We start from the raw sequence: 142,854 nt of genomic DNA on the forward strand, positions 1-142,854 counted from the left end.
AGTTGTTAGTCATGAGTATTGCGACTCGTATAAAGGGTGACTCCACTCACTTTGTTGAAGCTTTTATTCTAGAAATTGTCTTTGATCTTAATTTTTCCAGGATAAATTATGTAAACCCCATTATTTGGTTGAGTTCTAATGAATGATAAACTATTATCTAGAAGGATACATGATTTCGTGCATCAATTAGTCCACAACCAATCGCAATCTCATGCACTTGTAGTTAATTATCGATTCGATAGATCTATACAACCTAATCCTAACCAATAATTAACGGATATTCGTTTATGGTAATTATGTTTCAACCTAAATTGCCTCCCTTTGCTTGACACTATTAATAAGCATGATCTGGAATGGATCATTGAGTATATACACACATTGGAGAATAGAACGTGTATGGTAACGTAGTAGTTGGCCTGTGCCAGCAAGCTTTATTTTCCAATTTGTTATATTTCTTTTTAAAGCAGATTTGTTAGATCGTTCCATTTTACACTATTTTTAATTATTTTACTTTCACGAGTTGTATATATGAAAAGAAGCTATCAGAAATAGTTTAGATTGATTTGTACCTTTTGCATTTTTGTTTAATATAAATTTTGTGGCTCATGCACTCCGAATCGAGCAAAAGAGCACGTTTTGGTTTAATATGAAAAAGCTATATCAGAAATAGTTTGGATTTTTTTTTGGTCAAAATTTGGATTGATTTGTACTTTTTTTCTTTTTTGTTTAATATAAATTTTGTGGCTCATGCACTCCGAATCAAGCAAAAGAGCGCGTTTTGCTTTTGTGTAAATGCAAACAAACATGTCCGTTTCTAGAATTGGATTGCCCATTACTTATAGTAAGCCAATAAAAATTAAGCTATAAGTTTTTGGTTTTTAATTTTTTTTAAATAAAGAGTAATCCAATGTAATTTCCACCATTACTAGCTTGTTCAGTTTTTCTTTCACTAAGTTACATCCACAATACTTAAGCTAACTCAGTTTAATTCAGATATGTTATGATATTTTTGTGTGATATAAGGATATATATTTATATCTATATATATAGAAATAATCAATTCTACTAAATAAAATAATGGTCTTATTAAAATGCAGAGAATTATTTATGAATAAGTTATAATATTAAGAACTCATATTTTGTCTACTTTAGTCTATTCATCATACAATTGGCAGATTAATTGGAAAGTAAGGTTCTTCCTTCAAAAGAAAATCATGAAACGGAAAACAGAAAATTTAACACCAATGGATTTTTTGCCAAGTCTTCTTTGTGTCCTATTGCTGGTGCCATGGCCCGCCAAAAGTTGATACGATTATTGTGTTTAGGGTTCTTTAATTGTTTTCCCGACAAACTATACTCGTGCAATCGTCGGTGAGATCCACCACTTACCTTCTTAAAATAAATTCATAGAGAGAAAATCGATTTAATATTCGTGAGAGTTAGGACACGTGTTTACTAAAAAATGCAAGAAACGGGAAATGAGGACATAACGAAACATGGGTAAACAGTTCTCATTTCTAGGAAATTATTCGTGCACTACGTCGGACAAATAATTAGGTCGGGCCGTACTTGTTCATCCTGAAACACACGTTGATAAGAGGCCTTAGCACTAATTTTTGGTGAAGTGGAGACTTTCTTTTGCCTTATTCAGGTTGGGAGTTCCCCATGTCAAACCGTACCCGCTCCTCGGCCTCGGGAAGTCTTGACTCGCTTCCAACGTAAGTTTGACCATACCATAATGTAGTATTACTCTGAGTAAAGTCTCATGAGCATCATGGTAGAGCGGCAGTACCTGGCTAGATTAGATGAACAATAGTTATTGATCGAACCGAATATTCTGTGGCAGTTGTGGAATTCCCATGATGATTTCTCGGGTGTCGCCTGATTTTGGTTTGCTACTTTCCATTTTTTTCTCTTTTTGCCATATGTGGAACTACGAAGAGGATTGCATGTTCATCTCGATCTAAAAGGAGTTACTAACTCATTGTGTACATCTTAAAATAAGTGATACTTGAACTAGATCATATGTTTATGACATTATAAGACTCATAGTTCAAACTTGAATGTTCACATGTACGTATTTGAACATTCCTGATCTTACTATATTCCAGTCTGACAAAATATCTAGAATGAACGACCCTTCTTTGTCATCCATTTTCGCTTGATGGATAGAGAACTTCTAAACCTAGGAGGCTACATTTGAGATTTACCCCTCTAAAATAATGGAGAAAGTATTTCGTACGACGGATACACCAGATGACGGTGTTGGAAATTGTGTAACCGTCCAATTGCATGAATTCTATCCTAGTTGGTACTATACGCGAACACTTCTCACTTTTGATTGATAGGCTTCATCACGTATTATTGTCATGTGGTGTATTCGTCATATGAAATATATTCTCCTGAATGATGAGTATGTCCACTCAAGCATGTTAGGGGCTAAGCATAATTCACCAGTAGACAATATTTGTGGGTATTAACCATCAAAATATGTTAATGCAACGACACATCTTCATAAGGATTAAAAAGATGACTTGTTTTGCAATAAATAGTAAAAGATACTTAGCCAAATTTCAACATATATGTCCCTTCGTGATCTTTTAAGTTGGACAATAACTCTTGATACAGTACACATGATATAATCCTTTCCTTACATCTTTCGGTGGAGCCATAGACGCATCATTCTATAGATATTGACATTACCGAAGTAGCAATTATGTAATAGTAAATGCAATCTTTCCATAGCTACGAAATTAAGTTACTGCTCAAATCGGAAATATCACTCACCCGTTCTCCTCAAATTCACAACCATATGTATCATCATCGCGAGATTTTGTTCTTAAAATAACCGGAAGCCTGTTACTAAGAATTCCTGATAAGATGTATTTCCTTAAACTTCAGACGGGCAAGTCTTATGGATGTATTGGACAACTTGTATTCCACGATTGGGGCTTAAACATGATTTTGGAAAGCCCTAAATTCGTCCTTGAGCATGGTTAATGCTGTAATTGGTGACACGGCGGAAGCGGATTGTGTTTGCAATTAAGTCGGGAGCTATAGAAATTGACAGAGAATAAAACGAGGAACAATAAAAGGACATGAGAAATTTTATATGGTTCGGTCCGAATATCGGAACCTACGTCTCCGGGGAGAGCCAGAAAATAATTCACTAATAAATTGAAAAATTACAGAATTTACAATCACACATATTTGAGTGTTTCCCAACCCTATTATATACCCAATATTCATTGTGTTTAATAACTCAACTCAATGGACTTGTCTCCGCACAAATCTCTTCAAGCTCACGCCCCTCTTCATCTCGAGCTCTCTCTTCTCTCGGTTGTCTGTGTCTTCAGTTGTTCTCTCCGCTTATAGGAGAAAGGATGGCTGTCTTCGTCTTCAGATGTTCTCTCTGCTTATAGGAGAAAGGATGGGAAAACAAGATAAATGGCACCCATCTTCAGAAGCCAAGCGCCTCCATGCAATCAATGATGGCGTGACCATATGCACCGACATAAGAAAATAAGCATAACTTCTGCCTTCCCTCTTTCTTCCATCAATTACAAAGGACAAACTAAGCCCACAAATGATGACAAAAGAGAGACGTTCGGCGCCCACAAGACAAGTCTCTGAAGAAGCAAGGGCGCCCACCGATTTCCATGGGCAACGCATGCACTTTACGAGGAAAAAAAAATGGACATGGAGATATGCACATAAAACCATGGGCAAAAGATTTGTCCATCTTCATTTAATGGTCCACGATTTGCGATGTTGTCATTGAATGCTTTGCGAATGTGCTTCAACCTTTCAGAGTATTAATAAATGTTGAGCGTACGAATCGGGTATAGTATACGGGCTCAAATTCAAGACATAATTTAATAATTCTCCACACTAGCTCAATACTTGTAGCCAATTCATAATGCTCATTATCCATACCGGCTCTCCCAACGTTCCAATGAGTGCTTATTCTCTGCAGACGCCAATCGAGCTCAAACAGAGCTCGATTTTCGCCAAAAGAATGGGCTTCCTCATCATGTTTGCTGGGTTCTTTGCTATTGCTATTTTCTTTACAACAATCTTTCCCCTTGCTATGACATCTCGGATGAAATGGAACATAATGTCAATATGTTTCGTTCATTCGTGATATATCGGATTATAAGCCATATATATCGCACCTTGATGTCACAGTGTATAGTAACACTTTTCTGCTCCAGTCCAAGGTCCGAGAGCAAACCCCTCAGCCATATCGCCTCATTCGCCACAAAGGTCAATATTATGTACTCTGCCTCAATTGAAAACAATGCAACATCGTCCTATAAGGACGCCTTCCAACCTACTACACCACCTGCTAGCATAAATACGTATCCCACTAATGATTTGCGATCATCCAAATCACCGACGTGATCCGAATCTACATATCCCATGGTCTCACTGCCATTTTCGTCCCTTCAATATACTATGCCAACGTTTGTTGTCCCTTTTTATATTTGAGGATCCATTTCACAGCTTCCAATGTGTTTTACCTGGGCAATTCATGTAACGGCTAATAACACTTACAATCTGTGAAATTTCAAGCCTAGTTCATACCATGGTGTACATAATATTACCTACTACACTAGAATAAGGAACACGGGACATAAGCTCCTCCTCCTCCTCAGTCTGCAATGGTAATTTATGAGAAAGTTTAAAGTGTGCAGCTAGAGGTGTACTAACAGATTTTGCCGATTGCATGTTTAAGCGTACCATGATCTTCTCAATATATTTCTTTTGAGATAGACGTAACACCCTTATAGTCATTTTATACAAAATTTCCATACCCAGTATTTTCTTAACAACACCTAAACCTTTCATTTCAAATTCAGCACTCAGCTGCCATTTCAGTACATCAATATCAGGCATATTTTTAGCTACTATTAACATGTCATCAACATATAATAACAAATAAATTAGAGACCCATCGTCTAGTCTCCTAAAATAAACATAGCTATCAAACTGACTTTTTGAATAGTCTTGACTAATCATAAAAGCATCAAAACGGTTATACCACTGTCTAGGAGATTGTTTTAACCATACAAAGATTTCTTTAATAAACAAACGTGGTCTTCCTTACCTGGAATAGCAAATCCCCCTAACTGCCTCATGTAAATTTGTTCATCCAATTCACCATGAAGAAATGCCGTTTTCACATCTAGCTGCTCCAGCTCGAGATCCTATGCAGCAACTAAGGTAAGCAATACACGAGTAGAAGTATGTCTTACCATAGGAGAGAACACCTCGTTGTAGCCGATGCCCTCTCGCTGAGTATACCCCTTTGCAACAATCTCGCCTTATACCTTGTTGCCTTGACATCGAGAATGCCCTCTTTCCGTTTATAGATCCATTTGCTCTGGACAATCTTCTGGATTGTGGGTACTTTGACTAGCTCTCATGTATGATTCCGATAGAGTGATTGTAATTCTTCACTCATTGTATCTAGCCATTGGGAAAAACAAAGGCTCATCGGTCTCCACCTCATCACATACAATCAATGCATAAGCGATATCAGAATAACCGTAACGTATCAGTGGTTTGATTTGTCTTCTCAGTCTACATGTGGCTATATTGTGTTGCGGCTCTACTGGTTGTTCTATATCACCGTTTTCAGGAATTATGACATCATCCGCAATCTCTTCTTCTGTTAGCTTTAAGGTCTTCAGAGGCTCCACCTGAAGCTCAACCTCATTATTGATACCGTGATCTGTTTGCTTTGCCGGTTGAGTCTCAAGACTCCTCCTTTGAAGCATTGTAGTCTCGTCGAAGATCACGTCTCTGCTGATTAGAAAATCGGGTGATCTGAGATCAGTGCACCATAGCCGGGTGGCCTTTCACCCTTTATGCATAACCCAAAAATGTGCATTTCTTCGCCCTCGGCTCAAGTTTACCATCACTCGCATGAGTATATGCAAGACATCCGAATATCTGTAATTCGAAGTCATCAACAGGTTTCCCTGACCATACTTCCTTAGGAGTCTTCTACTCGATATCAGATGATGGAGATCAATTAACCAAGTAATAGGCCATATTCACTACTTTGACCCAAAATTCCTTACCCAGTCCTACATGTAAAAGCATGCACCGAGCTCGCTCAAGTAGAGTTCTATTCTTCCGTTCCATAATGCCATTCTACAGTGGTGTCCCGGGAACTGTGCCGTGTCTCATGATTCCTTCCTTTTGGTATAACTCGGTAAAATCCTTACTACAGAACTCCATACCGTTATCGGTTCTCAGACACTTGATTTATTTACCTGACTGCTTCTCAATCAATACCTTAAAATTCTTGAATCGATCAAACACCTCGGATTTGTACTTCAGGAAGTATACCCATACCTTCCTCGAATAATCGTCGATAAATGCCAGCATATATCGGGCACCTCCTTTCGAAAGAATTAGAGACGGCCCCCAGATGTCTAAATGAATGTATCCAACTTGTTGCTTGGTTGAATGTACAATTGTACCGAATTTAATCGCCGAGACTTCCTGAAGATGCAGTGCTCACACAAGTCCAGCTTCCTTGTCTTTTGACCTTTCAGTAACTCCCTTTCATTCAGCATCGTCATTCCAACTTCACTCATGTGGTCCAATCGCATATGCCATAACTAAGTCAAGTTTGTCTCTGACTCACCTAATGATACTATAGTGGCTCCGGTCACAGTATTCTCCTATAGATGATAGAGAGAATTCACCTTCTTTTCTTTCATTACTATCATGGCACCTTGAGAAATTTTTAGTACTCCACCTTCAGCGGTATACCTACACCCAATGTCATCGAGTATCCTAGAGAAATAAGGTTCTTCTTGAGCTTCGGTATATGCCTCACGTTTATTAGTGTCCGTTCTACGTCATCATGCATCCGGATCGGAACTGTCCCTATCCCCACAGCCTTGTAAGTTGTGTTATTTTCCATAAGAACTCTACCACTATCTATAGTTTGGTAGGTAGTGAACCAATTCTTATGAGGAGTTATGTAATAGGAACATCCATAATCTAGCACCCATTTGTCTCCTGACGAACTTGTAGACACACATAGCATCACTGGTACTCTCCTCGGCAACATTCGCCACACTCTTTGTGGCATTTTGCTCACCGCCTTTATTTCTCAACTTTGGATAATCTCTCCGTATGTGCCCTTTCTCGTGACGTTCAAAGCACTTCATGCGACCTTTGGATTTTCTATATCGTGACTTTGATTTGCTTTTGCCCTTGCTGCTGGGCCATCGATGTTGGTCTCTTCCTCGAATCACCAGTCCTCGTGCAACTTCTTGCGCTAGACTGTCATCTCGCAACTTCCTCTACCACTCCTTTGAGAACAAGGCGGATTTTACCTCTTATGAGGTAATCATAGTATGCCCCTGTAACAAGGAGTCAGTAAAGTGCTCGCATGACTCCGATAGAGACACCGACAACATCATGTATTGTTCTTCATCATCTAAGATCTTATTGACATTCTTTAAGTCCATCATGAATTTATTAAACTCATCTAGGTGGGATCTGACGGACATACCTTCATAATATCGGAACTAAAACGTCCTCTTCAGTATGTATAAACGATTGTTCAAACCCTTCATTAAATAGAAGGCTTGAAGTTTTGCCCATAACGTCACGACATCCTTCTCCTCGGCTACTTCTATTAGCACTTCATCCGATAGGTTCATCATGATTATGCTCATTGCCTTCTCTATTAGCTCATCCTTTTTGCCATCTCTCATTGTTTCAGGTAACTTAGCTTTACCCTCCAATGCCTTGGCTAAACCCTGAGTTGTTTATAACACCTTCGTCTTGACGCTTCATAACCCAAAATTGTTCCTCCCGTTAAATTTCTCTACTTCTACTCTTGCTCCAGACATAATTGCAAAATCTTAACTCTGATACTAATTATTGTGCTTGGTGATACGGCGAAAGCGGATCGTGTTTGCAATTAAGTCGAGACCTATATAAATTGACAAAAAAATAAAATGAGGAACAATAAAAAGACACAAGAAATTTTACGTAATTCGATCCGAATATCGAAACCTACGTCCATGGAGAGAGTCAGTAAATAATCCACTAATAAATCGCAAAATTACAGAGTTTACAATTATTCACACATTCGAGTATTTTCCAACCTTAGTATATACCCAATACTCACGGTGTTTAATAAATCAACTTAATGGACTCAACTCCCGAGTCTCTCGAAGCTCACACCTCTGTTCGTCTCTTGAGCTCTCTCTTCTCTCGGCTGTCTTCGTCTTCAGATGTCCCATCCGCTTATAGGAGAAAGGATGGAAAAACAAGACAAATGGTGCCCATCTTCAGAAGCCATACGCCTCCATGTAATTAATGATGGCATGACCATCAGGCACCGACATAAGAAAATAAGCATAGCTGCTGCCTTCCCTCTTTCTTCCATACAAACTAAGCCCACAAATGATGACATAAGAGAAGGAGACATTCGGCATGCACAAGACGAGTCTCTGAAGAAGCATGGGCGGCCACCAATTTCCCTGGGCATAGGTGCACGCATTTATGAGGAAAAAAAATGGACGTGGAGACATGCACATAAAATCATGAGCAGAAGATTTTGCGATGTTCTAAGCATGTGATCAGGTATCGTATATTGACTCAAACTCGAGACACAATCTAACATTTAAGGTTGAGGGGAGAGAGAGTGGTAGTGTTTTTAGATCTTTGAATTGCAGTTATTCTTAATCATCGAGGGTCCAAAAGCCTTCCTTGATATGACCCGACGCCACTATCTCTGCCGACTATAAGTTGGACAGCTTAGTATTTTTCTATTATCTTTAAGGCAATGCACTTACCCAACGAGGTACAGAATCCACTCTTGGATTCGTTAGGATGCATCTGGTAGGCTATCTCGTATCAATTATTAGCAAGTGTTTGGAGTTTTTCTTTTCTTTTTCCTCTTATTTTTTATTTATATATTGTTTGGTTGAATTGTGGATCGATCCTTGATGGTGGGCCACAAACAAAATAAAATTGCAGACGTATATCCCCAAGTTGTTAAAAGATTGTTTAGCTCGATCAACGTGATTCTTGTTTCTCCGCAGTAGTAGAAGTCGACGCAACGTGAAGATTTTCACACATCGTTCCAAATATAATTTCTATGCAATTATTTCTTGCAACACTGAATAAAGCACGTATCAAGAAGTAGCAAGACAGACATTCACCGAGTTACCTAGAGAAAACAATAATCCTACCCATTTGGCCATTGTCTTTACATGAGATCGACATTTGCTTAGAAAAACCTCTCTCGACTCATCGAAGGGATAAGGACACTTGGAGTACCATAACTTTTGTACAACGCTCAATTGAGTGCCACAACTTTTTTTTCACTCACTTAAGTGTCACTTCCAGCAAAAAAAGATCACTTGAGTGCCACTTCCGGCAAAAATAGATCATTTAAGTGCCATTTCCGGCAAACTATCCTACGTGGATTTTTTTATTAATTTTCCATTCAACGTAGATTTTTTAAATGTCTTTTATTTTGAATTTTTTAAACTTTTTTTGAATTTTTCTTTTTCTTTTTTATTTTTTTTTCCTTTTTTTTGCAAATTTTTTTTTTTAATGCCGACGAGGGTCACCGGCGACCCTCGCCGGTTACGAAGGCCGCACCCAGATTGGGCGAGGGCCGCCTTGCCCTCGGCCGCGAAGGCCGTCACCAGATCTGGCGAGAGCCTTCACCGCCTCGCTCGCTGTCGCGAAGGCCCTGGGCAAGGCCGTCGCCAGAATAAAAATAAAAATTCAAAATAATTATTAAAATATTGTCCAAGTCAACTCCGGTGAAACCACGTAGGACGACCGGCGTCTACGTCGGATTTTCCAGCTGCCAAATGGCCAATGGCACTCAAGTGATCACTTTTTTGCGGAAAGTGGCACTTAAGTGAGAAAAAAAAAAAGTTATGGCACTCAAGTGAGCGCTGTACGAAAGTTATGGCACTCCTAGTGTCCTTATCCCCTCATCGAAATTGCAACTTAAGTCTATCACTTGTACTTTTTCACATCGCGCTTTCGCTATGTCTGTCACGTTACATTCAATTTATGCATAGTACGAAAGGAGTATGTGCAATTTATGCCTTTTCTCCGCTCAACTCAACTCACCAAAGCCTCAAACCTAATACAATCTCATTAGCCATTCCCCCATAACAATGGACTCGGTTGATAATGGAGTGACGAGGGAGAGCGAGATCGTGCAAGCTCATGCTCACCTATCGACCCATGCTTTCAACTCCATCTACTCCATGTCCCTCAAATGCGCCATCGAACTCGGCATCCCTGACGCCCTCCACCACCACGGCCATCCCATGACCCTTCCCGAGCTCGCCGCCACGCTGTCGGTCCCCGCCTCCAAGGCCGCCTTCCTGACCCGACTCATGGCAGTCCTTGCCCAAACCGGCTCCGTCTCTCAACGAAAGTCTGCTGCTAAAAATGACCAGGAGCAGCTGGGGTTGACGTACTCTCTCACTCCCATTTCACGAGCGATCCGGAAAGGCTAGCCTGGTGACTTGTCGCCCATGGTGTCGTTCCTCCTCGACCCCATCATACAAGGCCCATTGCACTGCCTGGGAGAGTGGATCAAGAGCGAGAGCCTGAGCCCCCGCACGCCCTTCGTCATGAAGCACGGGAAGAGCCTGTGGGAGTACACGGCCCCGGACGAGGGGCTGAACCGGAGCGTGAACGAAGCCATGGCGAGTGATGGGCCAGTGATCATGATGGTGGAGAAGCGTGGACGGCAGCTGTTTCAAGGGCTGAGGACGATGGTCGACGTCGGAGGGGGAACCGGAGGGTTGGCGAGGAAGGCGGCAGAGGCATTCCCGCAAGTGGAGTAGATGGTGCTCGATCTGCTGCACGTGGTGGCCGGCTTGGAGGGGATGAGGAACTTGAAGTTTGTGAAAAATCCTGTCGCGACCGAACTCCCGAGCCCTTTTTTATCGAACAACATGCAAAAAAGGGGGGCTCGCCTGGTACGTGCTAAGTCTAGGTTTGGGACTTAACTCGGGCCCTCCCAAGCCTATACCATATCGCGACTTAGGGTTTAAGTATTTAACATGCAAGTGGTTTATACCAAGGAGTCGCCACTAATCGATTTGGGGTGGGTCGATTAGAAACCCAAATAGGGTGATGGGAGAATCACCCTATTCCTACGAACCAGAGATTAAATGAGTTCGGGGACTTGGTTACACTAGTTGGATAACTAATGCCCTTTCGGTACCATTTTACCCTGTTCATTTTTGAAAACATTTGTCAGGCAATTTGGATTGATTTTAGGACCTTTCTCCTAACATGTGAGGTGATCAAGCGAGTGCATAATCAGAAATGATTAGCAGTCAGGAACACAACAATGCATGCAGCCTAAGGTTCTAACCTTAACTAAGTCAGATGACATTCAAAAACACAACAGCTCATGGAATTGTATTAAAAACATGCATAACAGTAATAAAATTAACATGCAAAATACTACCGCACAACCTCAGAATTGTCTAATTTAAACAAGACAATAACATGCATAATAATACAACAATAAATTAAAACACTTAGATATAACATAATTTTAAAAAAAAATTTTAAAAAAAAATTTGAATTTTTTTTATTGAATTTTTTTTTTGAAAAAATATATATATAAATAATAGTACAGAAGAAAAAAATAAATAAATAAATAATTTTTTTTTAATTTTCTTTTTTTAAAATAAAATAAAATAAAATAAAAATATTAATATAATATTAAACCGGGTCGGGTTGCGGATCCGGGCCGGGTCGGAACCGACCCGAGTCAACGGATCCGACCCGGGCGTTGACCCAGGTCGGATCGGTCAATCCGGATCGGGTCGGAACCGACCCGGGTCAACGGATCCGACCCGGGCATTGACCCGGGTCGGAACTGTTAATCCGGGTCGGTCGGAACCGACCCGAACAAACAGACCCGCGGGGAAGGGGGCGCGGAGAGGCCAAAATTGGCCGTCCGCCGGCCGACCCAGCGCGCCGCCCCAAATCGCCCGACTAGGACCGCGCTGGCTGTGCCACTTCACTTTGAGCCGCCGTCGGACCACCGTTCGCCGGCCGGCGATGAAACAAAAACCAGCCTGGTTGAGGCATTTCGTCGAACACCTGGCGGGTGCGTAGAAAAACGAGGGATTCCGACCTCCTCCGGCGATCCGGTCGACTCCGGTGGCTTGGGTTCACCTCCGACGGCGACTAGGGATCGGGACCGACGACGGTATGGGCCGGGATTCGCGCGAAACGGCCGACGCGAGTCCCGGCCAAACCGAGGCAAAAAACAGGGGAAAACAGGGGAGCTTCTCGGCCGAGGGGGGCTCACCGGTCGACGGCGCGTCTGGATGGCTTCCGGCAGGTCTGGCGGCGTCGACGACCGCTGCTGGTTCTTCTTTAGCTCCGGCGGACTCTCGGCTCCCTCTCTCTTCTCTGTTTCACTCTCTATTCTCTCTCGGTCTCTCTCGGTTTCTCTCTCTCACTCTGTTTTTCTCTGAAAATCGCCAACCCACACTCTCTCTCTCAATGTCGTCGCCGTCGGCTCGGCAACGGGGATGGATGGCTGAGGCGCGGTGGCTGCCGGAGGCTTCCTGTCTTTCCCGGCTCACGCTCTCACGCTCCCTCTGTATTTTTCTCCAAAAATGGCCGACCGGCGCTCTCTCTCTCTCTCTCTCTCTCTCTCTCTCTCTCTCTCTCTCTCGTTTTTATAGGCGAACGACGGCGTCCCCCGGCTTCGTTACGTCTGCAATGACGACGGCCTGCACCGGCCTACCTGCCCCGCGACTTTCGCGGCCATGGCAGGCCGGTGCAGAGCAGAGCAGAAGGGGGGGCCGGTGCAGAGATGGTGCAGAGAGACGGGGCAGAGAGGGAGAGAGAGCCTGGGAAATGGGGAAGACGGGACTGGCCTTAATGGCCAGTCCCTGTGGCGTGCTCGCCTGGGCCTCCTCTGACCGGATGACGACGATGAGGAGCGGCGCCGCCGTGCGTCACGCTTCGGTCGCGCACAGGGGAGAACAAGGGAGGAGAGAGCGACCGGCGCAGGGGGAAGGAAGGAAGGAAGAAGGGCTGGGCCGGGCCAGGCTAGGCCCAGCTGCGGGTGGAAAAGAAGAAAAGAAAAGGAAAGCGGGGCCGGACCCGCGCGAAGGGAAAAAAGAAAAGAAAAAGGGGTCGGGCCCGGGGGAAAAAGGAAAAAAGAAATGGGCCGGGTCGGCCCAGCTCCGACCCGGCCCGACTCGAATTTTTTTTTTTAATTAATCTTCTCTAATAGACCCTATTAATGCAAAATGTGCCTAATTTCTATATGCAATGCATTTAAATTGAAATATTTTTATTTTAGGAATTAAAGGAAATTAACTCCTAAATTTTGTGTAATTAATTTTGGGCAAATTAAAAACAGGTGTCAACAGCTGCCCCTCTTTGAAGGTGAGCTCGCAGAGATTGAGCTCGCAGAGGTTACATTCAAAGATAAAATGACACCTCAATTTAGCCCATACATACTCAATGAATGTTATTTTTGGCGAGACCGGAGTCCTATTTTTATGATGCGATATAAGATGATGCATGCTAAAGCAAATAAAAACATACCTGGGGCTACTTACCTTGCCGAAGGGTAGAGTAATTCCAGATGATTGATATTGTGTGTCGAGGACCCGAACCTGTCTTCGGTCGCCTTGACGGGAAAAATGGTTTGTCTAGGACCCGAACCTTTCTTCGGTCGCCTTGACGGGGATTGTTTTTGTCTAGGACCCGAACCTTTCTTCGGTCGCCTTGACGGGGATTGCTTTTGTCTAGGACCCGAACCTTTCTTCGGTCGCCTTGACTGGGGAAATCGCTTGCCTAGGACCCGAACCTATCTTCGGTCGCCTTGACTGGATTTCATTTGTTTAGGACCCGAATCTACCTTCGGTTGCCTCGACTGGGGAAATCGCTTGCACAGGACCCGAACCTATCTTCGGTCGCCTTGACTGGATTTCATTTGGTCTGTCTAGGACCCGAACCTTTCTTCAGTTGCCTTGACTGACTGGATTTTGCCTGTCTAGGACCCGAACCTTTCTTCGGTCGCCTTGACTGACTGGATTTTGTCTGTCTAGGACCCGAACCTTTCTTCGGTCGCCTTGACTGACTGGATTTTGCCACGTCTAGGACCCGAACCTTTCTTCGGTCGCCTTGACTGACTGGATTTTGCCACGTCTAGGACCCGAACCTTTCTTCGGTCGCCTTGACTGAGGATTGCTTTGACAAAGTACCTGGGGGTCCTCGCCCGAGGATTTGATGGTTTGCCTGGTGGGTCCTCGCCAGCAGGTCTTGGAGAGACTCAAATGATGAGCACCTGGGGGTCTTTGCCCGAGGATTTAATGTGAACATGGGGGTCAGTCCCATGCTCAGGAGGGTGAACAACGGGGTCAATCCGATGTTCAGAGGGTGAACAACGGGGTCAATCCGATGTTCAGAGGGTGAACAACGGGGTCACTCCGATGTTCAGAGGGTGAACAACGGGGTCAATCCGATGTTCAGAGGGTGAACAACGGGGTCAATCCGATGTTCAGAGGGTGAACAATGGGGTCAATCCGATGTTCAGTTGGTGAACAACGGGGTCAATCCGATGTTCAGAGGGTGAACAACGGGGTCAATCCGATGTTTAGTTGGTGAACAACGGGGTCAATCCGGTATTCAGAGGGTGAACAACGGGGTCAATCCGATGTTCAAAGGGTACCATAACAATCGTAGGTACATGGATTTTTGGAATCAGGCATGGGTAAAATGTACTTACCTGGGCACGTTCCTGCCTCTTAAGGGCGTGTCTCCTGTCAGACAAGTTTTTTTGTGCAAACACATACGCATTCATCGGAGAAATAGACAAATGAGGCTATTCTTGAATATCGTATGAAATATCTTGACCAGCTAGTCAAGATGCTTTTCTTTTTCAAAGAAACACCCTGTTTATCTTCTGGGTAGTTTGAAAAGAATTCTGATGAAATACCTGGGATTTCTTACCCGGAGGTTTGATGTATCATCTACTGAATACCCGACCTTTTTCAAGGCATCTTTCTTGGGATGACAATGGGGGCTTCTCCAGTGCCCGAATTTTCGTGTTCTATCACTGGGGATTAGAACTCTGAGCAGCAAAAGCGTGCTGTGTCAATTTCACTTGTGGAACGGAAGAAATTTTTTGTGACATCTTTGGAGACGCTCCAAAGGTCATATGTTCTTTGAGTCTTTGAGGATATTTTACCTGTCAAAGAGGGTTAGCGCAAACATGCATGCATTCATCAAGGATAGACAAGCTAAGCTATTCCAGAATGCGCATTTGAAAGTTCATGCATGATGATTTTGCCATTTTGCATCACCAAACATCCACCGAGGGTCAATCAAGACAATTTTCGTTTGGGAGGTGGACTTCTCGAGATGCTGAACGAGGGATCCTCAGTCAGAAAGGACTTTCCACTCGCTCTCATTGAAAATGGCTATTTGTCCCGTCCATTAATGCGGGAACATCGAAAACACTTAATCTGACCATTATCACATCCGCAAGGGTCTGAGTTTTCTCGCAAGCGGTACGATGCTGCCAATCTGAGAGGTCTTCTTCAGGGTCGTAATGTAGGCTTGGTCAATGGCTTAACGAAGGAGACTGTCCGAGTCAAGGCCATGAAAGAAAATATTCTGCAATCATCTCCGGGTTTACAAGTTAAGAACCCTGCAAAACGAGATAGAAATAGTCTTGCTCGCACTTCCTCGAGCGTTGTTTATAAACATTTAAAATTTCACGTTAATTCAAGTGTCCTAGTCAGAAGAGACTTCATGAGGGACGTAACGTGGGCTCGGTTCACAGGTTGAGAAACGAAAGGATCGTTAGGCTAAAAAATGTGTGTAAGGGTGAGAGTTGGTGATCATCTTGGCATTGTCACCTGTCTTTTTCTTCATCATCAGGATCCTCTTGGACAACTCCCTGGATAATCCCGTGTTTTAGCATCTTTGACAACATTTTCTTGAGGAGCTTATGCGTCAAGCATTTTCCTGGATACCATTCTATCTCTGTTCCAATTGCTTTCTCAAGAGTAGTTTCGTCTTCATCTATCATGTGACAGATCTTTGTCAAGACAGAGTTCCTAAAGTAGGAATTTGTATCGAAGAAGAACTCAAGTTTAACCCTTTGGAGTCGTCTTTTTCATCATTTTTCTTCTTCTCCTTTTTTCTTTTTCTTTGTTTTTTTATTCATGGGCATTGGCCTTGCTTTTACCAGGCACACTGCTTTTTCATGCCCCAAGTTTTCAGCATTTTTTACTGCTCTTTTGGTGTTGTCAGGACTAGCTTAAACAAGTTTGAGCAGACAATGTTATTAGGCTCTTGGAGTCTTCATCTTGATTCGGTACTTTGGACCCTGATGCTCAAGCTGTGGTGACTTTTGCCTTGCCCCGGTGTAGGGGATGATCACCAACTGGGTTGGTACGAAATGAAATCGCCGGCTCAATTGGGCTAGCAAGGGATATGAGTGTATGGGATAGAAGAAGAACCGCTCTTCGTCATCCTAGGGCACTTAAATTATTATGAGAGTTCATCTGCAATAAAAACACTCAAAGATTAATGCAAATGAGAGCAAAAAAATTTCTATTCATCTTTTCACTTTGTGCGAGCTGCTGTAGCTGATGATCATAGAAATTTTAGATATTACAAACTCCTCATCCTTCTTGTCTTGCTCATCACTGTTATCAATAAGATGTTGGCATTTTGGACAAGCTTTAGTTTGCTGCTTCTCTCTTGACAAAGCCCTCTTAGCCTCGACTGTCCGGCCGTCGATGGTGTGCTTGTCTTGGAAGACTCCGTCGAGGACCACCGGATCCGTGAAAACGACGAGGCCGAAGTCACAGGGGCGGTGATCGAAAGGGAGGGACGCTCTTCTTGCTCCCTCTGAATTTGAATTCTCCCTGTGATGCTGATTTACCTCAAGCTGCCCCAATGTGGGGTGGTTCTTGACAGGGGTGATTTAAAGGGAGCCTCCAAGTGTATAGGCTCAAATGGTCAAGCAAAGGATTAATGGTAGTGTATAGGGCAGAGAAATGAACTGCCTCTCGTCATTTTGGCTACCGTACCTTATGCGAGAAATCTCTTTACCTTGTAGAAGTGAAACCTTTTCACTCATCTTGCAAGGGTTTGGTACTTGAGAATGTGTTTAGGCTAAGGATTGCCTCTCATCATCCTGACACACCTCGTTCAATACATCGGAGCAGTTCGACACCATTCGTTGACTTGTCAAGATTTTCACAGGGAATTGGTGAATTAAACAGGTAAAATTACCATGCAAAATTCCTTTCAAAAGACATGCAATGCACTTGGGGGAAGGTTAAGCATTTATTTGCTTTAACATGCTTCCTCTTTCTTTTGATTCTTTCAACTTTTAAAGTTTTAAGGGAAAGAGATACTTACCTACGCTGTAGCAGCGACGAGGTAAACCTGTAAAGCAATAAGAAAGACCGTGTCAATGAACGGCTCTTTGAGGGAATAGGAATTGGGAACGATACAACATTACCCTTCGTGATTCCCCTCATTTGAGATTAAATTGACAACTCCTTGAGTTTCCTCGGATGTCGATAATTCCCTCCTAACAAAAACAGGAGCTTATGTTAGAAATGAGAGGATTGAGGGTAAATTGAGAACGATACAAATTACCCTTCTTCCATTTTGCCTTCAAAGCTAGCAGAGTCTTTTCTCCTCTTTACTTTGTTCAGCCTTCTCTGACTCAGTCTGCTCCTCCATACTCTTGGTCTCGAAGCTCGAATGAAATCCTCTATAATCAGGGGTGCTCCCGAATAGAGGGTTCTATTGTCAGCTGATGCTGTGTCAATGCAGCTCCGGTACGTCGGGGAGTTTCTCGGGAATCATATGATTCCTGACATGCACAGGGTATGTGCAATTGCTTGCATGGGGATCTTCGCAGCAAAGCTAATCTCTACTTTAAAGGTCTTTGACGAACATGGGCATGACTACCATCGAGACTTCTGTGGTTGTCAGGATCTGCCTTAACGCCATTTTGTCATATGCAGAGTCCTTTCCAGCTGCTTGTACCATGAGTATTCTTTACTCAATTTTGTCCTATGTAAAAGGAAAAGATATGTCATTTCTATGCTAAAGTGGATGAACTTTAGGAACGAAATACACCCTTTTTTATGGACTGGGAGATTGCGTGCCCCTTGGTCTACTCTTCCAATTAAGCACTTCTTCGTCATGTTTCATTCGAGAGGTCCCAACATTGGTGCTCTATCCGGCTCGCTAGCACGTCAGAGTCTAGCATGTTCCCCAGTTCATTATCTACAAAAGAAAAGGGACGGAATGTCATTTCCAAAATTTGTTTAGGAATAAAACATACCTTTTTCTTTCAAAAGGGGTAATCTTTTCTTGATCTGCCCCCAACTTTTGTACGAAATGATGTTTCGCTCATCATGGGGTCAAGGAATGGTCAGCATTCTCTTTGACTTTCTGGGGTTAATATCACCCACTGGTAGTAGTGAGATTTGCCCCATATTTCATTTGAAGGTTGGATGCTCTTCGCTCGGACTGCCCCTATCAGATGAGTTGGTCCGCTAGCATTGTCAGGGTCTGATGTGCTCTTCAGTTTGTGTCATTTCCAAATATCCCTTTCGTAATAATAAATCAAAAGGGAGTATGCTCTGAGACACGAAGTGAGCGAGTTAGAAAAACAAACAGGGCTAAGAACATGCACGCTTTTCCACCATAATTCTTTTTTTGCCCTTTTGAAAAATGATAAAACGTTTGTTTTATTTTCAAAAGCTTAGAAACGAGGAAACATGAGGAAGCCCGGGCCTCAGAACACTTTCCTTTTCGTGGCTGGATATCATCAACGGGCCGATTTGGGATACTTCCTCAGGCCCTCAAAACATTATTTATTTACAATACACGGATTTACAACCTCAAAAGAGGGTGAATTCAAAAAGACATTTCTTCCAGCAGAAGCAGAAATGACTACAAAAAACAAAATGCAAGGATAGCCCTTTTCCAGGAATTCATGCAAAAGGATGAGAGGAGTTCTACTCAAGCGGGCTTGCACCCATTCCCTTCACTGGTCTCGAATGAGAAAGTCTTGGTATCCAGCAGGTTTTGAATTCGGTGCTTAAGAGTATAGCAGTCGTCCGTCGAATGTCCTATCTCGCCCATGTGATAGTCACATTTTTTTGGACGGATCATAATTCGAAAAGCTTTTTGAGTTGGGACGTTTTGGCTCGGTCGAAAGCAGATTTTTCTTCCGGAGTATGGCCAGGATTTGAGAAGGGGATCCAGGCAACGGAGTGAATTGCCTTTTCTTATATTGCTTCGGAAGCTGGCGACTTGAAGTCGGCTGCTGCTCACTATTCATTTGGACCGTCCGGGAAGGATGAACAGTATGGGTATATGCAATGTTCCCATCCGTCAGGGGCTCCTTCTCCTTTTGCGTGTTGAGCCTTTTACTTGTGGAAGCGGGGTCTGTGAACCATCCATCACGCAGTCCCATTTCAATTCGTTCGCCCACAGGAACAAGACGATTAAGGGATTTAGCAGTGGCACCAACCAGGCGGTGTCTGTATTCATATGGAAGAGACTTTATGAACAACTTGTTCATGATCAGTGAGTTGTGGGGTGACCTGGGCAGCCAAGTTTCTCCATCTGGTGGCATACTCTTTGAAGGACTCACTCTTCTTCTTCTCAGCGCGTTCCAGATCGTCACGAGTAAAGGTGACGTCGAGGTTGAATTGACAATGCTTGAGGAATGCATCAGCGGCATCATCCCAAGACTTAAAAGTATCCACATCTTTCGACATATACCATGTCAAGGCTGGCCCTGTCAAACTTGCTTGAAATGTCTGAATCATGAGGGGTTCGTTGTCAACGTACTGGGTCATCCGCACATGATACATGTGCAAATGATGTCTTGGGCATGAGGTACCGTCATACTTCTCGAATTCTGGCATCTTGAATTTTTCTGGTACTTTGACCCGTTTGTATATAGACAGGTCAAGTGGGACAGTATTCTGCGGGCCTTGTAGCTGTTTCAGCATCTCCTCGACTTTTGCAAGGCGTTTGTCCTGTTCTGTCATCGGTACAGCTTCAAGTTCAGGCTTCCTGACAGCAAGGGGAAGCGGATCGTCCTCTAGCGAGGGCACGTTGCTATCGCTGGCGGAGGTCTTGTCTTTTCCAGTAGACGGTGGTGGTAACACCACTTCAATTGCTGCAGGCGTGGGTGTGAGTTTGCCCTGAATAGATTCCACCTGCTTTGTGAGATTTTGGATCGCATTGAAGACCATCTTTATCTCGTCCTCCATGTTGTTGAGACGGACGTTTTCTTCGGCCATTTTTTGTAACTACCTGCGAAAACGCGTATATGAATGAGTATAATGCCCAATAAAGAATCATTCTATGACTTAGTCATATTATTATTGCATATTTTCTTTATTTGCAAAGAAAAAATAAGCAAAAAGGGTTTTTATTAATATTAACATTACAGGCGGCGTCCCCGGGGTTTGAACCCCGGTCGCCTCGGACCGTGACTGCTCATCCCCGGATACCACTGGGCCGAAGGCCGCGGCGGTGTCATTAAGGGGCAAAAAATTTCATTTAAAGCATAAAAAACGGCCCGAGTTATATTAACATTAGTACAACCCAAAAACATTTTTACAGGAGATAACCAAAACCCCTGAACATAATTACTAGGAAATATAAAAGACAGAGGCTTTTAACAAAAGGGTGCCCTTCCCGGATACTCATTTTATAAACGATGGGGAAATCACGGTTTCTCGGAGGCGCTTATTTTTACGGACCAGCTCCGCAATAAGCGTATCCCTAGTATATAGACTGCAATCAACGAGTAGCCTAACATTAACAAATCAAATAAATAAGTAGGCTGAATAATAAAATGAGAAGGGACAGAATATATACCTTTCTTTGAACCATGACAATCACAACGACATACACATGAGGAGTGAGGTTCGATTTCTATCTAGACTGGCTCAGCAACATGAAGTTAAAAGGGTGCCTGACCGTCGCAGTCTCGCGTTGGTGTCAAGTCCTTTTAACTTCGGCCAAATCGAAAGGAATATCTTATAGTCACGCGAATAGCGGCTAAAGATACTTCTTTACGATTTTTAGAAATAAATTTCGGGGAAAAGAAAGGCAACCTCTACATCGCGGACTCGCGTTCGAGGTCGTATCTTTCTTAACACCATCCTAAAATGCCCTATCGCGGCCCAGGTCCGGCAGCGTGGTTGTGTGTGCAACGGTGTAGTGCTAAATCATTAAAGCATGCACAACAAATTATAAACAATCAATTCGAACCTGCAAGACAAATAACACATTAATGTCAGGATCATACCTGGAGTCCTTGCTGCCAAACAAAAATTATTTTGAACAAGATAAAAATTTTTGACTTAAGTCCACTTTAAAAAAAATGCAAGTCCCCAGCGGAGTCGCCAGTCTGTCGCGACCGAACTCCCGAGCCCTTTTTTATCGAACAACATGCAAAAAAGGGGGGCTAGCCTGGTACGTGCTAAGTCTAGGTTCGGGACTTTACTCGGGCCCTCCCAAGCCTATACCATATCGCGACTTAGGGTTTAAGTATTTAACATGCAAGTGGTTTATACCAAGGAGTCGCCACTAATCGATTTGGGATGGGTCGATTAGAAACCCAAATAGGGTGATGGGAGAATCACCCTATTCCTACGAACCAGAGATTAAATGAGTTCGGGGACTTGGTTACACTAGTTGGATAACTAATGCCCTTTCGGTACCATTTTACCCTGTTCATTTTTGAAAACATTTGTCAGGCAATTTGGATTGATTTTAGGACCTTTCTCCTAACATGTGAGGTGATCAAGCGAGTGCATAATCAGAAATGATTAGCAGTCAGGAACACAACAATGCATGCAGCCTAAGGTTCTAACCTTAACTAAGTCAGATGACATTCAAAAAACACAACAGCTCATGGAATTGTATTAAAAACATGCATAACAGTAATAAAATTAACATGCAAAATACTACCGCACAACCTCAGAATTGTCTAATTTAAACAAGACAATAGCATGCATAATAATACAACAATAAATTAAAACACTTAGATATAACATAATTTTAAAAAAACTTTTTTAAAAAAAAAAAATTTTTTTTGAATTTTTTTTTTCAAAAAAAAAAATATATATATATATATACATACATATATAAATAATAGTACAGAAGAAAAAAATAAATAAATAAATAATTTTTTTTAATTTTCTTTTTTTAAAATAAAATAAAATAAAATAAAAATATTAATATAATATTAAACCGGGTCGGGTTGCGGATCCGGGCCGGGTCGGAACCGACCCAGGTCAATGGATCCGACCCGGGCGTTGACCCGGGTCGGATCGGTCAATCCGGATCGGGTCGGAACCGACCCGGGTCAACGGATCCGACCCGGGCGTTGACCCGGGTCGGATCGGTCAATCCGGATCGGGTCGGAACTGACCCGGGTCGGAACTGTTAATCCGGGTCGGTCGGAACCGACCCGAGTCAACGGATCCGACCCGGGCGTTGACCCGGGTCGGATATGTTGATTCGGGTCGAATCCGACCCGAACAAACAGACCCGCGGGGAGGGGGGCGCCGGAGAGGCCAAAATTGGCCGTCCGCCGGCTGACCCAGGCCAGCGCCGCCCCCAAATTGCCCGACTAGGACCGCCTGTGGGCTGTGCCACTCACCTGAGCCGCCGTCGGACCACCGTTCGCCGGCCGACGATGAAACAAAAACCAGCCTGGTTGAGGCATTTCGTCGAACGCCTGGCGGGTGCGTAGAAAAACGAGGGATTCCGACCTCCTCCGGCGATCCGGTCTACTCCGGCGGCTTGGGTTCACCTCCGACGGCGACTAGGGATCGGGACCGACGACGGTATGGGCCGGGATTCACGCGAAACGGCCGACGCGAGTCCCGGCCAAACTGAGGCAAAAAACAGGGGAAAACAGGGGAGCTTCTCGGCCGAGGGGGGCTCACCGGTCGACGGCGCGTCTGGATGGCTTCCGGCAGGTCTGGCGGCGTCGACGACCGCTGCTGGTTCTTCTTTAGCTCCGGCGGACTCTCGGCTCCCTCTCTCTTCTCTGTTTCACTCTCTATTCTCTCTCGGTCTCTCTCGGTTTCTCTCTCTCTCTCTGTTTTTCTCTGAAAATCGCCGACCCACTCTCTCTCTCTCTGTGTCGCCGCCGTCGGCTTGGCGACGGGGATGGATGGCTGAGGCGCGGTGGCTGCCGGAGGCTTCCTGTCTTTCCCGGCTCACGCTCTCACGCTCCCTCTGTATTTTTCTCCAAAAATGGCCGACCGGCGCTCTCTCTCTCTCTCTCTCTCTCTCTCTCTCTCTCTCTCTCTCTCGTTTTTATAGGCGAACGACGGCGTCCCCCGGCTTCGTTACGTCTGCAATGACGACGGCCTGCACCGGCCTACCTGCCTCGCGACTTTCGCGGCCATGGCAGGCCGGTGCAGAGCAGAGCAGAAGGGGGGGCCGGTGCAGAGAGGGTGTAGAGAGACAGGGCAGAGAGGGAGAGAGAGCCTGGGAAATGGGGAAAATGGGACTGGCCTTAATGGCCAGTCCCTGTGGCGTGCTCGCCTGGGCCTCCTCTGATCGGATGACGACGATGAGGAGCGGCGCCGCCGTGCGTCACGCTTCGGTCGCGCAGGGGGAGAACAGGGGAGGAGAGAGCGGCCGCGCGGGGAAGGAAGGAAGGAAGAAGAAGTGGGTGGGCCAGGCCCCCGTCGGGGAAAAGAAGAAAAGAAAAGGAAAGCGGGGCGGGCCCGCGCGAAGGGAAAAAAGAAAAGAAAAAGGGGCCGGGCCCGGGGGAAAAAGGAAAAAAGAAATGCGCCGGGTCGGCCCAGCTCCGACCCGGCCCGACTCGAAATTTTTTTTTTTTAATTAATCTTCTCTAATAGACCCTATTAATGCAAAATGTGCCTAATTTCTATATGCAATACATTTAAATTGAAATATTTTTGTTTTAGGAATTAAAGGAAATTAACTCCTAAATTTTTTGTAAATAATTTTGGGCAAATTAAAAACAGGTGTCAACAAATCCCAAATCCAAAACCCGAAACACGTTTGTCAAACATGATCACTGCCTTAACAAAAATAGTTAATACCACAAAAAATCTCACACTGGTATACCTGTGATAATTTTACTCATAACTATATTTTTTACCACCAAAAACCTTACACTGGTACACCTGTGATAATTTTACCCCGAACTAATTTTTTTACCACCAAAAACCCGAAACCGGTACACCTGTGGCAAATTTACCCTCCATTAGTTTCCGTTAAATTTTATTATCAAATTACTAAGTTTGATGACAAGTGGTAGTTGACGGGTGTACCAGTTTAGGGTTTTACCTCTCTGTTTGTCACAAGTTTACTAATTTGTGATTTTTCGTTATATTAATCCAATTTAACGGATACTAACGGAGGGTAAATTTGTCATAAATGTACCAGTTTGGGGTTTTTAGTGATCAAAAAATTAGTTTTGAGTAAAATTGTCATAAGTGTGCCAGTGTGAGGTTTTTGGTAGTCAAAAAAATAATTCAAGGTAAAATTGCTATAGGTGTACCAGTGTGAGGTTTTTAGTGGTAAAAAAAAAGTTCGGGGTAAATTTATCACAGTGTACCAGTTTGGGGTTTTCGTAGTCAAAAAATTAGTTCGGTGTAAAATTGTTACAGGTGTACCAGTTTGGGATTTTTCGTGGTATTAACCCTAACAAAAATACCATATATGCAAGATTTCTTTTTCTTTTGAATTTCCTTGGTAAAAGAAAGGTATTAAAATTAGAAACCGGGTCGACGATACACATCCCATCCCAAACCACTTTTCCGGTTCAATTCCAGAATGAGTGAACACACTGTTACAACCTCTTTCTCTCTCTCTCTCTCTCTCTCTCTGCAACACTCTGAATCGCCACCGCCGCCGCCATGAGCTCGCCGTCGTCCCCTCTTCGCCCGCCAAATCAAGACCCCACCCCGGTCGACTCGCCCCATCACCGCCTGAAATTGCCCGAGACCCAAACCCTAGCCCTCAAGCCATACCCTTCCTCGAAGTCCGATGGAGAGCAGGTAAAGAAGGCCTTGTAAATTGAAAAGAGGAGAGAGAGAGAGGGGGGTGTTTTAGGCGGGATTTTAATTTTCAGGTCTATCCTTTTCTGCCAGACAAAGAGAAAAGAAAACTTTTTTTAATTTTTCAGTAAATCCAACTCAGATGCCACGTGTCTCTCATTGAGTGGAGCCAACTAAGCTCACCGCGCCACGTAGGCGGATGACATGATGGTTACTAACCACCGAATATTTTCTCCAAAGGGAGAGAGAGTGATAGGGTTTTTAGATCTTGGAATTGCAGTTATTCTTAATCGCCGAGGATCCAAAAACCTTCCTTGGTATGACCCGACGCCATTATCTCTGCCGACTATAAGTTGGACAGCTTATTATTTTTCTATTATCTTTAAGGCAATACACTTACCCAACGTGGTACAGAATCCACTCTTGGATTCGTCAGTATTCATGTGATAGGCTATCTCGTATCATTTATTAGCAAGAATTTTTCTTTTCTTTTTCCTCTTATTTTTTATTTATATATTTTTTGGTTGAATTGTGGATTGATCCTTGATGGTGGGTGACAAACAAAATAAAATTGCAGACGTATATCACCAAGTTGTTAAAAGATTGTCTAGCTCGATCAGCCTGATTCTCGTTTCCTTGCAGTAGTAAAAGTCGACGCAACGTGAAGATTTTCACTCATCTTTCTAAATACAATTTCTATGAAATTATTTCTTGTAACACTGAATAAAGCACGTATCAAGAAGTAGCAAGACAGACATTCACCAAGTTACCTAGAGAAAACATTAATCCTACCCATTTGGCCATTGTCTTTACATGAGCGCGACATTTGCTTAGAAAAACCTCTCTCGACTCATTGAAATTGTAACTTAAGTCTATCACTTGTACTTTTTTACATTGCGCTTTTGCAATGTATGTCACGTTACATTCAATTTATGCATAGTAAGAAAGAAGTATGTGCAATTTATGCCTGTAAAACCCTTTCTCTACTCAACTCAACTCACCAAAACCCCAAACCTAATCCATTCTCATTAGCCATTCCCCCATAACAATGGACTCAGTTGATAATGGAGGGACGAGGGAGAGCGAGATCGTGCAAGGCCATGTTCACCTATGGACCCATGCTTTCAACTCCATCTACTCCATGTCCCTCAAATGCGCCATCGAACTTGGCATCCCTGACGCCCTCCATCACCACGGCCATCCCATGACCCTTCCCGTGCTCGCCGCCGTGCTGTCAGTCCCTGCCTCCACGGCCGCCTTCCTGACCCGACTCATGGCGGTCCTTGCCCAAACCGGCTTCGTCTGTCAACGAAAGTCTGCTGCTAAAAATGACCAGGAGCAGCTGGGGTTGACATACTCTCTCACTCCCATTTCACGAGCGCTCCGGAAAGGCGAGCCTGGTGACTTGTCGCCCATGGTGTCGTTCCTCCTCGACCCCATCATACAAGGCCCATTGCACTGCCTGGGTGAGTGGGTCAAGAGCGAGAGCCTGAGCCCCCGCACGCCCTTCGTCATGAAGCACGGGATGAGCCTGTGGGACTACACGGCCCAGGACGAGGGGCTAAACCGGAGTGTGAACGAAGCCATGGCGAGTGATGGGCCAGTGATCATGAGGCTGATGGTGGAGAAGCGTGGACGGCAGCTGTTTCAAGGGCTGAGGACGGCGGTTGACATCGGAGGGGGGACCGGAGGGTTGGCGAGGGAGGCGGCAGAGGCGTTCCTGCAAGTGGAGTGGATGGTGCTCGATCTGCCGCACGTGGAGGCTGGCTTGGAGGGGACGAGGAACTTTGAAGCTTGTGAAAAGTCCCAAACCCGAAACCCTTTTGTCAAAACATGATCACTGTCCTAATAAAAAAGGGTTAATATCACAAAAAATCTTAAATCGGTACATATGTAACAATTTTACTTCGAATTATTTTTTTGATTATCAAAAACCCTACATTAGTACACTTGTGACAATTTTACTTCGAATTAATTTTTTGACTACCAAAAACCCCAAACTGGTACACCTGTGAAAAATTTACCTTCCGTTAGTTTCCGTTAAATTTTACTGTCAAATTCCTAAGTTTGATGACATGTGATAGTTGACGGGTGTACCAGATTGGGGTTTTACCCCTCTGTTTATCACAAGTTTACCAATTTGTGATTTTTTGTGATATTAATCCAATTTAACGGATACTAACGGCGGGTAAATTTATCATAAATGTACCGGTTTGAGGTTTTTAGTCAAAAAAAAATTAGTTTGGAGTAAAATTATCACAAGTGTACCAGTGTGGGGTTTTTTGTGGTAAAAAAATAGTTCGGGGTAAAATTATCACAAGTGTACCGGTGTTGGATTTTTTATAGTAAAAAAAATAGTCCGGGGTAAATTTGTTACAAGTATAGCAGTTTGAGGTTTCGTGATCAAAAAATTAGCTCGGGATAAAATTATCACAAGTATATCAGTTTGAGATTTTTAGTGGTATTAATCCTAACAAAAATACCATATCTGCAAGATTGATTTGTCTTTTGAATTTCCTTGGTAAAAGAAGGCATTAAAATTAGAAACCGGTCGATGATACACATCCCATCCCAGGCCGCTTTTCCGGTTCAGTTCCAGAACGAGTGAACACACTGTTACAGCCCGTCTCTCTTTCTGTCTCTGTCTCTGTCTCTCTCTCTCTCTCTCTCTCTGTCTGCGCGACGCTCTGAATCGCCGCCGCCGCCGCCGCCGCCGCCGCCATGAGCTCGCCATCGTCCCCTCTTCGCCCGCCAGATCAAGACCCCACCCCGGTCGACCCGCCCCATCACCGCCCGGAATCGCCCGAGACCCAAACCCTAGCCCTCGAGCCGGACCCTTCCTCGAAGTCCGACGGAGACTCGCAGATCCTCGTCCAGGACGACGACTCCAACCAGGACGACCCCGACACGGCCCCCGCGCCGTCCCCGCGCGCCCAAGACCCGACCTTTATGGCCCCCGCCCCCGCCTCCTTCCGCCGCGGCCCGAAGAACAAGAAGGCCGCGCAGAAGCGGCGCGCCATGGAGCGGAAGTCGAAGCAGAAGCTCGAATTGCTCGTCAAGACCTTCAAGCCCGTCCCTTTCGCCCCCGTCGAGGCCCTCGACTTCTCGCGGCGCGAGGATCTCCTGCACCGCCTCGGGCTCTGGGAGTTCGTCCACCTGGACTTCGACAGGGCCCTGCACGGCAAGCTGATCGCGCAGCTGGTCGCCAGTTTCAGCAAGAGCGAGCGGTGCAGCTACGTCAATGGGGTCAAGATTCGGGTCAGCCGGGCCGACCTGGCGCGCGCGCTGAAGCTGCCGGCTAAGAGGGTCGTGGCCGGCTCGGAGGGCGCAGGTGAGGGTTCCGAAACTGAAGAGTCTGTTGGGTTCGTTTTGGATTTAGTGTCGAATTGGATGCTTTTGCATGATGACGATACGTGGATGATGCCTGATGAAATTTTGAGTTGGGACAAGTTGATTAGGGAAGGGAGTTTCGAAAAGGTGGATTGGGCGGGGATGGTGTGGTTTATGGTGGAGAAGGAGTTGATGCAGGCGCCCAATTTGGAGAATTGTTACTATGCGTCGCACTTGCAGTGTTTGATTAGGTCTCAGCGCGCAGAGTTGTTGTCGGCAGAGGAGGTTGAAGTGAAGGATGTAGAGGAGGTCGAGGTGAAGGATGTAGAGGAGGTCGAAGTGAAAGATGTAGAGGAGGTTGAAGTGAAGGATTTGGAGGAGGATGGGGGTGGTGGTGATGTGAAGATGGCTGAACTGGAAGAGCAGAGCTTGGAGTTGAGCCTTGGACAAGAGAATGCTGATAACAAAGCTGATGAGGAGGTGGAGAAGGAAGGTACTAGCGTTGAATTGGGTCTTTCACAGAATGAAAGGTTTGATGTTGAGAATGAGGAGAATGCTCAATTGAGTCTCGGGCTTGAGGAGAATGTTGAAGCTGAGGTGGAGGACAAAACCGAAGTTGGTCTGGTGGAGGAGAAGGGCGTCGAAAAGGAAAATGACAATAATGAGGAAGGTGGATTCGATGATGTCATGGATTCTCAGGAGTGTAAAGAGGAGGAGGAAGAACAAGGTGGGCAGTGGCTTTTGGATGGGAAAAATATTTCAGGCGAGCACTTTTTGCAGAGGTGCAGAGTTACTGAAGCTAATGAAATGAGGTTTGATGTGGATCAGAAAGGAGTGGAAGGAGAAGGAGTAGTAGGCGAGGAACCAGAAGACGAAGAACTAGAGGAAGAGGAAGAGGAAGAAGAAACCAATGAGGAGGAGCAACAAGAGCCTGGAGGGTTCAATATGTCGCCAAAGTTTGGTGATTTGGAGAGGTTGCCTTCATCAAATCTTCTGCATGTTTTGGAGTCCGCTCAAATTGCTTTTAACACCGGGATGCAACTCCGTGATGATTCGTGTGGGGAGTTCTTAGCTTCAAGAGCTGACAGTCACATGGGTCCAAGTTCTTCGTCCATCTTTGGCAATGTAAACAAGAGAGAGATCGATACTGACAATGACAGAATGCATCACCAGCTGAATGGGGGAAACAAGCGGATGAGGACTGATGGTTCGTGGGATAGTAAATCACTGGACTTCAATATGTGCATGGAGCAAGTGCAACATTGGGTGGAAAAGGCAAAGATGGCGCACGAGGCAAAAGAGCAAGCGTATGCCGAGTCTGGCATGAATCAACAAATATTCCTCAGCGAGCTGCAACGACGGGATGCTATGATCGAGCATTTGCAGAAGACAAGTAATGAAGAGATAATGAAAAAGAAGATGGAAATATATCGACTTGAATGTGAGCTCTATATGATGGTGAACCTTCTAGATGGCTATAAGAAGGCCTTGAAGGAAACCGATCGGAAATTTGCTGAATACAGGGCTCGCTGTCCTCAGCTTGACGAGCCACTTTATAAAGATGTTCCTGGATCTGGCGGTCTTGTTTTGAGCATTAGGGAACTGGAAAAGCAGCGGTTAAAACAGGAAGAAGAGGAGAAAATGAAGCTTTTGGCCATGAAGGAAAAGATTGAGGAATTCGAAAGCGTGTTTACCATCAGCTTCGAAGAACGTCTTGAAGGAATCAATCTGCTCAATAACAGGTTGCACGATGTTGAGAAGGGATTGAAACATCTGAAGGATTCGGCAGAAAAGCGTAAAGCCTCAGAAGCAACGATCGCTATTGCTTCAACGGAAGAAAATGTCCCGGAAGCAACGGCAGCAGCTGCTGCTCCTACAGAAGAAAATGTCCCGGAAGCAACGGCAGCAGCTGCTGCTCCTACAGAAGAAAATGTCCCGGAAGCCACGGCAGCAGCTGCTGCTCCTACAGAAGAAAATGTCCAGGAAGCAATGGCAGCGGCTGCTGTTCCTATGGAAGAAAAACTCTCGGAGGCAGACACAGCTGGTGGTCCAATGGAGGAATGAACTTCTCAGAAGTTCTTTGCTTTGCATGTTTTGATAATATATAGGTAACTTCTATGGCGACTCGTATTATCGGCCTCTTAACAAAGAACAGGTTCTTGATTTGGGTCGACATTACCTAAATGGTGACTCAATGAAGCACCTTGTGTTATTTTAGCTGGCCTATTATGTAATGTAAGGGCTTTGGCTGACTGGAAGATAGGAGTTCGTATTGCGGTTCTACTACATCTATCGTTGCTTGCTTAGTCTTCATAGAGATCCTCTGAACTGCTTGAAATTGATTTTTGGGTAACAGCGAACCATAGCGAGTACCGTGCCGCGATGGTACCTGGAAAACGGAAAAACAACATTATGCAGATGATCTTTAAGTACATTAGGTTAAACCTACTAGCTCCAACAGAGCTCAACAATGGATTTATCATTGCATGTTCTTGTTTGGAAACCGCCGCTTTATACTTGAGATACGATGACTAGTGATAGACTGTATACCTTGTCTATAATGCTTAGGCATTTCCAAACTCAGTATTTGCTCGCTGTATAAGACTCGAGCAATGACCTGGTGTGTCACTGCACATATGGTTGAAGACATGGTTTGTCATTGTCCAAAGGGGGCTAGCATTAGAACTTTAATGCAGAGGGTCCGCTGCTTCTTGTGCAGCCAGTTTTTGAGCTTCTGTCATTGCTTCACAATGAATTCCCACATGCAGGATCACAAATTCGTTTGGCTGCAATAAAATGCCAAATGAAATGTAGAAAGATTATGTTCTTTCCCTTGGCTAAAGAGTAGGCAGCAGGTCTCAAGATAGCTGTGATGTAATTTGACATTTTTGACTGATGAATGATGTGACACGTACGCCATGAATGAATCTAACCAAAAGATGGGAAGTGGGGGTTGGTGAAATTGCTATTTTGCTTAACTGGGGTCCAGACATTTTGGGGTTTCCCTTGGACTTGTGATGAGCAAATTATTCCTAAGTTTAGAAGGACAACATAATATCTTGTACATTACTTAGACGTTACAAAATTTACTTAGGTTTAGTGAATATCCATGCGAAAAATCCGCAAAGCGCCGAAGAGGAAAAAAATTTGAAAATTATATTTCAGATTTCTTTTCCGTCGGTAATTGACCCTTTGTGTCTATAAAGGTTTTTCCACGTGAGCATCCTTATTTTCTGGACGGAACGATTGGAATATATCTCGTTTTACTCTCTTTTGTTTTTTGTCTAATTTTTATCTAACCATACTTTGGCAAAATGTCATCCTTGATTCTCGTTTTTTATTGGCTCGAGAATAGAATTGCCGGTCGTCACGTGCTCTTTCGAGAAAGTAATTTCTGTGCAGGCTTTGTAGGCGCTCGCGGACGGGTTTAATCAACGGCTCTCTCAACTCTTTGCAATGCTATTCTAATCAACCGCTTTTGTACTCGGGATGGGTTTAATCGAACAGTACTTTTGCATCAATCTTCTGCTCTTACATGGAAGTTCTAGTATCTGCTAAATTTGACTTTACATGCTAACAAAATGAAACCGATTCAGATGTTGCGACAACCAGATGAATACCGCTAATAGCTAAGAATACGCTGTCTTCTTAGTTGGTTTTTTCGATGTGCGACTGAAACAGTCGGCATACACCTATAGCTCGTCGAGGCCATCTCCGGATCCTCTCATCTGATGCCTAGGCGCAGATTAAACTTTCGGTAGCTCCGTGTAGGAATGTAGTTGTATCATGCTTCATGCATGGGCTGCATTTTTGGTAGAGATCTGCAGGTGATGCGTTCCTGCTCGCATGATGAACTTGCTTTCCTCGCGTTCGATGTCGCCGAGAGACGTGCAGATAACAAAAGTTGCACATACAACACATTTGAAGCATGAACTGATAAGGAACTTTCCTTTACTAACTCGTTGCTGTGGCTTAAAAAGGTCGGTTCACAATGCATCCAATCTGTATAAATCGAGAGGCGATTCAAGCGCAAAAGCTCCAATTCTATATCGTTCTTTATTGGCCGATAATGGAGTCTCATTTGATTTCGAGGAACCTCGGTCCGACCCTTATCATTGTATGGATTCTATGCGCGCGTTCCAGCGCGTTTCCGGGCGATCACTTGTCTCTGAAGTCCGACCAGAGAAGCATAATGGAAGACAGATACGAGAGCTGGCTGGCGAGATACAACCGGACATACAAAAGTAGATTTGAGCAAATGCTGCGGTTCCAGATTTATCAAGCCAATGTCTTGTACGTCGACTTCATCAACGGGCTACGGTTACCGTTCGAGCTCACCGACAACAGATTCGCGGACATGACAAACGTGGAGTTCAAAGCGACCTACCTGCGTTTTCACAGGAGGATGAACCAGAGGACTGACATGGAGGCTAACGCTACCGGCGGCACCAGCATAGATGCGCCGACGAGTTTTGATTGGAGGAAGGAAGGCGCCGTAACTCCGGTCAAGGATCAAGGCCAATGTGGTATGCAAGATTTAGCTCTTCTTTTTTGTTTCCCTCATTTCATCCTTCTTTTTAAGTCGCATGTTCTGCTCCGCACGAGTAGGAAGCTGTTGGGCTTTTTCGGCCGTGGCGGCCGTTGAAGGCCTCAACAAGATCAAGACGGGGAAGCTCGTGTCTCTATCGGAGCAGGAGCTCATGGACTGCGACGTCGGGAAGCAGAACCAAGGCTGCAGTGGCGGAGCCATGGACACCGCCTTTTCCTTCATCGAAAGCAACGGGGGCATCACTTCGGAGTCCAATTATCCTTACCGAGGACAGGAAGGATCTTGCGACAAGGCCATTCTCAGGAACCACGCGGCCACAATAAGCGGATACAGTAACGTGCCCGCGGACAACGAGGCCAGCCTCGAAGCCGCGGTGGCCCGCCAGCCGATCTCTGTCGCCATCGACGCTGGCGGGCTGGACTTCCAGCTGTACTCTAGGGGGATTTTCATGGGCGCTTGCGGACACGACCTGAACCACGGGGTCGCCACGGTCGGGTACGGGGCGGAGGGCCAGAGGAAGTACTGGATCGTGAAGAACTCGTGGGGGCGCGACTGGGGCGAGGACGGCTACGTGAGGATGCTGAAGGATTCGCCAGATCGGCGAGGCGTGTGCGGGATCGCGATGGACGCGAGTTATCCCGTGAAGGGTTGAGAGTACAAAGGTGGGATCGGCGTTGGAGCTTTTACCTTCTTCTGCATAGACTCATATTCATGCGGTATTATGATTATGTCGAACTGAAATGATCGTACTGAAGAGCAGAATACGTGGCTGTCCTATTCATTGAGGCATACTTAACCGACCGACACCACTGTAATTAGCCGGCTATTTAAAGAGAAGGTTATTACAAAACGAATTCCTGTCGTGACTGTTCACTTAAAATCTCGGTTCCTCTCGGTTGGAATCGGTTGGAATCGACGGGTATCTCGTGTGAAATGAGTTTTCGCCTGTCGAATCGATTTCAAAACGCATCTTTCAAATAAACATTTTTATTTCCTCCATACACTAAAAGCACAAAACGAATCGAGTCGTAAGAATCTAATCTTACAGCAATGGCAAAGCACATGTTGTAGGCTATAGGTTTATTCATTACAAATCTAAGCGATGAACTAATTGGAAAAAGGAATCAGTTCGATAATATTTGTTCCGTTTGTTTCCGCGAAAAATAAATAATAATAAAAAAATTATTTTTTCTAAAACTAATCCTTCAAAAAAAATAATAATAATGAGCGGAGGTAAAAACGACGTCGCATCTTAAAGCCCTGCATAAACCCTTGGCTTTCTGATTAACATCAGATCGAGAGGTGGTGGCGTTCGTGGAAATCCAGCCATTTTTCTTACGACTCCGCCGTAAGAAATGGCCGGCCCCTTGCTCCGATCACTCTTCTCCGCCGCTAAGAGATCCGTCTCCTCCTCCTCCGCTTCCTCTCAGCGCCTCAACCACTACCTCTCCCCGCGCGCTACCCCCTTCCCCCGCGCCTTCTCCACCGCCGCCGCCGCCGCCGCCGCATCCGCATCCGCCGCCGCGGCGTCGGGCCCTTCGGTCGACCCGAGCCGGCTCCGGAACGTGGCGGTGATCGCCCACGTCGACCACGGCAAGACCACGCTCATGGACCGGCTGCTCCGCCAGTGCGGCGCCGACATCCCCCACGAGCGCGCCATGGACTCCATCAGCCTCGAGCGCGAGCGCGGCATCACCATCTCGTCGAAGGTCAGTTCGTGTGCCCTGGTTCTGGTGAAATTTGGCGCCTCGAAGTGTTCCCTGAGCTTCGCTAATTAGGTGGCTGTGAAGTGATTGATTGAATTGTTATGCGGCCTAATTGCGTGGTGGAGTGTTGGCGTGACCGCAGTTTGGTGTTTTGGATAAAGCAAAGGTGAAATGATATTCTGTAGGTGGAGGAAGTGGATGAGCGTGGTTTTGGTTTAATTGCGATTGTTGTGCACCCTGATTAGTGGGGTGGAGTTGATGCATTGCTGTGCAAGTTCTAAGCACCTGTTACTTTATTTTTGATTCGTTAACCTTTGCTAATCGGGTAATAAAGCTTTGTATTCTCCTGCTGAGGCCATGCTACTTATGTTTTAGATTACGTGTAAAATTAACGTTTTCAACATGTGGGTATCCGCAGGTAACGTCAATCGTATGGAAAGACAATGAGCTAAATATGGTTGACACACCCGGACATGCAGACTTTGGTGGTGAGGTACGATAATTGATACATCTGCTGGGCAGAAGTTGTTCTTGCTAGTATATATAGGTCTGTGCTAGATACATACTTATATTCCTATATTCTTGGGTCTGGTGGCTTACTTGACTAAGATAGGCCTCCTCTCATCATAAAAGAAAAATCTATTTGAATTTGTGAGTTCCTTGTTGGATTGTTCATTTAAAACATGATAACGATATTAACGAATGGAAAGGAATCGAAGTTCTGAGCAAAGGATGAAGATGGAAATGACTGCAGTGAATGCAGGCTTTGGGGAATGAGGATTTCTCTAACGGCATAACCCCCATTCTGTTGCATAAAAGGTGTCACTTATCACCCGTTACATTTATATGGGAATTCACGCTCTAGTTTATTAATTTTTCATTGAAGAATAGTGGATAGACAGAATGGTAAGAGATGGTTTCCACCTAATCTCAAAAACAAGTGTTATACAATCTATTACATCAAATGGGTCATTAGCTTTTTTATTTGTTGGCCTTGGTTTCTGGTGCACTGTGTTATTAATGTGCTTATTTGAATATCCTTGCTTGATTATAGGTTGAGCGAGTAGTCGGTATGGTTGAGGGAGCAGTTTTATTGGTGGATGCTGGTGAAGGTCCGCTTGCACAGACAAAGTTTGTTCTGGCAAAAGCATTGAAGTATGGTCTACGGCCTATCCTCCTCTTAAATAAAGTAGACAGGCCTTCTGGTATGGTTCTTCGTTATTTTAAATGATTTCACTTGTGCATTAGCTTAGTGAAACTCACATATTGTCATTTAATGATAGCAAATACTTTAGTGGCGAAGGCATATTTTTGGCTACTTACCATTCATTTTGGTTTACTTCTATTTCTGGCAAAGAGAGTCCATAATTTAGGAGGCTTTTGGTTAGAAAGCGTCTTACTTCTTTTTCTCCACTCTAACCATCAGCCAAGAGGAATTCCATCAATTAAGGGCATGTTTGTTTACACTTAATCAAAAGCAAAAAGGCAAACTTTATAATATTATTTAAGTGTCAAACTCTCGTTATTGATCTACGTGTCGACAATTATATTAAGTGAAAGTTTTGGGTGTTTTGGATCAAGCAAAAGTTCGTGAGCTACAAGATTTTGATTAAGCAAAAAGTAAAATGTAAAAGTAAAAGTAAATTCATACACGCCCTAAATTCTTATCTTTACGAATACGAATGCCTTCTCCAATTTCTATTCAAATTTAAAGTCAGGCATGAATTCCTTCTCGAACTTTTCATTCAAATGTATTCAAGTATCATATCCCCAGCAATGAGAAGGTTGATATCCGCATCTTTCATGTCCATGTACTAGTGTAAAGGTAGTTGGCAGCTATGGTAGCTCATTTGCATCGGGTGTGCCTATTGCGAAAGGTTTTCCTTTTCTTTATAGATTGTCCATCTTCTGGTCTGTCATTGCAAGCGTATAAGAGTGGCCTTTCAGTTTCATGTATATTTCCTGTCTTTGGTTGGGGGTTGAGTTACTCTTGATAATTTCTGCAGTTTCTGAGGAGAGATGTAATGAAGTAGAGAGCCTTGTATTTGATCTTTTTGCAAGTCTTGGCGCGACAGGTGGGTAGACATATGTTTTGAAGTTTATTTTCCAGTCTGTGTTTTTGTCTAAAGGGAAATCTTGTTCCGTTCATCTTTTATCTAGACGAACAGTTGGACTTTCCTGTCCTCTATGCTTCTGCGAAAGAAGGGTGGGCTTCCCCTACCTTCACAAAAGATCCTCCGGCTGTTGCCAGGGATATGTCACAGTTGCTGGATGCTATCGTGGGGCATGTTCCTCCACCAAATGCTAGTCTTGATGAGCCCTTTCAGATGATGGTTTGTATAGAATGGTTTATGGGTTGGCCTTTCTCATTAATTTCATTGTGCTTTTCTTCCATTTCTCATCCTCAATACTGGATGAGGAAGCAACATGTCATTTAAGTCGTTGTGGACACAATTTTGAAATTTCTTATCACTTTACAAATTGCTATTTTTCTCATTGACTTACGCTTTTAATCAGGTTTCCATGATGGAACGGGATTTTTACCTCGGGAGAATATTGACTGGTCGTGTATCTTCTGGAATAGTTCGTGCGGGTGATAAAGTACATGGAATTCGTAACACAGAGTCTGGGGTTCAGAAAATTGAAGAGGGAAAGGTTCGTTTACTATTCCCTGAAAGAACCTTTCAAACCTATGGTTTACAGGATTGTGTGCGGGATAGGCATGTTTTTGCCGTTGATTTTCAAAATCCTGTGACAAGCAGTACCAAGGATAATTTTTTTGCTGCCTAGCCAACAAAGGGATATTTCTACATTTCCTCTTTACTTTAGGTGGTATCTAGTTTCAGCATGGAATTTAGTTTACGATGGCTTGTGGTACCTCTTACCAGCTCATATGGAAGATGAAAGTATCCCCATTCCGATCGAAATTAGGTTGCACCCTTTATTCATGCTTTATAGTGTTGTTTTGATATCTTGATTTCACTCGCCACCAAAGGAATGAGCCAGAAGCTCCCATCTATAGCACCTAAGTTTGCTCTTCTTTATTTTCATACTTTTTAATGATTGTCTTTGAATATGTACTTTGCTCAATATCTTTACTTTGGTAGTGGACTCACCAACATACATCAATTTTGGCATTGAATATTGTGAGAATGTAGGTTCTAAAGCTCATGAAGAAGAAGGGTACAAGTATGGCTCTCATTGATACCGCCGGAGCAGGTGATATTATATCGATGGCTGGGCTAGCAAGCCCATCCATAGGCCATACAGTTGCTAACATGGAGGTCTGTGAGCCTATAATTGTCAATTTTCATTTATGTTGAGGATGTATTCTTTATCTTAGACAGCTTGGCCTTTTAGATTCTACATTTACAGGTTATCATTGTGATTGCCATGCACTTTGACAACATATATTCACCTTGAGTTATTTTATTTCTGTAGTTAGTGTTAAAGCTTGCATTGGTTGTGGTCAATCGAGATTTCTCTTAAGTTAGCAGAGATGACACCATCATTCTCTTAGTTGAGAAATTCTCAGTCGTAGCATTGTAATTGATAATATGTCACCTCTTACTATATGTAGATGCCTATTATTCTGGTTTCTCTATCCAAAACCTTTGTCTAGTTTCTGTTTTTCATAGAATTCAGTAGAAGCCATGGCGTATATTGAGCCTCATGTGTGCATCAGAAAAATTGTCTAGGATAAGACTTGATGGAGTGAAAGTGAGGAATAAAGCATGGAAGTCAATATATAAACATAAATTACAAGTCTAACTCTTGCTTCTCCTATTCTTGGGGAATTCACAATATCGTTACATGAGTGGGTTTGTGACCTATATCCAGCTACTATGCACTCATTTATCATACTCAATCTTCTGAATACATTAAAGGCGCTAATAAGGTTCTTGGATGATTCCAACAGACGATGTGGAAATTTTGTTGTTTAAAAAAATAGCGAGGAGACCATACATGATGAATGTGTTTAATACGTTGAGATTGAGAATGATGTCTAGATTTGTGTAATGAACAGCAATCAAGAAGGCATGGAACTTCTATAAATATTAAAGAGGGGAAATGCTCGAAATCTTGAGAGGAAAGTATGAAGAATCAAATGTAGGTAGACTTGCAAGACTACTCGAAAGACCATTATGAAAGTTGCTAAACTATATTTAACTCCAAGAATCTCAACTTTCTAAAATTACATTTAGAATGTCCCAATCATCCTGAGCAATATATAAGAATTTACTAGTATCCTCTTGGTGATAGAACAATTGATTCTCATCCTGTTTATGAATTGATTATTCCCACCATGTTGCTTTGGGTGGAGAAAAAACGGAAAGAAAGCTCATTTTAACAAATTCAAAATATTTAAGGCTGATGAATTTATTCTCATCTTGTTAACAAATGTTTGGTGGGAAATTTGATGGGCTGCTTCCTCTTTATAAAAACAAACTGCAAAATATCAGCAAACCATTTTTTTTATCTGCGGATTGACCTTTGCATGCATGAATTAGAAAGTAAGCTGATTGAGATAAAGCGTGTATCATCCGACAAAACTTCAGTAAACAGAATATGTGATACCAAGAGTTGAGAAAAGGATATAAAACTATCTCAGAATAGTTTAAAAGAGAAGAGAATCTGGAACTAAATAAAGATTAGTGTAGGAATTGCAACCTATCTATTAGATCAACGGAGCTGTCCGTGTTTTCTGAACTTTGTGCTAATTGGACATAAAATGAGGTAGTCAGGGATGCACCTGACAATTCTGGGAAGATTCTCAAGTAATCATGTCGAATATCCGTTGATAGTTGTTGGTAATTTTGAGATACAAGGTTCCAGTTCTTTTGCCAGTTAATTGGTGATATGCTTAATATGTGTTAACTCACCGTTTGACTGTAGTCTACTGCAATGAACATCATGCTGTGTAATCTCGAATTTTGTTGTCACCATTATTCATATGAGTCAGCCTGATGCATCACAGTATGCATTCTACACAGCATCCACAATCCTACATAGGCTTGAGCATTAAGGTTATCTAATGTGACCTTGTAGGTTTGAGTATGAACTGATCTACTTCTCCCTATCCAGGTAATGACTCCATTGCCTACTATTGAGTTGGATCCTCCAACCATTTCTATGACTTTCGGTGTGAATGACTCTCCATTGGCCGGACGTGATGGTACACATGTAAGTTTTGAAGCTTCTGTTCTTTGCTTTCACTAAATTTTGAGTGCTTGAGTATATGCTGCCATCTCGTTGTTTTTACTTTGTAATATCTTATATTACAATTTCTAACATATTGTCATTAAAGGGTCAGCTTATATTCCCCCAAATATAATGTATGATTTGTGATGTTGAAGTTTGTGATATACGGAGCTTAACATGAGCTGTGCATAATGGATTTTAATACCTGGAGGTTGTAACATTGTGTTTGGGCAGAAATAAAATTGAACAGATATGAAACAATTTGTTTGGGCTGCTTATGTGAAGTGTATTATTTAGTATTTAGCATCTAAATTCCTGTCTTTGTTGTCAAAAGAATGACTGGTTCCTTCAATCATCATCTCTTCGCTTTGTTAGTCTTTATTGCCGAGAGATCCATAAAGCAAAAGGTCCAGTAATGAAACTGTTTTCACTGTCCCAGAAAATGGCCTTAGTTCCCAGATCTAGAAAGTTAAATAACTATTTGGGTATCGAAACATATTGAATAACAAATATCCATGTATGGCTTGAATAGATCAACTCTAGTACGACAAGTTGTCTTGCAGAGATTGCCACAATGTTAAGTACTACCTGTGGTGACTAGAGAAGTTGAGCTGCTTTTTAAAAAAAGATGCTTTATATCTTGTTCTTTGTGTGAACTGTCATACATGTTTCTTTGTTATGTGGAAGGTGAGGCTGTAGATGCTTCTTTTCCCCTTTGAGGACTTTGTCGTCTCATTTTCTTGTATATAGTTATATTATGGTGATGGCCTCTTCAGGACTCTCTAAGTTATGGGCCAGATGTTGAGTATCCAGATTTTACACCCTTCTCTCTTGCATTTTTGAACGTTAACTAGATGATTCTGCTTTTTCTTAGTTGACCGGTGGAAGAATTGGGGACCGGCTTATGGCTGAAGCAGAGACAAATCTTGCAATAAATGTGCTTCCGGGGTTATCAGATTCGTTTGAAGTTCAAGGAAGAGGAGAACTTCAATTAGGTTTGTTCCCAATTATTTTTTAATGATTTCTTTTCAACCTTCTAGCTTTGGCATATTATTTTCAGATCACCTTAAGAAATGTTTGGACATATGCAACTGTGGATTATGATTCTTGGGCAAAACTAATTTGAAAGATCCAGTTAATCTTTCTTTTTTCTGTTTAGAGCAGGTATCTTGATAGAGAATATGAGGCGAGAAGGATTTGAATTATCTGTGTCACCACCAAAAGTCATGTGAGTCCCTTGTATACTTTAGCTTTGATATTGAGTTGTAGAGCACTCTAAAAGCTTTTTCTTTTTTTTTTTCCTGCTTTAACAGCGGGCCCTTTACCCTAGTGCAAAAAGAATTATTATCCTTCGTGAATGTAAATGTGATGGCATACTGCATTAAAACATGGACTGCTATGTGACATCCTAATCCTTCTTAGTGACTGTAAATGTGATGGCATACTACATTAAAACATGGATTTTATACTGCAACAAGAGTATTCTGTCATATAACTACCAAGAATATTTCAACACTACAATTGCATATGGAAGATTTTTTGTTGTATTATTTTCTTTGTGGTTCGATTACTTACTTAAGAGTCTTTTTTATTTTCTTTCTCTTCGTTCACTTCATACACATTTGGACTGGAAATATTTGTCTTGTAGCTTTAATTTTTTATATTACATCTTATGTTTCTTCCAAAAAATTAAAAAGAATTGATTGGCATTAGCAAATGTCTGTTCTCAACAGGTACAAGACTGAGAATGGCCAGAAACTAGAGCCTGTTGAAGAAGTGACCATTGAGGTAAGTATATGGAACGTGTTTTTAGGTTGTTTTCATTGGAGTTCTCAGATTATTTGCGTCTTTTTTTTAGGTTAATGAAGAGCATGTTGGATTAGTTATGGAAGCCTTGACTCATAGGCGAGCCGAGATCGTTGATATGGGTCCTGTCCCAGGAGATGTTGGCCGAACTAGATTGTCTTTGACTTGTCCATCAAGGTTAGTTCGTCTATTATCAAGTTTTTTCTAAGAGTTCCAACTGTGATAGTGCTGTTTTGTTTGCAAATAATTGCTCATGCAGGATTTCTAGTTAGGAAGATAAAATCTTTTTTCCTTTGATGATAACATGTTACTTTTATGCCCCTCCAATATATGTTTTTGATGAGAAAATGGACAAATATATTATTATGGGATCTAAGATGGTGCCAACGGGTGTGCTAATTTCATGACAAAAATTGTAGTGTCGGTCAATACATTTATGTTTACTCTGCATCAAAACTGTGGAATGTAAAACATCCACCTCTAACATGTAGTGCAGAAGTTGAATTTATCAAAAGAAAATATTTTTATAAATGTAATATATAGGAAATAAAAGAGAGGTGATTGCGACTTTGACATGGAATATAGCCATTGGATCGAGCATTCACAAATTGAATTTTCTTGATTTCCACTCCAACCTTTTTGGCGTTGGATGCATTTACACTGTTTACTATGGCCAAAGCTCTGAGCCTAATTTACTCTTGCTGAAGTCTTAGATCTGCTTAAATGTGAATTTCACAAGAAGGCCCCTTAGATTTTTTGCTTTTTCTGTACATTTGCATTATTTTTTGATTTATGTTTAGATTATTAGGGGTATATTTGACTGGACGATCTTCTGCAAATGAATTGCTCCCTGCAATATTACATTTCTTCGATCGTTGCTTTGGTGTGTACCATTCTTCAAGCATTGTTAAAGTATAAATTACAAGCGTCATATTTGACATGCACTTTGGTAAATCTTACATTGTTATTCAGGGGCCTGGTTGGGTACAGGAGTGTCTTCAGCAGTGATACGAGAGGAACTGGATTCATGCATCGTGCTTTCCTGAGTATGTTTGTAGTGCTAGAAGCTATATATTACTGTGGGATTCTTGTTTTACTTTTCCTTTCCTCAATTGCCATGCTAAATAAATGTACCACGGTCGCTCTTATGAGTTACTGGTGGCGATTATCCCAACAACTATGTTGAGGTGAATTAGGTTCCATAGACAATAAATCTACCGAATTAACATCTGATAGGTTTTTGACACCTAAGTTGAAGTTAAATTCATTCGTGCTTCTACATGTAGCCAGTGGATGCATTAGTATCTCCTACTAATAAAAGAGCTGTATATATGCATCAGAAAGATAAAGAAGACATTGCACCCTGGACTTTCTTTAGTCATGGATCTGTTTTTCCACTATTTCATTTCCCATTTTCGCAGTGGCTTGTAGACCGGCTTCATCGGGTGTGGCAATGAACCTCTTCTAATTTTTTTATCATGTTTCTGGCTAAAAATTGTTTTACAATGGGGCATTAAAGTCAAATGCGATTTTGCAGCAATGAGCACATTTTTTATTATGGTTGTACCAGTTTCTGACTTGCATCTGCATTTTCAGATTTGGTTAGATGGGATTTTATTTTCTGCTGGTTGTTGCTCTCTCTTGCTTATATCTGTTTTTATCCGAAAAACTGCAGCCTATGCAAAGCACCGAGGCCCTCTAGGGAATGTGAGGAAAGGAGTGTTGGTAAGTCTTTGTGCCATGATTTTGATTTCATGAGGAAACTTCTTTTGTACTAACACTTTGTTTTATAGGAAATCTCTTGGTTTAAATTGCTATTGACCAAAATTAAGAGTTATCATTCACCCTCAATCCCATTAATTAAACCCTAAGGTCTACTCTACTTGTAATATTATTTCTGGTGCGTTGATAGAGGTGGACACTTCAAATATAGGACTAGACAATGTGATTTGCATATTTTATCATGCTTTTGACAGGACTAGACACCACCCAATAAGCACTTCACTGATAATGTCTATTAGTGAGAGCCTTCTTTCCCTCATGCAAATCACTTAGAGTGAGTATCCACCCTAAGAACCTCATGACCACGAGCAGAGTCCACTTTATAAGAGGGGGTCGTTACTTTGTGCATGGCTTCCAAATAAATGGATCTGACTGAAGATAATGCTTTCTTCTTTCGGATCCATATCTAAATATGTTACCGCATTCACTCTTTTATTTTTGTTCAGAGTAAATTGATTAAGGATTTGGTTTATTGGTAGATCTATCAAAAGTATTATTCTTTGTTTCCTGGAGCATATTTAACATTATGCATCTGATGAATTCTTGTCACATAGGCCAAAATACAGATTCACATTTTCTCTGGTACTGTCAGTGTCCTTGACTAAAGCATGCATGCTTCTGTTGGACAGGTATCCATGGGCTTTGGTACGATTACGGCTCATGCATTAATGAGTTTAGAGGCTCGTGGAACTCTCTTTGTGAGCCCGGGAATGGAGGTTGTCACTCACAGCCGATTATACATGTTAATGCATTTTCTCTTGTGGAACATAAGTCTTGTTTGACTTCCATTTTTAGGAGCATATAATGTATCTGCATTTTGTCTCTCATCATTCCACTCTAGTTCTGATCCTATAAATGACATGTCCTTTTACTTTTCTTGTATGTTTTCATTTGTCAAATTACAGAGGTCTTTGATGGTTAGTGAGCATCGTTAACTCAGGAGAAGAACTAGTATATACTTCATAAATAGTTGGCTTGTCAATTGTAAGACTGACTTGGATTGCATGGAAGAAAATATGTAAGATGAAAACTAGACAGATAAGAAAGGATGTGAATAGGTATTTTAATAATAAATGAGTTATACAGATTGCCAAGTCTCTTGTAGGCTTTTATTTTCCTCTACTAAGATCTATCCTACGTAAATTTTGCTGATTTACTTGTTGATTGGTATGCAGGCATATGATGGGATGATCATTGGTGAACACTCACGGGATTCTGACCTTGATGTAAGATTTTTGCTTTTGGAATAAGTACAACATGCTGCTTCTAGTTTGGCTTATCTCGTAATGCTTTCCTTATTGTAGGTGAATCCAGTAAGGACTAAGGAACTGAGCAATATGCGGGCCGCTTGCAAGGATGAAAACGTCAAGTTGTCTCCTCCTCGCCTGGTATTTCTTCAGTAAAAAGAATTGACTATCGTCTAATGCAATGAATGAAGTTGCAGTGTGATTTAGCAGTAGAACGTGTTTTTTTTTTCTATACTGGCGAAAGGCTTGAAGGCATTGTCAACTTGTCTCTGCCTGTAATTTCCTTCAGTCCTGCTAGTTGTGCACTGAAATTGCTAGTATTATGTGGTCAAGCATGTTAGATTTAGCTATCCTGAAGGCATTGGCAGATCATCTTTGGCAGTAATTTCCTTCACTCCTGCTAGTTGCGTGCTGAAACTGCCAGATCCATTTGGTCAACCATGTTAAATTTGCCCATCGTGGATTATCCTTGGATAGTGGAACCAAGAATGGTTTTGATCTGGCAATTTCTCTACTGTGATTTATAATAATTGAGTTTTCTTTTGAACAGATGACTCTCGAAGAGGCCATAGGTTATGTTGCTTCAGACGAGCTTATTGAAGTAAGTTCATACGTCATTCCAATATTATCTTCTGTCCTCGATATGCCAAATATGAGTTTACATTCTTTCTTGTGCCATCTTCCTCATGTTGTAATAGCAGTATATATGTACTCTAGTTGTTGCGTGTGTAGCAGTTTTGTTGTTTGTCACCATCATTTTACTTGGTGAGTCGCTCAAGATGACTTTGTATATTCTGTGCAGGTTACACCAAAGGTAATAAGATTAAGGAAGAAATACTTGGATGTTAACAAGCGGAAGAGCATGAGCAAGAGACCAAAAGAGTGAAGCGGCGCTGCTATATACAATTTTGTAACTCTTGAATCATTTGTTCGACAATGTACAACTATTTATTTGTCCACCCCCAATAAGGGTCATGTATTACAAATCTCTATCTTTCCCACAGAAATACCCATAGTAGTATTCTTTTTTCTCTGAGAGAGTATTTTTGTAATCAAATTATGTAACCTGTGTAAGTAGTGTCTACTAACACATGAACTTCTTACTGGCAATTGGAGGAGTTATGTGAAGCAGCCTTCGCACGGTTTCTTTTACAGAAATTGGTCTTTTTGCAGCGGATATCATAATCTTCATTGTGTTTAATGTCTGCGGTTGCATCAAAAAAACTTCTGGAAGCAGCGGCAAGTGGATGATTCAAAATTCGATGATCATATTCATGGATGGCACTTTGAAGATAGCGTCTTTTTGATAAGTAAAAGAAGTGAAAATGGGCCATTGGCATTGGCTACCTCCCCTCGATTTCTTTGAATATAAATAGTAGTAAGGACTCAAATCGAACGGCGAATGTGGAACTCATATGAGATGATATGCAAGTACACCTGAAAGAACTCGGCAATCACTAGGGCGTATAAACGTCCATAGAGGTACACATCCTTAAATGAGAAGTGCCAAAAAGAATTCTCAGATTAATATTCTCATAAATATTACAGGTTTTGTATGGATCAAAGATGGTGTTGTCGGTCACATACTATTTTTGAAAAGGCAAAACTACTCAATGACCTGCGTTAGAATTTATACACTTTAGCAACAGAAGGAACTTGGCTTCAATATGCATGTAAGATATCTACATGTAAAGTAAATTATGGTATCAACAATGTTTTGAGTATCATCATATGATCTTCAGCATTCAGAATCAGCCTTCTGATCAGCCTTCGTCCTGCCCTTGACTGGATGTTTAGTTTCAGGGGAAACATCGGCAGTGAGCCTTCCCATCTGCTTCTGGAGATCAACCACCGAGTCATTCGCGCCCTTTCCCTTAGGACTCTTCTTTACGCTGACGAGCTTGAGCTCTAACTTGTATAATGCACAACAGTCAGACGAGTTGACCTCATACTCAAACAAGTGCCATTCAAAAGACCCTGGAGGTTGGGGGTCCATGTAATAGGACCTCTTGTGTCCCCCAAGTTCTTTCATCAACTGCTTCCTTGATTCGTGCCAACCACGTCCGCTATAATCTGACAATGACCTCTGCTTTCTGTTTCCGCTTTCAAATGCCCTCCTCGGCTTATCAAAGAAGAGCCATTCCCGGATGTTTTCTCCCTCCAGAAGAGAGAGGTCGAATAGCTCTGCGAGGTTGGAAGCGGCTCAGATTGGGAGTAATCAGCTCACCAGTTATTTGCGTGATTAAACAACCCAGAACAGAGAGAAAGAGAGAGAGAATATGACTTACTAGAGGCATTCCATGGCGATTTTTCAATGGCAGCCCCATGACATTCGGGAATTCCCACATTTTTTCCCTGCATCTTTGCAATAAGAGAGGAAAGTAGCCTATCATCCTTCAAACCAATTCCTCCGGGGCGCAGTACAGGATTCATACCAGGGCTGGCTTCACTAAGAGCCAGATCAGCATGCATTGTACTGCAGTAGTCCAGACACCACTCAGAACCTTGAGCAGGTCTCTGACAATCCCAAAGAGCACATTTTGGGCCCAAAAAAGCAGATGGTGGAGGATTGACGAGAGGCAAAATGTTAGCACCAAAATCATGCCCTATTTGTTTCGCATCATTTGCCTCCCCATAATGCCCATGGTCATTATCTTGATGGAAATCAAAATGGAGATAATCCAACTGAGCAGACAAATCTGAGTCGTTAACAACTGTATTATGCATGCCTAAATCGATCCCACATTGATAGAATTCTTGAGAACCAAGTCCTTGCAGCTCAAAGTTCACAAAATCAGTCTGAAAAAGGACCAAAAAAAAAAAAGCACAGTTGTAACGACAAAACTCAAGATAAACTAGTACAGTTTAAGCTGTGTGCATACTGCACAGTGGCAGCTTAAAAATCACATAAACCACAATAAGAGAATCACTTAGAAGAAAAAGTATGAAAGCATTCAAGATTTAAAACGCATAAATCTCAAAGCCAGAACTCCACTTAGCAAGCATAACTCAGATATTTCAAGCTTCCAACGACTAGCACTTTTCAAGACTTAGTTTGTGCATTTGCATATAATTGCGTGTGCCCATGTGGGCAAACTGTGCAACTCCAAATTTAGACCTGTTCTCAGGAATAGGGGTTGGGAAACCCCCAAGTTGCTAATCATACCAAGCAGCTATTAGACTTTCACCGAAACTGGTAACCAGGAAGAACATTGTTAGCACAACAATGATCTTTACAATGTTAGTAGCAGATCAATAAATATACTTGGAAGAAGTATTAATCCTCTTTTTGCAACCTAAAGAACATGCAGTCCGAAGCAGAAGTCTCGAGTTATCTACACCTGCAATTCAAATTAATTGGCATTTGGATTTTATCTTTGGAATACCAAGGCAACAATTTTCAGTTATTTCTTTCCCATATCCATTGCCATAAGAAAAGGCCATCTTGTATAATTATGAACTGATTAGGAAAGGATGCAGTACCGAGCTAACTACCGGACACATAACAAACTTCGAGAGAGAGAGAGAGACCTCCTGAGCTGCTGTGAAAGTGGCTGTTTGAAAGCTGTCAGTGTCAGGTTCAGGCTTCAAACCTGCCCATTCAACCAATGTGCTGGTCGCATCATCTTGCTCGTCACAAAGCTGCAGCATGCGCTGTATGTCCTCTGAGAATGATCCAAGGCTATCAACCTACACAAGAAAATTCAGAGGAAAAGAAGTTTATATGCAGCCATTTAATGTAGGCGCTATTACAACCACAGGAAAATAAGACCTCAATATGATTTATTTTAACAAGAGTGCAGTGTAAATGATATCACCATTGCCCCACTTCACTATATAGGAAATCGCTTGAGAAGAGAGAGGGCAATGCCCATAATGATGAATAATAAAATTAAAAACAAAACATTATAGTATCAAATGAACCGATTCAATAAGCATCAAAACATGTAAATGACACAATAACTACGAACAGGTATAGGAGATGCTGGGGAAGATGCATTAATCTCAGCCTTCAAATCACCGAACGACTGAAGCACTTGCTCCACCAAGACATTAGCATCACCGGTCCGACCCCCTTTCCAAGCCAACTGAAAATTTGTGATAATTTCTTGAATGTCGTCAATCAGTTTCCTTCCCTTTTCTGACAACTGCTGCTGAGTTGCAGCCTCACATTTAATCTTAGTCTCACTGTCCATCTCCTGAAATCACAAAAGTTAACCATAACAATCACAAATACTAATATGACCATTGAAAAACATGAAAGATGTCAGACATAAAAAGTAAAAGGACTGATCACCTTCTGTTCGCCTGTATTTTTTTTTTTTTTTTGGTCTGTCCTATTCTATGTTCTACTCTACACTATCACTCTCTCACTTTTGCAATTTCCGGGACTTGAACACCAGACCTCTTGCAAGTGTGCCCCCACCCCTGTCCCCCTTTGCCACTGGGCCGAGCACCCAGCGAACATGTTCGCCTGTATATGAAGAGCCTATAAAATGGATGGAATGCGATGTGATAGAACTTATGAAAATTCCATGTCTTGTTCTCTCTCACATCATAATGAAACTTCTTTTCGAGAAATACAAGTTCATAAACACCAGAGCAACAGAAAACTTAAACACCCTGAAGGTTCCAACACGCACATACACAATCAGAGCTGGGTAAGCTTATGTCAAACAACTTCATTCAGAATATTGATGCACTTCTGAGTGATAACTCATACTGCCAACAAGCGACGCCGGCTCAAATTGTTGACCTTGGCTGGAAGCCCAGAACACTATGTCCTTAAGTTCGATCGCGTTAATCATAACAAAAAACGAGAATTCCAGAAAAGGGGGGGGGGGGGGGTGGGGGGGAACTTGAACAGCAGTCAACAGATGGGACTTCCAATCTCAACCATCGAAATCAAAGTACAAGTTAATCTGATGAGACGGCTCGAAGGGAAAATCCAAATTCAGTACGTGCATTCTATCTTACTTCGGGCAAGAGGGGGGAAAAAACAAAACTTTGAGCAAGCAAAGCCATGCACAGAAATCCTAGTCCAAATCGACAACTTCCCCGACAAGAAACCAGAGGTATCAAACACCCAAAAGCTTCTTTGACGTTCAAATTGCGGAAACCAAAAAAGGGTACGCACGAAAAACCGAAACCACGGCTTGAATCGCCCATCAGAATCGATCCGAAGCTCCAAAATCCAAGAAACAATCGAACGCCCGAATTCAGGGGGACAAAAAGAGGTGCTCGGAAACAACAACAACAACACAGACGAATAGAGAAGAGGGATCATCACCTCTTGTGAGAAGAGACGACGCGTAGCGCGAGAATTGCGTCCCTCTTCGGGGACACGGAAACGGTCGTCTCTGCCGTATGGAGGAGGGAGGAGGAGTTTATGACGACAGTCTGAGTCGTCGGCTCTTCATGGGTGCTGCGAGATTGCTAATCTCGTCGGCGCTTATTTTGCCTTTTCTCTATAAAACACGCCTTCGATAACAAAAGTAGAAAATAATTAATGGTTAGGCTTCGTTTGGCGGAAAATATTCTCTTTTTTGAAAAATATTTTCCTGGAAGTCATTTTTCTGGAAAATATTTTTCCGGAACATAATTTTCCGGTGTTCGGCGATCAATATAAAAAAATTTCGAAAAATATTTTTCGTCGGCGGCCGGCGGCGGACGGCGACCGGCCGGGCTGCGGGCGGGCGGGCGGGCGGGCGGCGGGCGGACGGGCGGGCGGCCGGCGGGCGGCCGGGCGGCGGCCGGCGGGCGGCCGGGCGGGCGGCGGCCAACGGCAGTGACCGGCAATCAACTTCCTCTCCCGCGGAAAACATTTTCTCTCCCATGGGCAATTTTGCCTTCAATTTGGGGGAAAATGATTTCCTCTTTGTGAAAAGAGGAAATCATTTTCCTCAAAACAATGAAGGATTTGAGGGTGGGGAAGGAAAATATTTTCCCACGGAAAACATTTTCCGCCCCCGAACACCGGAAAACGCGAAAAATATTTTTCGGAAAAATATTTTTCCGCAAACGAACACAGTAAGTGCATTAAAAATCCCAAATTTTATCACGAAAGTGCAATCGAAATTTAAAATTGACAAAATATGTAATCAAGTTATAAGATTTGTCAAATTGGTACAATCGAATCATTTCGTCAACTCCGTCTAACTTGGTTAACAGAAAATACTCATGTGACTTTTTTTTTAGATATTTTATCTCTCCTACGTGGCGATAACGTGGCTAGAATATGAAACACAAGGCTAAAATGATATCGCTTTGGTCCAAATATGATTATTAATAAAATTTCATTTTAAAAAAAAGGTAATTTAAAAAAAAGTGAGAATCAAGTGACTAAGACTTGGAACCCTTGTCGCCGCTGCCCTGGTATCACCCAGAAGGGCTGGCCCGGCCAATAGCTGGCGACCGCCGCTGACCACAAGCCCTCCCCCAAATTTAGTCATTGGCCATCCCTTAGGTATGGCTGAGGGCCACCAATGGCAACGGTCAGTCTCTAGTGGGGGCCCTCTTCTACTGTTAGTGGGGGTCATTGGCCATCGGCCAAGGCTCGATGACCCTCGCCGACCATCTCCTAGGTCTGGTCAATGGCCACCAATGGCAGCGGTCAACCGATAGTGGGGGCCCTCTTCTGCTGTTAGTGGGGGTCGTCAACCACTGGCCGAGGCTTGGCAACCCTCACCGGTCATCTCGTAGGTCTGGCTGAGGGCCACCAATGGCTGCGGTTAGCCGATAGTGGGGGCCCTCTTCTGCATTTGGTGGGGGTCGTTGGCCACTAGCCGGGCCAGGCAATCCTCGCTTGCCATCTCTCACCCTTGCTGGCCCTTCTCAGTGATGGTGGGGTGGCAGCGACAAGAGCTAAAAACTCTGGTCGGCTGATTCTCACTTTTTTTTAAATTACCTTTTTTTTTAATAAAGTGTGTATTAAAAATTAGAAATGGACCAAAAACAACGTTGATTTAGTCATGACGTCGCCACGTAGGATAGAGAAAATAATATAAAAAAATTCATGTCAGCATTTTTTGTTAACCAAGTTAGATGGAATTAACAGAAAGAATCGATTGTATCAATTTAACAAATTTTTGGGATTTGATTACACTTTTTATAAATTTTAAGACTCAATTATACTTTCATGATAAGTTTAGGAGTTCCAGTGTAATTATCCCAATAACTAATAAGATGTAAAAGTTGGAGGCTCAAAGCTAGAAAAGTATCCCATCATAATCAATTTAAACAACATCTACGTGCTTCAACTGCTAGATAATGATTATTTGAATAGACATTTTAATTACGCCTTTCGTGCATGCTCGTACATCGCTAAACCCTTACTGAAACATATCTCTTTTTTTTTTTCTTCTTTGGCTTGAGAAGCCTTATTTGCTATTGATCCTAACTTATCACCAGCGGTAAGAATTAGAGCATGAATCGGCGATGATTGAAATTTCGATCATGAAGGGTAGACCTCAATAAGAGATCGCAAGCCAAGTATAGGGGTGATCTTGTAGTCCCCGAAGCCAGCAGTAACGAAGAGCTTAGCCCATTCTGTTTCGTTCCTCTCTCTTCCCGACGCAAGGATCATCATCAACATGTCGAAGAAGTGCTGGGTTTCGATCATCTCTCTGTCACCTGCCGGATCGTCCACCACCATGTCAATTATGATCACCCTCTTCTTCTCGCCCTTGCTCTTGCTTATGGCCTCCTTGCATCGCTTCAGTATCTTCACGCCATCTTCGTCGCTCCAGTCGTGGAGTATCCACTGCACACCGCTTAAAATAATCTATCAGCAGTCTTATCATTTTGTCCATATGTCGTTCACGTGTTATTTCTTAGATTCTCTTTGAACTTTAGGAGGGCTTCTTGCAATAATTTTGATTGTCCATCACATGGAGAATCAATTGGAGTACTTTTCTTGAATTATCTATATGCGAACTTTCTAGTAAGAGCACGTCCCAAGAATAGGGATTGGGAAAATTTTCGTTCACCTTTTGTTTTCCTTATTGTTTTTTTTTCCTTCTCCCCCAAGTAGCTTCTCCAACTTTACCCAATCAGATATGATATACATATGTCGCACACGTACCTTCAATAGAATTGCATCTGCAGGTGGTATGGCCTCAAACATGTCTCCCGGAACACATCTTACGTTCTCGCTAACTTCTAAACCAGCCACCACATGCGGAAGATCAAATATTGTGCATTCCATATGCGGAAGGGCCCTTGCTATGGCCTTGGCCATTGTTCCGGTTCCTCCTCCTACATCGACCAACGAGGTTATTCCGTCGAACACCCCTTTGTGCTCGTTAACCACCAAGCTAGCCACCAGTCGAGCATCGCTAGCCATGCCGTCATTGAAGAAGCGGCTAAGCCTCGGCTCTTGACCAGCATACCTCCAAAATGACATCCCTTGCGCCATCTCGAATGGCGTTGGGTCGACACCATCGCGGAACCACGCGCTCAAACAGTGCCACGGGTTCACCAGGATAGGGTCGAGCATGACCAGTGCGAACGGCACGACGCTCAAGGGATTGTCCTTAAGGAGGAGCTCCGACATGTGGTTGAGCACGTAGGCGTCTCGACCTTCCGGCGCAAGCTTCTGTTGTCCGAAAAAGCCGGAGTGGACGAGAATGCGCATGAGGCGACCGATGCAGGGACCTCTTGAGGGGTGAATTTGAAGTGTAGAGACCAAGGCATCGAGGGTCATGGGTTGGCCATGGTGGTGGATGGTGTCGGGAATGCCTAATTGAATGGCACATTTCAAGCACATGGAGTTGACGAAGTTGAATATGTGGTTCCATATGCGAGCTTGCGCCTGTAGTTGCTCGCTTCCCATCTCTCTATTCACCATATTCATGATACGAAGTTTTTATCTCTCACCTCTCTAGTGCAAATTCTCTCATTCATGAACACCGAGAACAAAGGGAATGGTGCGTATTTAAAATGGTTTGGAAAGTGGGTATGGAGCATTATTAATTAGTATACCTTCCGTCAGCCAAATAATTGTCATGTTCGCATGATTCACGTTGATATAGGAGGCCCCATAACATTAAAATATTAAGGGAAAATTCCAATTAAGGACCCCAAGTGGAGTTAAATTCTCAAATAAGGACCCAAAGTGAACATTGTGTCAAATAAGGGCCTGAAGTGCCCAATCAGTCTCAAATAAGAACCCGAAGTGCTCAAAAAGTCTCAAATAAGGACCTGGGTCCCCGGCCGGCCAAAATACCCGCCGGCCGGCGAGAAAGTTACTGTTCCGGCACCGGAACAGTAACTTTTTCATTTTTTTATTATTTTTTTCTGTTTTTTTCTTTTCCTTTTCCTTTTCTTTTTTTTTTCTTCTCTTCCTCCGCCGGCCATAGCCGGGGCCGGCGGAGGTCGCCGGCCTCGGCGAGGCCGCCTTCGCCGGCGTCGGGCGAGGGCCGCCCTCGCTGGGGCCGGGCGAGGCTCGGCCCCGCCGGCGTCGGGCGAGGCCGGCCTCGCCAAATCTCGGCGATGGCTCGGCCGAGGTCGCCCTCGCCGGCGTCGGGCGAGGCCGGCCTCGCCGGTTGCGGGCGAGGTCGAGCCTCGCCGGCGTCGGGCGAGGCCGGCCTCGCCGGTTGCAGGCGTGGTCGAGCCTCGCCGATTTGGCGAGGCCTCGGCCCTGCGGCATCGGGCGAGGCCGGGCTCGCCGTTGCGGGCGAGGTCGAGCCTCGCCCGGATCCGGCGAGGGCTCGACCGCCGGCGTCGGGTGGTCGCCCTCGCCGGCGTGCGGCGAGGCCGGCCTCGCCAGATCCGGTGAGGCTCGACCTCGCCGCAACCGGCCTCGCCCGACGTCGGCGAGGCTCGACCTCGCCCGACGCCGGCGAGGCCGGCCTCGCCCGACGCCGGCGAGGGCGGCCTCGACCTCGCCCGACGCCGGCGAGGGCGGCCTCGCCCGACGCGGCGACCTCCGCCGGCCCGGCTATGGCCGCGGAGGAAGAGAAGAAAAAAAATAAAAGAAAACGAAAAGGAAAAGAAAAAAATAGAAAAAGTAATAAAAAATGAAAAGTTACTGTTCCGGTGCCAGAACAGTAACTTTCTCGCCGGCCGGCGGGTATTTTGGCCGGCCAGGGACCCAGGTTCTTATTTGAGACTTTTTGGGCACTTCGGGTCTTTATTTGAGACTGATTGTGTACTTCAGGTCCTTATTTGACACAATGTTCACTTTGGGTCCTTATTTGAGAATTTGACCCCACTTGGGGTCCTTAATTGGAATTTTCCCAAATATTAATTTACGTACATTGGATTTTCCCTCATTATTATACCTTATAGGAGGCCCCGTTTGCAATAATTGTTGAACTCTGAAGAATAAGTTGTTTCTTTAGAGACATGGTTGGAACCTCTAACCTCTTGGACACCATCCACTCCCTATACCATCAGAATTGGGTAGAGTTCTTTGCTTTATGAATGGCAAGAGATTGATTTGTGCACAATTTCTTCTCCTTTTACAAATAAGGTTCTCATCAGCGCCTGGTGAGATACGATCTCATAACCTCTAAAATAACTGGATGTGAGACTACCTATTCGATATGAGTCAATAATTATTATTTTTCATGCCGTCCAATTTTTCTGGTTGAATTAGTGAACGGTGTACCGTCGGTACGGCCTCCGATACAGTTTTCATAATAATGCTTTTGGTTGGCCATGTTGTCGAAGCCGCCACGATTTGTCCGTTTAATGAAGGAAAAGTTGACATGACATGTTATATGATTAAGGGGGTGTTTGGTTGGACTTTGCCGAGGAGCTTTGAGCCTCCAAAGCCCTTTGGGGGAATTATTTTGTGTTTGGCAAATCATTTTTGGAGTTCTTTGGCCAAATGCTGGCCTTCTCAAGGCTGAAAGCCCAAGGCTGGTCCGGGACCACCTTGGGCTTTCAAAGATTCCACGAATGCTACTGTTCACATATTTTTTTTTTTTTTGGGTTGAATCTGTTCTTCACCAGGCAGCCGGCGAGGGCGGCCGGCGAGGGTGGCCGGCGAGGGAGAGCGGCCGGCGAGGTCGCCTGGGGTCGGGCGACCGCCCGGGCGACGCCGTCCCCAGGCGGCGGCCGCCTGGGTCGCGCGACCTCGCGGCGGCGTCGCTCGAGTCGGGCGACCTCGGGCGGCCGCCGCCCGAGGTCGCCCGACCCGAGCGACGCCGCCCGAGGTCGCGCGACCCGGGCGGCCGTCGCTTGGGTCGTGCGACCCCCGCCGAGGGTCGCTGGCCTCGGGCGGCCGCCCGCCGCGGCAAATCTGGCTCGTCGGCGGTAGCCCGAGGTCGGGCGACCGCCGGCGAGCCAGATCTGCCGGCGGCGGCGGCCGTAGGCCCTCGCCGGCGGCCGGCTCCGGCGACGGTAGGTTTTGTTTTTTTTTTAATAAATAAAATAATTCTCAAAGTCCATTTGCAAAAAAAAATTCACCAAACACTATATTTTGGCCAAAGTAGTTTTACAAAATATTTTTACCAAATACCATTTACATTTGCCCAATGGGCTTTCACTCAAAGGTATTTGCATTCCCCCAAGTAGCATTTTCAAAATTGAACCAAACAGGCCCTAAAAGATGCATACAAGTTGGTAATCTGGCAAGTTGTCCTTCTCCTTTCACGCCCGTAAAATGTGCGCTAGAAGGGTCGAGCTGGAATGACCCTCAAATTAGTCCAACTACGTACCTTTCCGAGATGATTTTAAACGGCATAAAATTAATTAGCACATTCTTTATTCGTTAGGCTTTCCCCATCGAGGAAGATTCCCCATCGATGCCTTTTGTAGGAGTTTGGACGGTGTCTCTATCCCAACGTGGGTTGATAGTCTTCTTAAACTAATCACAGATCATCGTCTTCGTAAGCCACTGCCTCATCCACGCTAAAGAACTTGTCTAATGTGTTATGACATTTAGTGTTGTCCGGTGGCGTGCAATTGCTGCCGATGTTTCGTAGAAAGCCTTCATTTCGTGTCGCACGAGTGAAGACTTTTGTTGATGTTGTTCACACGAGGTTTGCCCAAAAGTCAAGGCTCCATATCCATGGATGGCACGTGTTCTCCCAAAGCGACGATTGCGCTTAGAACTAGCTTTGTGTAGTACTTTTAATTGTTGCCCCACCACATTTGTGTAAAGTTAAGGCAACTAGTTTTTCCGAAACAACGTGCTGCTTTTAATGCTGAGGGTCTATCATTAATGATGATGGAAATCAAACTTGCGTCACCAAAAAGATTATGAATGACGTGGAGTTGCGTTCATGTCATCTACATCACTCTTTTGAGACAATAAAATTTACCCAAAAAAATCTATTAAGTATATCATGTTTTCTTATCAAGGACTTAGTTAATTAGTGTGGGCCTCAATGACACTTTATTAAGTATCTAATTAAGAAAATTTCTTAGTTTTCTACTTTGTCTGGTTATTTCAATTGTTGCCGCACCACATTTGTTTAAAGTCAACTATTTTTCCTAAGCAACGCACTGCTTTTAATGTGTTCGGTCTATCTTTAACGACTAGGACAGTAATTGAAAACGTGTCACGAAGATTATGGATGACATGTGGTTGCGTTAATGGCACCTACATAACTCTTTTGAAGCAATAATTCTTACCCAATAAAATCCGTCGAGTATATCATGTTTTCTTATCAAAGACTTAGTTAATTAGTGCAGGCCTTGAGGACACTTTATTAAGTATCTAATTAAGAAAATTTCTTGGTTTTCTACTATACTAACCATCTCGATTCATGCATAATCACTGTTTTTGAAAAGTTAATTATTTCTCAATTAGTATGTCTAACAAACGTGCGGAGTAGACCTGTCAAAAGGGGTCATAGACCCATTTTTTAACCCATATATGAGTTAGTTATATTCGGTAAATGGGAGAAAAATTACCAAAACAGTTCTAAACATATTACAATTGTGCCAATTCAGTCCTAAACCTATTTTTTGTGTCAATTCAGTCCTAAACCTTTCAATTTGTGCCAATTCAGTCCTAAACCTATTTTTTGTGTCAATTCAGTCCTAAACCTTTTCAATTTGTGCCAATTCAATCCATCCAGCTAATTTTGGCTGGCCGACGCTGACGTTGATGCTGGTCGACGCTGACGTGGCAATTTTTTAATATTACTTTTTTATTTTTTCGAATTTTTTTATTTTTTCTTTTCTTTTGTTTTTCCTTTCCTTTTCTTTTTTTTTTTCCCTTCATCTTCATCTTCAACATTTGATCGATCGCCGATTCAGCGACCGGCCAGAGGCAATTGGCAAGGTTGACCTCGCCCGCCCCTGGCGAGGCTCGGCCCTACTGGCAACTAGCGAGGCCGATATTGCCAGTTGCCAGTGAGTTCAAGCCTCGCCAGATTTAGTGAAGGGTTGTCCTCGCCGTCGCTCTAGTCGAACTCGCCGGCGCTGGCGAGGTCGGCCTTGCCCAGCAACGGCGAGGTCGAGCCTTGCTAGGGGCTGGCGAGGCCGACCTCGCCAATTGCCAGTGGGACCAAGCCTCGCCAATGCCGGCGAGGTCGAGCGTCGCTAGCGACCGGCGCGGTTGACCTCACTGGCTTCCGCCTCTGGCAGGTTGCCGGTTGTTGAAGATGAAGATGAAGGGAAAAAAAAAGAAATGGAAACGAAAAAATAAAAGAAAAGAAAAAATAAAAAAAATTCGAAAAAATAAAAAATAATATTAAAAAATTACTACGTCAGCGTCAGCCGGCTGGCCAGCATCCACGTCAACGCCGGCCGGCCAAAATTGGCCGGATGAACTGAATTGGCACAAATGCAAAAGGTTTAGGACTGAATTGACATAAAAAAATGATTTAGGACTGAATTATCACAATTACAATAGGTTTATGACTGTGTTGGTAATTTTCACGTAAATTGGTCATGAATGGGATTAAACATAATATGAGCTTTAAATGGGTTTACAATTTATTTAAACCCAATCCATCTCTAACTCTCTTTTTATTCTCTCTCGCCCTCACTCCACACTCTTACTTCTATCACACTCTCTCTTCATTTTTTCTTGCCCTCGTTCACTCTTTGACCTCATAAATACCTATTTGCCACACCACACAACCCATCATCACTGACGTATTTAGATGATAGAACATCGTGTCTTTTCCCAAAGTTTTTCACATATAATTAATTACTATGGAATTTGTCACATGCCATCATTCACACACAATTAATTACAAAAAAATAAAATCCACGTATTTTTTGGTATCTACAATTGCAATAAATAACATGCTAATCCCTTAGCAATCAATTAATTACGCACATTCTGAAATTTATTCGAATTACATAACTTAAATGTTGTTATCTAAGTGGTCATGCAATCTTGATTACCAATTATGACTCTAAAGCATCAAAACCACTAAGTGATCATGCAAATGTTTTTGTAGGGAAGTTTATTATGTTCTAAAGCGAATCCTATCCTAAACTAGGAAAGCAACTAATGATCAATGTATTGAAAGCCGGTGCGGGATATAACTCTCTTTCTTTCTTTTATTCTTTAATCCTCACTTCCCACTAACTCACCCATCCACACACGACTACTCCTGTCTTCTTCTTCCTCCCTTTTTTGTTCTTCTCATTTCCCACTTTTCTTTCGCCAACCAAATGCATTCCTGGTGCGTTGCCAGCACATACAGAGAAAAGAAGAGAAACACCACTTGGTAGGGTGGGGGAAAAGGATGCGTGGAGGCACACTCGTATTGCTTCAGAATAACAAAAATAATCACAGCACAACACTTTGACAAATATAATATCATCCCTGTGACTGAAAGACGTTTGTGTACCTGAATGAGAGTAGCTCGATGAAAGTAAACTATAAGGGAAAAGACGGAAGACTACCGAAATGGCAGCAACGAAAGCAACAAAATTAGAAGTTTCATGAAAGCCAAGTAAAGCCCATGCTCCCTAATCCTGGGCAAACCGTCAACATACTGGACATATGTAAAACCCACAAAAGAAAGAAAAGTAAAGCAAGCATGCCTCACTTCCGCTCACAACCGAGAATGGCGAGTCGTGCCACAACCTAGAGATAACAATGCAAATATAAACGCAGACTCCCTGACAAGAAAAATTACCAAGTAAATGGGGGAAGAGATTCACGGGAAGGAGGGGGGGCCGATTGGTCTTTAATCCGGGTTCGACGTCAACGTACACAAAGCCTCAAAGGTCAAACCTTAGAAGCTACGGAGCCATAACCGAGCCATGGACCGGTAGACCAAGGTAGCGGGCTCGCAACACCCGCGAGGGCGAAGCGAGCCACGGCACCTCGACTTTCAACTACGGTCTGTGCGCGGTGTCCTTGGCGTATAACTTGAACCGAAGTGAGGAAGGAGATAGCACGGCTCTCACCTTCAATGAGGGGGTCTGGATGGCTGCTCGACTCTTTGGCCACTCAAATGTACGAACTCGCCACTCGATACACGAATAGACACAAATAGCACTGTCGACACACGAACACGCACTCGAGAACTCGGGAACAGTCCACAAGCGACACGGCACACCACACTTGCGCCTTTCTTTTTTCTCTTTTTCTTTCTTGAGAGGTTCCCCCAAACGAAAGGACTTGGTCTCTATTTTTCTAAGATCCCCACCTTTGAGAGTGGGCTCCTGAGAGGGAAGAATCTGGGTCCTCTTGGACGTGGGAGCCTGCCTCTTCCAATATTTCTTATCTTTTGCCTTTTTATGCAGGAGCTCTCGGTTCTGGAGCCAAAATTGAAGCTATGAAAAATGGGGGAGAGGCCCAGATCAGAGATGCTCCCGCCGAGGGACCCCAGGACATGTCTCGGCTCCCTTCTTTTATCTTCCGTTTCCTGCACCTCCTCCTCCTCCTCCTACCTTTTAAGAGATTGGACAACTCATTTTAGCCTTCCCCTTCACTCTTTGCCGAATGTGACTCTGCTCTCCCACAACTCCCAACAGCCGTCACCATGCCTGCCATCACCTCTATCTGTTTCAACTTCAGCCTGCCACTCCTGGTTTGTCCCCTCCAAGAAATGCCCATTTTTAGCTTAGTTTATAAGCAGCAAAGTCAGTTATTTTACAGCCGAGGCTCAGGGTCAACACAGCTGACTCCACTCGGTTTTGGGCTCTCTTTCTATATCCAGGTCTAGTTCAATTTTAGTCCAATGGGAGCCAAGTAGTGACTGGCCGTAGAAGGCTTAGTTATATAAGCGAGAGTGAGATTAATCGGGTGATTAGAGAGTGAGAGGGAACCATGAATCAAGGACTCATATGTGCTCGTCAATTTTAATTTTTCCCGTTAGGTTCAATATCCTAAAATTATAATGCCCCTATGTCCCTAATTGCCAAGTACAGAAGAAACCTAGCGAAAACTAACATAGGATGACGAAACGGAGATGTTCTCGGTCGAAGGTCGAATCTCTCGGTTTGACCGAAAAAGTTAGCCTTTAACTTATACATGAAAAATTTAAAGTCTAAACTCCTAGAGCTATATGTAATGCTGAAAGGGATGTCCATAAGCGATGCAATATTATGAATATGATGTTTTTGTTTTCAATGAGGAGCTGACGGGAAAAGAGACAAAAAAAAGTCCTAAACCTTTTGAATTAGTGCCAATTTAGTTATAAACCTTTTTTTGGTACCAATTCAGTCCTAAACCTTTTGCATTGGTGCCAATTTAGTCCTAAACCTTTTTTTGGTGCCAATTAAGTCCTAAACCTTTTAAATTAATGTCAATTCAATCCTAAACCTTTTGTTTTTGTGCCAATTTAGTCCTTCCGGTCAATTTTGACTGGAATTTGCCGACGTGGACAACTTTAATAATATTTTAATATTTTTTTGAATTTTTATTTTTTTCCTTTTTTTTCTTTTTTTTCCACTTTTTCTTTTTTGGTCTCCCCCTCCTTCCTCTGGCCGGTCGCCGGACCAGAGGCCAGAGGCCGGCGAGCTCGACCTCGCAGGCCACTGGCGAGGGCAGCGGCCTCGCCCGGCGAGGGCGAGCCTCGCCTTGGTCGGGCGAGGCTCGAGCCCTCGCCGGAGGCTGTGGCGAGGGCGAGCCTTGCCCAGCGACCTCGCTAGATCTGGCGAGGTCGGGCCTCGCCCGACCATGGCGAGGCTCGAGCCTCGCCCGACCAAGGCGAGGCTCGCCCAACCAAGGCGAGGCTTGCCCTCGCCAGTGGCCGGCGAAATCGAGCTCGCCGGCCTCTGGCCTCTGGCCGGTCGCCGGATCGGCAACCAGCCAGAGGAAGGAGGGGGAGACCAAAAAAAAAATAAAAAAAATAAAAATTCAAAAAAATATTAAAATATTATTAAAGTTGTCCACGTTGGCGCCGGTGACTGGCCGCCGGCCAGCAGGTGTCCACGTCGGCAAATTCCGGTCAAAATTGACCGGAAGGACTAAATTGGCACAAAAACAAAAGGTTTAGGATTGAATTGGCACCAATTTAAAAGGTTTAGGACTTAATTAGCATAAAAAAAGGTTTAGGACTAAATTGGCACCAATGCAAAAGGTTTAGGACTGAATTGGCACCAAAAAATGGTTTAGGACTAAATTGACACTAATGCAAAAGGTTTATGACTTTTTTGGCACTTTTCCCAAGAGCTGACCTCCCGATTAGACTAGAAAGTCCACTGAAGTGGCAAACCTTTTACTTGTTCATGGAATGGCGTGCACACACTAATGAAATGTCATGCTCTAAATGCAATGAATGCAGAGTTTGACAAATTGACTATTTTTGTTTGAAGATTGAGCTTCGTCGTGATCAGAAATCTCGAGTCTCGAAGTGATTTTCTTTAATAATGTATGCTTACTTGTTAGCGAAATTCAAGTGTCAACAAACATGTCTTCCTTTCCTTAGATAAGCTCAAGGCGAAAGCAGTCCCACATTCACAGAATGGTTCTCAAATACTCCTTCGAAACCAAGCACATCCAAGAAGAGAAAATTGTCCTTGCTAATAGTCTCTCCAAACCCAAATATGCCCCTCCATTGTACATGTACGTTTCTGGAAATGTAACTGGTAGGTTTGCTCCATCCGATACAGGTATTTACCCTCCATAAGTTCCTAAACTTGTTGCAGCGGGAAGATTCTTTAAAGGAGCCACAAAACAAATATAGGTGCATCAACCAAAAATTTTCAGCCAATATTGCGGGTTTACTCTCAAACCCAGTGGGAAGTACCCAGAATTCCCATTTATCCATGTTCTTACCTTTTCAAATTACATGAAATTTCCCGGAGACTTTGTAAAATCGTAAGGATCCTAGACCAGTATTGGTGAAGGCATGGTTGAACCGTTGTTGACATTGAAGCGCAGTGTGCCAAGCAATCACCATTTCAAATCTCATAAATAAGATGAGGCCTAGATCCGAGAATGCCTCCTTAGGTGAGCAGGATAAGGCCTCGAACCACAACGGGACCAACTAGAGGAGCTATCGGTATAGGATCTTGATGATGATTGCAAATTGAACCGATTACAGTAGGATTGCAAGCCTGATTGATCACATGAAACTTTCCACCATGCCCTCGACCAGAATTTTGGGGCCCAGAATTACATCCACCCCAAAATCCCCGAAATGGGGGAGTGTGTGAAGTGGTGTGGCCAATCAAAGCATGATGAATATCGGATGAAGATGAGGCATTCGATTTTTGAAGAAATTGTTCTTCTTGGATGAGGAGTCGTGATTGAATGATCTCCAAAGGAAAGAATTGTAGGGCTGTTGGTGACCATGATGACAAAAGGATCGTACTCAGACAGGAGACAAGGCTTGAATCACCGAGTTTTTGTGGGAGATGGAGCAATTGTTTGCAATGAAAGAGTTCACCAAATGACTTCAAATGCCGAAGATAGTCAAATAAGGATTGGTAGGGTTTCTTGATGGCATTCTAAAAGTCAAGTTTTGCCAATTTCCTTGGCTGCATAGCAAGTAGTAAAGCGTCATCCAAGAGTAAGCCAAATCTCCTGAGATGCCCACAGGTCGTGAACTTCTCAACCATGAGGGTTGAATTGATCAAACTAAAAAGGTATCGATTCATCTTGACTTTCCGTGGGCATGGAGAAAACCCATCTACATAGCCTAGTAGATCACTGCAACTTAAAATAGGTTCAAAGTAAAATTTCCACGGTATATAATTGTCCGCATCGAGCTTTATGAAGATGAGACTTGTGATGTTGAGAAAACATGAGACGGGGAGGTTGAGTGCGTGGCTGTAATTTTAACAAAATGAATCGGAGCAGCAGGAAGAGAGAAGAAGAGGTGGAAGTAGGCACAATGTTCGGGAGAGGTGACAACAAATTGGGATTCAAGGAAACAGAAGACGATGGTTAAAGAGATTATAGAGAAGAACACAAGGCCGAAGATGCATAAGACATTGTTGACATAAAAATAGGAACAAAGGAAGTGCTGATTTGAGTGGAGATGTTAATGAATTTGATAAGTTCTACTCTGGTACCAAGTTGAACTTTAGAGAGAGAGAGAGAGAATAATGACATAGTGTTTATGGAGACATGACCCTAATTAAGGTTGCATGGTATGTATCCATAAGAGTGATTAATTATAGTTAGGGAACAAACAGAAAAATAATTATAAAAGACCCCATAATACATATCAATCACAAAATGATGCATACGTGCACTACCATAGTATATGGCCAAAGAAGCCTTATTACAATCGATCCTAATTTACCACTACCCACGTGGAGTGGCAATTGATATTTGATCATGAGGGGTAAACCTCAATGAGGGATCGCAAGCCTAGTATAGGGGTGATTTTGTAGTCCCCGAAACCAGCATCGACAAAGAGCTTAGCCCATTCTGTCTCGTTCCTCTCTCTTCCCGACGCAAGGATCATCATCAACATGTCGAAGAAGAGTTGGGTTTCGTTCATCTCCTTGTCACCTTTTCTGTTCTCCATCACCATGTCAATTATTATCACCTTCTTCTTCTTGCCCTTGCCCTTGCTTATGGCCTCCTTGCTTCGCTTTAGTATCTTCACACCATCTTCATCACTCCAGTCATGGAGTATCCACTGCAAGTCTCTATCACAAATGCTCTATTAGTCTCTCAATATGCAGATTCAATTAGTCGATATGTTGTATGCTATAGATTCTCTTTGCAAAAGTTGAATGCTAGTATTGCAATCGATGTAGTAACTTCCTCATTATAAAGATTGCGTATTGTCATGGTTTAGTATCCTCCTCAATAACCAGCCTTAAGTAAATGAATTTTTAGAGGAAATGATTTAGTATCTTCTCATTATAATGAAGCACCTCAGCAAGGTAAGAATATATATCGAATAGTTTGTTTTCCTTTTTCTCCAAAGAAAACCTTATCAAAGAGTGAGTTTTTTTTTTTTTTGGTAAGGAAGAGAGTGAGTTTAAGTGCAAAGATAACTAAGATGAAAGTCACCCACTTGCCTTCAATAGTATTGCATCCCCAGGGGGTATCGCCTCAAACATGTCCCCGGCAACACATTTCACATTCTTACTCAGTTCCAGATTGGCTACCACATGGGGAAGATCAAAATTTGTGCATTCAATATGCGGAAAGGTGCTCGCTAAGGCATTGGCCATTGTTCCGGTCCCCCCTCCTACATCGACCAACGATGTTATTCCTTCGAACACCCCTTTGCATTGGTTAACCACCACACTACCCACCAGTCGAGCGTCGCTAGCCATGCCCTCATTGAAAAAGCGGTTGAGCCTCGGCTCATTATCCGCATATCTCCAAAGCGACATCCCTTGCATCATTTCAAACGGGGTTGGGTCGACATGGTTGTGGAACCACGCGCCCAAGCCGTGCCAAGGGTTCATCAAAATAGGGTCGAGCATGGCCAGTGCGAACGGTGCAACACTCAAGGGACTGTCCTTAAGGAGGAGCTCGGACACGCGGTTGAGTACGTAGGTGTCTCCACCGTCCGGTGAGAGCTTCTTTTGTTCGAAAAATCCGGAGTGGACGAGAATGCGCATGAGGCGCTCGACACCGTGAGCTCTTGAGGGGTGAATTTGAAGTGCAGAGATCAAGGCATCGAGGGTCATGGGTTGGCCATGGTGGTGGATCGTATCGGGAATGCCTAATTGAATGGCACATTTCAAGCACATGGAATTGATAAAGTTGAATATGTGGTTCCATATGCGAGCTTGAGCCTGTAGCTGCTCGCTTCCCATCTTTCCATTCACCATATCCATGGCACGAAGTTATTATCTCTCACCTCTATAGTGGAATTTCTCGTTCATGAGCTCCAAGAACATCGGAATGGTGCATATTTATTATGGTTGGGAATGTGGGTATGGAGCATCATAATTGGTATACCTTCTTTCGTCGGCCAAATAATTGTCATGTTCACATGATTCACGTTGATATAGGAGGCCCCATAACCTTAAAATAGTTCACGTGCATTGGATGTTCCCTCATTCTTATACCTTATCTAATTACCCGAAATTTGAAAGTTCCATTATAAAAACTTTGGCTTAGTTAAGACCAATTAGCTCGTGCGAGGCTCTCTAGAATCCAACGGTATCGTATGCCCCAAACCCATGAAGATCAATAGAGAAATATATGAACTGCACCAATGTGGTTTAGCCTAGTTTTGATATAAGGCGTTAGGGCAATGATCCGAGGTCACGAGTTTGAAGTACAACGGAGATCATGCTGCCTAATTCCGTGATAAGAATGAATCTTACTAATCTCTTTTTTGGCGCTTAGATAAAAATAGAAATATGGCACGTGCAGACATCATCATCCTCACAATAAGTGGATTTCTCTTTCCAACTTTGGACGATATTGACCGTTGTCTCTGTCAGAATCAACACCTGGATTGGCTAATCATGCGATTGGCGCTCTTCCTTTGTTTTACTCTTTAGGTCCCTATGACAGGTGACGATCTTGATCGTTAAAGCTTTGAAAAGATTGTCCAGCTCATCCAACGTGTTTCTCGTGTTTCCTTTTTAAGAAAAACTTTCATCCAGAGGCTTAGCCAAATCGATTAGAATTTTCATTAACATCATGGATCGGGTAAGATGCGAGCTAATGTTAGGGCCGGCGGTCCAAACATATCGGTCAAAGGATGATACATCAACATGTTGGATATCAACAGCTGAGATGCGTCTTTTTGTTTTCCTTCCTTTATTTCTGTGTTTTTTTTTTCCTTTCTCACTTCGTCTTCCCCCTTCCTCAACCGGCAGCCCCTCTTCCTTCATCCATCATCAGGTACAGTTCTCCTAATTTGAATCAGAGCACTCGAGCAATCATTCTAACAATTCAATTGGTTTATAATTTATGACATTGTAACAAAAATTAAATTTCCAGGGTTCCTCAATCGAAGTTTGTCTCCCTTCATCCAGCAACGAGGATCTTCAGTAGACAGATGCCTTTGTCTCCCACTTACATGCATTGATAGTTGTTAGTCATGTGTATTGCGACTCATGTTAAGGGTGACTCCACTTACTTTGTGGAAGCTTTTATTCTAGAAATTGTCTTTGATCTTAACTTTTCCAGGATAAATTATGTAAACCCTATTATTTGGTTGAGCTCTAATGAACGATAAACTATTATCTAGAAGGATACATGATTTCGTGCATCAATTAGTCCACAACCAATCGCAAGTGCACTTGTAGTTAATTATTGATTTGATAGATCTATACGACCTAATCCTAACCAATAATTAACGGATATTCGTTTATGGTAATTATGTTTCAACCTAAATTGCCTCCCTTTGCTTGACACTATTAATAAGCATAATCTGGAATGGATCATTGAGTATATACACACATTGGAGAATAGAACGTGTATGGTAACGTAGTAGTTGGCCTGTGTCAGCAAGCTTTATTTTCCAATTTGTTATATTTCTTTTTAAAGCAGATTTGTATCGTTCCATTTTACACTATTTTTAATTATTTTACTTTCACGAGTTGTATGAAAAGAAGCTATCAGAAATAGTTTGGATTGATTTGTACTTTTTGCTTTTTTGTTTAATATAAATTTTGTGACTCATGCACTCCGAATCAAGCAAAAGAGCACGTTTTGGTTTAATATGAAAAAGCTATATCAGAAATAGTTTGGATTTTTTTTTTTGTCAAAATTTGGATTGATTTGTACTTTTTTCTTTTTTGTTTAATATAAATTTTGTCGCTCATGCACTCCGAATCAAGCAAAAAAGCACGTTTTGCTTTTGTGTAAATGCAAACAAACATGTCCGTTTCTAGAATTGGATTGCCAATTACTTATAGTAAGCCAATAAAAATTAAACTATAAGTTTTTGGTTTTTAATTTTTTTTAAATAAAGAGTAATCCAATGTAATTTCCACCATTACTAGCTTGTTCAGTTTTTCTTTCACTAAGTTACATCCACAATACTTAAGCTAACTCAGTTTAATTCAGATATGCTATGATATTTTCACGTGATATAGGGATATTTATTTTTATCTATATATAGAAATAATCAATTCTACTAAATAAAATAATGGTCTTATTAAAATGCAGAGAATTATTTATGAAGTTATAATATTAAGAACTCATATTTTGTCTACTTTAGTCTATTCATCATACAATTGGCAGATTAATTGAAAAGTAAGGTTCTTCCTTCAAAAGAAAATCATGAAACGGAAAACAGAAAATTTAACACCAATGGATTTTTTTGCCAAGTTTTCTTTGTGTCCTATTGCTGGTGCCATGACCCGCCAAAAGTTGATACGATTATTGTGTTTAGGGTTCTTTAATTGTTTTCCCGACAAACTATACTCGTGCAATCGTCGGTGAGATCCACCACTTAGCTTCTTAACATAAATTCATAGAGAGAAAATCGATTTAATATTCGTGAGAGTTAGGACACGTGTTTACTAAAAAATGCAAGAAACGGGAAATGAGGACATAACGAAACATGGGTAAACAGTTCTCATTTCTAGGAAATTATACGTGCACTACACCGGACAAATAATTAGGTCGGGCCGTACTTGCTCATCCGGCAACACACGTTGATAAGAGGCCTTAGCAATAGGGGTGTGCAAAAGAACTAGGACCCGCCCGGACCGCTTGGAACTGGATCGGAACCGGTGGTTCCCAAGGGAACCGGTCCGGTTCCCGGTTCCAATTTTTTGAAACCGGTGGGTACCGGTCCGGTTCCCAATGTGGAACCGCCCACCCGCCCGCCCAGACCGGACCGGTAATATAATAATAATATAATTATTTTTTAAATTTTTAATTAAAAATCTGACCAAAAAAATAAAAAAATAAAATAAAATAGGAGAGTTGTTGTTTTGTTTGCTTGCTGACTATTGTGAACTTGTGACAAACTCCCACGTGTGATATATAATATAGGCTACGGATGTATTTGTTGTGAAGCTTGCGAAGTTGTGAACTTTGTGACGAATCTTGTTGTGAACACAACCTACCAACGTGCAAGAATTAGACCGATCAATTTTTTGATTTGTCCAGGAAAACTTAGTGGGACTGGTTCCATGGACCCAACCGGGAACCGGACCTAACCGGCAGTCCGGTTCTCGGGTGGGTCCATAGAACCGACGGGCGATTCTCGATTTCAATTTTTTGGAACCAGTCCTTAGCGGGCGGTCCACAGTTCCGAGGTGAGAACCGCCCACCAGGACTATGCTCACTCCTACTTACCACTAATTTTTGGTGAAGCCGAGATTTTCTTTTGCCTTATTCAGGTTGGGAGTTCCCCATGTCAAACCGTACCCGCTCCTCAGCCTCGGGAAGTCTTGACTCGCTTCCAACATAAGTTCAACCATACCGTAACGAAGTATTACTCTGAGTAAAGTCTCACGAGCATCATGGTGGAGCGGCAGTACCTGGCTAGATTAGATGAACAATAGTTATTGATCGAACTGAATATTCTGTGGCAGTTGTGGAATTCCGATGATAATGTCTCGGGTGTCGCCTGATTTTGGTTTGCTACTTTCCATTTTTTCTCTTTTTGCCATACGCGGAACTAGGAAGAGGATTGCATGTTCATGTTGATCTAAAAAGAGTTCTTAACTCATTGTGTACATATTAAAACAAGTGTGTTCGCTCGTTTTGCGACGAGGAATATCCTTCACCGAAACTGTGATTTTCGGTTTTTATTAAAGTAGGTTCTGTGGCTTGATTTCTAGGAATATCGTGGCGAAAAAACAGAGTATAGTGCTGGGTTATGTGAAAGCAGGTAGAAATTGAGTGGATTGAAAATGGATCTGGGATCAACAGAGTTCCAAGCTACATTACAATACTCCTACGAAAGCGGTAAAGGGCTTGAAGGTTAACTAAAGCTACAGGAAGCTGTAAACGCAGGAAGTAAAAGTTCAAATGAAACTAAAGTGCATATGAACTTGAGTGTTTTTGCATTCTTGTGTGGGTGTCCTCTTCTTCTTTCCTCTGAGTACATATACCTCCTCCTACCCTGTAACTGCTTGTCGGTTACTTCTTTATTTTCGAACTTTGAATTTTGGCGCTTTCAATAACTGCCTTATCTACCCACGTTTTCCAATTTCATTGTCCACCAAAACTTGATCTCAACTGCTGGGATAACTTCCAATTTGGATAAATGATCTCCCACGATCTGCTCGTGTTTACTATCTCCACTTCTTGCTCATAACTTCCTGTTGTCACGATTCACGTGGCTGGGTCGTGATCTTGCCGATTTTCGGTAGCTTCAACATTTCCCGAAATGTAAACTTTTCATGTTTCGGTAAAATTACCGATTCTCTCCAGTCACAGAGTTCGGGACATGGTGCCACTCACGCTTACTACATTCCCGAATTTTATCCAAACGTACTACGACTGAGCTCCATTGTCCATCGGATTTTGACATTAAACCGACGTGACATCCATGCCGATTTTGGTGTAAACAAATGCCCCCTTTTAAAAGAATTAAAAGAACTTTTAATTCTTTTAAATATCAAAGAAATAGTACCTATTCTTGACATCGCTTCATCACCTTGCTTCGCGCCCCTACCTTTTCGTCTCCAAAACACTTTCTATAAAAATCGTTCCTTTTTCGTTCTTCTTCATCTTCACCTTTTTGAATCTCTGCAATCTTTTCCGACACTCTACTAAAATCCATGGCTTCCAAAGCTTCCAAGGACCAAACTTTCTCCTTTTCTGCATCAGATGCCCTCGACCGATATTATCTATTCCGGGATTCTGATAATTTCAAAGAAGGATCTCATCTGTTCTCTATACAGAATGATTTTGAAGATTCTTATATCCTTGGCCCTGCTGCTCACAATCACTTTTTCGTTCCACAATGCCTGTCAAACCGCTTCCCTCGTCATCAGATTGAGGTACTTCCCGTCCATGAGTCATCTATTTTGGCGTACGAGTGGTATTCTCGTCCTTCTCGCCTTAGGGCTTTCTCTGATTTTGATTCTGAGTTCTATCAATGGTACCTTCGTCTTCTTCCTTCTAAGGGTTCTATTTGGAATACCCTTTCCATCCACGATGCTTTGCGTCTTAGTTGCTTCGACTACCATGTGAATCGGGAACTGATTGGCGCGTTGTCCTGTTTTTGGTCATCTTCGACCAACTACTTCTTTTTCCCTTTTTCTCCTATGTCGGTAACTTTGCTTGATGTACACTGCCTTACTGGGCTCTCTCTTTTGGGTACAGACCCATCTACCCTGTCTCTAGACTCTCATTCGCCGCTCGGCAAATTATCTGATTCTGAAATGGCCTACGGGACATTCATGAAAAACTACTTTAAAAAGGAAAATGCAGTTACCGATGAGGAGCACACTGCTTTTCTTTTATACTGGCTCTGTAAATTCCTTTTCTGCCACCCTATAGTTAGGGTCTCGAATGATTTTGTTGCTGTTGCTTCTGCTTTAGCTTCAGGGACCCGGCTTTCTTTAGGCAAGACACTGTTGGCCTTTCTCTATCGGGGTTTAGCCCATGCCTCTTCTTCCACTGCTTCAGATGAAGTTAGTGGCGTTTTTTGTGGTCCCCTTTGGCTTCTTCAAGCATGGGCAACCTTCTATTTCCCCACTTGGTTTTCCAAAGATCAAGTTATCCAGCCTCTCTCGGTTTCTATTCCTGACCAACTAATCTGCCAAACTTTGAGCAGGAAACTGGTCTCTGTTCCTAAAACACCATCCTCCTGTTTTCGGTACTTTATTTCTCAACTTTATTCCACTGAGGAGAATTCACATTCCTTCTCTCCTTTCTTTACCCCTCAATTCAAATCTTACCTTCCTGCCTTTCAGAAGAACAAAAGTGATTTTTGGCAATCTGTCTTGACTTCTGTTGATCTCCCTGTGAGATTTTCAACAAAAGGCAGGTTTGCTGCTGGCTTTGAAATCTATTCTCCCCAATACTGTGCCAAGCAACTTGGGTTAATTCAAGGAGTTCCTGTTCCCGCTCTTTACACTTTCTCTGTTGCTTCTTTTGATAAATTAACTTGCAAGCTGAAGGATGATCAACCTTTTAATGAGCTGACCACGTTGATACGGAGTATCTACCGATTGTCTCGTGTCATTGAATTCACTGGCTACTCCGATTATTCTTCAGCCGATTTTGACATTTGGTGGAAAGATTATCAAAAGACTGTGTTTTCAGATCCTCTGGATCTGATTCTTTCAAAAATAAAAGATGCTGTTCCTCCTATAGCACCAAAAGCAATTGAGGCTGTGAATAAGTCTCCAACCAAGTCAATAGAACCTTCCAAAGGTAATTTCATTGTCAATATATGTTTTGCTTGATTTCAGCCTCCTATTTAATATCATACTCTCGCAGTGAACAAGAAAAGAAAGGCTTCGGACTCTATTGCCCCAAAGAAAGCACCAGCAAAACGCGGCTTTAGAAAAGTAACTATTCGTTCCTCAGAATCTCCAGAAAATCCTCCAACATCTGATCAATCTTCAGAGCTCACACTTCGAGCTATGATGAAACCGCGCCCACCAAAAGGTACTTCTCTTGCTCTATTTATGGAGACTAGCAATGTGCATATTAGCACTAATTTGTATATACTTTGATTAATCCAGATACCTCCAAGACTAATCCATCCAGTGTTGCTTCTCCTAGCAAGGCTCTTATCATATCAGCCCCAAATCCTTCACCAGTAATTCCTGCTTCTTTGATAGAAGTCACTGCTGAGTTGATTCAAGATCAAACTCCTGTTTCAAATCCCCAAGAAGGTATATCAACGCAGGATATTCCTACCAATGTCATAGAACCTGTTTCTGCACCTCAAGAAATTCCAACGCCTGAAGAAACGACGTCTCAGGACCCTTTGAGTGTGCAAGTGCCACCAACTTCTCAGATCATCATCGGTTTATCTCCTTCAACATCCTCTGCTGTGCCCAACCCATCTGCTCAGATCGAAATTTTCTCTTTAGCAGAACGGGAGGAGTTGGAAAGAATATTGGCAGGTACCCATCCCAGTTCTTCAATGACTGATGATTCCTCAGGGCCTTCAACTTTGTCAATGCTTGCCGAAGTTCCTAGAGAAGTGGCTAGAGCTAAATGGGAACAGCTCTTAAACCTATTAGAGCCTGGTTATGGAAAGTTGATCATTGACTCTAACAAAGAACGCCAAGCGAGGAATCTTTTCCAGGAAATATGCTCTGGCCATCCATCCTTTATTTTGTCGGATTCTTTCCAAGACAAAATTGATCTCTTCGCTGTTGACTTTGTAGACGCTGTGACTAAAATCAGAGCCAATCTTGATCATCTTCCCCATCTTCTCTTTGGAGAAAGCCGAGGACTGGCAATCCAGGATGAATTAGCCAACAAGCGTGAAGATGCTCGTCTCTTCTATAATCATTTTAAAGTTGAAGCAAGCAAACTTCAAAGCTTGGAGGCCAGAAAAGCAGAGCTTGAAGCAGAGCTGAGGATGGTGGATGCTCACATTATAGACCAGAAATTCACAGTCTCAAACTTTTCTCCCACACTTAGACGCAAGATGCAGAAATGTAGGGAATTGGAGAAAGAGTTTGATAATACTATTGGGTTAGTTAAGGTTCATGAGAAGAAAAGGGCAGAGATTATGGATGAAAACTACGGGCTAGAACTTAGATTAAGAGACTTTGTAACTGAAGCCAAAACCCTATTGGCTAATTGGAGATAAAATGTTGAAACCATTTGCTTGGATTCCATTCTTGGTCTTCTTTGCATTTGCTTTATTGTAAAATACCCCGACAGAGCAAATTCCCGATGCTTGTATATTCCAATGTGGAATATCCCGATAAAACAAATTCCCGACGATGTATATTCAAATGTAAGATATCCCGATAAAGCAAATTCCCGACGCTGTATATTTTAGCAATCGGTAACTCAAACGTTCTATCCGAATATCACTCTTTATCTCTGTCCGGTTCTTTTGGATATCTGAATCAACTCAAAGATAACTGCTCCACTGTAACTTGAGTAACTGAAAGATCAAATGCTTATCTTTCCTATCATTCATTCTCTCTGAACTTATTGGTTACCAACTTAATAACTGCTTATCCACATACATGATTCAAATTCCATCTCCATCCCGTCTCTCCGAGAAAATTCTGACACATCATCCTCCACGATCTGCTCCCTTTATAACTGTTCAAGCTTGCCACAGATTCTCTGCAAACTCACAATTCAGTTCATGATGTCTTCACATGGTTCTTCATCTCGGCTGCTTCTTTGGTCTCGATCACGGAATAGTCGTAATACTTATGAAGGTAAACTTTCTACCTGACTTTTGACGACCATTCTTCATTCCCTTTAACGTGACAACTTGCCTCGTTCTCTATAGGTGATCGATCCTTATGGAGACGACTACACGAACTGCTGTCCCAAGGACACCATGCTTTATTATTGAACAACAATCATAAGGTAGAAGTTACCAACCTGACAGACTTTTTCAGATCCAAAGTATTTCTGTCTGCAGATTCTACCTTTCTGGATCTAGTCTGGGAGCTATGTTCTTTATTCCCTGATAACTTTGATGCATTCAAACATAATGTGAGGGAGATTTGGAATTTGGAACCTGTTGTTGTGGAAGCTGATGCTCTTCAACTTCATATTGAAAAGGAGTTCTCCCGATTGCAAGATTCTAAGGCTGAATATGCTCAAACCCAGGAGTCTTGTACTCAGGCCAAAGATGATGTTGATATGGCACGTCGACTCCTTACTTTCTTTTTGAATCATCGTTATGTAGAACAAAGAATGGTCAGAGATGAAATCTTTCGAGTTAGATCCATGGTTGAAGTTTCTTCAAACAGGTACAGACAGTTACTTCGAGAAGCTTGGGAAAAGTTTGAAGTTGTCCGCTTCCATTCTCGTCACATGAAGTATCTTGAAGAACAACTTTCTGAACTTCACCCGAATCTTGCCTTACATTCTAATCTTGTAACCCAAAATCTCAAACTTGTTAAGGATCTGCAAATCTTTGTAACCAAGATCAGAATATATTTTGACTTCTAGTAGATGAATAAATTTCCTTATGTTTCCCAGATTGATGGATGATATTTCTTTAGGAATTTCCCATTTATGGAACGTGATAGTTCTTTTCCATTGACATCCATCAACCTGTATGCATTCCCACTCAGCACTTCGGTAACTAAATAGGGTCCTTCCCAATTTGATGACCATTTACCGAATTCTCTATTTTGGAGATTAAAAGGCAGTATCGCTTTCCATACTAGATCCCCCACCACAAACTGCTTAACTTTAACTCTTTTGTTAAAAGCTCTAGCTACTCTTCTCTTTTGTGCGATCAATTGATCCAAAGAAGCCGCACGAACCTCATCTAGTTCATCCAGATTTATATGCATCCAATCTTTATAATCTTCAGGCAGCATTTCACTCTGTAATTGGATTCTTAAAGATTGCACTGTTATTTCCATTGGTAAAACTGCCTCTTGTCCATATGTAAGCATATAAGGGCTGATACCTGTACTTGATCTTCGTGACGTTCGGTATGTCCACAATACTCTTGACAACAAAGTATCCCATTCCTTTGGATTTTCTTCTAGATGTTTCTTGATAAGACCAATAACAACTTTGTTAGTAGCCTCAGCTTGTCCATTTGCCTGAGAATAGTACGGTGTGGAATAAATCATTTTGATTCCTCTTGACCGTGCAAATTCCTTTACCTCACTTCCAGTGAACACTGTACCTTGATCGGCAGTAATTGATTCAGGCAAACCGAATCGATGAATTATATTTTCTTCCATAAATTTGATCACGGTCTTTTGTGTTATACTCTTGTATGGAATGGCCTCCACCCACTTCGTAAAATAATCTGTGGCTAACAAAATATAACTGTGCTTATGAGAAGAGGGTGGGTAAATCTTACCAATTATATCCATTGCCCATCCTTTAAATGGCCACGGCTTTATAATAGAATGGAGCTCCATAGCAGGTACATGTTGCAACGGTCCATGTTTTTGACATGAAAGACATGCTTTGACATAATTAATACAATCCTGCATCATTGCTGGCAAAAAATATCCATACCTTTTTAACAGCCATCTCATCTTGATTCCTGCTTGATGAGCTCCACACACGCCTTCATGTGTTTCTGCCATAACCAATTTTGCATTATCTTCATCAAGACAACGCAAAAGCAATCCATCTGAGGATTTTCGGTATAATTCTTCTCCTAATATGACATATTTCTGGGCTTGTCTTCTCAGCTTTCGATCTCTTGAATCTGGATTCCTCAAATGCTCGATGATACTTTGCTTCCAATCCTCTTTTTGGACTACCTCGCTAACTGCTATCGGTATCTTTCTTTGTTCAATATTAGGTACCGACAGTATTATGGTGGTTGTGATGTCAGCTAGCTCTTTTGATATTCGGTATCCAGAAGCTATTTGAGCCAACTCGTTAGCCTCAAAATTTGCATCTCTTTTAACATGGGCTATGTCGTACTCCCTGAACTGCTCTAATTGCTTTTTAGCTAGATAGTAATAACCAATCAAATTCTCATTCAGACACTGGTATTCTCCCCTTAATTGCTTTACCACTAATTGTGAATCACCGAATACTTTGATAAACTGTGCTTTCAACTCAATCAGTATTCCCAATCCGATAATCAATGCTTCATATTCGGCTTGATTATTTGAACATTCAAAATTTAACTTACAGACGCACCTTGTAAGTTTCCCATCGGGAGAAATTATTACCAATCCAGCTCCAGCCATGCTCTTAGCACGCGATCCATCAAAATACATAGTCCATGGTAGCACCTGACTGAGACTTTGTTCATTTTCTTCCATTTGTAAACATGGATATTCGGTAAGAAAATCAACAATGGCCTGGCCTTTTACTGCTTTGATCGGCACATATATCAAATCAAACTCGGACAGGATAAAGGCCCACTTTGCTATACGCCCTTTTATAACAGGTCGGGATAGCATATATTTTATTATATCAGTTTTACCGATCACATGTACTGTAGTTGGCAGCAAATAATGCCTTAACTTCATACAAGCAAAGTATAAAGATAGACATAATTTTTCAATTGCGGTATATCTTTTTTCAACATCAGTTAACACCCTGCTCAAATAATATACCGCTTGTTCTTTCCCATTCTCATTTTCTTGAGCCAACATACTCCCGATAGTTATATCGGTAGCTGATAAGTACAATTTCAGTGGTTTGCCTGCTTCTGGCGGCATTAATACAAAGCGGATTCATTAGATAAGCTTTGATCGAATCAAACGCCTTTCGTTGTTTTTCTTCCCATATAAATTCATCCTGCTTTTTGAGACGCAGAAGCTGTGTCATCGGCTCCATTTTATCAGACAAATTGGCAATGAATCTTCTTAGAAAATTTATTTTCCCGATCACCATCTGTAGTTGTTTCTTTGACGTAGGGTGAGAAAGCTCCATAATAGCCTTTGTTTTGTTCTTGTCAACTTCGATTCCCCTCTGATTGACCAAAAATCCCAAGAAATTTCCTGCTTGTATTCCAAAGGCACACTTGGTTGGATTCATCTTCAATTTGTATTTCCTTGTCCTAATAAACGCTTGCTCGAGATAATCCAGATGATCTTTTTGAGCTGATTTAACCACCACGTCATCAATATAAACTTCTAAGAATTTGCCAATCATATCATGAAAAATCAAATTCATTGCCCGCTGATACGTAGCTCCTACATTCTTTAGTCCAAAAGGCATAACCACCCACTGAAAAGTCCCGATTGCACCAGGACATCTAAATGCTGTCTTCGGGACATCTTCCTTAGCTATAAATATTTGGTTATAACCGAATGACCATCCATCGGGGATAACATCTCATTTCCCGATCTGAGTCTACTAACATATCGCCATAGGCATTTGGTATTCATCCTTTGGAGTGGCATTATTCAGATCCCGAAAGTCAATACAAACTCTCAGCTTCCCATTCTTCTTTTTCACAGGGACAATATTTGAAAGCCACTCTACATACCTGGTTGTTTCAATAAATCTTGCTTTCAGTAGTCTTTCTATTTCCTCTTTGACTTTATCCACCACATCTGGAGCAAATCTTCTTGCTAGCTGCTTATGCGGACGAAATCCTTTCTTGATTGGAAGACGATGTTCTACAATGTCTCTTGATAAACCAGGCATTTCATTATAGTCCCATGCAAAACAATCCTTATATTCTTTGATTAGATTAACCAACTTTTCTTTCATGCCCCCTTGTAAAAAAGCACTCACATATATCGGGCGGAAACGACCAGGCTCCCCTATATCAACTTCTAACAATGGATCTTGAGCCTCCATTGTCCTGTCTTCTTTGACCAGTGGATCTTCCCATTCATCTATACAATCTGAGGCTTCACCCTTTTGATGTGCCATTTCCGCCAAATATACAAAATACTTTTCACAAACTTCTTGCAATACTGACTCGCTTTCCATATAGAGTATGTAATTCTTCCAATGCCAAGCTTGACTTAGGGATCCATTCGGCTTTCGCATCCCCGAAGCGGCAATAAGCAAGGGACTGTGGATCTGTCCCTGGTGTTTCAACAGCATAACCTCCATATGCACAGTCTCGATATTTTCGGCAAATATCAGTCCACCCGATTGAAACATATCCCGAATCTGCCTCAACATACTCCACTTTCTCGCCATTCCAAAATGCCAAGACTTGATGCAAAGTTGAAGGTACGCACTGATTAGAGTGTATCCAATCTCTTCCGAGCAGCAGATTATATGAACCATCAGACTCTATCACAAAGAAAGTCGTTTTGGACGACTTGGACCCTATAATCAAATCTAGCACTATTGCCCCCTTGACTTCGGTAACTTCCCCAAGAAAATCTGCCAGCTGAACATTAGAAGGGATAATGTCATCATCATCCTTCCCTAATTTCTTGAAGTACTTGTAAGATACGAGGTTCAAAGTGGCTCCAGCATCTACGAAAATTTTACCGACAGACCTACCATTGACCTTTCCTGAAATAACCAAGGATCTTAGATGCTTTGCTTTTTCAGAAGGTACCTTATCAAACTTAATGGCTTCCTTGTCGGAAAACTGGAATTCTGCCATGGCTATTTCCTTTTCCGAAATGTGTTCGGTATCTTCTTCCACTACCAAATCAGTTCCATATTCCGCTGGAAGTTTAGCATGGATCATATTTATCCGTAATGGATGATTATATTTCTTTGACATTTTGGGGTAGCCAATTCGGTAACTCCTGTCATTTCCTCGTGACCATTTAGGACCCAAGTCCTTTTGCCCCACCTTTCCTTGATGTCTTGGATTGAGAGCTACAGTGAACTGCCCAAAATTAACTGTCTGAGGAGCTTGTGAAACTTCTTCTTTTTTCATCTCAACTTGAGAACTATTTCCCGAATCCCCTGGCTCTGATTTAATTTGATCTTTTTGATCAGGGTTTCTTTTCCAGACCCAATTACCTTTCTTACTAACAGATGTGAAAGGTAAATCCTGCTTTACTATGCTTTTAACTCGGCTATCTTGGAAATTCCTTTGCCTATTTTTCATCCGCTGAAAACGCCTCTTGATGGTTCTGTAAGATGCTTGTCCTGGCGATTTAACTGTCGACCATTTTCCTTCGGGAGGATTGTGTGGCACTTTAACTGTTTTTCGCTTGTGGATCTCTTGGGAATTTGACGGTGGTGGATCATCAAACTCATCTCCCCAGCCAGTCGGCACAATTGGTAATGACGGAGGTGCATAATCATCCGTATCTCCGTAATAGACCACATAGTCAAACTTCCCACTAGGTTGTCCAAGCAATCCGACTTTAGGATCACCTTCTTTATATCGTTGCCACAAATTCTTTTTCTTTGCGGGCTTGGGTAATGTTTCTTTTTCTTCATGAACCTGAGTGGTTGATTCCCGAAGTGGGAAAGCTGATTGTGACGAACCATAGTGATATTCCTTCCTCTCACATCTATGACTAACATCTTTTCTTTCGGGAACATGTGCTGTTTGTCTTGATTGAACTTCCTGATCTCTAGCTTGTACCGTACAATTTTCGGTAGCAACAATCTCAGATTTTACCTGTGGTCTACTTGTTCTGCGGACAAACGATTCCGATCGATATCTCCCCCTTGTTCCTCTCATGTATTGGAACTTGGGTATTTCCCGATCCTGGTGAATTAACTCTTGGTGACAACGAGCGCAAAGTTGCTTGTTATTGTCACCTGTCATATCTCGTATGTTAACCATACTAATCATGTTTGGGAAAGGATCTGTATCCACTTCCATTGGGGCCTTGCCTTTGTCTTCAACAAACTTAATTTTGCCTTGACGAATTGCTTCTTGAATAGTCTTCCTAAATACAATGCAATTCACCGTATCATAGGTTGTAGAGTGATGCCACTTGCAATACCTCTTATCTGTCATTTCCTCCTTTGGTGGAATTATTTGCCCTTCAGATAACTTGATCACTCCATCCTTCAATAACAGATCAAATATTTCATCCAACTTGTAGATGTCGAAGGAATAGTTATTTGTCTCCTTAGCCTTGAACTTGGATGCATCTCTCATCCTGGCTGGCTTTAGTGCTGGGCACACATACGATTTTTCAAGCACCATAGTTGCTACGGCTATTTCATTCTCCTCTTCGGCTATATCACCTTGTTCGGTATTTTCAGCAAATGCCACTGTATGCCGATTATCCTTGTTCGGCTTCTTATCTTTCTCCTTCAACAAGTGTTCGTACTTGGAAACCCGTGCGTTCAACTGAAAGAGATCATCAAATGCTTGTCCTTCAAATCTTTCTTTAAGGTTGAACCTCAAGCCATTAAAAGCCAAATCCGTGAACTCCTTTTCAGTAAGTGACGTTAAACATCGGTTTCTGGATTTCTTGAAACGTGCAATAAACTGATCTACCGTTTCGGTACTATATTGATACATCCTGGCCAAATCGGCTACCGTTACTTCTGGTACTGTTCGGTAAAATTGAGAATGGAACTGCCTTTCCATCTCCGTCCATGTCTGAATAGAATTCGCATGCAGATTCGTATACCAAGTAAACGCTGTTTTTGACAAAGACAGTGGGAACAATCTTAACCTTAAATACTCATTAGTTCCGGCTTCTCCACATTGTGCTAAGAATCGACCCACATGTTCCACAGTTGACTGATCTTCTTCTCCTGTAAATACAGCAAAATCTGGCATCTTGAAACCCCTCGGATATGGTATATTGTCAACCCAATCGGGATGTGGTTTCCTATACACTGGCCTTGGCATTCCTCTTTCTGCTCCCAATTGTTGCATTACCAATTCTGCAACTCTATCTGGGTTCCATGGCCTTAAATTTTGCTGGCCTACCCAAGGATCTTGACCTCTAGGATCGAACTGTTGCGGTCGATTCACCCCTTGCTGCTCTACGTTGAAATTAACAGGCAGTGGTGGTCTATAAAGAGGATTTTCTATCACATGAGGATATGGTTGAGGCGCAGGTGGTCTGATATGGTCAATATTAGGCATATTCACTGGTAAAGGTACATTCGTCCCTGATGGTGCACTAGTGGTCACAGGATTAATCAAATTAACCTCATTTGAGGCATTTTGAGGGAAATTATAAGTACTCACACCATTCACAAGGTTTATAGGGGTAGGATTCTCTGGCCTTGGTATAATTCTAACAGGAGGTTGAGAATTTGATCCCCCACTACCATTATATCCAACATGAAAAGGTCCCGATGTTGGTGGGAATGATGTTGTCCCCGGAGGATTTACATAAAAGGGTGGAATTTGAGAAGATGAAGTGGGACGCGATATTACCTCATTTATAGCATTGATCACCATTGGCTTTATCACATCAGTTACATGTCGCACCATATGATTGGTAAGATCGTTCTGCTGCTCCTCAAACATCCTTCTTATCGTGGCTACCAAGGTATTATCTGGTGCCAACACACGGGCTTGTTCTTCAGTTAATTGTCGAGGAATGTCGGCATTCTCCTCTACTTGATTTGCTGCAGAATGTTCAGAACGTGCTTCATCAACTGGATTGTTGATGTTGCCGACCGGTATTCCTTCAGATTGCCTAGTTCTCACCATTTCTCCAAATCTTACCACGCAGGTCCCACCGGGCGTGCCAAAAAGATGTTCGCTCGTTTTGCGACGAGGAATATCCTTCACCGAAACTGTGATTTTCGATTTTTATTAAAGTAGGTTCCGTGGCTTGATTTCTAGGAATATCGTGGCGAAAAAACAGTATAGTCTTGGGTTATGTGGAAGCGGGTAGAAATTGAGTGGATTGAAAATGGATGCGGGATCAACGAGTTCCAAGCTACGTTACAATACTCCTACGAAAGCGGTAAAGGGCTTGAAGGTTAACTAAAGCTACAGGAAGCGTAAACGCAGGAAGTAAAAGTTCAAATGAAACTAAAGTGCATATAAACTTGAGTGTTTTTGCATTCTTGTGTGGGTGTCCTCTTCTTCTTTCCTCTGAGTACATATACCTCCTCCTACCCTGTAACTGCTTGTCGGTTACTTCTTTGTTTTCGAACTTTGAATTTTGGCGCTTTCAATAACGCCTTATCTACCCACGTTTTCCAATTTCATTGTCCACCAAAACTTGATCTCAACTTTGGGATAACTTCCAATTTGGATAAATGATCTCCCACGATCTGCTCGTGTTTACTATCTCCACTTCTTGCTCATAACTTCCTGTTGTCACGATTCACGTGGCTGGGTCGTGATCTTGCCGATTTTCGGTAGCTTCAACATTTCCCGAAATGTAAACTTTTCATGTTTCAGTAAAATTACCGATTCTCTCCAGTCACAGAGTTCGGGACATGGTGCCACTCACGCTTACTACATTCCCGAATTTTATCCAAACGTACTACGACTGAGCTCCATTGTCCATCGGATTTTGACATTAAACCGACGTGACATCCATGCCGATTTTGGTGTAAACAAAGTGATAATTGAACTAGATCATATGTTTATGACATTGTAAGACTCATAGTTCAAACTTGAATGTTTACATGTACGTATTTGAACATTCCTGATCTTACTATACTCTAGTCTGACAAAATATCTAGAATGAACGACCCTTCTTTGTCATCCATTTTCGCTTGATGGATAGACAACCTCTAAACCAAGGAGGCTACATATGAGATTTACCCCTCTAAAATAATGGGGAAAGTATTTCGTACGACGGATACATCAAATAGTTGGAAATTGTGTAACCGTCCAATTGTATAAATTCTATCCTAGTTGGCGCTATACGCGAACACTTCTCACTTTTGATCTAAAAAGAGTTATTAACTCATCACGTATTATTGTCGTGTGGTGTATTCGTCATATGAAATATATTCTCCTAAACGATGAGTATGTTCGATCAAGCATATTAGGGGCTAAGCATAATTCATCAGTAGACAATATTTGTGGGTATTAACCATCAAAATATGTTAATGCAACGACAAATCTTCATAAGGATTAAAAAATGGCGAAAATGCCCTTTCTCGTGACATTCAAAGCACTTCATGCGACCTTTGGATTTTTTTTATCGTGACTTTGACTTGCTTTTGTCCCTGCTGCTGGGCCATCGATGTTGGTCTCTTCCTCAAATCACCTGTCCTCACGCAATGTCTTGCGCTAGACTATCATCTCGCAACTTCCTCTGCCACTCTTTTGAGAACAAGGCGAATTTTACCTCTTATGAGGTAATCATGGTATGCCCTGTAACAAGGAGTCAGTAAAGTGCTCCCATGACTCCGGTAGAGACACCAACAACATTATGCATTGTTCTTCATCATCTAAGATTTTACTAGCATTCTTCAAGTCCATCATGAGTTTATTAAATTTATCTAGGTGGGATCTGATAGACGTACCTTCATGATATCGAAACTAAAACGTCATCTTTAGTATGTATAAACGATTGTTCAAACCCTTCATTAAATAGAGGGCTTAAAGTTTTGCCCATAACGCCACGACATCCTTCTCATCGGCCACTTCTATTAGCACTTCATCCGATAGGTTCATCAAGATTAGGTCATTGCCTTCTCCATTAGCTCATCCTTTTCGCCATCTCTTATTATTTCAGATAACTTAGCCTTACCCTCCAATGCCTTGGCTAAACCTTGAGTTGTTTATAACGCCTTCGTCTGGACACTCCATAACCCAAAATTGTTCCTCTCGTTAAATTTCTCAACGTCTACTCTTGCTCCAGACATAATTGCAAAATCTTAACTTTGATACTAATTATTCTAATTGGAGATATAGCGGAAGCGGATCGTGTTTGCAATTAAGTCGGGAGTTATAGAAATTGACAGAAAAATAAAATGAGGAACAATAAAATGACACAAGAAATTTTATCTGATTCGATCAAAATATCAAAACTTACGTCAACGGAGAGAGTCAGTAAATAATTTACTAATAAATCAAAGAATTACAGAGTTTACGATTATTTACACATTCAAATATTTTTCAGTCATAGTATATACCCAACACTCATGGTGTTTAGTAAATCAACTCAATGGACTCGACTCCCAAATCTCTCCAAGCTCACACCTCTGTTCATCTCTTGAGCTCTCTCTTCTCTCGGCTATCTTCGTCTTCCGATGTCCTATCCGCTTATAGGAGAAAGGATAGGAAAACAAGACAAATGGCGTCCCTTTTCAGAAGCCATACGCCTTCATGTAATTAATGATGACATGACCATCACGCAGCGACATAAGAAAATAAGCATAGCTTCTGCCTTCCCTCTTTCTTCCATTTATTACAAAAGACAAACTAAGCCCACAAATGATGACATAAGAGAACGAGTCATTCGGCACGCACAAGACAATTGTCTGAAGAAGCATACCAATTTCCCTGGGCATATGTGCATGCATTTATGAGGAAAAAAAATGGACGTGGAGACATGCACATAAAATCATGTGCAGAAGATTTTGTGATGTTCTAGCCGTGCGAATCAGGTATAGTATATGAATTCAAATTTGAGACATAATTTATCATTTAAGGTGGAGGCAAAAAGAGAGAGAGAGTGGTAGCATTTTTAGATCTTTGAATCGCAATTATTCTTAATCATCGAGGATCCAAAAACCTTCCTTGATATGACCCGACGCCATTATCTCTGCCGACTATATGTTGGACAGCTTAGTATTTTTCTATTATCTTTAAGGCAATGCACTTACCCAACCAGGTACAGAATCCCACTCTTGGATTCGTTATGATGCATCTGATAGGCTATCTCGTCTCAATTATTAGCAAGTGTTTTGGAGTTTTTCTTTTCTTTTTCCTCTTATTTTTTATTTATATATTGTTTGGTTGAATTGTGGATCGATCCTTGATGGTGGGTGACAAACAAACAAAAATTGCAGACGTATATCACCAAGTTGTTAAAAGATTGTCCAGCTCGATCAACGTGATTCTCATTTCTCTGCAGTAGTAAAAGTCGACGCAACGTGAAGATTTTCACTCATCATTCTAAATATAATTTCTATGAAATTGTTTCTTGCAACACTGAATAAAGCATGTATCAAGAAGTAGCAAGACAGACATTCACCAAGTTACCTAGAGAAAACAATAATCCTACCCATTTGGCCATTGTCTTTACATAAGCGCGATATTTGCTTAGAAAAACCTCTCTCAACTCATCGAAATCGCAACTTAAGTCTATCACTTGTACTTTTTTACATCACGCTTTTGCTATGTCTGTCGCGTTACATTCAATTTATGCATAGTAAGAAAGGAGTATGTGCAATTTATGCCTATAAAACCCTTTCTCGACTCAACTCAACTCACCAAAACCGCAAACCTAATCCAATCTCATTAGCCATTCCCCCATAACAATGGACTCGGTTGATAATGGATTGACGAGGGAGAGCGAGATCGTACAAGCCCATGCTCACCTATGGACCCATGCTTTCAACTCCATCTACTCCATGTCCCTCAAATGCGCCATCGACCTTGGCATCCCTGACGCCCTCCACCCCCACGGCCATCCCATGACCCTTCCCGAGCTCGCCGCCGCGCTGTCGGTCCCCGCCTCCAAGGCCGCCTTCCTGAGCCGACTCATGGCGGTCCTTGCCCAAACCGGCTTCGTCTCTCAACGAAAGTCTGCTGCTAAAAATGACCAGGAGCAGCTGGGGTTGACGTACTCTCTCACTCCCATTTCACAAGCGATCCGGAAAGGCGAGCCTGGTGACTTATCGCCCATGGTGTCGTTCGTCCTCGACCCCATCATACAAGGCCCATTGCACTGCCTGGGTGAGTGGCTCAAGAGCGAGAGCCTGAGCCCCCGCACGCCCTTCGTCATGAAGCACGGGAAGAGCCTGTGGGAGTACACGGCCCAGGACGAGGGGCTGAACCGGAGCGTGAACGAAGCCATGGCGAGTGATGGGCCAGTGATCATGAGGTTGATGGTGGAGAAGCGTGGACGGCAGCTGTTTCAAGGGCTGAGGACGGTGGTCGACGTCGGAGGGGGGATCGGAGGGTTGGTAAGGGAGGCAGCAGAGGCGTTCCCGCAAGTGGAGTGGATGGTGCTCGATCTGCCGCACGTGGTGGCCGGCTTGGAGGGGACGAGGAACTTGAAGTTTGTGAGTGGCGACATGTTTAAGGCTGTTCCTCCTGCGGACGCTGTTTTGCTCAAGGTGCGTACGAGAGAGATTACTTTTCTTTCCCTTTTGCATGGATTGTCACGTTGCAAACGCATGAAATTTTACGCATATTTTGTTCCAGTATCTAAACTTTTAGTTTGTTTAATCAAATACCTTAACTTTTTAATTAGAAAGTAGATAAGAGTTCGGTTACTTGGGGTGTTATATGTTATTACCACTCGAATACAAAGCAAGTTCAACCTAATGTGAAATTACGAGTTGGCGCGAAATTTATGAATCGATTGCTATGAAGTGATGTTACTTAATTCTTCCTGAGTATACTAATTATAATTATTAACCGTGACAGATTCGAAGGCATCAAATCAAAAATCGAATATTAACTATGAAACGTCACTTTGATTAAATTACAAAGTCAAACCAATCATTCGTTACTATATAGGAGTTACAGTAAGTACACTATAACCCACATTTTAAAATATCTTTTCATGTTTTTAGCAAAAAGAAAATTCTTTTCATTTCACTTCTTTTTTTCTAAATCAGTAAAGATTATGATATCTTTTTATATTACACACGCATGCGGAATGATACATATGTACTAAGAGATACGCATCTACGTCTATCTATCAGTGGATATTACACGACTGGAGCGACGATGAGAGCACGAAGATACTGAAGCAGTGTAAAGCAGCGGTCACGATCAATGGTAAGAAGGGAAAGGTGATGATAATCGATATAGTGATCGGAGATGAGTCCAAGGAAGACGGAGCATCCATGGGGATTAAGCTCTGCTTTGACATGATGATGATGGCGATTCTCGCAGGCAAAGAGAGGAACGAGAAAGAATGGGCCAAGCTCTTTCAGGAGGCTGGTTTCACTGAGTACAGAATCACTCCTTTGGAGGGTTTTAGATCTCTCATTGAGGTTTATCCTTAATGATTGAGATTAATTAAAGTAATTGGTGCCCTGGACATCAAGGATTGTCTGATTAATGTGGTTGCAGTTTGTTTTTTTGGGATAAGTGTATTGGAAGTTCTCAAACTTGTCACTAAAGTGCAATTAAGTCCTAAAATTTTCAAAAAGTGCAATCAAGTCCTACAACTTATCACGAAAATGCAATCGAATCCTAAAACTTTCAAAGTGTGCACTCAATGGAATGACTTAATTGAACTAATTTGATAAGTTTTAGGACTTGATTGCAATTTTTGAAAGTTTTAGAACTCAATTGCACTTTTGCAGTAAGTTTTAGGATTTGATTGCACTTTTCAAAAGTTTTAGATTTCAATTGCACTTTCATGACAAGTTTTAGGACTTTCAAAGTATTTATCCTTTGTTTTTTGTTTCTTTGTGGTACCAGTTGTTGCTTTAGCTTTCCAAATCAATCATGCTACAGATGGTTTGCGTGACCAAAAAATTACATGAATCAATGCAGCATGTACTAAAGTTTGTAAGGGACTGCGTCAAAAATTGATTTGAGTACAAATCTTTTTCTAACAAACAAGATTTTCAATATGAGTTCTTATTTTGAATGATCCATTTAGCGTTCACTGCAATCATTAACGAGATCTGACCATAAATGAATTGAAGAGAAATTGCCTTTGTATATATCCATGTGGACTCTATAGTGTGTTACAATCAAGACGTGTTTGTATCCCAACAATGGGCGCAGGAAATGAAATAATCTAATCTAACAATAAAACTAGTTATCATGATCTGACAAGGAAATTAGTTATCCTAAGATATAACGGAATATCAATTAATATCCCTAAAATGTAACATTGAGTTTGGAATATTGTCATCGAACTTGAAATTTTTAAAAAATAAAAAAGATGCAAGAAGCAAGAGCACTGAAGTGCGAGCACTCCCACTTGGTGTGCAAGCCGGTCATTACACAAGATATATGTGGATGTAACCACATCAAATAAATTATCGGATTGTTGTTTTTTTTTGGTAAGGATTTTATCGGATTGTTGTTGGGTGCCAATACCATCAAAAGTTGCACAAACTTTAACTAACTTGGGTAGCATTGAATTGCCAATACCATGAAAAGTTGCACTAACTCTTGACTAACTCGGGCAGCATCGCAACAGATGCGGATGTATCTTTGTATAGAAGGCACGGGTTTTACACTTCCAATTGCATGTAAGCACGAGCATTACATCAAAACAAACGGAACATGTACATAATCTCGTCAACACAGGATGTGGGAGTCACAGCATCATTGAATCAAGTAAAGATTGAACTACCAGGAAGTGAACAAATTGCCATAAGATCACACATTGCCACAACACAATCAAACGAGATGAACAATATCAAGCATCAAAATCGAGAAAGGGATATTAGCAGTAATTGAAAAAGGCAACAACACGAGATGCCAGGTGTACTTTAGGTGTGCTCCCGGTGTGCACTCGAATGTCAAGATTGCTTAGCTCTAAGACCAAGTTAGAACCAAAATAAGAAAAGGGTTATTGTATTGAACACTATAATGTGTTAATCAATACGTATTTATATCAGAACCATGTGTACAGGAAAAAAAACAACCTAAGTCTAGCAAGAAAACTAGCTATCGTAATCTTACATAGAAACTAGCTATCCTACTGTCACGGACCAGAGGTTTCAAGGCCCACCAAACCAAGGAAATTTGGGAAGATTGGGCCCAAAGAACCATGAAACCAAGAACCTTCTTGTACATAGGTTTTTCTAAGAGACTTTAGAATATAACAAGGGTATAATGGGTGATGTATACTTGTAATTAAAAGTGAATTAACGATCATAAAAAGAGGGACTCATGTATAAATAGGAGTACCCTCTCCCTCATTTTGATCATCCAAGAACTAAACAATACAAAGTATTCTTGAGAGTTTCTCTCTTTAAACACTTTTCTCTCTCACATTAGGACATCACGAAATATCAAATAATATTCCTCATATCTAATAATGTCTCTATAAATATCCTTACACATTGTGCAACTTGAAATTTCTCATGTTGTAATTAATTCATTTTATCATAGCTATGTTAAGATCTTAAGTAACATCAATATTAAAGACCAATTGGTCATACGTTGAAAATAAAGCTATAAATATAGTAAGATGGGATCATAAATACAATGTACTGATCGACGTGATAAATACTTATTAGGCACTTGATATTAATTGCTCATTTAAACGCTCGGTTTTAATCACTCGTGCTATTGAATAAAACAAATATTGTGGCAACCTATCTTTTCTTTCTAGCATTAACTCTTAATATTGTTTTAATATCCAGATTTTGTTGAGTCCCTTACATTACTTTTGAGTTCATCTTCGCGTCATCATAAGAGTCCAAGTTATTTTATGCTCATAAAACCCTCGCATAACGTCCCATTACCACCAACTTCATCCACTCTTGTTCCTCTTGACAACGATGGACTCAGCTAATTGTTGGGGGTGTGGTTCATACTCTCAACGACTGGACAACACAGGGGTGCTGCTCTCCGGTGAGCAAGCGAGGGTCCGAGGAGGCCGTCCCAGCGGTGGTCGCGGGGGCAGCACTCCCGAACCACTACAGGGCTTTTATAGTTTGAGCCCGAAAAAAGAAAATTTCTTAATTGAATGGTTTCCTAATTTGAGTAGGTTTTCTAGAAAGAGATTTCCTATTTTGAATCAAATTATGGCCTATATATATTTTCTTTCTCTTGTAATTGAGAGATGTAACATAAAAGTGCGAAGTACCAATTAAAGTGGAATCCTCTACTCGATGTAGCCCTAGTTTAAGAGTGAATCAGGATAAAAACATTGTGTCTCGATTCTCCTTCTCGCTTTTTACTCTCTATTTTTTTGTGATTGTGCGGCGAATCCTAACACTAATAACGAAGATATGAGCGAAAGCGAGATCATCTGAGCCTATGCGCACGTATGTAGCCACACTTTCAACTTTATCTCCTCCATGTCCCTCAAATGAACCATCGAGCTTGGCATCCCCGACGCCCTCCACCATCGCAGCTGCCCCACGACCCTCCCGGAGCTTGCCACAGCGTTGTCCATCCCCGCCTCCAAGGCTGCCTTCCTCAGCCACCTCATGGCCATCGTCGTGTGCACCGGCTTCCTCTCCCGCCGGAAGCCCGCCTCTAAAAAAAACCAGTTATCAGAAGACGAGGCCGAGGAACTAGGGTTTGGGTATTCTCTCACTCCAGCTTCACGTGCGATTGTGAAGGGCAATCCTTGGACTTGTGGTCGATCGTACTGCTCACGCTTGACCGATATTCGTCGACCCATTTCACTGCATGGGCGAGTGGCTCAAGAGCGGCGGCGAGATCAGCTCGTTGTCGTCGTCACGGACGCCCATACACATGAAGCACGGGAAGAGCATGTGTGAGATCAAGGTTCGAGACGAGAAGTTCAACCGGTGCATGAACGCCGCTATGGTGAGTAACGGGCCATTGATGGCGAGACTGACGTGGAAAAGTGTGGAAAGTGGCTGTTTGAGGGGCTGAGGACGGCAGTCGACATTGGGGGAGGGACCGGAGGGCTGGCGAGGGAGCTGGCGGAGGTGTTCCCGGAGATGGAGTGGATGATACTCGATCTGCCACACGTGGTGGCTAACTTGGAAGGGACGAGGAATTTGAAGTACGTCGTGGTGACATGTTTGAGGCTATTCCTCCGGTGGACGCTGTTTTGCTCAAGGTATGAGATGTTTTATGTGTAAGGAAGTACGAAAAAGAATAGCTAGCTTATATAAATTAACGTGGTAAATATCTTTTGTCGATGCAAGCATATTTTGTTGGTACTCGTATGTGATTTCTTTTTGCCATAATTGCTTGGAAATAGTCCACATTTTGTTCTTCTTTAATTAATTTTCCAGCAAACGGTACCCTTTGCACATACATGGTCATGAATAGTACTATCAATTGTTATTCGAAATCCACATGGAAGTATATTTACTCACGGTTACATTATATTAGTCGCATTCATGGAGATGCATATAGTAATGTTTTCCATGTTTGATGCCAATACTCGGTTATATATTTATGTCTGATTAATTATGCAATGGGTATTACAGGACTGGAAGAACGTGAAAATACTAAAGCGGAGTAAGGAAACGATTACAAAAAATGGCAAAACGGGGAAAGCGGTGATAGTAGAAGCGGTGATAGGAGATGGACAGGAGGAAGGCAAATCGATGAAGCTCTTCTATGACATGATTATGATGGTGGGTACCACAGGCAAAGAGAGGAACTGAAAAGAATGGGCAAAGCTCTTTCAAGAACCTGGCTTTGGCGACTATAAGATTACTCCTTTGAAGGGTTTTAGATCTCTCGTTGAGGTTTATCTTTGATGCTTTCACAAACAAGTGAATCAGTTGGTGCCTCAACGCCAATCTTGGATTTCTTGATTGGCTTCTTTCTTAAAGGAAGAGGCTCGTCTCTTTCCGTAGCAAATTAGAAGTAGTCTTTTTAATCTATGTAGTAATATTGTATGAAATGCTATACAACTACTCTTCTATCCAATATATGTTTCCAGTAGTAAGTGATTTAGTACTTTCCATAATACTCATCACCTCTACCCGACATTAGTATTTTCACTTTTTCATCTAATTGCCTCTCAACTTTTTTTAAGATAAACCTCAAGTGCAATCACTAATTGAAATTTATCATGCAATAGATAAATGTAATCATAATTAATGTAAAAAATTATGAGTACAGGTGATAAAATAACTTTCTCCACCAAAATATGTAACATCAAAAAGACCACATATATCGATTGCAGCAGCTTAGTGAAAACATAGAATAGCCTTAGATCCAAATCAAAGAAATGTCTCAATTTATCAATGTGAAAATAGCTGAAGATGGATAATCCACTCACACAATAATGTGGAAAGAGCTGAAGATATATCTCCAAGTGATAGTTCCATAATATACCCTTTCCTGAGAGCATTGCTATATGATTCTTTGACGAAAGAAGAAACTATTCATGCATCATTTGTAGCATGGTTATCCCTCCATCTCTTGATACTCCTGGAGCTGCTTCATCGACACTCTAACAGCCATGAAACAACATATTTAGCCAGCAATGAGATTTTCTTCAAAAGCATCATGCAAACAATAAGAAAGGAAAATACATCATTCAATTTTTTTTATATTTTTTATAATATTTCTCAAATCTCAAACTCCTCTCCAACAACCTTTCTTCTTAAGTACTTTTCTCCTGCATAAACAGTAGGCTAAATCAATGCATTTGCATTTATTGTATTCATAGTTGTGAGCTAATGATGCATTGATAATGCATTGAAAAGTGGTATTTTACGGCCTCAATTATCGAATTCCATTTTTCCTGACCGGCTTTTGTGATCGGCAAGTCATTTCATCAGTAGATCAACTCAATTTAGTGATCGAAAGTTAATAGTAAAAGAGGAGATCCAAGACTCATGATAGTTCCAACTTCTCGTTCTTCTTAAAATCCTACCTATCATCCACAAGAACACAATGTAAGAACAAAAAGCGACTAATAGCTAAAAAAAATCTATGAAATCAATCCAATCCAAGCGCACTCACAAAAACATATTAAAAGCCCCGATAGAACGGGCATAAAAAAAACCATGAGTATTTAAATTCAAACCTCTCCCTTAAAAGATGAGCAAGTATTTGAATCCAAACTAACCAGCATCCTGGATTGCGCGAAACATTAAATATATTCTAAATGTTGAAACAGGGAGGCTTTACAAACATTCTAATTTACGCAACTGACTTCAACTGTATATGAACTATATATGTTGAAATTATCAAACTTTCAAGTCAAATTCCTTTGACAAAATTTTCACAGACACCTAGTTGGCAATTATGACAACAATTTCATTTTCCAGCTCCAGTCATCTTCTTTGAACTGCAGAGTTAAATTAACCTAAGACAAAATCGAAGTAATTTTGTCTTCATGTACCATCGATTTTCTCAAAACCAACACCATAAACAAATCTTCCTCCCCACGCATAGGCAAGTAGAAAATTTCATCAAACACATTATAGGCGCTGAACTTTCTCACGACCTATGTCCAGATTTATCAACAGATACATGTGTCCGGATAGTAGAAAATTAACGATAGAGCAAGAATAATTAAAATGAGTGTAAACAAAGCATGTATAACTTCATTTACCTTGCAAAATTTATTGAATATTGGAAAAACAACCTCATCATCTACAACCATCACTGCATGCCTACAAACTAAGGTGATCCTACAATCACAGTACTTCACTGATTCCCATCCCATTCAACGAGCCATAATCGAAAAAAAAAAAGCAAAAAAAATCATGGCACTACTTCACTAAACCACCATATCGTTAACAAATAAAAAATAGCTACAACACTACTTTCTAATCCCATCACTTCTCGTAAGTTCGAGTTACTTTCTCTTATTTATTTTTCTTCTTTCTTGATGGGCCTACTGCTTTAAATGGAACTTCGATTGCAGCTACTTAGTGAAAACAGATAATAGCTTTAGGTCCAAATGGAAGAAATGTCTCAATTTATCAATGTGAAAACAGTCGAAGATGGATAATCCACTCCCACATCAATGTGGAAAAAACTGAAGATAGTATCTACAAATGATAGTTACATAATGTATCCTTTGCTAAGAGCATTGCTACATGATTCATTGACGAAAGAAGAAACTATTTATGCGTCACTTGCAGCACGGTTATTCCTCCATCTCGATGCTCCCAAGGCTACTTCATTGACATTAGCCATGAAACAACAAATTTAGCCAGCAAGGAGATTTTCTTCAAAAGTATCATACAAGCAATAAGTAAGGAAAATAGCTCATTCAATTTTTTTTATATTTTTCATAATATTTCTCAAATCCCAAACTCCTCTCCAATAATCTTTCTTCTTAAACAATTTTCTCCTACATACATAGGAGGCTGAATCAATGCATTAGCTTCTTCTTTTTTATTCATAATTGTGAGCTAATGATGCATTGAAAAGTGGTATGTTAAGGCCTCAATTGTCGAACGCCATTTATCCTGACTGGCTTTTGTGATCGGCAAATCCTGTCTGGCTTTTGTGACCAGCAAGTCATTTCATCAGTAAATCGACTCAATTCAGTGATAGAAAGCTAACAGTAAGAGAAGAGTTTCGAGATTCACGATATACTCCAACTCATCGCTCTTCCTAAAATCTCACCTATCATCTATAAGAATATACATGTAAGAAAAAAAAAAGTAATGGAAATCCATTTTTTCAAAACCAACACCATAAATAAATCTCCCTCCCCACACATAGGCAAGTAAGCTGCTAACTTAGTAATTTCATCAAGCACATTATAAGCGTAGAACTTTCTCATGACCTGTGTCCAGATTTGTCAACAAATACATGTATTCGGATAGTAGAAAATTAACAGCAGAGCAAGAATAATAAAAATGAATGTAAACAAAGCATGTATTACTTTCGAGACTCGCAATAGATTTCAACTCCTTGCTCTTCTTAAAATCTCGCCTATCATCCATAGAATATACATGTAAGAACAAAAAGTAATGGAAATCCATTTTCTCAAAACCAACACCATAAACAAATCTCCCACCCCAACCATAGGCAAGTAAACTGCTGACTTAGAAATTTCATCCAACACATTATAGGAGCTAAACTTTCTCAAGACCTGTGTCCAAATATGTCAACAAATACATGTGTTCGGCTAGTAGAAAATTAACGACAGAGCAAGAATAATAAGAATGAATGTAAATAAAGCACGTATTACTTCTGAGACTCATGATAGATTCCAACCCTTCACTCTTCCTAAAATCCCTCTTATTATCCATGAGAATATACATGTAAGAACAAAAAGTGATAGAAAGCCATTTTCTCAAAACTAACATAAAAAACAAATCTTCCTCCCTACCCATAGGCAAGTAAGCTGCTGACTTGGAAATTTCATCATACACATTATAGGCGTTAAACTTTCTCACGACCTAAGTAACCTGTGTCAACAAATACATGTGTCCAAATAGGAGAAAATTAACGACAGAGTAAGAATAATAAGAATGAATGTAAGCAAAGCATGTGTTACTTCCTCTACCTTGAAAAAGAAGGAAGAATACTAGAAGTGCCAAAACTTATGTATGGTGCTTACTTTAGTGCCAAAAATTTCTGTTGGATCACTTATTTCCAAACTTTTTAAAAACGATCACTTAAGTGCCAACTCCGGTCAGTTTGGTCGGAAATCTAACGTGGCATTTTTTTTATTAATTTCTGAAGCCGATGTGGCTCGCAGGAGGTTTAGTCAGCATGTACACTTCAAAACGACGTAGTTTAGCATGTGCACTTCGATTTTTTTAAAATATTTTTCTGATTTTTTTTCTTTTTTTCCTTCTTTTCTTTTTTTCTTTTCTTTCTTTTTCTTCTACCTTTGGCCAGTGACCGGACACCGGTCACCAGCCATGGCCAATCACCTAGCCTCGCCTAGACGAGGCCGCCGTCGCCCGCCATAAGTGAGGCCCGGCCGACCCTCGTCTCGCTAGATTTGGGCTGGGCGAGGACGGCCCTCGCCTAGGCCACGGCGGCCTCACCGGCAGCTAGCAAGGCCGACCTCGCCAAATCTGGGCAAGGCGACCCTCGCCCTGGGCAAGGCCGTCCTCGAAAGCCACAAGAGAGCGCCGGAGGCCGACCCTTGCCTGGGCAAGGGCAAGCCCAGGTGAGGGCTCGCCACGGAGGCCTCAGTGGGGCTCACCCACCCTCGCCCAGATGAGGGTTGGTCGGACCTCGCCTGTGATGGGCAACGGCTTCCTCGTCCGGGCAAGTCCAGGCGACCAACCATGGTTGGTGGCCGGTGTCCGGTCACCGGCCAATGGTAGAAGAAGAAAGAAAAGAAAAAAAAGAAAAAAAGAAAAAAATCAGAAAAAATATTTAAAAAATCAAAATATAAATATGGAAATGCCACATAAACTGATTTTTTTTTTTAAAAAAACCCAACTCATATTAAAATTTTAATTATAAAAGTTACGTATTAATTTGGCCGGAATTTCTCGCCGTTAGCACTTAAGTGATCGTTTTTTCTCCGATTTGGCACTTAAGTGATCCGGCGAAAACTTTTTACACTAAAGTGAGCGCCGTACACAAGTTTTGGCACTTCTAGTATTTTTCTCCCTTGAAAAATTTATTGAATATTGGAAAAACAACTTCATCATCTACAACCACCATTACATGCCTACGAACTAAGGTGATCCTACAATCACAGTACTTCATTGATCCCCATCTCATTAAACGAGCCATAATTGAAATAAAAAAGAAGCAAAAAACAACCTGGACACTACTTCACTGAACCAACACATCGTCAACAAATAAAAAATAGCCACAACACTACTTTCTAATCCCATTACTTCTTGTAGGTTCGAGTTACTTTCTCTTATTTATTTTTCTTCTTTCTTGATGGGCCTACTGCTTTAAATGGAACTTCGGTTGCAGCTACTTAGTGAAAACAAAGAATAGCTTTAGGTCCAAATAAAAGAAATGTCTAAATTTATCAATGTGAAAACAGTTGAAGATGGATAATCCACTCCCACATCAATGTGAAAAGAACTAAATATAGTATCTGTAAGTGATAGTTACATAATGTATCATTTTCTAAAAGCATTGCTACAAGATTCATTGACTAAAGAAGAAGCTATTCATGCGTCACTTGCAGCATGGTTATTCCTCCATCTCGATGCTCCTTGGGTTACTCCATCGACACTAGCCATGAAACAACAAATTTAACCAGCAATGAGATTTTCTTCAAAAGTATCATGCAAGCAATAAGTAAGGAAAATAGGTCATTCAATTATTTTTTATATTTTTCATAATATTTCTCAAATCTCAAACTCCTCTCCAACAATCTTTCTTCTTAAACAACTTTCTCCTGCATAAACAGGAGGCAGAATCAGTGCATTTGCTCTTTTTTTTAATTCATAATTGTGAGCTAATGATGCATTGAGAAGTGATATCTTACGGCCTCAGTCGTCGAATCCCATTTATCCTTATTGTCTTTTGTGACCGGCAAGTCATTTCATCAGTAAATCGACTCAATTCAGTGATGGAAAGCTAATAGTAAGAGAAGAGTTTCAAGACTCACGATATACTCCAACTCCTCGCTCTCTCGCCTATCATCTATAAAAATATACATGTAAGAATCAAAAGCGATGGAAATCCATTTTTTCAAAACCAACACTATAAACAAATCTCCCTCCCTACTCATAAGCAAGTAAGCTGCTGACTTAGTAATTTCATCAAGCACATTATAGGTGTAGAACTTTCTCATAGCCTGTGTCCAGATTTGTTAACAAATACATGTGTTCGGATGGTAGAAAATTAACAACAGAGCAAGAATAATAAAAATGAATGTAAACAAAGCATGTATTACTTCCGAGACTCACAATAGATTCCAACTCCTTACTCTTCTTAAAATCCCGCCTATCATCTATAAGAATATACATGTAAGAACAAAAAATGAGGGAAACCATTTTCTCAAAACTAACACCATAAACAAATCTCCCTCTCCAACCATAAGCAAATAAGCTGCTAACTTAGAAATTTCATCAAACACATTATAGGCGGTGAATTTTCTCAAGACCTGTGTCCAGATTTGTCAATAAATACATGTGTTCGAATAAAAGTGTTGACACCTAAATTTCGACCGACCAATTAATAATAATTTGCATAGAAAATTGGGGATTAAATTTTAACCCCTAAACAAAAATATTAAAATTGCATAGCATATAGTTTAAGTTCATATAGGTTAGTTCGCATATCTATCGGACCGTCGGCAGATGGACTCGAGTAAGTGGTTCTGAGCTTAATCAAATTAAGCCCGCAGTGATGAAAATTTGACTTAGCCCATTAATTCTCATGGCTGAAATTCGTTGGGAAGTTTGCTGAATTGGGAGATTGACCGTGCAAGATTTGAAGCCATATTTGGTCAAAAGGGATTAAGAAAAAATAGGGACAGATCACTACAAGATGTACTCACAGTCAAAAGAAGGGAAATTAATCTTACTCGTGGAGGAATGTATCTTTGACCGTGATGTACGAATATCTTGAAAGAGGAAAGAAGAACCGGTCGTTTCCCTACGGAGACCGCTTCACTTGCATATAAAGGGGGTTTCGTTTACTATATGAGGGGCTCGGATAATTTTCAGAAGAGAATTCTTGACGGCAAGAGTGAAACATGAGAGAGTGAGTAAGAGCAAAGTGAGAGAGAGAGAGAGAGAGACAGCTTCAAGAGAGAAATCGTGAGCGAAAGCCGAGAGAGGAATATGGTAGCACCCTCGGAGATTGAAGATGGATGAAGTGGTGATGCTTGTATTCATACTGGCGAGTGCAGTTTGGCCAAATTGTCAAACATCCACTTGCAGACAAGTTCGACAAAAGCAAGGTCCTTCACTGCCACAATAGGTGGTGCACAAACCATAAAAATATCTCTCCCTTTGCAGAAGCCACAGAGACACTACCTGTTGATTGCGTCTCTCCACTACTCGTTCAGCGAAAAAGAAAAGAAAAGAAAAACTGAGAGATCAATGCGAAGAACAGCTCCAACGTCGCACAGGAATCAGTCCCTCCGTTCCAGGTTTCCTCCTGCCATCGTTGCTGGTCGTCCACGACACGTCCAGCTCGTCCTGCAAACACCAGCAATTCTGAAGCCACAGCACTCCCGAGCGATTTCATCAAGTCCCTACACCCTTTTGTGGTCGCCTTGCTGATCGTCCAGCCACCGCCCGCGAGTCAGTCCTTGACCGAGAGCCACACCATTGTAAAGCACATCGCGGTCACCACCGCGAGCGACGCCGGTCATCCGATCCGCAATCCCGATCCGCATGATTCAAATTTGGAAAGTAATCCGCAAATAAGGTAAAAATCTCTATCCGGTATATTTTCAAAATATTTAGATTCCTAGTTCAGATATTTTGAATATTCCGTGAATATTGCGTGGATTTCTAGATATCTTAGGATAATGTGTGTTATATCCGCAATATTCGAAAACACCCAAAATTAGGAATTACTCCTAATTTGGTAACGTATTTGGACGACTATTCGACCTTATCCCTAAGGTACGATACGCGGTGATACGGAAAATCGTTATCTTATCCATAATCACTTGGATACGATAATAGATTTTATTTGCTTTCCAAATTTGAACAATCAGCTTTCCGTCGATATCTATAACCCTATATATATCACCGTTAGTTTGATTTCTTTACCTAATCTGAATTTGATAAGAAGAATCTTGCGGATTGCGTGGATTGTTTGAATGTGATTGTTATCTTCATTTGATTGTTTTCCTTTTAAATAAAGAAAATCCAAAAATTTGTTAGTTAGGAGTCAAATTAGAAATTTTGCATGCTTAGGGAATCTTAAATACATCCAAAAGAATAAGATAAGTATTTGATTTAAATTGGGATTTAGGGTAGCATATTTCCTAGTTTAAATTAGAGATTGTTTTAATCTTAGTGGATTATTTAGGATATTTAATAATTTCGAATTTTAATAAAAATCCCAAAAAAAAAATCACTTTAGGATAGATCAAATCATTTTCTCTAGGATAGATTGCATGTTAATTTGAGTAATTTTTAATTCCGAATTTCATTTGAAAATACCAAAAATAAATCATTTGTCCATCATTAGAATTAGGTCACGTCGTCGCATGACATACAGTTTGCATATTAGGCTGCATTAATCGCATGTTAATTTTTGCACGTCATTACATATAGGTTATCTTTCATTTAAATAAGTGAAAATCCTAAAAAATATTGAGTGAACTGCTTGTTAATTAGAAATCACATTAGGATTGTTGATGTGATTTTCTAGCTAACAATGCAGATGCTTACGTTGTTTCGAGGTAAGTAATTCTCCCAATCTTGCAATTTATTTAATGTTTTGATTATTGGGTGTTACATTGGTGGTTTGCGCACCCGCATGATCACCTCACATGCTAGTGACTAAGTTAAAATGGATCTAGACTCCTTGCATAAATGTTTTTGAAAAGAAAAGGTACCGAAAGGGCGTTAGACTAGATCTAGCGTAATCAAGTCCCCGAGCTTAGAATCTCTAGTTCGTAGGAATAAAACATATCTCCCTATGTTTTATTTAGGTTTCTAATCGACCTACCACAAATAGATTAGTGGCGACTCCAAGCATGAAAACTTTTGCATGTTAAAAACTTAAACTCTAAGTTGCGAATTGGTAGGACTTGGGAGGGCCTGAGTTAAGCTTAGTCTTAATAATCCATTAGCTTGAGAAAATTTTAGGTCGCGACAGCTTGGCGACTCCGCTGGGGAATTGAGTTAAAACTCTTAGTGGACTTAGGCCAGTTTTTCTTTTCAAAAAATATTTTTGTTTGGCAGCGAGGATCCCAGGTACGTCCTTAACATTTTAGGTGTTAAATGTTTTTGCAGAATGGGAGGTATAAGGGGAGGCGTGATTGTTAACCCTTATTTTGCAGGGAGGTGTTTGGATGTATGGTTTATTTTATGCACGAAGCACTGTATGATATAACCTGCTGTGCATGCCTTACATTTACATTACACCGCACACACTACCCACTGCCGGACCGGGGCGGTACAGGTTTAGGATGGTACTGAGACAGCGGACACCCTGACCACACCCGCGTGGTACGGGTCGCCCTCCTTGGTCCCGAAAGTTCTTTCACGGTGTCATTGAGTTCCCACCACAGTTGCACCCTTTGCAACCCGGGTCGGCTCCTTTACTGAGCCGGAGTCAGGGGAACCCCGGCCTAACCACCACCATGACTGGTTTAGCCTGGTAATCCTCGTGTCTCCACTTTGCAAGCCAGAGTCTAGATAGAAATCGAACCTCACATTTCATGCGCATGTAATTGCCATGGTCCTACCTGGTAAAGTAAGTCTTCTGAACCTTTATCTTGCAGTTTACTTATTTTCTCCTTTTTTTTGGGTCGGTTCATGATAGGTCTAGGTGGGTTTTAAATTTGAAAGTAATAATCATTGAGTCTTTTTTTTAACAAAAAAAAAGAAGAAAGAAAACTCTTTTGGAGAATTTATTTTCAATCTATGTCTTCATTTTTCTGGATGTGTCATAGGTCATTATTTTCACAAGAGGTTGTCATCGTTTTTATAACAAAAAATGGCAAAAAAAAAAGCTTTAGAGAATTTGTTTTCAGTTCATAGTTTCTAGGGAGTCTTAAATTTTGGTTTTCCTAGTTTTATGATTAGGGATTTCGATGCATCTATTTCCTAGGTTGTGTCTAGAGTGTTATTTATATTTCTTTGCTTAGAGCACTTTTCCATAAAGTCTCGTTCATATACGAGTATTTTTATGAATAAACGAAGAATGAAAAAGACTAGAAAGCGTGTCATGGACCAACCTTGTCTTGACCATGTGCTTATTTGGTTCATTTCTCTTGAATCAGGTGACTATGGATCATCCACAATTATCGATCCATCGCTCAAGCCTCGCCAAAGGGCAACCTCACCGAGTTCCTTCATTGTTGCTCCTCCGCAACCGTGAGCTCACCGCCCGGAACAAACCGCAGCTCCGTCCACCACTTGCCGTTCTCGCGGCAACTGCGGCTTCTCTGCATAAACGCCGTTCGTGTCTTTGTTTCTCGGAGCCTCATACGTCTGCTAGCCGCCAAGCCGAGACGCCCCTAGCTATGAGCTACCACCGCGAGGAAGTTAATACTCGAGCTAAGTGATTATGGATCGTCGACCACCGGCTGTTCCCACCTGGCCACGAGAGAAAACAAGTAATCAGAGTGAAGTGCTGAACCGCCTCGCTAATATCGAGAAGGACCTGAAGCAGGCCTCTATCATTCTCCAACAACTCTCGAGGCAAACGGCGCATCTGTCGGATTGCTTGAAACAACTCACCATGACCCGTCCCTTTCCTCAAGGGCCAAGGGGGATGATTCAAACGAAGCCCTTCAGCACCGACCCAAATGACAAAGCAGTCGTACCTGGCAATACTATTGAGTCCCCTGATCCTAGGGAGTTGAGCACCCTGCGTCCAAAGTTCGTAAAGCACGAACAAGGTAATCGGGATCCACTCGTTCCAACATCGCGCCCCCAGCAAAGCAAAGCACGACTACTCCCTGGATGTCAAGATAGCCCACCGAGACACCCGTTCTCTAATCGACGACAAGGCGCTAGAAGACAATTCACTCCTCTCCCCGGGTCTCTATCCCTAGTATTGACGATCCTCCGGGAAAAGGGCTTGCTTTCCACTGAGCCGAAGCGGCCTAATCCTGAGCGGTTCTCCAACTACGACCCATCCAAAAAGTGTGACTATCACTTGGGAGAAGTCGGTCACTCCACTGATGACTGCTATGTTCTAAAGCACAAGATTCAGGACCTCTTAGATACTGGGGCATTCACATTCCGTGCTTCGTGGCTCTGCCAAGGCCGAGACGATCTTCTCATAGTTCTAAACATCCGGACCACACCCCCGAGTCCTGCAAGAATGATACATGAAGAGAAGGAGGTGATTGACATCTTGGGGCAACCGAGCGGCAAGTTCGACTACTATGTGAAATACTCAGCTCCCCCAAGCTTCTATATTGACCCACGTGATATTATCCCGATGGATGGGGGAGGTATGGATGATCCAACACCTCTAGCGACAGAAGATCCTGATGATGCATGGAGGGAATCATTGCCCTGTTCGATAATTTCTTTATCGGAGCCATCGAGGAAGGACCATTGGGGGGAATGGGCACTGGCCCGCAAGAGTAACACCTTTACTTTTTTCGCACACTCCCCTGCGTGGGAATTTTTACTGCTTTTTAGGACTTGCCCCGTCTCGGGAGCTGCTTTTCAGGACTTTTCGTTTCTAGGACTTGATTGTTGCATTTTCCATTCCAATAAATGTAATTCATTTGACTCTATTCAATGAAATTACAAGTTCATTTACATTTTGAGGGCATGTTGAGGTACATCAAACCAGCCCAGTGATGATATTCAACCATGAAAGAAAATATCATCCACGGAGAAATTCTGAGGGTCGGGCTTCCTCATGTTTCCTCCCAAAAATCATTTTGAAAATAAAAAGCATTTCATTGCTAAAAAAATCCAAATTTTTTTTTGTAGATTCAAAAAATAAAAAATAAAAGTTTCAAAGCATGCATTAGATTAACCCTGTTTGTTTTTCTAATTCACTTACTTTATGTCTCAGAGCATAATTCCATAAATCTTGATGACAATGAGAGATTTGAAAATGACATATCAAGTTCCAATGATGATGAACCCGTGAGGCAAAGGATCACCTCCTACTTGAGCATGATGCTTAACGCAAGCTCTTTTCCTTGCACATCAATAGAAAAGTGGGGATAGCAAACCAGGGGCATGAATAGCAACCATGGAGATAATGTCATGGTTCCAACAGTAATGAGTAATTGGAATCTTCTGAATCTCAGTTCACATTTGCTTAGTGACCTATTCATGCACGCTTTCTTGTGCAGGGGCAAAAGCAAAGATGGAGCGTTTATGAGTCTGTCTCTTCCAAATAGGGGCAATCCAAGGATGCCCATTTCTAAGATAGTCCCTTTGTGTTTGATACTCCTAACACTTCTTGCTGGGGCAATCTTAAATGAATGCTCAAAACCATGTTTTTCATGTTCCGATGACATTTTTGAGTATAGAAAATTCTTTGGTCAAAATTAACAAGCTTCTCATGCTCAAAGTTGGTAAGATCATGAAATGTTCAAAAGAGGATTTGGCATGGTAATTTTACCTCTTTAATTCACCAATTCCATTACTATTATCAAGATAGACAATTTAATGAATGATTTGGAATGATTGAGTATGCTAAATGAGATGAGTCGGAATGATGAAAGGCAAGCCCTATCCTATATACAGTCCCATACACTAATCCCCAGTGAGTTGAGTGGAAAAATTCCATGTCTGCAAGGTAAAGGGTTATCTCCCAAAAGGTACGGCAACAGAAGTGACGAAAGGCAGTTCATTTCTCTATCCCAAACACCACAGGTTATCCATTGTTTCGCCACTTTGAGCCTAAACACTTGGAGAAATTCTTTCAAATTACCCCTGTCAAGAACCACCCCACATCGGGGCAAACTGGAGGTAAGTCAGCATTATAAGGTGAAAAATGAATAGAGATTGTCTTGCTCTCACTTGCATCAATCTTCGAGTGTTGCTTTCTCAGATGAATGTCTACGAAGCTCAAGTGCCTTAGGATGACAAAGAGCATTTCTTTATTTATCCTACATACACTTTATCCTTTGATAAGCCCAATTGAACCTGCAAATTCATTTCTTAAACCCAGTTGGTGATCATCCCCCACACTGGGGCAAGATAAAAGCCATCACTGTCCACGCAGCATATCCGGAGCGCCAATAGAAGACGAAGACCCTGAAAGTCTAAATGTTAGTCATTCGGTCAAAACACGCCAAAGTGTGGCTGGCCAATATACGCATTGTAGACAGTGTGTGTCAAAAGTCAAAAATGAAAAAGGGGGCATGAAAAAGCAGTGTGCCTGGTAAAAGCAAGGCCAATGCCCGTGAAAAAAGAAAAAAGAAAGAAAAAGAGAGAACTTTGGAGTAGAAAATGTCGAGATGTGATGTGTCAAAGTCACAAAAATATCCACAGTCTTAAGGAGTCAAGTGATAAGCTCTCGAGGCCAATGGAGCATCTACCGAGAAGACAATCCTTGGCGGAAAAGAGGACCGGTGATAATGCCTAGATGATCACCAACTCTCACCCTATTTATACACATTTTTTAGCCTTATGATCCATTCATTTATTAACCCATGAGCCTAGCCTACGTTACGTCCCTTGCAAAGTCTCTTCAGATTAGGGCACTTGAACTAACGTAGAGTTTCATATGTTTATAAGCTTAGCTCGAAGAAGTGCGAGCAAGTCCATTTCTATCTCATTTTGCAGGGTTCTTGACTTGAAAACCCGGAGACGATTGCGGAGCATTTTCTTTCAATAGCCTCGACTCGAAGAGTCCCCTTTGCTAAGCCATTGACCAAGCCTATGTTATAGTCCTGACAAAGACCTCTCAGATTGGTAAGGTCGTACCGCTTGCGAGAATACTTGGATCCTTGTCCACATGATGAATGTGAGATAGAGTGATTCTCATAAATCAGCCTTTTTTTAATGAGAGTGAGTGAAAGCCCTTTCTAACTGAATGTCTCATTTAGCATTATTGAGAAATCCACGTTATGAGTGAAAATTGTCTTGATTAATGATTCTCCCTAGTGGAAATTTGGTGATGTAAATACGGCGAAACCATTATGCATGGACCTCCATTGGATTGATAAAAACTCTAATCAACTTTGAAATGTGCATCTTGGAATAGCCTAGGTTGTTTATCTCCTTGATGAATGCATGCATGTTTGCTCTAATTGTGTCTGACAGGTAATGTTTCCACGAAGACCAAGTGAATATCTAACGCTTGAGTTGTTTCAAAGCCTCGAGATTCGTCCAGAAATTCTTGAATTTTCCTCCTACAGGGAATTGACCCGGCATGCTCTCGTAGCCCAGAGTTCCTTTCATTGACACGGTGTGCTTCTGTAGCCCGGAGCCCTTTTCATAGACACGGCGTGCTTCCGTAGCCCGGAGTTCTTTCATCAATACGGCGTGCTTCCATAGCCCGAAATCCTTTCATCGACACGGTGTGCTTCCGTAGCCCGGAGTCCTTTCACCGACACGGCGTGCTTCCGTAGCTCGGAGTCCTTTCATAGACATGGCGTGCTTCCGTAGCCCAAAGTCTCTTCCATCGACACGGTGTGCTTTCGTAGCCTGGAGTCTTTTCGTAGACACGGCGTGCTTCCATAGCCCGGAGTTTTTTCATCGACACGACATGCTTCAGTAGCCCGAAGTCCCTCTTAATCGACTTGGCATGCTCTTATAGCCCGAAGTCCCACTGACACGGCGTGCTCTCGTAGCCCGGAGTCCCTTCATCAACCTGGCGTGCTTCTGTAGCCCGGAGTCTCTTTACATCGACACGACGTGCTTCCATAGCCCGGAGTCCTTCCTACTTTCAAACAACAACATGAGACAAATCCTCATGAGTCAGAGATATCAACAGGTAAGTATGTCTCTACCACTACAGATGCCTATGTTTATCCAGGTATTCCTTTACCTGTTTGAGCAATCGACAGGCTCCATATCTAATCAGTTTTGTTGCAGTCACTCGGCGTCTTCGACAATGTCCAGACGTCTACATATTTCTCAATTGAGTGCCTGAGGAGAAATCCAGGTATCTCATTCGAGTATTCGAGGAGAAATCCGGATATCTCACCATATTTCTCATCTAAGTGCCTGAGGAGCAATCCAGGTGTCTCATCCGAGTATCCGAGGAGAAATCCGGATATCTCACCCGAGTGCCTGAGGAGAAATCCAGGTATCTCATCCGAGTATCCGAGGAGAATTCCGGATATCTCACCATATCTCTCATCCGAATGCCTGAGGAGAAATCCAGGTGTCTCATCCGAGTATCCGAGGAGAAATCCGGATATCTCACCCGAGTGCCTGAGGAGAAATCCGGGTATCTCATTCGAGTATCCGAGGAGAATTCCGGATATCTCACCATATTTTTCATCCGAGTGCCTGAGGAGAAATCCAGGTGTCTCATCCGAGTATCCGAGGAGAAATCCGGTTATCTCACCCGAGTGCCTGAGGAGAAATCCAAGTATCTCATCCGAGTATCCGAAGAGAAATCCGGATATCTCACCATATTTCCCTTTTTAGAACTCCTGAAGTGAAATCCAAGTAACTAGAGTCCTATCGGAAGTCTTTGATCCTATCAAGTCTGTGAGGTAAAATCCAAATGCTTGACGGCTTCATCAGGATTGTCCCGTACCTCTCAATCTACTTAACCACTCCTACAAGGTAAGTAACTTCAGGTACGTTTTTATAATTCGCATGCATCATTTCTTATTGCATTTCAAAATGGAACTCATATTCCTACCAAAAATAACATTCATTGCATTTTCATTGCCAAAATTTAGGCATCATTCAATCTTTGAATGCAACCTCTTCGAGCTCGCCTTCAAAGAGGGGCAGCTGTTGACACCTAAATTTCGACAGACCATTTAATAATAATTTGCATAGAAAATTAGGGATTAAATTTTAACCCCTAAACAAAAATATTAAAATTGCATAGCATATAGTTTAAGTTCATATAGATTAGTTCGCATATCTATCGGACCGTCGACAGATGGACTCGAGTGAGTGGTTCTGAGCTTAATCAAATTAAGCCCGCAGTGATGAAAATTTGACTTAGCCCATTAATTCTCATGGCTGAAATTCGTTGGGAAGTTTGCTGAATTGGGAGATTGACCGTGCAAGATTTGAAGCCATATTTGGTCAAAAGGGATTAAGAAAAAATAGGAACAGATCACTACAAGATGTACTCACAGTCAAAAGAAGGGAAATTAATCTTACTCGTGGAGGAATATATCTTTGACCGTGATGTACGAATATCTTGAAAGAGGAAAGAAGAACCGGTCGTTTCCCTACGGAGACCGCTTCACTTGCATATAAAGGGGGTTTCGTTTACTATATGAGGGGTTCAGATAATTTTCAGAAGAGAATTCTTGACGGCAAGAGTGAAACATGAGAGCGAGAGTAAGAGCAAAGTGAGAGAGAGAGAGAGAGAGAGACGGCTTCAAGAGAGAAATCGTGAGCGAAAGCCGAGAGAGGAATATGGTAGCACCCTCGGAGATTGAAGATGGATGAAGTGGTGATGCTTGTATTCATACTGGCGAGTGCAGTTTGACCAAATTGTCAAACATCCACTTGCAGACAAGTTCGACAAAAGCAAGGTCCTTCACTGCCACAATAGGTGGTGCACAAACCATAAAAATATCTCTCCCTTTGCAGAAGCCACAGAGACGCTACCTGTTGATTGCGTCTCTCCACTACTCGTTCAGCGAAAAAGAAAAGAAAAGAAAAACTGAGAGATCAATGCGAAGAACAGCTCCCACGTCGCACAGGAATCAGTCCCTCCGTTCCAAGTTTCCTCCTGCCATCGTTGCTGGTCGTCCACGACACGTCCAGCTCGTCCTGCAAACACCAGCAATTCTGAAGCCACAGCACTCCCGAGCGATTTCATCAAGTCCCTACACCCTTTTGTGGTCGCCTTGCTGATCGTCCAGCCACCGCCCGCGAGTCAGTCCTTGACCGAGAGCCACACCATTGTAAAGCACATCGCGGTCACCACCGCGAGCGATGCCGGTCATCCGATCCGCAATCCCGATCCGCATGATTCAAATTTGGAAAGTAATCCGCAAATCAGGTAAAAATCTCTATCCGGTATATTTTCAAAATATTTAGATTCCTAGTTCAGATATTTTGAATATTCCGTGAATATTGCGTGGATTTCTAGATATCTTAGGATAATGTGTGTTATATCCGCAATATTCGAAAACACCCAAAATTAGGAATTACTCCTAATTTGGTAACGTATTTGGACGACTATTCGACCTTATCCCTAAGGTACGATACGCGGTGATACGGAAAATCGTTATCTTATCCATAATCACTTGGATACGATAATAGATTTTATTTGCTTTCCAAATTTGAACAATCAGCTTTCCGTCGATATCTATAACCCTATAGATATCACCGTTAGTTTGATTTCTTTACCTAATCTGAATTTGATAAGAAGAATCTTGCGGATTGCATGGATTGTTTGAATGTGATTGTTATCTTCATTTTATTGTTTTCCTTTTAAATAAAGAAAATCCAAAAATTTGTTAGTTAGGAGTTAAATTAGAAATTTTGCATGCTTAGGGAATCTTAAATACATCCAAAAGAATAAGATAATTATTTGATTTAAATTGGGATTTAGGGTAGCATATTTCCTAGTTTAAATTAGAGATTGTTTTAATCTTAGTGGATTATTTAGGATATTTAATAATTTCGAATTTTAATAAAAATCCCAAAAAAAAATCACTTTAGGATAGATCAAATCATTTTCTCTAGGATAGATTGCATGTTAATTTGAGTAATTTTTAATTCCGAATTTCATTTGAAAATACCAAAAATAAATCATTTGTCCATCATTAGAATTAGGTCACGTCGTTGCATGACATACAGTTTGCATGTTAGGCTGCATTAATCGCATGTTAATTTTTGCACGTCATTACATATAGGTTATCTTTCATTTAAATAAGTGAAAATCCTAAAAAATATTGAGTGAACTGCTTGTTAATTAGAAATCACATTAGGATTGTTGATGTGATTTTCTAGCTAACAATGCAGATGCTTACGTTGTTTCGAGGTAAGTAATTCTCCCAATCTTGCAATTTATTTAATGTTTTGATTATTGGGTGTTACATTGGTGGTTTGCGCACCCGCATGATCACCTCACATGCTAGTGACTAAGTTAAAATGGATCTAGACTCCTTGCATAAATGTTTTTGAAAAGAAAAGGTACCGAAAGGGCGTTAGACTAGATCTAGCGTAATCAAGTCCCCGAGCTTAGAATCTCTGATTCGTAGGAATAAAACATATCTCCCTATGTTTTATTTAGGTTTCTAATCGACCTACCACAAATAGATTAGTGGCGACTCCAAGCATGAAAACTTTTGCATGTTAAAAACTTAAACTCTAAGTTGCGAATTGGTAGGGCTTGGGAGGGCCTGAGTTAAGCTTAGTCTTAATAATTCATTAGCTTGAGAAAATTTTAGGTCGCGACAAAAAGAAAATTAACGACAGCAAGAATAATAAGAATGAATGTAAATAAAGCATGTATTACTTTCGAGACTCATGATAGATTCCAACTCCTCGCTCTTCCTAAAATCCCGCCTATCATCCATAAAATATACATATAAGAACAAAAAGTGATGAAAATCATTTTCTCAAAACTGACACACAAAAAAAATCTTCCTTCCCACCCATAGGCAAGTAAGCTGCTGATTTAGAAATTTCATCAAACACATTATCGGCGTTAAACTTTCTCACGACCTAACTAACCTGTGTCAACAAATATATGTGTCCGGATAGTAGAAAATTAACCACATAGGAGGAATAATAAGAATTAATATAAACAAAGCTTGTATTACTTCCGAAACTCACGATTGATTCTAACTCTTCGCTCTTCCTAAAATCCCGCCTATCAATCATAAGAATGTACATGTAAGAACAAAAGGTTATGGAAAGCCATTTTCTCAAACTAACATAATAAACAAATCTCTCTCCCCACCCATAGGCAAATAAACCATTGACTTAGAAATTTCATCAAACACATTATAGGCACTGAACTTTCTAACGACCTATGTCCAAATTTGTCAATAAATACATGTGTTCGAATAGTAAAAAATTAACAACAAAGAAAGAATAATAAGAATGAATGTAAAAAAAGTAAGTATTACTTCCGAGACTCATGATAGATACTAACTACTCACTCTTCCTAAAACCCCGCCTATCATCCGTAAGAATATACATGTAAGAACAAAAAGTGATGAAAAGTCATTTTCTCAAAACCAACACCATAAACAAATCTATCTCCCCAACCATAGGCAAGTAAGCTACTAACTTAGAAATTTCATCAAACACATTACAGGCGTTGAACTTTCTCATGACTTGTGTCCAGATTTGTCAACAAATACATATGTTCGGATAGTAGAAAATTAACGACAAAGTAAGAATAATAAAAATGAATGTAAACAAAGCATGTATTACTTCCAAGACTCACGATAGATTCCAACTCCTCGTTCTTCCTAAAATCTCGCCTATCATCCATAAGAATATACATGTAAGAACAAAAAGTGAGGAAAAGTGATTTTCTCAAAACCAACACCGTAAACAAATCTCCCTCCCCAACCATAGGTAAGTAAGCTGCTGACTTAAAAATTTTATCAAACACATTATAGGCGTTGAACTTTCTCAAGACCTGTGTCCATATTTATCAACAAATACATGTGTTCGGATAGCAGAAAATTAACGACAGAACAAGAATAACAAGAATGAATGTAAATAAAGCATGTATTACTTACAAGACTCATGATAGATTCCAACTCTTCCCTCTTCCTAAAATCCCGCCTATCATCCATAAAAATATACATGTAAGAACAAAAAGTGAGGGAAAGCCATTTTCTCAAAACCAAGACCAAAAACAAATCTTCCTCCCCACCTATAAGCAAGTAAGCTGGTGACTTAGAAATTTCGTCAAATACATCATAGGCGTTGAACTTTCTCACGACCTAACTAACCTGTGTCAACAAATATATATGTCCGGATAGTAAAAAATTAACGACGGAGCAAGAATAATAAGAATAAGTGTAAACAAAGCATGTATTACTTCCTCCACCTTGAAAAATTTATTGAATATTGGAAAAACAACCTCATCATCTACAGCCACCATTGCATGCCTATGAACTACAATGATCCACTGCAATCATAGTACTTCACTGATCCCCATCCCATTCAACGAGCCATAATCCAAAGAAAGAAAAGCAAAAAATAATCATGACACTATTTCACTGAACCAACACATCATCAACAAATAAAAAATAGCCACAACACTACTTTCTAATCCCATTACTTCTCGTAGGTTCGAGTTACTTTCTCTTATTTATTTTTCTTCTTTCTTGATGGGTCTACTGCTTTAAATGGAACTTCAGTTGCAGCTGCTTAGTGAAAACAGAGAATAGCTTTAGGTCCAAATGAAATAAATGTCTCAATTTATCAATGTAGAAACAGTTGAAGATGAATAATCCACTCCTACATCAATGTGGAAAGAACTAAAGATAGTATCTGCTAGTGACAGTTACATAATGTATCCTTTGCTAAGAGCATTGATACATGATTCATTGACAAAAGAAAAAACTATTCTTGCGTCACTTGCAGCACGGTTATTCCTCCATCTCGATGTTCCCGAGGCTTCTTCATCGACACTTGCCATGAAACAACATATTTAGCGAGCAAGAAGATTTTCTTCAAAAGTATCGTGTAAGCAATAAGTAAGGAAAATAACTCATTCAATTTTTTTTTTATATTTTTCAAAATATTTCTCAAATCCCAAATTCCTCTCCAACCATCTTTCTTCTTAAACAACTTTCTCCTGCATAAACAGGAGGCTGAATCAGTGCATTTGCCTTTTTTTATTCATAATTGTGAGCTAATGATGCATTGAGAAGTGGTATCTTACGGCCTCAGTCGTCGAATCCCATCCCATTTATCCTAATTGACTTTTATAACCAGCAAGTCATTTCATCAGTAGATCGACTCAATTCAATGATGGAAAGCTAATGGTAAAAGAAGAGTTTCGAGACTCACGATATACTTCAATTCCCCAGTCTTGCTAAAATCCCGTCTATCATCTACAAGAATATACATGTAAGAACAAAAAGCGATGAAAATTCATTTTTTTCAAAACTAACACCATAAACAAATCTGCCTCCCCATTCATAGGCAAGTAAGCAACTGATTTAATAATTGTATCGAACACATTATAGGTGTTGAACTTTCTCACAACCTAACTAACCTGTGTGTCCGGATAGTAGAAAATTAACGACAGAGCAAGAATAATAAGAATTAATGTAAACAAAGCTTGTATTACTTCCGAGACTTACAATAAATTCCAACTCCTCGCTCTTCCTAAAATCCCGCATATCAACCATAAGAATATACATGTAAGAGCAAAAGGTGATGAAAATCCATTTTCTCAAACTAACACCATAAACAAATATCCCTCCTCACCTATAAGCAAGTAAGCTGTTGACTTAGAAATTTCATCAAATACATTATAGTCGTTCAACTTTCTCACGATCTATGTCCAATTTGTCAACAAATACATGTGTTCGAATAGTAAAAAATTAACAACAGAACAAGAATAATAAGAATGAATGTAAATAAAGCATGTATTACTTTCGAGACTCATGATAGATTTCAACTCCTTACTCTTCCTAAAACCCCGCCTATCATCCATAAGAATATACATGCAAGAACAAAAAGTGATGGAGAGCCATTTTCTCAAAACCAACACCATAAATAAATCTCCCTCCCTAATCATAGGCAAGTAAGCTGCTAACTTAGAAATTTCATCAAACATATTACAGGCGTTGAACTTTCTCATGACCTGTGTCCAGATTTGTCAACAAATACATGTGTTCGGATAGTAGAAAATTAACGAAAGAGGAAGAATAATAAAAATGAATGTAAACAAAGCATGTATTGCTTCCGAGACTCACAATAGATTCCAACTCCTCGCTCTTCCTAAAATATCGCCTATCATTCATAAGAATATACTTGTAAGAACAAAAAGTGACGGAAAACCATTTTCTCAAAACCAACACCATAAACAAATCTCCCTCCCCAACCATAGGCAAGTAAGCTGTTAACTTAAAAATATCATCAAACACATTATAGGCGCTGAACTTTCTCAAGACCTGTGTCCAAATTTGTCAACAAATACATGTGTTCACATAGTAGAAAATTAACGAAAGAACAAGAATAACAAGAATGAATGTAAATAAAGCATGTATTACTTCCGAGACTCATAATAGATTCCAACTCTTCGCTCTTCCTAAAATCCCGCCTATCATCGATAAGAATATACATATAAGAACAAAAAGTGAGGGAAAGCCATTTTCTCAAAACCAACACCAAAAACAAATCTTCCTCCTCACCTATAGGCAAGTAAGCTGCTGACTTAGAAATTTCGTCAAACACATTACTTTCTCACGACCTAACTAACCTGTGTCAACAAATACATAAGTCAGGATAGTAAAAAATTAATGACGGAGCAAGAATAACAAGAATGAGCGTAAACAAAGCATGTATTACTTCCTCTACCTTGAAAAATTTATTGAATATTAGAAAAACAACCTCATCATCTACAACCACCACTGCATGCCTATGAACTAAGATGATCCACTGCAATCACAGTACTTCACTAATCCCCATCCTATTCAACGAGCCATAATCGAAAAAAAGAAAAGCAAAAACAACCATGACATTACTTCACTGAACCAACACATCGTCAACAAATAAAAAATAGCCACAACACTACTTTCTAATCCCATCACTTCTTGTAGGTTTGAGTTACTTCCTCTTATTTATTTTTCTTCTACTTAAAATGGAACTTCAGTTGTAGCTGCTTAGTGAAAACAGATAATAGCTTTAGGTCCAAATGAAAGAAATGTCTCAATTTATCAATGTGGAAGATAATCCACTCCCACATAAATGTGGAAAGAGCTTAAGATAGTATCTGCAAGTGATAGTTACATATTGTATCCCTTCCTAAGAGCATTGCTAATTCTTTGACAAAAGAAGAAACTATTCATGCGTCACTTGCAGCACAGTTATCCCTCCATCTCTTAATGCTCCTAGGCTACTTCATCGATACATTAGCAGCCATAAAACAACATATTTAGCTAGCAAGGAGGTTTTCTTCAAAAGTTTTCTTCAAAAACATCATCCAAGCAATATACCTCATTTAATTTTTTTATATTTTTCATAATATTTCTCAAATCCCAAACTCCTCTCCAATAATTTTTCTTCTTAAATACCTTTCTCCTGCATAAACAGTAGGTTGAATCATTGCATTTTCATTTATTGTATTCATAGTTGTGAGCTAAAGATGCATTGAGAAGCGGTATCATGTGGCTTCAATCATCGAATCCCATTTTTCCTAGCCGGCTTTCGTGATCGACAAGTCATTTCATCAATAAATTGACTCAATTAAGTGATGGAAAGCTAATATTAAGAGAGGAGTTCCGAGATTCATGATAGATTTCAACTCTTCGCACTTCCTAAACTCCCGCTTATCATCCATAAGAATATACATGTAGGAAAAAAAACGACTTATAGTTAAAAAAAAAATATGAAATCAATCCAATCCGAGCACACTCACATAAACATATTAGAATCCCTGATAGAACAATATGGTATCGCAGGATGACAACTGCTAGTGCCTCCTTTCACCTTCGAGATAATCTTCTGTGGCTTAACCATCCTTTGTATTTCAAATGCATTAACGCTCAAAGATGTAGAAACGAAGTACGAAACAAAGAGATTTTGGAGGATTGACCAAGCAGACACCAACCAGACTCTCGTAAAACGAAATAGAGAGATCCTAGAGGATTCACCAAGAAGACGCTCGAAAAAAAAAATCCTAGATGATTCACCAAGCAGACACCAACCAAACGCTCGAAAACGAAACAGAGCGAGCAGACACTAAGCAGACGCTCGAAAAACTTCACCCCAATAATCTTTCTTTGTAAACACCTTCTACCTACAAAAATAGTAGGTTGAATCAGTGCATTTTAACTGCAAGGGTTTACCCCAGTGGCCACCCTTCCTACTTAGGATCCCCACCTTCTCAGGGGGTTAAGGGTGGGAACGTGTAATTTCAGATGTGGATTTCGACTCCCACATCCTACAAGAGGTAGGGCCAAATTCTGAGAGTGAGTTGAGAGTTAGAGTAAGACAGACAAAAAAAACATCATTACATTTTCATTTATTGTATTCATAGTTGTGAGCTAATGATGGATTCATGATGCATTAAGAAGTAGTAACCTACGGCTTCAGTCATTGAATTTCATTCTTCCTTACCGGCTTTTATAACCATCAAGTCATTTCATCAGTAGATTGACTTGATTCAGCAATGGAAAGCTAATAGTAAGAGAGAAGTTCCGAGACTCACAATAGATTCTAACTCCTCGCTTTTCCTGAAATCCTGCCAATCATCCATAAAAACATACATGTAAGAATAAACAACGACTAATAGTTAGAATAAAATCAATCCAATTAAAGCACACTCACATAAATAGATTAAAAGCCTTGATAGAACGATCTGGTATCGTAGGATAATAAGTGTTTGTGCCTCCTTTCACTTTCGAGATAATCTTATGTGGCTTAAACATCCTTTGTATTTCAAATGTATTTCAAATGCATTAACGCTCGTAGATACAGAAATGAAAAACGAAATAGAAAGATTATCGAGGATTCACTAAGTCGACACCAAGCAGATGCTCGAAAAATGACCTCGGACAATTCACTAAGCAAACACCAACCAAACACTTGATAAGCGAAATAGAGAGATTCTGGAAGATTCACCAAGTAGACACCAAACAGACGCTCGAAAAACGATCCTTAAGGATTCACCAAGCAGACGCTGGAAAAACGAAACAGAGAACACTAAGCAGACGCTAAAAAAAACACTCCTGGGGGATTCACTAAGCAGACACCAAGCAGGTGCTCGAAAAATGAAACAAAGAGATCATGAAGGATTCACCAGGTGGACGCTCGAAAAATAATATGGAGGATTCACCAAGCAAACACCAAGCAGATGCTCGCAAAACTCATTTCCAACAATTTTTCTTCTTAAACACCTTTCTCCTTCGTAAACAGTAGGCTGAATCAATGCATTTGCATTTATTGTTTCCATAGTTGTGAGCTAATGATACATTGATGATGCATTAAGAAGCGATATCTTACAACCTCAATCATTGAATCCCATTTTTCCTGATCGGCAAGTCATTTCATCAGTAGATCGACTAAATTCAGTAGTGGAAAGCTAATAGTAAGAGATGAGTTTCGAGACTCACGATAAATTTCAACACTTCGTTCTTCCTTAAATCCCGCCTATCATCCATAAGAACATACATGTAAAAATAAAAAGTGACTAATAGTTAAAACAAATCTATAAAATCAATCCAATCCAAGCGCACTCACATAAATAAATTAAAATCCCTGATAAAACGATCTGGTATCATAGGACAACAGCTACTCGTGTCTTCTTTCACCTTTGAGATAATCTTCTATGGCTTAAGCATCCTTTGTATTTCAAATGTATTTCAAATGCATTAACGCTTGTAGATGCAGCAAAGAAAAAGAAAACAAATAGATCCTGAAGGATTTTTTTTCGGTAAGTAGATCCTAGAGGATTGACCAAGCGAGAGACTAAAAAGATGCTCGAAATACGATCCTAGACAGACACCAAGTAGATGCTCAAAAACGAAACAAAGAGAACCTGGAGGATTTACCAAGCAGATGCTTGAAAAACGAAACAGAAAGATCTTAGAAGATTCACCAAGTAGACACTTAAAAAACTCCTCTCCAACAATCTTTCTTTGTAAATACCTTTCTCCTGCATAAACAATAGGCTGAATCAATGCATTTGCATTATTGTATTCATAGCTGTGAGCTAACGATGCATTGAGAAGCACTATCTTACTGCTTTAGTCATTAAATAGATCGACTCAATTCAGTGATGGAAAGATAATAGTAAGAGAGGAGTACCGAGACTCGTGATAGATTCCAACTCATCGCTTTTCCCATCATTCATAAGAACATATATATAAGAACAAAAAGCAACTGATAGTTAAAATAAAATCTATGAAATCAATCCAATCTAAGCATACTCACATAAACAGATTAAAAGTCATGATAGAACAATGCGGTATCGCGGGATAATAGCTGCTTGTGCCTCCTTTCACCTTTGAGATAATTTTCCATGGCATAACCATCTTTTCTATTTCAAATGCATTAACGCTTGCAGATGTAGAAATGAAAAACAAAACAGAGAGATCCTTGAGGATTCACTAAGTAGACATCAAGCAGACGCTCAAAAAACGATCCTGTAGGATTCACCAAGCAAACACCAACGCTTTTAAAACAAAACAGAGAGATCTTAGAGGATTCACCAAGCAAACACCAAGTAGATGCTCAAAACAACAAATAAAGAGATCCTGGAAGATTCACCAAGCAGACACCAAGCAAATGCTCGAAACAACAAATAAAGAGATCCTGGAAGATTCACAGGTGCTCGAAAAACTCCTCTCCAATAATCTGTCTTCTTAAACACCTTTCTCCTACATAAACAGTTGGTTGAATCAGTGCATTTGCATTTATTGTATCCATAGTTGTAAGTTAATAATGCATTGATGATGCATTGAAAAGCGGTATCTTACGGCGCCAGTCATCAAATCCCATTTTTCCAAACCGACTTTTGTGACCGACAAATCATTTCATTAGTAGATCGACTCAATTCAGTAATGAAAAGCTAATAATAAGATAGGAGTTCCGAGACTCGCGATAGATTCCAACTCTTCGCTCTTTCTAAAATCCCACCTATCATCTATGACAACATAATGTAAGAACAAAAAGTGACTAACAATTGAAAAAATCTATGGAATCAATCTAATCCAAGCACACTCACATAAACAGATTAAAAGCCCTGATAGAACGAGCATAAAAAAAACCCGTAAGTATTTGAACTCAAACCCCTTGCTCAGAAGATGAGCAAGTATTTGAATCCAAACTAACCAGCATCCTAGACCACGCGAAGCATCAAATATATTCTAGATGTTGAAACAGGGAGATTTTATGAACATTAGAATTTACACAACTAACTTGAACTGTATATGAACTATATATGTTGAAATTTTCAAACTTTCAAGTCAAATTCCTTTGAGAAATTTTCGCAAAACACCTAGCAAGCAATTATGACAAAAATTTCATTTTCCAACTCCAGTCTTCTCTTTGAACTGCAGAGTTAAATTAACCTAAGACAGAATCGAAGCAATTTTGTCTTCATCTACCAACCATTTTCTCAAAACTAAGGCAAGCAAACTGCTGACTTAGAAATTTTATCAAACACTAGGCGTTAAACTTTCTCACGACTTATGTCCAAATTTGTCAACAAATACATGTGTCCGGATAATAGAAAATTAATGACATATCAAGAATAATAATAATGAGTGTAAATAAAGCATGTATTACTTCTTTTACCACGCAAAATTTATTGAATATTGGAAAAACAGCATCATCATCTACAACTACCACTGCATGCCTACGAACTAAGGTGATCCACTGCAATCATAATACTTCATTGGTCACCTTCCCATTCAACCAGTCATAATCGACAAAAAAATGAAAAACAATAATGACACTACTTCACTGAATCAACACATCATCAACAAGCAAAAAATAACCACAACACTACTTCCTAATCCTGTCACTTCTTATAAGTTCGAGTTACTTCATCTTATTTATTTTTCTTCTTTCTTGATGAGCCTACTACTTTAAATGGAATTTCAGTTGTGGCTGCTTGTGATATTGATTCAACATGTGCTTGTATATCAAGTCTCTGTTGCCCTGTTTGGCACATAATGGAGCGATAACATATATTATGAGCATAAGCAAACACAAAATGGAGCGACAACATAATAGGTCCAACTACTTCAAGGCTTTTTGGCCATGAAGTAGAGGCAACAGAGCACTGCTACTGTGTCTTAAAAATTTGAAGTTCTTGATTCAATCTGTGTTCGTGGTCAAATATTGCGTCTACCAGGTATGAGGTTAAAGCTTATCAATGTTTCAAGTGTGTATTAATGTTGTAGTGATGACCTGGCGGCGATACTTTGCCTTATATGTGAGTAGAAGTTCATTAATCGAAGTGCATGCCACATATTTGATGAAATGTTTAAGAGAAATCAGAATGCATGCTCTCTAAAGGAAATAAGTTCAATAGCCATTTTGTTCAAAGTTTTTCTTCTCACAATATGATTCTCGCATCTTCTCCTTTTTCATGACTAAACCGAGAGCTAATCTTGTTAACCCAACTAAAGCCTAACTCATCAAAACCATATTACCTCAAGTCATGCTTGGATCAATTCATGTTGTTCCTTGATTTAACGATTGACGTAAAAATCGTATTTCATAGCTCTCAAATTACCATGAACAAGACCGACCAATCGAGTTGTTACTCATGTGATTGATTCTACCATGCTTTATTATTATTGTGATTTTTTTTTATTTTCGTATTATGCCATGCTCACGTGAAGACAACGAGCAATAGCACAGACACATTTGATGGTTTCGGACCATGAAAACATACATTTATGTCGTGTTCACTGAGTGCCGACAACACAAGCCAATCGAAACCACACACTTTGTCGGGTTCGCTTCAGAATCTCGAGTTCAAATCGGGTTGCGACTGAGTTATGGGTCAATCGGGTCTTCGCAATTTCGAAGGGCTAATTGTAGGGTTCGGACGGAGGAAGGCAAGCTAAATAGGCAAGTCGATTTGATGAAAGAACGACTTGGCTTGAGCAAAATCCTTCGATTTGAGTTGAGATCGAATCGATGTGGGCAGATAGCAATTAGGACTCTTCCTTTGTTTCTTCGTGTTGGAGAAGATCATGGATTTGGGGCAAGAAAAACAAAAGAGAAGGTGAGTGACGTCATTTTGAAGGTTGTTGGGTTTTTATTTTTATTTTTAATGGAAACAAAAACGACTCCGTTTTGTTTTCCGGCATCCACATTAACTCTGCAGGTTTGGCCATCCAAGTAAGCATTTTCTGGGCCAAATTAGCCTAAAGGACTAAATTGGCTTTTGGTCAAAAGGCTTAGAGCTAAATTTACACAATTAAAATGTTTAGGACTAAATTAATACCAATACAATAGGTTTACACATTTTGTGACACTTTTTGCAAAACTGGACACTATAATGTATTACAATCAATGGCAACTATATCAGAACAATGTGTACAGGAAAAGAAATAGCATAATATAATATGGAAACTAGCTATCATAATCTAATAAGGAAATTAGCTATCATGGTACATAGCGAAAGATCAAATAATACCTCTAATATCTCAAAATATCTTTAACAATATTTTTTAACAATGCCCAACTAAAAATTTCTCAAGTTGTAAAGGAATATTTTTATCATCATATAATAAGTATTACCAAACATCAATATTAAAGTCCTAGACCCAAAAAAAAAAAAACATCAATATTAAAGACCAATAAATCATACGTTGTAAAATAAAGCTATAAATATACTGAGATTGGATCATAAAGACGATGTACTAAATGATGTGACAAATTCTTGTTAGGTATTTGACATTAATTGCTCATTTAAACACTTGGTTATAATCCGTGCGTTACTCAGTAAAATAAATTTGGTGGAAACCTATCTTTTCTCATATCGAATTATTCTTAAAATTGATCCTCAGCATTTCTCTATCCTGCATTTGTTAATCCAATCTCATTCCCTCCAGACAAAAATGGACAGGTCTTATGACGGAGAGATGAGCGAGAGCGAGATCTTCCGAGCCCACGCTCACGTATGGAGCCACACTTTCAACTTCATCTCCTCCATGTCCCTCAAATGCGCCATCGAGCTTGGCATCCCCGACGCCCTCCACTGCCGCGGCCGCCCCATGACCCTCCCGGAGCTTGCCGCAGCGTTGTCTGTCCCCGCCTCCAATGCTGCCTTCCTCGGTCGCCTCGTGGCCGTCCTCGTGCACACCGGCTTCCTCTCCCGCCAGAAGCCCGCCCCTGAAAAAAACCAAATATCAGAAGACGAGGCCGTGGAACTAGGGTTTGAGTATTCTCTCACTCCAGCTTCATATGCGATTGTGAAGGGCCAATCCTTGGACTTGTCGCCGATTGTACTGCTCACGCTTGACCCGATATTCGTCGACCCATTTCACTGCATGAGCGAGTGGCTCAAGAGCGACAGTGAGATCGGCTTGTCATCGTCACGGACGCCCTTACACATGAAGCACGGGAAGAGTATGTGGGAGATCAAGGTCCAAGACGAGAAGTTCAACCGGTGCATGAACGCAGCGATGGCGAGCGACGGGCCAGTGATTGCGAGGCTGATGATGGACAAGTGTGGAAGGCGGCTGTTTGAGGGGCTGAGGACGGCCATCGATGTTGGGGGAGGGATCGGAGGGCTGGCAAGGGAGCTGGCGGAGGCATTCCCGGAGATGGAGTGGACGGTGCTCGATCTGCCCCGCGTGGTGGCTGACTTGGAAGGGACGAGGAATTTGAAGTACGTTGGTGGTGACATGTTTGAGGCTATTCCTCCGGTGGACGCTGTTTTGCTCAAGGTATGAGATGTTTTATGTGTAAGGAAGTACGAAAAAGAATAGCTAAGCTCATATAAATTAATGTGGTATATATCTTTCGTTGATACAAGTATATTTTGTTGGTACTCGTATATGATTTCTTTTTGCCATAATTGCTTGGAAATAGTCCACTTTTATGTTCTTCTTTAATTTTCTTCCAGCAAATGGTACCCTTCGCACATACATGGTCCTGAATAGTACTATCAATCATTATTCGAAATCCACATAGAAGTATATTTACTCACGGCTACATTATATTAGTCGCATTCATGGAGATGCATATAATAATGCTTTCCACGTCCTATGCTAATACTCGGTTATATATTTATGTCCGATTAATTATGCAGTGGGTATTACACGATTGGAGCGACGAAGAGAGCGTGAAAATACTAAAACTATGTAAGGAAGCAATTACAAAAAATCGCAAAACGGGGAAAGCAATGATAATAGAAGCGGTGATAGGAGATGGACCACAGGACGGCGAAACGATGAAACTCTTCTATGACATGATTATGATGGTGGGTACCACAGGCAAAGAGAGGAATGGAAAAGAATGGGCGAAGCTCTTTCAAGAAGCCGGCTTTAGCGACTATAAGATTACTCCTTTGGAGGGTTTTAGATCTCTCATTGAGGTTTATCCTTAATGCTTTCGAAAACAAGTGAATCAATTGGTGCCTCAACGCCAATCTTGGATTTCTCATTCATAAACTAACTCATGAGTATAAGCCTTACCAAAAAAAAAAAAAAACTACCTCATGAGTATGATTAGGTATACTGAAATTGATGTATAAATTGATATGACATAGTGTACACGAATCGCATTCGACACTCTCTTGGAGACTGTCACATCACCTTGTGAATCAATTTTATAAATCAATTTTAATTATGCCTAACAATGTTCTTATACATAGTTTCATTTCTATGTTGGAGGCTAGATAACAGATTCCAAATGACCAGTAAAAATTAAATCTTGTTCCCAATTTATCACTACTAAAGAAAAAAACAGAGAAGCAAAGGACAAGTTTAGACAGAAGAAAATTTCCAAAAACGTGTGTAGTGAGATTGTCCAGAAACGTGAAGTGCTCCCAACACTCACAAGCAAATCAATCCTCATTTGTGGAAACAGAACTAAAAAAGCTTCATCTGCAACCAGGTGCAATCTAATGACTCGGCATGCAATATCTGCTGCTTCAATGCATAAATGGTGCCGTCGTCTTCTTGACCTACAGGCACAGCTGAACGTGCGTAGGTATAAAGACTTCCGCACGACACAAAGCACAAAAGTAATATCGCAATGAACAAAGCAGTAGCTTTGCGTATAACCACAGCAGTAGTATTCATCCATAAAGGATCCAGACATACTGGCTTTGCCTTAACTGAAGTCAACACATAAAACAGTAAAAACAAATCTTATAATTCATTTGCACCTTTGTCCGTGTCATCATGTAAACACTAAACAGAGCCCACACAGGGGCGAGATGGAGACCTGGAGTCTCGAGCATCTTTTTCTACAGATCAATCTAAAGATGTACTAAACAATGTTTGTCATGAGGTGACACTGGGTCAGATGATTCAATCCAACTTCATTTAACTGGGGCTGTATGGAATACTGCAGCCGGTTGTAGAGATAATTAAGCCTGGACCATCAGGATGAAGAACGCATCTCCAGCTTCAGTAAAGTTCCAATTTTGATCCTTGACAAGAATCCCACATCACATCTGTAACCAAATAATATTTGGAGTGGCAAAAAATTTTAGCAAAACAGCTATAGTTAAGAGAGAGACAAATGATGATAAAGGTAAAAGATAGAACAATATGTGACAGAAGATAATGGTTTGGAACAACTGCACCGGTTCGATTTTTTGAAACAAGTAGAGTTCTAGTCAAGTCTATTAATTACAAGATTCACTGTTTCTCTACCATAGGAGGAGGGGATAGACATGACATCGAAGTGCAACAAATGTCAACACTCTAAGGATTAGCTGCACTTAAATCCCAATGAACTGTTGACTAAAACTGCTTCAGATTGGGACAAAGAAACATTTTCGCAGAGCTAAGATGTTTCCTGTTGCTTGGAAAAAGAAATGCGCAACTCATTAAGAACAAGCCCACAATAAAACTCCTGGGAGCTGTTATTTCTTGTTATCCTCCTTCATTGTTCTAATAAACATAAGAATGCTTCTCAAAATGCCGACACCAAACCTCATAAAAATAGCCAAATTGCTCTATGCAAAACGCAGTGCTAAATTTATCTCTATCAACACAAGCTTTAAAAAATAGTTTGATGGGCATTGGAACATTAAAAAAATATGCAATTATTAGCTTCATTACAATTTGGCACTATTTATGGAACTCAGAGGAATGAGTGCCTAACAGAGCTAACATTTAAGTTCATTCTTAGGAAGCCATAAGGCTAATCAGTTCAGTTTTGCCTATCAATATCCAAGAAGAAAGAAATTCAGGCTCTGCACAAAAGGAAAGTGCAGACACATGAAGATGGAGAAAACATAGAGGCATGTGCAAAAGCAATTAATGCCAGGACCAAAGGAAGAAAAAATAGACAAGGACCACAAATATGTCCAACGTAATTGTTCTGATTGGTAAAGTTAAAAGAGAAAATGTTGAAAGGTAAAGAATGTGAGTGCTCCAAGGTCCTGATTAACAGATTTTTAATTTTAAACAGCTGATATAGTGAATAATTGTTCTGGGTCCGCTGAACTTTCCATAAACTAGACGTTCAAAAGCCAGGTGATCGCCAAAATCAAGCTCCAACTACCAACATATGGCCATGGATTCTTGCACACCTTTGAAAAGATATAAATGAAAGCCAAAGCAACAGTTGAGTCTTGTTATATCTAATTTCTCTACATTTAATTTGGCTTTTTGCCACGTTTCACATCATCAATGTTACTTTGCCAGATGAAACACTATGGCATCAGACTACGCCAACGCCACGCAACTACCCATAATTAGATTTCTCTTTGGTCCTTCACAAAATTACACATAATAGATAAACCTGAGTAAGAACTGTGTATGCACCTCCGCTGGTCATGCATCTTCAAAGAGCAATAGCACATGGCCCATCAAGCAAAGAGAATCGATTTTGTAAATAGGCAATGGGATTAGCCAGTATAAAATGAAGAAAACAAGAAAAGAAGTCTTGACTCAATGACAGTTTAAGGATCTGGAAGATTATCATGCCAACTATCACATCTGTAAGGGCAAATATAGTAAAAATCATCTTCGTATCTCTATAAAAGTCTCTTCTCTACAACTAATGTTGTCCGACTCCAATCAGTAAGAGATTGAGAAAGCGCAACTGCTTAAACTTACTTTACAAGTATGACAAGTCGACGAAGAATTAGACGCGTTACACATTCGTAGATTCGCTTCACTGTCCTAGCTTCCAGTCTTAGAAAGGATCAAACAATAGGTAATCATCTTAAACATACTTTCATCCAACAAAGATTTTTACCAACCGACCCCTTTCCAAGTAACCTGGCTCATCAGCCAACCAACCAACAGCAACATTTTTCAATATTCTCATGCTAACACACATCTCTCAGACCGCTTGCCGCATCAATATCATCAATTCAATGCGGAAACCATATCGAATGACCCCATCAAGGAAAACTCGAATCATTTCACAGCCACAAGACAAGATTGACAAAAGGATCAGACCCAGACATCAACCCGAATCTCAAAAAAATGAAAACAACCCGTGAGAGTACAAAGCAAAACAACACAAAACGGACGGAAAAAAATGGAACTTCATGTTAAGGATCATTACCATCCGCTCGAACTCGGCCTATTCCCAAACGAGCTCGTCCGGTTCAGATCCGTCTGGCCGCCTCTCCTCATCCCCTCGTAGCCGCCCCCCGATTTGGGCCGCCCATCCTCTCCATACGGACCGGGAGATCCGTAATACCCCTGCTGCCTCTGGACCGGCTCCCCTCCCCGGAACCCGGTCTGCTTCTGGACGTCCGCTCCGGGCCTCTCCTCCTTCCCCGCGAAGCCCGGCCTAAGGTGCGGCGGGACGAACTTGTCCGGCTTCGGCGACGTCGCAGCGGACAAGGCCTCCTTGTCCCTCTCGAGCGCCGGGACCGGAGAAGGGAGCGCCGCACCGGCTCCGGTCCGACCAAGTGGGCGCAGGGAGATGGGGTCCGGGTCCGAGTCCGGTTCGGGCCGGCTCTGGGCGGGGAGAGGCGACGGGGCCGGCTGAGGACGAGGAGGGGGGGCGGCGATGGGTTTGGGCGCGGGTGCGGGTGCGGGTGCGGGTGCGGGTGCGGGGGTGGGTCGGGTCAGGACGAGCATGCGACCCTGGGTGAGGTGGGCCTTGTAGGGACTGCTGCTGGTGAGGGCATTATAGGGCGATGCTGCAGACGAGTAAGACGAAGAAGAAGAAGGCTTGGAAGATTGGGTTTTGGTGGGGTTGGAGGAGGAGGAGGAGGAGATCTTCTTCTCGTAGACGTCGTTGAAGTTGATGGAACTGTACTTGTTGGTTCTGGCCATCCACCACCAGAGGAAAGCTCGACAAGACAACGAAGTACAGCCCAGAAAATAACTCCTCCCACAGAGACAGAGAGAGAGAGAGAGAGAGAGCGAGGGAGATGGTGGGGGGATCTGAAGAAGGAAAGAAGAAGAAGAAGAAGAAGAAGGAGGAAGTGACCAGAGCTGGTGGATTTATGAGAGGAGGCTCCTTTGTCTGTGGGCTGTGTCGTGTTGTTTGGATTGTATTGGAGCTCGATTGGCTTCTTCCTTTTTAGATCGGCTGGTGGGGGCCACCGGGCCCCACCGGAGCTGCTGAGCTGGCGAGCTCGTATTGGGTGGGAAGGATGGCTTCTTTCCTTTGCTCCATTTGTGTTTTTCATCTCCTCCTCCTCCTCTCGTCCGTTTTGCAGGGGAGGCACAGTTTGAGAGCTCGGCCCATGCTGGTGACCTTTTGGGAGATCTTGAGGAAGAGAGAAACGACGACGGATCGAGAGAGGGCGGGCGGAAACCCCCCCGTCGCCGCCTCCTCCTCTTTTACGCAACTTGTCGAGTAATCAATTGTAGACGTCCTTTGAAATTTTACGTTTGGGGTCAAGATGGAGCGTGTTTTCCAACTCGAAATGCACTAATTTCGCTGTGTGTTTTTCAAGCCAGTTTTTGTCATCATTCGTCGTTCGCTTTCCAATCCCACTACTTGTATTTTATGTGCCTAGTGATTTATCCACGACTCTCGTAGAGATCGATTCCACAAGGTGTACTTTTATATTAGCATGTTGCATCTTTTGACTTTTAAAATCACTTTGGGCCTATATCCAAGTCATTGAGCCCAAAGGACTTGGCCTTTGCCGCTTGGGCTCGAAAATCACAACAGGCCTTTAGACAAGGCCCCAAAATGAATCAAATCGATCTCGATGTGAGAGAGAGAGAGAGAGTCGCTTACTTCTAGAGAGAAGGGCGAGGTGATAGACGGCGAGGAGCGGCACCGACGGAGACAGAGGTGGTGTGACTAGGCAGCTACAGAGTAATTGGCCGACGCATGGAAAATTATCAAATTAGTCATAAATTTATTGTATGGATGTCAATTCAATCATGAACTGTTTAATTTTACCAATTTAGTCTTAAATCTTTGCATAATTTTCGCCGCTAATGTGGCGGTGTAGGACTACATTGAAATTTCGTACGAAGATTTAGAACAATATTGGCAAATTTTTGAAAGTTTAGGACTAAAGTGGCATCCGTACAATAAGTTTAGAATTGATTAGACAACTTTTCCGGCCGACATGGGGAGAACTGTTCTTCAGATGGTAGAATTTTGGGGAAGAGAAAGAAAACAGGCACTTTTTTTTTTCAAATGTACGTAATTCTTTCTCTTCTAAATGAAACATTTTATCAAAGGTCTAAAAAAACGAGATGCAAATGAAAAAAAGATGACCTAGCAAAGCACACTATAAAATGCACACATCCTGGCAACCCGACCAAGTAGATATGCAAAAGGGAGATTCTTCTAGGCTTTAGCTACATGATTGGGGCTGTCGGTAATGATAATGTTTCAAGTTCTACGCATGTATCCATATGACTGACCACTAGCCGGTCCCAATACTACTTGTTTGAATATGATTTTTTCCAAATCATTATTCGATTTGAATAAAGGAATAGCCAAAGAGAAATCATAAAGTAGGACTGCTACTTTACATGAGTATCATAGTATTTATGGACAAATGGTATTCATATGCTTCTAAGTTTATTAATCACCCATAACAAGGAATACATTTTAATAATGTGGAAGTGGAGACCAAGAACCAAATTTGGGGGGGCAAATTACTTAATCGGTCCTATTATACGACAGTCTATTCAGTCCTAAATTTTTCAATTTTGTTAATGTGTATAGACAAAAAAAAAATTGTCAATGTGGTCCTAAACCTTTACCCAAAAATTTCAATATAGTACTTTTGACCAACTTTGGCCTCGAAAATGCTTATGTGGAGTCGAGTCATTGTCGGCCGTCCTACATGGAATGGCCGGCAATGATGTGGAAGAACTTAGTCGTAGAACGACGTCATTTTTTTTTCAATTTTGTAATTTTTTTTCTTTTTTTCCTTTTCTTTTTTCTTTTGTGCTATTGTTCATTTTCTCCAGATGTCGCTTCGGCCAGCTAAGGCTGCCATAAACCATCTAGACCTTGGATCGACCTAGATCCGAGACCAACCGAGCCCCTCGAGCTGAGCGATGGACCTCACTTATCCCTATCATCCTTGGACTAACCTAGACTTGCTTCTTCGTAGCTCTTATTGCTTCTCATCATCAATCTATATGAAGGAGGAACCAAGATGAGCTGTTGGTGAGCCGGAGCTATTGGCATTGCAAATGCAAGATCTTTCATTGGTAAAGTATCCCTATAAAATTTTGAGATTTTCGAAACTATCTTTGACTTAATATCTTTATTATAAGTGTAGATGTTCATCACAATGATGTGGCGAAGATTTAAGGAAGATTGTGATGGTATTGATGGTATCCTCGAGATTAGAAAAGGTCGAGTTACGTACAAGAATGAGGATATTGACAGGAGGGGAACAAGTTAAATATGACAAGGTATTCATGAGAACTTGGAAGTACTACAATCGATCTGTCATCAATATATAGTCTTTAGAGGCTGACACACTCAAGAGGATCGTTAAATGATTAATCGCAAGTCGTTCCACACGGTTTGATTGTGGAAAGCACCAACAGACTAGTGAAAGGGAGCACATGCTACCGTCAAGTAATAAGGAGCATTGGATCATGCTGGTATCAAGTCTTGGAATGTGCTAATGAACTAGTGCATCTGCAGATGATCGTTGATGGGCATAATATAGCCGTTGACAGGCCAAGAGTTTGTAATAGGAGAAGCGGAAATGAGTCAAAGCAATTTTGACATTTTTTGTTGAACAGTCAGAGGAATGGTGATGTAACAATAGTAGCAAACTCCATTTAGGGGAAACCATGTTATGGTCTAATGGAAGGGTTTTATGGGCGATCTTGACCTCGACAACAGCTCCAACCAACTCCCAACGGCTCCTAACTCCTCAAAAGCATCTTCAACAGGTGGATTGAAGATGACTATATAAAGCGGAGTAGCACAACTGAAAAAGGGATGAAAGGAAAATAGAGAAAAGTTTATTTTGTTATCATCATTTCTCGATTGATCAAATTGTGTTACTGCCTTATTGAAATTTCGTCGTTGTAATCTTGCTATACGGTAATTAGTGATAAGAGGAAGTGGACAATAGTGATAGAAGTATTTGCATACTGATGGTATGACTGTATTGTAATAGAAGCAGTACTTGCTGCTTATAACTTCTCTTGAAAATTGCTACATGAGTCAAGCTTGTCTTGAGGTTGTTACCATAGAGAGTGGACATAGGTTTGGGAATCAAACTGAACCACTATAAATTGTTGTGTCGTATTTTCTATCTTCTCATTATCATATATATATCTCTCTCATAGTTGCATCAACACTTGCTTGATACTTTCAACTTAGTCTCTGCCACTGTCTTAGTACAACTTGTTATCTTCCACAAGAAAAGTTGTTCGACCCCGCTTCCCTTCCCACCACCCCCCCCCCCCCCCCCTCACCTTAGGTTGTAGTATTAGCTCCAACATCTTTTTCTCCTTCAATAATGTCATTGAACCTGAATTTGAGAACTTGATTCATTTTGATCTCAACATCTTTTGATATTCTTGTAAATTTTTTGCAGAAGAGGATAAATGAGGAGGAGGGAGAGATTGAATTGTGTGAGTATTGTTGATGGTGGTTGTGGTGGTGATCGAAGGGAGGAGGGTATAGTCGAGCCCTAGGTTGTGCTCCAGCCGGAGAGTAGTCACGAAGAAGAGGCCGTGCAAGGAGGGGTTCGTGAGCAGCGTAAAGAAGTTGCAGAAGCGAGGGATTCGCTCCAAGACAAGTACGAGTATCTAGAGAAGACAGTGGGGAACCAAGACGACCAAGAGCACTCCTGCTAGTCGAAGAAGAGCAAGGATGGATCTTCGGAGAAGAGCTACAAGAAGCGCGTTGTGGACAAGGACGTAGAAGTTGAGGATCGGAAGAGCAAAAAGTTCATAAATGGCGAAGAAGAGAACGGCTCCAAAAGAGACCGCAAGTGGAGAAGGAGGCGATGAACAGAGCAAGAAGTTCAGAAATGGCAAAGGAGACGATGAACGAAAAGGAAAAAAAAAAAGAAAAGAAAAAAATCACTTTTTTTTTATAATTTCTCAAAACGACGTCGTTTTGAGTGGATTCGGACACGTCAGGTCACCGGTCATGCCACGTAGAACAATTAGCGCTGACTTGACCTTCTCGCCCTAAATTGGTTGAATGGACTATATACAGATATCGTCAAAAAGTTTAAAATTGTATTGACTAAATTGAAATATTTAGAACAAAATTGTATTGACTAAATTGAAATATTTAGAACTGAATTGGTATTCACACAACAGATTTAGAATTTTTTATATTATCATCTCAAACTCGAATACATAGCCATTTTATCTAAAAAGTTTCAATTCTTTGTACAAATGGGTCTTTCGGGACTTTTTGAACATCCGATTATTCCCTATCAAGTGTGGCAGTCCTCCAGTATTTACGGGGATAATACACACAGGCTTGTACTCCTGGGATGGCCTCAAGAGAATGCGCAAGTGTGGTAATTTCAATCCAAGTGTGAAGCGAAAAGGACAAACATGCATTGAACCAGGTAATGTAAGATATTATCTAAAAGTTTAGTTATTAGAGAATGGTGCAGATAATGTTGTTAAAGGGTAACCCTCAAATTTATTGAGATGAGTCCTACTTATCGAAAAAAACAGAAAAGGAGCGAGAGTACCCACTTCCCCAGATTTCTTCGAGAGTCGGGAATGGCGCAAATCATATCGTCCTACTAACTTAAAGACAAGGCATCATTACACATAAATAAATAAATGAATGTGTAGCAACCTCCGTTGGCAAAACCATATACGAAGTACAGATAGAAATGAAAACAATCCTGATAAATCCAAAGGAAAAATGACACAAATAGTTTTTGAATTTTGGCCCAATATATAATATGGTTCATGAACTTTTAATTTATTCAATGTGGTCCATAAACTTTAATCCAATTTGCAATTTGATCCTTAAACTTTTAATTTGCTTAATATTGTCCTTGCACTTTTAGTATGCGTTCAATTTAGTCCATGAACTATATGAAAATGTTCAATGTAGTCCTTCCATTAATTCAAGTTCATGACGTTTTCATATAGTTTAGGGACTACATTGAACATGTGCCAAAAGTTCAGGGACCACATTAAATATTAGCTTAAAGTTCATGGACTATATTGAACAAATTAAAAGTTCAGGTGCCACATTACATATTGGGTCAAAGTTCGGGGACCACATTGAATATTAGGCTAAAGTTCAGGGACTACATTGAACAAATCAAAAGTTCAAGTACCACATTATATATTAGGCCAAAATTCGAGACTGTTTATGTTATTATCCCAATACCCAAACTAACTTACCAAATCAGTTTCTAAAATGAGATGTGAATAGACGGATGCATAAAATACAAGTCACTTCCTTTGACGTTATGTCAGAGTTTTGGACATCATTTAGTGAATGAATTTGACAAATCAGTTCTAATGTTTCTAAAAATCTATTCGTTAGTTAAAGTTATATGTATTGCATATTGTTATTCTTTTATCTTTCCAGCAAATATCTAATCATTGGCCCCACTATCTGTAGAGTAGCTAGTACGTCCCCCTCATGCCAAGTTTGCTCCAGCGAGGCAGCCAACCAGAGAATGTGTAAACATCTCTTGTCCGTCCACAACACAATTTTAAAACAAACGAAATCAAATTGGCGGATTTTGTCTTGCGATCGGACACGATTACATCCATTCTTAGCCAGAGATTACTTGATATGGTCGATCTTTATGAGGAAAATTACAAAAAAAAAAAAGACCTAAATCTATTGCATTTTTATCAATTCAGTACTAAAATTTTTAATTGTGTCAATTAAGTCTTAAATTTTTTCATGTTTTGTCAATTGAGTCCATCCAACCAATTTTGGTCGAAATCAATGACGTTGATTGTCTTACGTGGTACAGCCAACACTGACATGAACAATTTATAATGATATTTTTATCATGTTTTTGATTATTTTATTTTTTATAACCCTCGCCAGCCGACCATCGCTAGCCACAAGTCCATGCCCTCACCGGCCACAGGTGTAACGACCCCGTCCGACGAGGGCAGGGAGTGATCGCCGGAACCAGAGAGGGCTCGGACAAGGAGAGGCTCCCGGCAGATTTCGCGGATGGCGAGGGGATTGCATTGCTCTTGTCCCACATTGCTTAGAGAGTGAGATCTTGGTGAGTTTATAAGGCTTGGCCCCTAACCCTTGTGTAATGCGTTTTAAAACCGTAAGGCCTTAGTGTCCAAAGCGGACAATATTACACAAGGAGTGACGCAGCGGAAGCGTGGTGGGGCCGAGATCCTTACAAATGGTATCAGAGCCAACTCCCGACCGCATGTGGGACCATAGCGAGGACGCTATGCTCGAAGGAGAGGAGAATGTAACAACCCGGTCCGACGAGGGCAGGGAGTGATCGCCGGAGCCAGAGAGGGCTCGGACAAGGAGCGGCTCCCGGCAGATTTCACGGATGGCGAGGGGATTGCATTGCTCTTGTCCCACATTGCTTAGCGAGTGAGATCTTGGTGAGTTTATAAGGCTTGGCCCCTAACTCTTGTGTAACGCGTTTTAAAACTGTGAGGACTTAGTGTCCAAAGCGGACAATATTACACAAGGAGTGGCGCAGCGGAAGCGTGGTGGGGCCGAGGTCCTTACAACAGGCGAGGGTGTTGAGCCCTCACCCAAATCCAGGTGAGGGCCTTCACCCTCGTCGGCCACAATTGAGGGCCTCCGAGCCCTCGGCAAGATCCAGGCGAGGATCGCAATGCCCTCGCTAGCCATAGGCGAGGGGCTCGCGGCCCTCCCTTGAATTTGGGCGAGGGCCTCGACACCCTTGCCAACCAAAATTGTAATAAATAAATAAATAAATAAAAGAAAAGAAAGAAAAAAAGGAAAAGAAAAAGATAAATAAAATAATTTGGAAAAATGTTAAAATATTATTAAAAATTCTCCACTTCAGCACCAGCAATGCCATGCAGGATGATCAGCACCGTTGCCTAGAACCCACGCCCGTGGAGATAACGATTAACACCTTTTTTGTTTGCCTGAGCAAACAAAAAAGATTTCTCGTTATTGTTGGTTATAACACTCTAAAAAGCGGTTGTGCCTTTCGAAGCGCATTTCCAGCTATGAAGATAGTCGGCCAAAATTGACCGAATGGGCTTTATTGGCAAAATATTGAAAGGTTTATGGCTCAATTGACACAATTAAAAAGTTTAAGATTGAATTGGCAAAAGTGCAATAAATTTAAGATTTTTTAACAATTTTTCCGATCTTTATGAGGTTATCTACTGAAGTGAAGAGAGAAAGCCATATGAAAGGGTGAAAGGATGAAGTGATGTTGGAATCAAATTCTAGATCTGGCGCCGTTGAAGTTGACTTGGTTGAGTGCTTGACACTTATTCTGAAAATTTAAACAGTTTTGTATCTCCGTCCTTCTATTCATCGAGTTAAGCGACTACTGATTGAATGATTCCTAACCTAATATAATCAATGAAGAATGGTAGTTTGTTTATGGAGGTTTGACATATGAGAACTGGAAACACATAAAATCATAGCCCACATCTCTCTCCCATCTTTCTCAGGGGAGGTCAAAACATGGAGGCCCCTTTTCCAAATACCATCACTCTCGATGGCTTGCTTATTGATAACAAGGAGACAAATTAAAGCTTGGCACTCGGTGTCGAGCTCCGTCACAATCAACAAGCTCAATGGCAGCGGGATCCCTAGCTCGGTACACTAGACATAGAGAGAGAGAGAGAGAGAGAGAGAGAGAGAGAGAGAGAGAGAGAGAGAGCTTGATGGGCAGCATGTATGCCATGGCGGAGGTCGCGGTCTCTTAGGATGGTGGTTAGAGGCTATAGAGACGGAATTGCAAAAGTTGGGATTGGGTTAAAAGTGGGTAGAGGGGCTCTCTTTGGATTATTGATGTTCGGTTAAGAGTTAACCTTACAAAAGAAAGGAAACTTTCCCTCATAGGAGGGCCACCATGGCCTATCTCCACCCCGTGGGGGAGCTTTACGAATGCGTTCTTTATTTTAACGTATTGATGCTTGCACGTCTCGCACTCCAATTCTTCCTGTGTTTTTGTCTTCCCCAGGAAAATGGAACCCTCTTGAAGTTTTATATCCTGGTGATCCAAAAATTTGAATGAGGATCGAAATGAAGTCTTTTAAGAACTTGCTTAGGTCCCACGAGAAAGAAAAAGGGAGAATAGAGAAAAATTAGGCTTTATGTAAGATTATTTCGGGTATGGTCAAACTCAATAAAATAAACTCGTGTCATAACTTCGCAATCAGGAAAGGACAATCGTAGCACCAAAGAAAGAGGTGTTTGACACCACTTTCATCTTGCCAAATGCTTCTTCTTCACTTGGGGCTACTCTTTGGACCCACCCCCTTCGTTTGACTTCTAGAGGCCACCAAATGTGCTGGCTAATAGCCAGTTTGGAAAGTTCACGATTTTCAATCAGAAATCCAAGGACGTGATTGGCTGAGAGATTAGGTCAACCTGACAATCTGTGCAGCATTCTAAATTCTAATTCCTCACATGGGAAAGGTTCCCGTCCTTGCTATTCCCAACCAAGATTTGTCATTACTTAAAGTTCAAATAATTTTGGGACTAGTCGTTCACTAATCTCTGTCAATGGTGGTTGCAGATCGTGCTCATATTCCCTCGTGATAAAGAAGCATTAGATGCATGTTTACTGGCTTGTCTGGCATATGAGCTGATGAACATTATTCAAATTGTGCCTATATAATTTAATTAGTTCAATTAGTCCTTGCCCCACAAGATATAAAATAAAATGTTTCGAGGAAAAAAAATTTCTCATATTGAATTCGAAGTGCGACGCTATTATTACTTAATATTCCTATTTCATATGGCGAGTTCGATTAGTCCAAATTGAAAATAAAGTCGTGCTTAGCTTGGTATTGAACTAAAAAAATGAAGGTGACGAAGTCACAAAAAAAGTTCATATTCTTATTTAGGTACTCTAAAATTGAATTTGCGATGATGTTTTCTGAGTTTCACGGTCCTTGTTCAAGGCAATAGAATTGCCATTTCAAGCTTAACTTTGACCGGAATTTTAACGGAGTATTGCTAACGAATGTCCTGTGCGCACTTACTAAGCTATAATTTAATCCTCAAGACACTGGTTTTGTACAACACGAGGGCGATCGGTGCACTGAAAACCCTAAAGTTTCTTTAGTTAACTACTTAATGAGTGTTCTGGGAGTTAAAATATTAGTGCGGAAAGTAATAATTAGGAAATTTGAGTATATTTCGATATATGGGAAAAGTCTACATGGAGATCCTATTTATAAGCTCAGATAGAGAAAATCAAAGGGAACCAACCTAATATGCATAATCAAAAATGGATATAAAGAATAAGAGAAAGTATCCTAATAAATATCCTACACTGGGACACCCGGTAACGAAATCCATTCTAATAACAAACACCTGGCGCTGCTCTTCAATGATAGAAATATTCATGGTGGAGGCATTACGTGATTAACACGATTGTATCCACTCCTTCCAGTTCCTGTCTGTCTATATGATTTTTTGTCTTCATCCGATCATCGTGGTTAGAAGCCAGCTCATGCCAACGATGTCACACCCCCACATCCACCCATTTATACTCCCCACCCCCCGAAAGCGTCACTCTCATCATTCCACTCCAAGAAACACTCACAGCACACCAATGGCTTCCTCATCATCTTCTTCTTCTCCTTCTTCTTCTGCTCTCCCTCTCATTCTCATTGCCTGCATCTTCTCCCTCACCCTCTCCCCGCCTCGAGCCCTGGCCCAATCCCCATCGGCTCCGGCGCCGTCCCCTTCGGGCCCCGCGAACCTCACCGGCATCCTCGCCAAGAACGGGCAGTACACCTACTTCATCCGGCTGCTCACCACCACCCAGGCCGCCACCCAGATCGAGAACCAGCTCAACACCTCCACCGAGGGCATCACCGTCTTCGCCCCCACCGACAATGCCTTCAACAACCTCAAGGCCGGCACCATCAACGACCTCAACAACGAGCAACAGGTCTAGACCCTGAATCTCCATTTTGCCATTGTTGTTAGACTAATGCTAAATATAAACTCGAGTAAGGCTAGATTGATTAAGATTGATTTACAAAAATGATTTACCCAGTGATGTTGTATGATAAGTGGGCCACATTCAACACTCACTAATAGTCTATCACAACAATGATAGAAATTAAACTCGTCTGAATTCTACTTTTGACTATCAATTATCGTATTGCCTAGTAAATCAATTTGACAAGAAAGTTTCCCCATCGATCTTGTCTAGCAATAATTGTTCGATTCGCATTCTAAATTGCCTATATCCATCATTGTTTCCAACAGGTTCAACTCGTTCTCTACCACATCGCCCCGAAATACTACACCCTCCAGTCTCTCCTGAGCGTCAGCAACCCGGTAAGAACGCAGGGCAACTTTGCGGGCCTCAACTTCACCAGCGAGGGCAACCAGGTCAACGTCTCGACCGGCATGGTCCAGACGCAGATCAACAACGCGCTGTACCAGCAGTCCCCGCTGGCCGTGTACGAGGTGGACAAGGTCTTGCTGCCGCCGGAGCTGTTCGAGGCTCCAGCCCCAGCATCATCCACTCCCCCCGCACCGAAGAGCTCCTCCAGCGGGTCGAACTCAACATCATCCGCAAAGGCACCATCTTCGGAGAACAGCAATTCCGGCACAAGTGAGAGGAGTAACGTGTGGCTAGGGTTTGTTGTCGGGGTTGGGATGATGTGCATGGGGTTTCTGTCGTGAGAGTTTAAGATGAAGTCCTGAGTTCTGCATATAAAGCACGTCCTGTCACATTTTGTGTGTCTCTCTTCATTTGTTACATCTGAGCTTCATTGACTTTCCATTGCTGTTTGTTTGAACGTGGAGATCCTTACTCACATTGTTCTCATGAATCTCTCTCTCTCTCTCTCTCTCTCTCTCTCTCTCTCTCTCTCTCTCTCTCTCTGTGACTGGGTGTGTGGGTGTCAGCGTGGAGTGGGAGATCAAATTGTAGAGAAATGAATTGATTAATGGTGGCAACTTGTGAAATTGGATATCTCAGATCCAGAGCACATGGCATTGCTGGTGTAACTCGATTTTTTATACGAGTGACGATGCCATTTTTTATTTCCTGCCATGCACATTGGTTTCACCGAAGCACGTGAGACATATAATGCCCGTTTTGTTTGCTGACAGTTAGGTTGGGCGCTTCTTGTCACTCCCTCTCTTTGAGCATTAGAGGAACGTCCCAAATGAGTTAGGTATACTTGTGACAGTACTTTCAAATATCCGATACCTTAAATTTTTAGCGAGAGTGAATGGAGAAAACAACGGAGGCGGTGCGACGATGGAGAGACAGTATCACTTGATCGAGTGAAAGTGGCGATTTGCGTGACAATCTGGTCAATCAAATCAATTTGGACATATGATGCATATATGATGATGTTGAATGATGGTAGAGACGAAAGCATGCTGAGATAAAACAGTCATCTTTAGAATCAGATAATCTAGGCTCCGTTCGTTTGGCGGAAAATATTCTCTTTTTGGAAAATATTTTCCCGGAAGTCATTTTCCTGGAAAATCTTTTCCCGGAACATAATTTTCCGGTGTTCGGCGACAAATATGAAAAAGTTTTGGAAAATATTTTTCGCCGGCGACCGCGGCGGGGCGGCGTCCGGCGGCCGGCGACCGCGGCGGCCGGGCGACCGGCGGAGGCGGCGCGGCGGCCGGCGGCACCGCGCCAGCGGCGCGGCGGCGCGAGCAGCGCGGGCGCCGGGCGCGGCGGCGGCGGCGGCGGCGCGGCGGCGCGCGCGGCGCGGCGGCCGGCGACCTTAGTGAAGAAGAAGAAGAAGAAGCTCGGAAAATGATTTCCGCTTCTGAAGAAGCGGAAATCATTTTCCGGAGCTTCTTCTTCTTCTTCTTCACTAAGGTCGCCGGCCGCCGGTCGCCCGCAGCGGAAGTCATTTTCCGTAGACTTAGGCTATTTTGTGAGAGGGGGAAGGAAAATATTTTCCCACGGAAAACGTTTTCTGCCCCCCGAACACCGAAAAACCCGGAAAATATTTTCCGGGAGAATATTTTCCGCCAAACGAACGGAAGTCTAAATTCTACCTAAATTTTCTTTTAGGTATAATTTCATTGTTTCATTTAGGAGTGAGCATGGGTATCGGGTAAAATTGAGAATTGAACCGAACCGGCCATAAGAATCGATCTGGTTCTAGGTTTCTGCTCTTACCGATCTAATTCCCAGTTTCAAATATTTTGGAATCGGTACAGTGTGGTTTTGATCCCGAATAAGAACCGAACCGGACCGGAACCCAAAGAACCGGAGAATCAAATCTGAGTTAACCCTATATTCTTTTTTACTCTTGCAACTTGTTTGTTGCCGCCTCTCATCCTCCGGTTTCTCCTTCTTCTTCTTCTTGTGTCACTCGAACAAAGCTGCAAGCAACGAGTCTCTCTCGCTCTCTATCGCTTGTGAATCGTGACTGATCTCCAGAGTCTCCTCTCCGGCAACTCGCTCCCTCCGGAGACTCACTCCTCTCTAGCAGCTCACACTCTCCAGCATCAGGGACTCACTTCGAGAGGTAAGCTTAAGTATTTTTGCATCCTCCTCTCAGTAATCAAACTCCTAAAAGCACTCTCGGGGCATGCCATTGCCGTTTGACATCACATGGACAACGTGTTCAAAGAAATGTCTAATTGACAATTGAGTGTTTGGTTTCACATATTAATCTTGATCATTCGATTGGTCGTTTTTCTAATCATATGATATCTTGACATCACGTAATTTATTGTACCATATCGTCGCGGGTTTGAAGTGATGTCCATTTGATAGTTACTAAAACATCTTGTCTGGGGGAACTGGCGGGATGAAATCTATAATAGGTGACCCTGCAAGGGGATTGCAGGCCTCAAGTTACTTTGGTTTAACTCACTTAAAGGTGCTGCCTTTTCCTAATGCCGCTTGACGAACCAATGGAGTTATAGAGCAAGAAGATCTTATGTATGTTCAGCAATTTTTGTTGGTTTGGTAGCAGAAAGTGCCTGCCAAAGGTTCCTAAGCTCGAGCAGTACAGATAATTTAGGCCGAGGCTTAGATTTAGAGCTAATTATGGATTTGACAATACAATGAAGATGTTGGCGATTTTCGGGTGTTGTCTATGGACTGTTGCTATTGGTGGACAGGGATATTAGTTATTGTTTCTAACTTTCATTTTGTTTGACTAAAATTGAAACAAAAAAAAGAAAGGAATTGGCCAGATCCTGGCTAGACCCTGAAATTGAACCTACGGTTTCATGGTATATAGGGTAGATTTTATATAGAATCGGAACTTACCTTGAAACTACTCATTCCTAATTCCGTTACGAAAACATATGGATTTCCTTTTCCGTAATAGTAAATTTCAATAAGTATAGGTAAGTCTTAAAACTATTGCTAATAGAAAAGTGATCGGTGACTCTTTTTTACACGTAGTTTATTGGTAACTTGCTAATACTATTACAATATTATCAATTGTCTTTGACAAAAGCAATTTTTTGTACTAACTTACCAACTTTTATCCCCATAACTTACCAACCTTTAAGAAATTACCAACATAATACCAACTTTTGTTAGATCAAATTATCGTATAACTTTGATATGCCAAATCCAATTTGAATTAGTTACCAATTAATTCTTTTAAATCTATCAACTATTCTATCGGGTTACTAATCTTTGTTTGCCTTGGTTAGTAACCACACACATTAACCGACTATTTTCAGAAATTACCAGCCTAAAAATAGCGTGAATATAAACTTTTCTTCCATTGAATTAGCACGAAGAGATGCCGTGATGTATCGCTTTCACACATGCAATAAACTTTCGTGTGAAATTATGCAGTCAGGCAGTTTTCATAAATCTAATTTTTCCGCAAACCAAACGGACCACCGAGCCTTTTCGATCGAATGGTTGTTATCAAAGGCGTAAGGCTGCGCTTGGTCGACCGGATAAAAGCCAGGATAGGATATGTTTTATCCTATCCTGTGTTTAGTGGTGGTCCAGGATAGGATAAGGTCGGATATAAACCGGATATAGCCCGGATAAAAAAATCCGAGGGGGGTTGGATAGACCTGGATAGGATTTCTAATGTCTATTTTTTCAGAAACCCTATGCTCCACTCGCCATCATCTTCATCCCCACACCTTGTGCACTTTCACCAAAAAAATTTCTCGGCTTTTTTTCCTTCACCGACTCCTCTGGACCTGTGAATAGCAAAAAAAAAAAAAATTATCCTATCCGACTTTAAATCCGTAGTCCACCAAATAGTGGATAGGATATGAAGAAATCCGAAGATTTCTTATCCTATCCTATTCAGTCATATCCTGTTTAGAAATCCGGACGATCAAACGCAGCCTAAGTGTTCCGAAAATTCCTTAAATTTTCTCCAAGGAAAGAATCATGGGGCGAAATAAAGGGGATGTCGGACCGACCCGTTAAGGAAGCGGGTATTGGGCCGGCGCGGCCCAAAACCGCCGCTTCCCCCTGGCTTTTCCGTCACGGCAGAGAAGAGGAACCACCATTAAACCCTCAAAACCCCTTCTCCCTCTCCCTCTCCCTCTCCTCGCTCGGTGAAGGTACCGACTGGTTCAGCACAGCGACGACTGCGACCCTCTCGCCGTCTCGCTTCACTGCCGCCTCCCCCCATTTTCTCCGATTTCTCCGGCCGGTTGCTGAGCTTATCTCAGGTATGCCGTACCGAACTGGGTGTTGGGGGATCTGCTTTCGTTTCTCTCGTCGTGGACGAATTTTTGCTTTCCTCTTTTTTTGTTCTTTTGCATTTGGGTTTGGTTTGGTTCGCCTATTTGACCCGATTCGGAGTGACCCAATGTCTTCCGGTCGGAGGTAGAGGGGTTTCTGTGCTTGATAATGGGGCGGGTAAGCTGGGCGTTGTTGAGAATCGCTGTGTGGACGCTGGTTTATATGCGTTTCAGTGGTTTCCATTGCCTGAGGATTGTGATTACTGGACGGCATTAGTTTTTTCATCTTCATCTTCTGGAGGTGGAATGTGTGTTTGGTTGCTGTGAGCTTGTTTTCTGGAGCTTAGAATTACTTGAAGAAAGTTTCGAGCTTTCGTTTGCCCGAGCTGCATTTTTTCCGTCGTGGCTGGTTTTGCAAGGGCAAAAGAAATCTTTGGAGGTTTTTCTGGACAGCTGTTATGATGTTATGGCTTGATTGAATTGGAAAATTCTCTCTTTTTCTTATTGCGGGTTGAGATCGAAGACAAGTGCCTGGGAAAATGTTTTGTTTTGTTTTTTTTTTTTAATTATGCTTTGTCTGAACCATCTGTTCCTGCCGCCGAGGATGAATGGATTTCATAATCGCGGGGGAAGCACTTTTGGTTTTGGTCAAAATAGAGAAATGCTATTTTCTTCCGTCCGACTGGACTTCTTCCGTCCTACTGTCCTACTGGACAAATGATGAAGAGTCGAAGATAGCCGAGATGGAATTTTTCTCAACTTTTTTGCTGCCTTGATTGGATATCCTCATGCAAAAAGTTCCTCTTTTGATCTGTGTTTCATGAGTCGGGTTATGTTAAAAGGTCATCAGTGCCCTTCCACTAATTGTTTGCTATGTTATGTTCCATCACTCCCCTCTGCTGCTCTTATGCTGTTATGCTTTTTACAGAATATTGGTCAATCGATTAAAATTTTGTATTGGGGAAGGGATATCAAA

General features: G+C 41.6%; 12 protein-coding genes and 2 pseudogenes across 13 annotated transcripts in view; 10 read left to right on the forward strand and 4 right to left on the reverse strand.

The window, feature by feature from the left end:
- Positions 1 to 10,131: 10,131 nt before the first annotated feature.
- On the forward strand, positions 10,132 to 25,565 carry LOC115682712 (trans-resveratrol di-O-methyltransferase-like; annotated as a pseudogene).
- A 601-nt stretch (positions 25,566 to 26,166) lies between these two features.
- Positions 26,167 to 26,955, forward strand: LOC115682713 (trans-resveratrol di-O-methyltransferase-like). Its single transcript, XM_030607004.1, has one exon. It carries the CDS (start codon positions 26,167 to 26,169, stop codon positions 26,953 to 26,955), a length of 789 nt encoding a protein of 262 aa, XP_030462864.1.
- An 811-nt stretch (positions 26,956 to 27,766) lies between these two features.
- LOC115682739 (uncharacterized) lies at positions 27,767 to 30,734 on the forward strand. Its single transcript, XM_056302269.1, has one exon. It carries the CDS (start codon positions 27,840 to 27,842, stop codon positions 30,510 to 30,512), a length of 2,673 nt encoding a protein of 890 aa, XP_056158244.1. The 5' UTR covers positions 27,767 to 27,839; the 3' UTR covers positions 30,513 to 30,734.
- A 1,684-nt stretch (positions 30,735 to 32,418) lies between these two features.
- On the forward strand, positions 32,419 to 33,776 carry LOC115682776 (zingipain-2-like). The gene is made up of 2 exons (XM_030607108.2): positions 32,419 to 32,974; positions 33,057 to 33,776. Exons 1-2 carry the CDS (start codon positions 32,440 to 32,442, stop codon positions 33,647 to 33,649), a joined length of 1,128 nt encoding a protein of 375 aa, XP_030462968.1. The 5' UTR covers positions 32,419 to 32,439; the 3' UTR covers positions 33,650 to 33,776.
- Positions 33,777 to 34,250: 474 nt separating this feature from the next.
- Positions 34,251 to 45,868, forward strand: LOC115682774 (uncharacterized). Its single transcript, XM_030607107.2, has 19 exons — positions 34,251 to 34,706; positions 35,122 to 35,196; positions 35,758 to 35,908; positions 36,710 to 36,778; positions 36,864 to 37,036; positions 37,221 to 37,358; positions 37,862 to 37,987; positions 39,789 to 39,887; positions 40,780 to 40,900; positions 41,070 to 41,133; positions 41,639 to 41,693; positions 41,764 to 41,888; positions 42,684 to 42,757; positions 43,387 to 43,436; positions 44,123 to 44,209; positions 44,669 to 44,719; positions 44,798 to 44,881; positions 45,291 to 45,341; positions 45,543 to 45,868. The coding sequence occupies exons 1-19, from the start codon at positions 34,353 to 34,355 to the stop codon at positions 45,624 to 45,626; spliced, it is 2,031 nt and encodes a 676-aa protein (XP_030462967.1). The 5' UTR covers positions 34,251 to 34,352; the 3' UTR covers positions 45,627 to 45,868.
- Positions 45,869 to 46,232: 364 nt separating this feature from the next.
- Positions 46,233 to 50,182, reverse strand: LOC115682780 (transcription factor VOZ1-like). Of its 2 annotated transcripts, XM_056302270.1 has the most exons (6): positions 50,031 to 50,182; positions 49,038 to 49,214; positions 48,712 to 48,939; positions 48,272 to 48,430; positions 47,029 to 47,539; positions 46,233 to 46,924 (listed from the first exon to the last, which is right to left on the reverse strand). In XM_056302270.1, the coding sequence occupies exons 3-6, from the start codon at positions 48,934 to 48,936 to the stop codon at positions 46,479 to 46,481; spliced, it is 1,341 nt and encodes a 446-aa protein (XP_056158245.1). In that variant the 5' UTR covers positions 48,937 to 48,939; positions 49,038 to 49,214; positions 50,031 to 50,182; the 3' UTR covers positions 46,233 to 46,478. The 2 variants fall into 2 exon arrangements, with proteins under 2 accessions (XP_056158245.1, XP_030462975.1); XM_030607115.2 differs by lacking the exon at positions 49,038 to 49,214.
- A 1,775-nt stretch (positions 50,183 to 51,957) lies between these two features.
- Positions 51,958 to 53,630, reverse strand: LOC115668334 (probable O-methyltransferase 3). The gene is made up of 2 exons (XM_030589798.2): positions 52,824 to 53,630; positions 51,958 to 52,502 (listed from the first exon to the last, which is right to left on the reverse strand). The coding sequence occupies exons 1-2, from the start codon at positions 53,592 to 53,594 to the stop codon at positions 52,194 to 52,196; spliced, it is 1,080 nt and encodes a 359-aa protein (XP_030445658.1). The 5' UTR covers positions 53,595 to 53,630; the 3' UTR covers positions 51,958 to 52,193.
- Positions 53,631 to 64,260: 10,630 nt separating this feature from the next.
- Positions 64,261 to 65,899, reverse strand: LOC115682772 (trans-resveratrol di-O-methyltransferase-like). The gene is made up of 2 exons (XM_056302321.1): positions 65,089 to 65,899; positions 64,261 to 64,712 (listed from the first exon to the last, which is right to left on the reverse strand). The coding sequence occupies exons 1-2, from the start codon at positions 65,861 to 65,863 to the stop codon at positions 64,396 to 64,398; spliced, it is 1,092 nt and encodes a 363-aa protein (XP_056158296.1). The 5' UTR covers positions 65,864 to 65,899; the 3' UTR covers positions 64,261 to 64,395.
- Positions 65,900 to 85,856: 19,957 nt separating this feature from the next.
- Positions 85,857 to 87,594, forward strand: LOC115682680 (trans-resveratrol di-O-methyltransferase-like). The gene is made up of 2 exons (XM_030606974.2): positions 85,857 to 86,657; positions 87,252 to 87,594. The coding sequence occupies exons 1-2, from the start codon at positions 85,857 to 85,859 to the stop codon at positions 87,555 to 87,557; spliced, it is 1,107 nt and encodes a 368-aa protein (XP_030462834.1). The 3' UTR covers positions 87,558 to 87,594.
- A 2,849-nt stretch (positions 87,595 to 90,443) lies between these two features.
- On the forward strand, positions 90,444 to 102,283 carry LOC115682714 (trans-resveratrol di-O-methyltransferase-like; annotated as a pseudogene).
- Positions 102,284 to 121,507: 19,224 nt separating this feature from the next.
- On the forward strand, positions 121,508 to 123,130 carry LOC115682679 (trans-resveratrol di-O-methyltransferase-like). Its single transcript, XM_030606973.2, has 2 exons — positions 121,508 to 122,407; positions 122,773 to 123,130. Exons 1-2 carry the CDS (start codon positions 121,577 to 121,579, stop codon positions 123,067 to 123,069), a joined length of 1,128 nt encoding a protein of 375 aa, XP_030462833.1. The 5' UTR covers positions 121,508 to 121,576; the 3' UTR covers positions 123,070 to 123,130.
- Positions 123,131 to 123,809: 679 nt separating this feature from the next.
- Positions 123,810 to 127,065, reverse strand: LOC115682790 (uncharacterized). Its single transcript, XM_030607127.2, has 2 exons — positions 126,216 to 127,065; positions 123,810 to 124,143 (listed from the first exon to the last, which is right to left on the reverse strand). Coding segments are annotated over exons 1-2 (723 nt in total). The 5' UTR covers positions 126,938 to 127,065; the 3' UTR covers positions 123,810 to 124,142.
- Positions 127,066 to 136,763: 9,698 nt separating this feature from the next.
- LOC115682668 (fasciclin-like arabinogalactan protein 9) lies at positions 136,764 to 138,052 on the forward strand. The gene is made up of 2 exons (XM_030606960.2): positions 136,764 to 137,157; positions 137,481 to 138,052. The coding sequence occupies exons 1-2, from the start codon at positions 136,816 to 136,818 to the stop codon at positions 137,901 to 137,903; spliced, it is 765 nt and encodes a 254-aa protein (XP_030462820.1). The 5' UTR covers positions 136,764 to 136,815; the 3' UTR covers positions 137,904 to 138,052.
- A 3,658-nt stretch (positions 138,053 to 141,710) lies between these two features.
- The window catches only part of LOC115663589 (prohibitin-1, mitochondrial-like), a 5,426-nt gene continuing 4,282 nt past the window's right edge, over positions 141,711 to 142,854 (forward strand). Inside the window, exon 1 of the mRNA XM_056302437.1 lies at positions 141,711 to 141,866. The gene's annotated coding sequence lies outside the window, so the exon portion shown is untranslated. The remainder of the gene's footprint in view (positions 141,867 to 142,854) is intronic.

The sequence above is a fragment of the Syzygium oleosum genome, unplaced genomic scaffold (assembly GCF_021117445.2).
Source record: "Syzygium oleosum isolate NSW1041296 unplaced genomic scaffold, Sole_v2.1 Sole_v2.23, whole genome shotgun sequence".
Taxonomy (NCBI): Eukaryota; Viridiplantae; Streptophyta; class Magnoliopsida; order Myrtales; family Myrtaceae; genus Syzygium; species Syzygium oleosum.

Coding starts and splice junctions, on each gene's coding strand:
- LOC115682713 (XM_030607004.1), top strand. CDS start 26,167: ATGGACTCAGTTGATAATGGAGGGACGAGGGAGAGCGAGATCGTGCAA.
- LOC115682739 (XM_056302269.1), top strand. CDS start 27,840: ATGAGCTCGCCATCGTCCCCTCTTCGCCCGCCAGATCAAGACCCCACC.
- LOC115682776 (XM_030607108.2), top strand. CDS start 32,440: ATGCATCCAATCTGTATAAATCGAGAGGCGATTCAAGCGCAAAAGCTC. Junction 32,975..33,056: donor CAAGGATCAAGGCCAATGTG/GTATGCAAGATT, acceptor CCGCACGAGTAG/GAAGCTGTTGGGCTTTTTCG.
- LOC115682774 (XM_030607107.2), top strand. CDS start 34,353: ATGGCCGGCCCCTTGCTCCGATCACTCTTCTCCGCCGCTAAGAGATCC. Junction 37,359..37,861: donor AGAAAATTGAAGAGGGAAAG/GTTCGTTTACTA, acceptor GTGAGAATGTAG/GTTCTAAAGCTCATGAAGAA. Junction 44,882..45,290: donor AGTTGTCTCCTCCTCGCCTG/GTATTTCTTCAG, acceptor TCTTTTGAACAG/ATGACTCTCGAAGAGGCCAT.
- LOC115682780 (XM_030607115.2), bottom strand. CDS start 48,936: ATGGACAGTGAGACTAAGATTAAATGTGAGGCTGCAACTCAGCAGCAG. Junction 48,431..48,711: donor CCCCAGCATCTCCTATACCT/GTTCGTAGTTAT, acceptor TTTCTTGTGTAG/GTTGATAGCCTTGGATCATT. Junction 47,540..48,271: donor CTTTCACAGCAGCTCAGGAG/GTCTCTCTCTCT, acceptor GTCCTTTTTCAG/ACTGATTTTGTGAACTTTGA.
- LOC115668334 (XM_030589798.2), bottom strand. CDS start 53,594: ATGAATATGGTGAATAGAGAGATGGGAAGCGAGCAACTACAGGCGCAA. Junction 52,503..52,823: donor CAGATGCAATTCTATTGAAG/GTACGTGTGCGA, acceptor AGCGGTGTGCAG/TGGATACTCCACGACTGGAG.
- LOC115682772 (XM_056302321.1), bottom strand. CDS start 65,863: ATGGATATGGTGAATGGAAAGATGGGAAGCGAGCAGCTACAGGCTCAA. Junction 64,713..65,088: donor TGCAATACTATTGAAGGCAA/GTGGGTGACTTT, acceptor TTTGTGATAGAG/ACTTGCAGTGGATACTCCAT.
- LOC115682680 (XM_030606974.2), top strand. CDS start 85,857: ATGGACTCGGTTGATAATGGATTGACGAGGGAGAGCGAGATCGTACAA. Junction 86,658..87,251: donor CGGACGCTGTTTTGCTCAAG/GTGCGTACGAGA, acceptor TCTATCTATCAG/TGGATATTACACGACTGGAG.
- LOC115682679 (XM_030606973.2), top strand. CDS start 121,577: ATGGACAGGTCTTATGACGGAGAGATGAGCGAGAGCGAGATCTTCCGA. Junction 122,408..122,772: donor TGGACGCTGTTTTGCTCAAG/GTATGAGATGTT, acceptor TTAATTATGCAG/TGGGTATTACACGATTGGAG.
- LOC115682790 (XM_030607127.2), bottom strand. CDS start 126,937: ATGGCCAGAACCAACAAGTACAGTTCCATCAACTTCAACGACGTCTAC.
- LOC115682668 (XM_030606960.2), top strand. CDS start 136,816: ATGGCTTCCTCATCATCTTCTTCTTCTCCTTCTTCTTCTGCTCTCCCT. Junction 137,158..137,480: donor ACCTCAACAACGAGCAACAG/GTCTAGACCCTG, acceptor TGTTTCCAACAG/GTTCAACTCGTTCTCTACCA.